Genomic DNA, 140315 nt, shown 5'->3' with positions numbered 1-140315 from the left:
TTATGGTGACCTGGAAGACCGTCACCTCGGCCAGGGAGTGTCAAGCAGGGAGGGCTGAGCGGGTAGTGGAAATTCTGGGCAAGACACACACACACAGACACACACACACACACACAGGGGAGGAATCCTGCCATTTGTAATAGTGACCACAGGGCAGCATTTTGTGTTTTTCATGAGGAAGATGACCCCGCAGTGCCTTTCACTCTCAATTGCTTGGCTCCTCAGCCAGAAAGGAATGGGTTTACGTTTTCAAGCACCAGTACCACAACTCTCTGTCAGCTGTCATCTTTACCCACATTATGTCTGTTCTGGGCTTTACATGATCAATTGTCAAATATGGAAATCGTTTTAAACACCCCCAAAAAATGTTATACCGATGACTTACGACAATCCTCTGAGGTATCAACAACTTTGTTTTTTTTTGTTTGAATGATCATAATTTAATCCACAATCTCACGATGAGATTTAAAAACATCATATGGTTATTGCAGACAGGATACTTACATTTCTAGATTTATCGCATGTAATTGCTATTCTATCTTCATCTCCATTCCTGATTGCAAATAGTGAAATAAATCATGTTGAAATTCAGACCAACAATCCATTTAATTAGGATTCATGTAGAATTACGCATTTTAAATGGCACCAAAATGTATCCATACAGTGCATTCGGAAAGTATTCAGACCCCTTCCCTTTTCCACATTTTGTTACGTCCCAGCCTTATTCTAAAATGGATTCAATAAATAACAATTCCTCATCAATCTACACACAATACCACATCAGGACGAAGTGAAAACAGGTTCTAGACATTTTTGCAAATGTATTAAAAATAAGAAGACAGAAATACCTTATTTACATAAATATTCAATACTGTTTCCTGTTTCCATTGATCATCCTTGAGGGGTTTCTACAAATTGATTGGAATCCACTTGTGGTAAATTCAATTGATTGGAAATGATTTGGAAAGGCACCTGTCTATATAAGTTCCCACAGTTGACAGTGAATGTCAGAGCAAAAACCAAGCCATGAGGTCAAAATAATTGTCTGTAGAACTCCGAGACAGGATTGTGTCAAGAAACAGATCTGGGGAAGCATACCAAAACTTTTCTGAAGCATTGAAGGTCCCCAAGAACACAGTGGCCTCCATCCTTCTTGAATGGAAGAAGTTTGAAACCAGCAAGACTCTTCCTAGAGCTGTCCGCCCGACCAATCAGGGGAGAAGGGCCTTGGTCAGGGAGGTGACCAAGAACCAGATGGTCACTCTGACAGAGCTCCAGAGTTCCTCTGTGGAGATGGGAGAACCTTCCAGAAGGACAACCATCTCTGCAGCACTCCACCAATCAGGCCTTTATGGTAAAAATCAAATTAAGTCACATTTTTGTCACATGCCCCGAATACAACAGGTGCAGACCTTACCATGAAACGCTCATTTACAGGCCCATAACCAACAATGCAATTCAAGAAAAATAGTATTTAATAAATAAACTAAAGTTTTTAAAAATTAAATCAATAAAAAAGTAACACAATAAATGCACATAACAATAACGAGGCTATATTCAGGGGGTACCGGGTACTGAGTCAATGTTTTAAATTTGTTTTAATTCACCTTTATTTAACCAGGTAGGCAAGTTGAGAATAAGTTCTCATTTACAATTGCGACCTGGCCAAGAAAGCAAAGCAGTTCGAAACATACAACGACACAACGGATACACATGGAGTAAAACAAACATACAGTCAATAATACAGTATAAACAAGTCTATATACGATGTGAGCAAATGAGGTGAGGTAAGGGAGGTAAAGGCAAAAAAAGGCCATGGTGGCAAAGTAAATACAATATAGCAAGTAAAACACTGGAATGGTAGATTTGCAATGGAAGAATAATGGGGTGAAAGGAGCTAAATTAATTAATTAATTAAATACAGTAGGGAAAGAGGTGGTTGTTTGGGCTAAATTATAGGTGGGCTATGTACAGGTGCAGTAATCTGTGAGCTGCTCTGACAGTTGGTGCTTAAAGCTAGTGAGGGAGATAAGTGTTTCCAGTTTCAGAGATTTTTGTAGTTCGTTCCAGTCATTGGCAGCAGAGAACTGGAAGGAGAGGCGGCCAAAGAAAGAATTGTTTTTGGGGGTGACTAGAGAGATATACCTGCTGGAGCGTGTGCTACAGGTGGGAGATGCTATGGTGACCAGCGAGCTGAGATAAGGGGGGACTTTACCTAGCAGGGTCTTGTAGATGACATGGAGCCAGTGGGTTTGGCGACGAGTATGAAGCGAGGGCCAGCCAACGAGAGCGTACAGGTCGCAATGGTGGGTAGTATATGGGGCTTTGGTGACAAAACGGATTGCACTGTGATAGACTGCATCCAATTTGTTGAGTAGGGTATTGGAGGCTATTTTGTAAATGACATCGCCAAAGTCAAGGATTGGTAGGATGGTCAGTTTTACGAGGGAATGTTTGGCAGCACAAGGGGTTACAGATTAGTTGAGGTAATTTGTAAAGTGCCTATACATAGATAACAAACAGGGATTAGCAGCAGTGTATAAACTAGGGGAAGGGGTGAATTTAAATAGTCTGGGTGGCCATTTGATGAGTTGTTCAGCAGTCTTATGGCTTGGGGATAGAAGCTGTTAAGGTGCCTTTTGGTCCTAGACTTGGCTCTCCGGTACCGCTTGCAGAGATAACAGTCTATGACTGTAGTCTTTGATAATTTTTCGGGCCTTACTCTGACACCGCCTAGTATATAGGTCCTGGATGGCAGGAAGCTTGGCACAAGTGATGTACTTGACCGTACGCACTACCCTCTGTAGCGCCTTATGGTCAGAAGTAGTTGCCATTCCAGCCGGTGATGCAACCGGTCAGGATGCTCTTGATGTTGCAGCTGTAGAACTTTTTGAGGATCTGGGGACCCATGCCAAATCTTTTCAGTCTCCTGAGGGGGAAAATGTGTTGTCGTGCTCTCTTCACAACTGTCTTGGTGTCTTTGTTGACCATGATAGTTTGTTGGTGATGTGGACACCAAGGAACTTGAAACTCTCGACCCGCTCCACTTCAGTCCCGTCGATGTTAATGGGGGCCTGTTCGGCACTCCGTTTCCTATAGTCCACAATCAGCTCCTTTGTCTTGCTCACATTGAGAGAGAGGTTGTTGTCCTGGCACCACACTGTCAGGTCTCTGACCTCCTCCCTATAGACTGTCTTATCTTTGTCAGGGATCAGGCCTACCACTATTGTATCGTCAACAAATGAATGATAGTGTTGGAGTCATGCTTGACTACACAGTTGTGGGTGAACAGGGAGTACAGGAGGGGATTAAGCACGCACCCCTGAGAGGCCCCAGTGTTTAGGATCAGCGTTTTTGCTTGTAAGCAGGATTCCGGAGGATAGAATTTTGGTCAGATTTGCCAAATGGTGGGTGAGCGAGAGCTTTGTATGTTTCTCTGTGTGTGGAGTAAAAGTGGTCTAGAGTTTTTTTCCTCTGGTGAGACATGCAAGTAGAAATTAGGTCAAATAGATTTGTTTTCCTGCGTTAAAGTCCCCGGGCACTAGGAGCGCCGCTTCTGGATGAGTATTTTCTTGTTTGCTTATGGCTTTATATAGCTCGTTGAGTGCGGTCTTAGCGCCAGCATCGGTTTGCGGTGGTAAATAGATGGTTACGAATAATATAGATGAGAACTCTCTTGGTAGATAGTGTGGTCTACAGCTTATTATGAGGTATTTAACCTCAGGCTAGCAATACCTCGAGACTTTTTAAATATTAAACATTGCACACCAGCAGTTTTTGACAAATAGACACACACCTTCACCCCTCATCTTACCAGACGTAGCTGCTCTGTCCTGCCTAACCACGGAGAAGCCAGCCAGTTATTTAATATCCGTGTCGTCGTTCAGCCAAGTCTTGGTAAAACATAAGATATTACTGTTTTTAATGTACCGCTGGTAGGAAAGTCTTACTTGTAGATCCTCCAGTTTGTTTTCCAATGATTGCACGTTGGCCAATGATACAGAGGGTAGTGGTGGTTTACCTACTCAACGGCAAGTTCTTACAAGGCACCCCGCCCTCCTCCCCGCCGTCTTTTTTTCACGCACATGCCAGGGATTTGGGCCTTGTCTCAACAAAGCATTATATCCTCATTAAATACAAAATCTTCATCCAGTTCGAGGTGAGTAATCACTGTTCTGATGTCCAGACGCTCTTTTTGGTCATAAGAGACAGTAGCAGCAACATTATGGACAAAATTAATTACAAACAATGAGAAAAAACAATCAAAATAGCACAGTTGGTGAGGAGCCTGTAAAACGGCAGCCATCCCCTCCGGCGCCACTATAGAGTGGCCAGACGGAAGCCACTCCTCAGTAAAAGGCACATAACAGCCCGCTTGTGTCACGTCCTGACCTTAGTTCCTTTTTTCTGTCTCTATTTTAGTTTGGCCAGGGCGTGAGTTGGGGTGGGCATTCTATGTGTTGTTCTATGCTTTTGTATTTCTGTGTTTGGCCTGGTATGGTTCCCAATCAGAGGTAGATGTTTGTCGTTGTCTCTGATTGAGAACAATACTTAGGCAGCCTGTTTTCCCACTATGATTTGTGGATAGTTGTTTTCTGTTTTGTGTTGCTGCACCATACAGGACTGTTTCGTTTTCATTTCACTCTCTTTGTTATTTTGTTTTGTGTTCAGTTTAAATTAAATAACATGAACACGTAGCACGCTGCGCATTGGTCCGATCCTTCATACTCCTCGTCAGAAGAGGAGGAGAACCGTTACAGCTTGGAGTTTGCCTAAAGGCACGTAAATTACTCTCAGACCAAGAGAAACAAGATTCTTTGGTCTGATGAAACCAAGATTGAACTCTTTGGCCTGAATGCCAAGTGTCACATCTGAAGGAAACCTGGCACCATCCTTATGGTGAAGCATGCTTGCGGCATGGTGGCCATGCTGTGGGGATGTTTTTCAGCGGCAGGGACTGGGAGACTAGTCTAGGAAAAGATGAACGGAGCAAAGCACAGAGAGATCCTTGATGAAAACCTGCTCCAGAGTGCTCAGGATCTCAGACTGGGGTGAAGGTTCACCTTTCAACAGAACAATGACCCTAAGCACTCAGCCTAGACAACGCAGGGGTGGCTTCGGGACAAGACTCTGAATGTCCTTTCGTGGCTCAGCCAGAGCCCGGACTTGAACCCGCTCGAACATCTCTGGAGAGACCTAAAAATAGCTGTGAAACGATGCTCCCTCTCCAACCTGACAGAGCTTGAAAGGATCTGCACAGAAGAATGGGAGAAACTCCCCAAATACAGCGTCACACCCAAGAAGACTTGAGGTCGTAATCACTGCCAAAGGAGCTTCAAAAAAAGTACTGAGTAAAGGGTCTGAATACTTGTGAAAATTAGATTTTTTTATTTAAAAAATAATAATTGAACAAAAATGTCCAAAAAACGTTTTTTTGCTTTGTCATTATGATATATTGTGTGTAGATTGATGAGGACATTTCTTTTTTTTTTTTAATCAATTTTAAAATAAGGCTGTGACATAAAACAAATGGAAAAAGTAAAGGGTCTGAATACTTTCCGAATGCACTGTTTCATTATGGCAGAATGGAATTAAATGGACCATGTTTTTATCTGTGCATCTTGACCAATTACACAATTTTGCTAGGTTGTCTTCAAATTACCTCAGCTAAACTACAAGCACCACCAACCCAAACCTACTAAACTAAAGCCTTCTAATTTATCAAAAACATGATACTCTGTGAAACATTTTCGTGGTGCAAAGGAGCAGAGATTTGTGCAAAAATCACTGTGAACTTAATAATCCATCAGTGGTGTATCATTCAAAAAATGTCTTCAACAATGTGCAATTTATAACATGCTTTCTAACTATTTATAACACTCTGTAACTATTTATAACATGCTTTCTAACCATTTATAACACTCTAACTATTTATAACATGCTTTCTAACCATTTATAACACTCTGTAACTATTTATAACATGCTTTCTAACTATTTATAACATGCTTTCTAACTATTTATAACATGCTTTCTAACTATTTATAAACACTGTAACCATTTATAACACTTTGTAACCATTTATAACATGCTTTCTAACTATTTATAAACACTGTAACCATTTATAACATGCTTTCTAACTATTTATAAACACTGTAACCATTTATAACATGCTTTCTAACTATTTATAAACACTGTAACTATTTATAACACTTTGTAACCATTTATAACATGCTTTCTAACTATTTATAAACACTGTAACCATTTATAACACTTTGTAACCATTTATAACATGCTTTCTAACTATTTATAAACACTGTAACCATTTATAACATGCTTTCTAAATATTTATAAACACTGTAACCATTTATAACATGCTTTCTAACTATTTATAAACACTGTAACCATTTATAACACTTTGTAACCATTTATAACATGCTTTCTAACTATTTATAAACACTGTAACCATTTATAACACTTTGTAACCATTTATAACATGCTTTCTAACTATTTATAAACACTGTAACCATTTATAACACTTTGTAACCATTTATAACATGCTTTCTAACTATTTATAAACACTGTAACCATTTATAACACTTTGTAACCATTTATAACATGCTTTCTAACTATTTATAAACACTGTAACCATTTATAACACTTTGTAACAATTTATAACATGCTTTCTAACTATTTATAAACACTGTAACCATTTATAACACTTTGTAACAATTTATAACATGCTTTCTAACTATTTATAAACACTGTAACAATTTATAACACTTTGTAACAATTTATAACACGTTGTAACAATTTATAACATGCTTTCTAACTATTTATAAACACTAACAATTTATAACACTTTGTAACAATTTATAACATGCTTTCTAACTATTTATAAACACTGTAACACTTTACAACACTTTGTAACAATTTATAACATGCTTTCTAACTATTTATAAACACTTTGTAACAATTTATAACATGCTTTCTAACTACTTATAAACACTGTAACAATTTATAACACTTTAACAATTTATAACATGCTTTCTAACTATTTATAAACACTTTGTAACAATTTATAACATGCTTTCTAACTATTTATAAACACTTTGTAACAATTTATAACACTGTAACAATTTATAACACTTTGTAACAATTTATAACACTGTAACAATTTATAACACTTTATAACAATTTATAACAGTGTAACAAGCCAGAAAGTGCACAGTATTTATTTCTCACAGATCTGGGCTCGTTTGCATCACAAAAATAGTAATAAAATAATATTATGTCCCAAAGAAAATACAAATATGAGTAGAGTGAGTAGATAACTTGACAGTTCGCCCACAGATTTGCAGAAGAAAATGTATTTGTCTCATTGAGGATGCATACAGATAGGTTTAAGACATTAAGTAGCTGAATAGGTTTCGCCTCCACTGGATTGCTCGTGATTAGTTTCATGTTTGCCAGAGATATTGTTTTGCTGGAAAACGATTTGCACCACTCCATCAAATATTGACACAGTTCCAGCTCTGTGAGTCATACGAGATGCTTCCTTGAAGCATACAGTAGCAATCACTGCAAAAACGTAGACGACACATTTGCCTCGGCTTAGATCTTATCAAATGCTAGATTTGTACAGCAACGTATCATATATTTTACGTGGGTAAAGCGTACTTATAGATCTGTGGCCCGAGAGTGCCATGTTCTATATGATGATCACCTCTCATTATGAAACATAATGGGGCGCATTAATCATTGATGGACATCAGGAACACATTGTGATCTCATGTAGAGGACTTACATTATGTTCTTTACCTATGATCAGAGGCACATGAGGCTCTGCTGATGATGGGGCACGGATGCAAGGCCGCCGTGTGATGCTCCCTGGACTTGCATTAAATCCTCCAGCCTCACAGAGAAATAGTGTTGGTGCCTACCTGCCGACGGTTGAGGGAAGGACGGCTCATAACAATGGCCGGAATGAAGCGAATGGAATAGCAACAAACACATGGAAACCATGTGTTTGATGTATTTAATACCATGCCACCAATTCCACTCCAGCCATTACCATGAGCCTGCCCTCCCCAATTAAGGTACCACCAACCTCCTGTGACCTGCACATATTTTTTCTATCAATACATTAACTGAATGTGCAGTAGAGTGTGCGTGTGCGTGTGCGTGTGCGTGTGCGTGTGCGTGTGCGTGTATGTGATACAAGCAACACCAAGAGAAAACAATATGTTGTCAGAGAGATTCACATCACTTCTATCATAGTGTCTCTCCTTCAACAGAACACTATCACACACCTACATGCTGTTCAAAGAGCACTGCTGGGTTGGCCACTCATAAGTATATTTGTTTCCACGTCGGAAAACTAGCCGTCTGCTGGAAACCCTGACATAGACGAGGAGCCCATTGTCACCATAACCCTGCCATTCTCCCAACTGATAAGCACAGTAGTGAAGTATGAAAACCTCCCCTAAACGGAACAGGCCTACAATCCAAACTTCATGTTGATTAGTGTGTGTTTTAAGTTGCGTCTGATGTATGTCCGTTTGCTATCCAGCTTCGCTTGTTGTCCATCATCATCGCCTGCAATACAGCAAACCGAGTAATTACACCACAGTTGTAGTGGATTATTATGGGTTGTCTGAGGGAGGTCATTAGGGCTGCGTGTTGACTAATGATAGTTTTGCACCGTTTAGTATTTTTCTAAAAGCTACAGAGCTTTTTGAAACTGAGCTGTCGTGCACCATGCCATTTTATTAAGTGAGATGAATGTTTCATACAAACTGTTATGCAGGTGAATGAGGACCCAAAAGCGACTTGGCGAAAACAGAGTTTTTAATCCAGTAAAGTTACTTTACAAACAAAAGGCATAATACTACTCGTAATGACGAGAACAGACTGGAGACTTGATCAAGAACTGCAGGTTGCCTCGGGAAGGCACTTGAACGTAGCAGACTCAGACACCTGCTCACCACGCAGCATCTGAGGGAAACACGACACGACAGTGTCATGTTTTGTCATTTATTATCTTGTCTTGTCCCTGTGCTTCCCATTCTATTCGTTTCCCTCTGCTGGTCTTATTAGGTTCTTTCCCTCTTTCTATCCCTCTCTCTCCCCCTCCCTCTCTCACTCTCTCGCTCTCTCTTCTCTCTATCGTTCCGTTCCTGCTCCCAGCTGTTCCTATTCCCCTAATCAATCATTTAGTCTTCCCACACCTGTTCCCGATCCTTTCCCCTGATTAGAGTCCCTATTTCTTCCTTTGTGTTCCGTTCCTGTCCTGTCGGTTCCTTGTCTAGAATTCACCGTGCTGTGTTTGTGTATCGCCCTGTCGTGTCGTGTTTTCCTCAGATGCTGCGTGGTGAGCAGGTGTCTGAGTCTGTCTGGTTCAAGTGCCTTCCCGAGGCAACCTGCTGTTCACCTGCTGTTCAAGATCGAGTCTCCAGTTTGTCCTCGTCATTTCGAGTGAAAGTTGTGTTTTTTGTTTGTATTTACTTTACTGGATTAAAGACTCTGTTTTCGCCAAGTCGCTTTTGGGTCCTCTTTCACCTGCATGACAGAAGGAACCGACCAAGGAATGGACCCAGCGACTTCAGACGCTCGTTACACTGCCGTCGAGATCCAAGGAGCCATGCTCGGCAGACACGAGCAGGAATTGTCTGCTGCTCGCCATGCCGTGGAGAACCTGGCCGCTCAGGTTTCCGACCTCTCTGGACAGTTCCAGAGTCTACGTCTCGTGCCACCTGTTACTTCCTGGCCTGCCGAGCCTCCAGAACCTAGGGTTAATAACCCACCTTGCTACTCCGGGCAGCCCACTGAGTGCCGCTCCTTTCTCACGCAGTGTGAGATTGTGTTCTCTCTCCAACCCAACACATACTCTAGAGAGAGAGCTCGGGTTGCTTACGTCATTTCACTCCTTACTGGCCGGGCTCGAGAATGGGGCACAGCTATCTGGGAGGCAAGGGCTGATTGCTCTAACAAGTTCCAGAACTTTAAAGAGGAGATGATTCGGGTTTTTGACCGTTCAGTTTTTGGTAGGGAGGCTTCTAGGGCCCTGGCTTCCTTATGCCAAGGTGAACGGTCCATAACGGATTATTCTATTGAGTTTCGCACTCTTGCTGCCTCTAGTGAGTGGAACGAGCCGGCGCTGCTCGCTCGTTTTCTGGAGGGACTCACGCAGTGGTTAAGGATGAGATTCTCTCCCGGGAGGTTCCTTCAGATGTGGACTCTTTGATTGCTCTCGCCATCCGCATAGAACGACGGGTAGATCTTCGTCACCGGGCTCGTGGAAGAGAGCTCGCATCAACGGTGTTTCCCTGCTCCGCATCGCAACCATCTCCCTCCTCTGGCTCAGGGTCTGAGCCCATGCAGCTGGGAGGGATTCGCATCTCGACTAAGGAGAGGGAACGGAGGATCACCAACCGCCTGTGCCTCTATTGCGGAGTTGCTGGACATTTTGTTAATTCATGTCCAGTAAAAGCCAGAGCTCATCTGTAAGCGGAGGGCTACAGGTGAGCGCAACTACTCAAGTCTCTCCATCAAAATCCTGTACTACTTTGTCGGTCCATCTACGCTGGACCGGTTCGGGTGCTACATGTAGTGCCTTGATAGACTCTGGGGCTGAGGGTTGTTTCATGGACGAAGCATGGGTTCGGAAACATGACATTCCTTTCAGAGAGTTAGAGAAGCCTACGCCCATGTTCGCCTTAGATGGTAGTCATCTTCCCAGTATCAGATTTGAGACACTACCTTTAACCCTCACAGTATCTGGTAACCACAGTGAGACTATTTCTTTTTTGATTTTTCGTTCACCGTTTACACCTGTTGTTTTGGGTCATCCCTGGCTAGTATGTCATAATCCTTCTATTAATTGGTCTAGTAATTCTATCCTATCCTGGAACGTTTCTTGTCATGTGAAGTGTTTAATGTCTGCCATCCCTCCCGTTTCTTCTGTCCCTACTTCTCAGGAGGAACCTGGCGATTTGACAGGAGTGCCGGAGGAATATCATGATCTGCGCACGGTCTTCAGTCGGTCCCGAGCCAACTCCCTTCCTCCTCACCGGTCGTATGATTGTAGTATTGATCTCCTTCCGGGGACCACTCCTCCTCGGGGTAGACTATACTCTCTGTCGGCTCCCGAACGTAAGGCTCTCGAGGATTATTTGTCTGTGTCTCTTGACGCCGGTACCATAGTGCCTTCTTCCTCTCCGGCCGGGGCGGGGTTCTTTTTGTTAAGAAGAAGGACGGTACTCTGCGCCCCTGCGTGGATTATCGAGGGCTGAATGACATAACGGTTAAGAATCGTTATCCGCTTCCCCTTATGTCATCAGCCTTCGAGATTCTGCAGGGAGCCAGGTGCTTTACTAAGTTGGACCTTCGTAACGCTTACCATCTCGTGCGCATCAGAGAGGGGGACGAGTGGAAAACGGCGTTTAACACTCCGTTAGGGCATTTTGAGTACCGGGTTCTGCCGTTTGGTCTCGCCAATGCGCCAGCTGTTTTTCAGGCATTAGTTAATGATGTTCTGAGAGACATGCTGAACATCTTTGTTTTTGTCTATCTTGACGATATCCTGATTTTTTCTCCGTCACTCGAGATTCATGTTCAGCACGTTCGACGTGTTCTACAGCGCCTTTTAGAGAATTGTCTCTACGTAAAGTCTGAGAAGTGCTCTTTTCATGTCTCCTCCGTTACTTTTCTCGGTTCCGTTATTTCCGCTGAAGGCATTCAGATGGATTCCGCTAAGGTCCAAGCTGTCAGTGATTGGCCCGTTCCAAGGTCACGTGTCGAGTTGCAGCGCTTTTTAGGTTTCGCTAATTTCTATCGGCGTTTCATTCGTAATTTCGGTCAAGTTGCTGCCCCTCTCACAGCTCTTACTTCTGTCAAGACGTGTTTTAAGTGGTCCGGTTCCGCCCAGGGAGCTTTTGATCTTCTAAAAGAACGTTTTACGTCCGCTCCTATCCTCGTTACTCCTGACGTCACTAGACAATTCATTGTCGAGGTTGGCGCTTCAGAGGTAGGCGTGGGAGCCATTCTATCCCAGCGCTTCCAGTCTGACGATAAGGTTCATCCTTGCGCTTATTTTTCTCATCGCCTGTCGCCATCTGAGCGCAACTATGATGTGGGTAACCGTGAACTGCTCGCCATCCGCTTAGCCCTAGGCGAATGGCGACAGTGGTTGGAGGGGGCGACCGTTCCTTTTGTCGTTTGGACAGACCATAAGAACCTTGAGTACATCCGTTCTGCCAAACGACTTAATGCCCGTCAAGCTCGTTGGGCGTTGTTTTTCGCTCGTTTCGAGTTTGTGATTTCTTACCGTCCGGGTAGCAAGAACACCAAGCCTGATGCCTTATCCCGTCTGTTTAGTTCTTCTGTGGCTTCTACTGATCCCGAGGGGATTCTTCCTTATGGGCGTGTTGTCGGGTTAACAGTCTGGGGAATTGAAAGACAGGTTAAGCAAGCACTCACGCACACTGCGTCGCCGCGCGCTTGTCCTAGTAACCTCCTTTTCGTTCCTGTTTCCACTCGTCTGGCTGTTCTTCAGTGGGCTCACTCTGCCAAGTTAGCTGGTCATCCCGGTGTTCGAGGCACTCTTGCGTCTATTCGCCAGCGCTTTTGGTGGCCGACTCAGGAGCGTGACACGCGCCGTTTCGTGGCTGCTTGTTCGGACTGCGCGCAGACTAAGTCGGGTAACTCTCCTCCTGCCGGTCGTCTCAGACCGCTCCCCATTCCTTCTCGACCATGGTCTCACATCGCCCTAGACTTCATTACCGGTCTGCCTTTGTCTGCGGGGAAGACTGTGATTCTTACGGTTGTCGATAGGTTCTCTAAGGCGGCACATTTCATTCCCCTCGCTAAACTTCCTTCCGCTAAGGAGACGGCACAAATCATTATCGAGAATGTATTCAGAATTCATGGCCTCCCGTTAGACGCCGTTTCAGACAGAGGCCCGCAATTCACGTCACAGTTTTGGAGGGAGTTCTGTCGTTTGATTGGTGCGTCCGTCAGTCTCTCTTCCGGGTTTCATCCCCAGTCTAACGGTCAAGCAGAGAGGGCCAATCAGACGATTGGTCGCATACTACGCAGCCTTTCTTTCAGAAACCCTGCGTCTTGGGCAGAACAGCTCCCCTGGGCAGAATACGCTCACAATTCGCTTCCTTCGTCTGCTACCGGGTTATCTCCGTTTCAGAGTAGTCTGGGTTACCAGCCTCCTCTGTTCTCATCCCAGCTAGCCGAGTCCAGCGTTCCCTCCGCTCAAGCGTTTGTCCAACGTTGTGAGCGCACCTGGAGGAGGGTGAGGTCTGCACTTTGCCGTTACAGGGCACAGACTGTGAGAGCCGCCAATAAACGCAGGATTAAGAGTCCAAGGTATTGTTGCGGCCAGAGAGTGTGGCTTTCCACTCGCAACCTTCCTCTTACGACAGCTTCTCGTAAGTTGACTCCGCGGTTCATTGGTCCGTTCCGTGTCTCCCAGGTCGTCAATCCTGTCGCTGTGCGACTGCTTCTTCCGCGACATCTTCGTCGCGTCCATCCTGTCTTCCATGTCTCCTGTGTCAAGCCCTTTCTTCGCACCCCCGTTCGTCTTCCCTCCCCCCTCCCGTCCTTGTCGAGAGCGCACCTATTTACAAGGTACATAAGATCATGGACATGCGTTCTCGGGGACGGGGTCACCAATACTTAGTGGATTGGGAGGGTTACGGTCCTGAGGAGAGGAGTTGGGTTCCGTCTCGGGACGTGCTGGACCGTTCACTCATTGATGATTTCCTCCGTTGCCGCCAGGATTCCTCCTCGAGTGCGCCAGGAGGCGCTCGGTGAGTGGGGGTACTGTCATGTTTTGTCATTTATTATCTTGTCTTGTCCCTGTGCTTCCCATTCTATTCGTTTCCCTCTGCTGGTCTTATTAGGTTCTTTCCCTCTTTCTATCCCTCTCTCTCCCCCTCCCTCTCTCACTCTCTCGCTCTCTCTTCTCTCTATCGTTCCGTTCCTGCTCCCAGCTGTTCCTATTCCCCTAATCAATCATTTAGTCTTCCCACACCTGTTCCCGATCCTTTCCCCTGATTAGAGTCCCTATTTCTTCCTTTGTGTTCCGTTCCTGTCCTGTCGGTTCCTTGTCTAGAATTCACCGTGCTGTGTTTGTGTATCGCCCTGTCGTGTCGTGTTTTCCTCAGATGCTGCGTGGTGAGCAGGTGTCTGAGTCTGTCTGGTTCAAGTGCCTTCCCGAGGCAACCTGCTGTTCACCTGCTGTTCAAGATCGAGTCTCCAGTTTGTCCTCGTCATTTCGAGTGAAAGTTGTGTTTTTTGTTTGTATTTACTTTACTGGATTAAAGACTCTGTTTTCGCCAAGTCGCTTTTGGGTCCTCTTTCACCTGCATGACAGACAGGGCAATACATAGACACAGCACGGTGAATAATAGACAAGGATCCGACAGGACAGGAACGGAAAACAAGGGAAGAAATAGGGACTCTAATCAGGGGAAAAGATAAGGAACAGGTGTGGGAAGACTAAATGATGATTAGGGGAATAGGAACAGCTGGGAGCAGGAACGGAACGATAGAGAGAGGAGAGAGAGGGAGGGGGAGAGAGAGGGATAGAAAAAGGGAACGAACCTAATAAGACCAGCAGGGGGAAACGAACAGAAGGGAAAGCATAATGACAAGACAATCTAAGACAAAACATGACACAAACATGACAGAATAAACTGAGTGGGTTTAACCACAAAGGATGTGTTGGCAGGTTCAACAAAAGGTGCCGCAACGATCAACCACTGTCTTAAGGAAATGTTAAGGAATCGTAACCTTTCCTCCTGTTCCCATGGCAACCATTAAGGGTGGAGAGATATATCATATATGAACAATATGAATGTAAAGAGGGAGCATTTTACACATTACTGCCTGTCAATAATATACCTCTCCCAACTGACATCACCCTTGCAATTTACGCTGTTTTGATCTCACATAAACTCACTCTTGACAGCAAACGTATTTTGTTTCAAGAATGTCTGAAGCTTAAAGTTTTGCTTTAAGTCCCTCTTTCATGATATGTCTCTTTGCAGGATATTTGTGTGATTCTGTAGAGCAGGACAGAGCTGAAGGAAAAAGAGAAGACAAAAAAAGAACACATTAGTTGTGTCAGATGATATTTTTAGACATCACTGACAACTTTTTATTTATCCTGGAAAGTCAGTTAAGAACAAATCTTTTTTTTTTTTTCCAATGACAGCCTACCGGGTAACAGTGCCCCTTGTTAAGGGGCAGAATGACAGATTTTTACCTTGTCAGCTCAGTGATTCGATCCAGCAACCTTTCAGTTACTGGCCCAACGCTCTTACCACTAGGGTACCTGCCGGCCTGGTAGGAGGCTATGATGCTTAGAATAGATGTATTTCACACAGAATTCTTTAGTTTACACATGTGCATATTTTAGCACAATATCTCTGACACTATGTACACTCATTCACTACAAGTGTTACCTGGGACATGCACACTGAGCGGAGGGACAATCCATCAAACTTTGTCTCTCTCTCTCTCTCTCTCTCTGTCTTTTTAATCATTACAATACTTTCCACTTGGCCAACATTCCAGTAACTTACTAACTAACACAAATACTCCAGTCTCAAACTAAAACAATGAGACTAGATGAGAATTTACTATTTTGGAGGCTAAAACCTGTCAGCTGCTATATTTTCAAAGCTCAATACAGAATACACCTAATGCTAATTATCCACATATTACTACATTGCTATATGCAGACAGTTAATCTAGATAACTCATTCAAGCAGTGATCACTTTTTTACAGTTAAGCCATAGCGCATGGCATCCAGTCTTACAATGTGCTACAGGCTTGAGCTCCAGACAAGAGGAGATATTTCATTGTTAGGTTTCAATGTTCTCCAAATCTTCAGCTCCTGGCAAGATGAGGCTCTGGATCGATATTTTCACACACACACATACACACACAGAGACAGAGACAGAGACAGAGAGAGACAGAGAAAGAGAGACAGAGACAGAGACAGAGAGAGAAAGAGAGAGAGGGAGAGAGAGAGAGTGTGGGAGCAGGAGATGCGCAATGAAATGAATAACTGTCACATATTTCGTTGGGTGCGGTTAGCTTTGCTTGAATGATTACGATGATGATCTAATGACAGTACACAGCTTTTCATATTCTTCATTTGGCTGAGTGCTCCTTGGCAGACCTACTCAACAGATTTGTGGATGAGGCACAGAAATACTCATCTTTCCTTCTCCGGCTAAGAGAAGGTGTGTGTGTGTGTGTGTGTGTGTGTGTGTGTGTGTGTGTGTGTGTGTGTGTGTGTGTGTGTGAGAGAGAGAGAGAGAGAGAGAGAGAGAGAGAGAGAGAGAGAGAGAGAGAGAGAGAGAGAGAGAGAGAGAGAGAGAGAGAGAGAGAGAGAGAGAGAGAGAGAGAGAGAGAGAGAGAGAGAGAGAGAGAGAGAGAGAGAGAGAGAGAGAGAGAGAGAGAGAGAGAGAGAGTTGGAGGCCAGCTGCTATCTACTACTGTAAAATGTATCCTGTCACTATGAGAAATATCTAGCCAGTGGGTAAAACACTTCAGAAGACGAGGAACCATCCCTTTGTGTTGTTACAAATATGTTTCTGCAGTAGTATATGTTCATAACATTTCATTACATAACTTCACTAAAATATTATGTCTCACTCAATGTGACAATGCTCCTTGGCCTACATATTCTGCGTAGTTCTGGAAAGCTGTTCTGGACCAATTCATAATGAACGCCAATTATCTTTGTACAATGTCCATTGTGTATACTGTGTAAAAACAATGACGTGTTTCCCAGGTTACGACATATAACCCTTTGCCAGATCTTGATACATCTGAACTACTTTCTTACAACTACAGACACATACACTATATATACAGCAGTATGTGTACACCCCTTCAAATTAGTGTATTCGGCTATTTCAGCCACATCACGGTTGCTGACAGGTGTACAAAATCAAACACACAGCCATGCAATCTCTATTGACAAACATTGGCAGTAAAATGGCCTGTACTGAAGAGCTCAGTGACAAAAAGTCAGTTTGTCAAATGTCTGCCCTGCTAGAGCTGCCCCGGTCAACTGTAAGTGCTGTTATTGTGAAGTGGAAACATCTAGGCGCAACAACGGCTCAGCCGCGAATTGGTAGGCCAAACAAATTCACAGAATGTGCCCGCTGAGTGCTGAAGTGCGTAGCGCGTAAATATTGTCTGTCCTCGGTTGCAACACTCACTACAGAGTTCCAAACGGCCTCTGGAAGCAACGTCAGTACAAAAGCTGTTCATTGGGAGCTTCATGAAATGGGTTTCCATGGCGGAGCAGCCAAACACAAGCCTAAGAGCACCATGCGCAATGCCAAGCGTCGGCTGGAGTGGTGTACCGCCATTGGACTCTGGAGCAGTGGAAACATGTTCTCTGAAGTGATGAATCATGCTTCACCATCTGGCAGTCCGACAGAAGAATTTGGGTTTGGCAAATGCCATGAGAACGCTACCTGCCCCAATGCATAGTGGCAACTGTAAAGTTTGGAGGAGGAGGTATAAAGGTATGGGGCTCCTTTTCATGGTTCGGGCGAGGCCCCTTAGTTCCAGTGAAGGGAAATCTTAACACTACAGCATACAATGACATTCTAGAGAATTCTGTGCTTCCAACTTTGAAGCAACCGTTTGGGGAAGGCCCTTTCCTGTTTCAGCATGACAAAGCAAGGTCCATACAGAAATGGCTAGTTGAGATCGGTGTGGAAGAACTTGACTGGCCTGCACAGAGCCCTGACCTCAACCCCATCGAACACCTTTGGGATGAATTGGAACGTAGACTGAGAACCAGGTCTAATCGCCCAACATCCGTGCCTGACCTCACTAGAGCTCTTGTGGTTGAATGGAAGCAAGTCCCCGCTGCAATGTTCCAACATCTAGTGGAAAGCCTTCCCAGAAGTGGGGAGGCTGTTATTGCAGCAAAAGGTGAACCAACTCCATATTAATGGCTATGACTTTGGAATGAGATGTTTGACGAGCAGGCGTCCACATACGTTTGGTCATATAGTGTATGTATGGCTCTATATAAGGGTATTTGGCTTTATATATGGCTCTGATCACATACAATATGTAATTGTAATATGCTGTTAGAACTACAATAACCAATTGAACTTGCTACTTATAGCAGGTATTCATAACGATTCATTATATGTGGATAGGCTTATAAGTACCTAATTCAGAGACGTACATAGCATAGGCTATATTAGTAACCTGCCATTGGTCATTTAACCTTTTTTAATTTGGTTTAATTGACTTGATCCCCAGGATGCCTAAGATAAATAAACATATTGTAATGAAAGCATACTTACCTTTATAAAAAGCAGAACATAGTGTGCAAAAATCAAACCAGGTTTTCTTTCCAACCACTTTTGTTAAGCCAAAAATAGGTTGCTGTTTCGATGTAGGCATCAGCAATTCCCTCCACATATTATATATTTTTGCCTGTTGACCTTTATTATCAACGTCTAGTAGCCTCTGATTTAATTCCCTCTATGTCCTACTACCTGCCTAGTATTTTGCTCCAGGATTGCTGCACTGCACTCCACCCCATGCCTCTTTGATTGCATTCCTGAATTTTATTTAAACATCCGGGTTTTCCCACTGACTGTGCTTACTCTGGCTTACTCCCCTCTCAGAAGCCATCTTGGACTCAGTTCAGTTTCTTGCATGTGAATGTCGGACCCTGTCCTCAGCGCCTCACGACAACAACAGAGTAGAAACGGTTAACGCGCACCGCGGAGCGAGACATTTGTTTATTTATATCATCGAGTTTCTTTTACCTTGTCGATTTTACAGCCTGGAATCGACCGATTCTTTCCCGATGGATTTGTTTATATGTAAAACTTACTTCTAGCCCGTGCAATTTTGTTGCATTGGGGGACTGTACACACAAAAGCAACGCGAACTCTTGGTGCTGTGGACATCGAAGGCCTTGGGTCATTTGGCTCGTTGTGTAATGCCGATCATCTTTTTAAATGTTCGCAAAGGAAAAGAGGTTAAAAAAGCGAACATCTGGTGTGTTTCTTTTTAATTAAAGGAATATGTTTGCTTCCTGGCTGACTTTTGCACTTCTTCTGGGAACTTTTTGTGCAGGTAAGCAAGCACCCTATTATGTCATATCGCTTATTGAGGTTAGTGTCTTGTCGATCAGTTATAGACTGTATCCAGTGATTTGAAATTGCAAGAGATTCGCAAAACACCAATTCTGCTGATTCTAATAATGTAGAGACAATCCAGGGATAACATGCTGTAGGTAGTCGCCTGGCTATTGATATTGCCTTAATAAGATACACATAGAAATGATAGTTGTCAAATGGCATTGAATAGCTAATGCAGTAATTCAATAGTTGACATCTTGTTTATGTTATTTTAATAAGTGACGATGCGAGAGGTTATTTCGGCTTCTCGATGCAGTGATTCATTGTCTATAAAGATCAATAAGTAGATCGCAACCACATATAATTTCCGAATTATTTAGATTATTTTGTCATATCACTTGTCAAGGCTAAGTGATTAAAATAGATGTATCGTTTTTATTAGACTATATATTTTATTTGCGTATGGCAGCTCGTAATTCATATTTCTACCAAATATGTGGCCTCATAATGTTTCAAAGATCATTTAAATATAGAAGTGTGGTAATCTATTGGAAAATACAGAAATATGCAAGAGATCCACAAGCTAATTTGAAGTGTTTGCACGTTTATAAGACACATTTATCCGTGTAGTTTGTCCTGTGTAGACAACATTTTTTTTTAAGCACGAGTGAAGATTTCTCTCCCCATTGAAGCGCATGACAGGGAGGTGTTGATACTGGAATGAATGATACTTATTTAAGATCACAACAAGTAGTAGAATTCCACACTTATTTAACAGAGCCCATTATCACGTAGTCTAGCCTAATAGTTTTTGTTGTAACAACCAATAATGTATGCTTTGGTTTTCCAAATAGGTTTTTTTACAAGTATTCTACTCAGGATTTCCACGCAAAATGGAATTAATTAAATGCATTACGTGATTGTTCTGTTGTGTAGCTCCCTCCTCTAAAATGGCTCTTGTGTCTATTTTTGTTTTTGTTGAAATAAAATGATTTATGTCACATACCTGAAAATTTATCAAGTTAATGAATCACTTTGTGTATGATTACCATTCATTCCAAAGCACAGGCACAAATTATGCTTGTTGTCAAACATTATCCTAATATCTTGATACTTTGGTAATTGGTTACAAAGTGGCAATTCTGGATAGTTAGCCAATACAGTGTTGCCTGGCTCCCTGTACTGCTTGCTCCGGCCAAATGCGGAAGATTCTATTGTGAGTCGTCAGGCTAAATGCAGTGTAGGTTCAATGCATTCTACAGTTTTTTGGTTAGCCTAGATAATAGTTCACAAGGCCGCGGAGCCAGACATATTACCAGGACGCGTGCTCCGAACATGCCCTGACCAGCCAGCAAGTGTCTTCACTGACATTTTCAAGCTCTCCCAATCTGTAATACCTACATTTCAAGCAGACCACCATAGTTCCTGTGCCCAAGAACACCAAGGTAACCTGTCTAAATGACTATCGCCCCTTAACACTCACATCTGTAGCCATGAAATGGTTTGAAAGGCTGGTCTTGGCTCACATCAACACCATAGACACCAAGGACTCACTCCAATTTGGAAGCTGCCCAACAGATCCACAGATGATGACAATTTCTATTGCACTCCACACTGCCCTCTCCCACCTGGACAAGAGGAACACCTAAGTGAGAATGCTGTTCATTGACTACAGCTCAGCGTTCAACACCATAGTACCCTCCAAGATCATAAACTCAGGACCCAGGGACTGAACATCTCGATCTGCAACTAGATCCTGGACTTCCTGGCGGGTCTCCCCAGGTGGTGAGGGTAGGCAACACATCCACCACGCTGACCCTCAACACAGGTGCCCCTCAGGGGTGTGTGCTTAGTCCTCTCTAACACCAATATTAACTTTGCCGACAACACAAGTGGTTGGCCTGATCACCATGACGACGGTGAGACCGCCTATAGGGATGAGGTCAGAGACCTGGCAGTGTGGTGTCTGTGAAAACAACCTCTCCCTCAACGTCAGCAAGACAAAGGAGCTGATCTAGGACTACAGGAAACGGAGAACCGAGGACGTCCCCATTCACATCAACAGGGCTGTAGTAGAGCGGGTTGAGAGCTTCATGTTCACATCACTAAGTATCTATCATGGTCCAATCCCACCAAAACATTCGTGAAACAGAAACGACAACGCCTCTTCCACCACAGGAGGCTGAAAGAGGGTAGTGCGTACTGTCCAGAACATCACTGGGGCTGAGCTACCGATGCACTAAGTCTGGAACCAACAGGATCCTGAACAGTTACTGCCCCCAAGCCATAAGACTGCTAAATAGTTAACCAAATAGCTACCTGGGCTAACTTTTTAACTATCTGCATTTAACTGTTTTTTTGACTCCTCACACGCTGCAGCTACTGTTTATCTATCCTGTTGCCCAGTCACTTTATCCCTACCTATATGTACATATCTACCTCAATACCAGAAAAGTAGTCCTTTCAACCATCCAAGTCCTAAAGATCACGAGGGATTTGATAGGTCAATGGCAATACTCTTGGTTTCTTGTAAGCAACAGAAAGATATGTCTTCAATACACAACCAAAACATTTGGGCTACTATTGAACATGTATTTTCCCTTTTCTAAGCCAGTCCGTGGGAAGAGACAAGTCATTGTCATGCACCATGCCAAATCATCGCTGCCACTCAGATCATTAGCAGCCAGAATAGTAAAATGGTTTTGCAATGCTGTAAGAAGGGTCCCGTAAAATGATCTGTTTTGGCTGCTGGATGCGTTGTGTAATGGCCTCACTGATTCCGTGGCTCCCTGGATAGCAGCAGAGGTAGTAAATATGCAGCTTCGCTGTGCTCTGCTCTTTTCAGCTGATCATCCACTCTGTTGAGACAAAGGAACGCCAGATCCCTGCCCATGCTCTCTCCATCTCTCTCTCTCTCTCTCTCTCTCTCTCTCTCTCTCTCTCTCTCTCTCTCTCTCTCTCTCTCTCTCTCTCTCTCTCTCTCTCTCTCCCTCCTCTCTCTCTCTCCATCTCTCCCTCTACCTCTCTCTCCTCTTCTACTTCTCTCTTTCTTGCTTTCTCCCTCCTATCTCTCCCGTCTCTACCTCTTTCTTTCTCTCTCTCTCTCTACCTCTCTCTCTCTTCCTCTACCTCTTTCTTTCTCTCTCTCTCTCTACCTCTCTTTCTCTCTCTCTCCTGGCAGGAGATGCTGACCTGAGTCATAGCATCTCTCTCCTCACTCACTCCTGTCGATTCATTGGCTTTTGTTGAGTGGAGGAGAGACTGCGATTGTCCCGTATCGTCTATGACAGCACGGCGTCAGCCGAGGCAAGGGCTGCATGTCCCGGTGTCGATTGACCTTGCCCACCATATGTGTGTGTGCATGTGCTGTGTGAGAGCAGGACATGGGGTTTGGAATGCTTTTAGTGCTCTCTTTGTAAAGTCACTGAATCAGTAACAATGTGGTGTGTCTGTGTGTGCTGTGCTGTGCTGGATTTTCAAAGGTTTGGCCACATGGTGTAGTGGGGGAGGGTTGCTCCTCTGGTCTATAATGGCCACTGCTTTACCCTCTCTTCTCTACCTGAGAAACAACATCTAGCCCATTTCTGCATATAGTCCCAAGATTTGCAGTTGAATGCATTTATCATTTTCATATGGATACATTTTTATAGTGCATTGACAGAGAATTAGGGAGGGGGAGTGTAAGAGGGGGACAAACACTGTGGGGGATGGGTAGCCTCTAGCAGGCGTAAAGATTTAAAGTGACAGGGTCTATTTTCCCCCCCTGCCAAGAAACAAAGATGTTGAGCTGTAGGAGATTCATGGCATAGGTGTTTGGGAGAGAATCGGTCAGTTTGTTTTCCAAAAAGGATGAATGTGTGAGCCCACAAAAGGTTGTGATTTTGTTTTGAGCTTTCCCTCAATGAAATCCATGAATCAATCTTCCTCATAAAGATGGCAGCCCCCCCCCCCACACACACACACTTTACCATGAGGGACTGGCTGGAATTCTGCCCTGAAAATCCCAACCCCATGCTTGACTCCATGCTGTTCATTCATCAACACTTGTATTCGTTATCATGTTTCCTCAGTCATTTCCTAGAATGGAACAAAACAAGCAGAAATGAATCTCATTGCATAGAAATCTGGCCCCCGCAGCAAAATGATTCTCAACGCTTGTTGTGAAAGCAAATCTCACATAGAAAAAGCAGTGATTGTTCAATAGCAAGTACAAATGGGCCTATTGTAAAGAAATAGGCTATGACCATGATCAAATTAATACACATCAGCTTCAGTTGAATGTGACAACGTGGCTAACTGAAGCAACGCGAAGGTAGACCTTTCTTCATCACCTCTGTGCAAAAGTCTTGTTTTTGAGAGTGGGGTTCAGAATCTGACACATTTACAGCAGCCAGCCTAGAGTGAGAGAAGAAGGAAGCAGCGAGTTTGGTTGGAGCGACGAGGGAGATCTGCGCTGGCTGTGGAATTTCCTCGTCGTCCGCCTCACGCTGTGAGAGGCTTAGCACGCTCCTTCATAACATGTTGCGCAAACACGGTAAGAAAGGTATACAATGCACCACTTGCATGCATTCCTTATGTGATTGGCTTCCCTGAAAGTGAAGTATCGTTGCTCCCATTAATCTCTCGGTTTATACAACGGCTTCTTTCCTAATTCACCTGCAGATCTCCAAAACCCACAGAAAGAATCAGGGGCTAATTTGATAAGCACAGATCAAAACTCTGGTTACAACGTGGATGTGCTTTGGGCTCCCTTCTCCCAGTTTATGGGAAACATGAGCCGTCCATGTTTGACTCTACTGCTGCGGCTTGGCACAAATCGCGACTCATGGCAGGTTTGAACCCAACCAAATGTATTCAATGGAGCACAGCGGCCCAGTGAGCGATTACATTTTCTCGCCCACAGCAAAGACGCTGTGCGAAAGGAAATGGAACATGATTGCATTGACTGTGTATTGACAGAGTGGCTGAATTGATGATTGTGTAGGAGTAAATGTATGATGTGCTGCCTATTTGGAAAAAGCACACAAACACTGATTTACTCTTGATAGACTAATGGAAGTACAGTTAGTGACTACAGGCTTATTTTGCTGTATTTGCCAGATGTTCCAGCTATTTTCTAAGCTGAAGCATTAATAGAATCTCTCCTAACCGCTATTAATATCAGTTGTTACAGGAGACAGAAGATCATAAGCCAGAGCTGATTGCAGTTGTTATCTTTAGTGCACTGGCTGCTCCATGGTTTCTAAGTTCAACTGTATCCTAATGCTCCCATGTCTTCATCCTTGCCGTCCCTGGTGGGGCAATGTTGACTCCTTTAGCTGACTGCCATGATGAGGCGTCATGCATAGTTGTTTGCCTGCTGGAAACTGTCATTGACCGTGCTCATGCTTGATGCTTGGAGATGGGCAACCCTTAAGCCTATACGCCTATAGAGATGGTTGAGATTAGTTTACTTTTAAGAGAGCGGAACTTCATTTGCACTGTTTATCACCGCCCTTGTGAACTTTTTTCCTCTGCATGGGCCTGGGATACATGCTGAGTGCTGACAAACAGGCATTGCTTGCCAAACCTTGGATAATGTCTCAGGTTAGTTATATCCCGTCCCCAATTCTATTATTTCTGAAGTGCGAGTGCAGTGTTTGAAGTGGGAAGGCTTGTGAGCGTCCCAGCTCGGTTGTGTGCTGCTGAGAAGCCACAGTGTTCTGGCCCCAGCGTTTGTTTACCTATGCCGATAACATGTATCTGGGCAAAGCCGCATGGGTGGAATGCGGTACATAAACAATGATATTTGGCAAGGCCTTATCTTGCAGGGGGCTGCGTCGTACATCATACGCAGCACTCAAAGTCCTCCTGAACATGCAGTGGGATGGGATTAGCCAAGTGTTTGCTGTTCGACGATACCTGCCACGTTTCATAGCATGATAATGTATTACCAATGTTTACTGTTTAGCACAAAACGCAGAGATCAAGCTTTTAGAGTCAATTTCATATCCCGCTTGGGAAATGCATGGACAGCATCCAACTATCTAGATTCTACCCATATCCACTTTCATGGTTTTTCTCTTCAGAAAACAAATGAGATTCCAATCTGGCTCTTTTATCTCTTTTGCCTAACTGCAGATTATATGGTACCCAAATTCTTATACAATTATGGGATATTCTTGACCATTAGGGGCCACGGTAGAAGCCTCTAGTTAATGAAATATTGTAAGAACTGATGCTGTGTTCTTTGCCTTGGAGCTGTTCTGTAGCAGGAGTACCGTGCTGTGCTCTGTCCTTATAGAACGTTGCCAGAACATTCTCTTCTCTACATTTTGAGTTGAACACCAATACCAGACCGATACCATGACTTCAACACTCTAGCCCCAGCCGCTAGACACTTTGATCTACAGGAATCAAATGAGTCTAAGCAATATGGTGGAAACTCAACCTGACCTACAAGACAGATTGGGTAGGTGGAACTATTTCCCTATACTACTTCCACCAACCCAGTCCACCCAGAGCCACGGGAAATGTCTAGAGGATTTGGCAATCAATCAAATATATTTATAAATCCCTTCTTACATCAGTTGATGTCACAAAGTGCTGTACAGAAACCCAGCTTAAAACCCCAAACAGCAAGCAATGCAGGTGTAGAAGCACGGTGGCTAGGACAAACTCCCTAGAAAGGCCAAAACCTAGGAAGAAACCTATAGAGGAACCAGGCTCTGAGGAGTGGCCAGTCCTCTTCTGGCGGTGCCGGGTGGAGATAATAACAGAACATGGCCAAGATGTTCAAATGTTCATAAATGACCAGCATGGTCAAATAATAATAATCACAGTGGTTGTAGAGGGTGCAACAGGTCAGCACCTCAGGAGTAAATTGGCTTTTCATAGCCGATCGTTCTGAGTATCTCTACCGCTCCTGCTGTCTCTAGAGAGTTGAAAACAGCAGGTCTGGGACAGGTAGCACATCCGGTGAACAGGTCAGGGTTCCATAGCCGTAGGCAGAACAGTTGAAACTGGAGCAGCAGCACGGCCAGGTGGACTGGGGACAGCAAGGAGTTATCAAGCCAGGTAGTCCTGGGTTTTGTTTTTGGCTAGGGTTTGGTTTTGCACTGGGGCATAATAATCTTTCCCTCTGTCCTCTGATTTTCTGCTCCACCCATTCTGCCCAATTCAAAGAGAAGTGGTTGCAACAACTTTAACTCACTGTGAGTGCTAGGGGGGAGGGGGTGGCTGCTGGTTTTGGAGCTCCTTTCATTGTGGGATTGATGGCCCTCATGCTCCCGTGTCTGAAAGAAGCCTCCTCTTCCCCCAGAGGACCTGTGGGGTGGCTCCCCCCTCCTAGGTCTCTCCTCTCTAGAGGCCATTTGTCTAAGAATCTGGGTCCCCTTTCTGGTGGGGCAGACCCAGCCCCTATCTAGGGCCCCCCCATCTGCTTTTGTGTCCCACACACTGACCCACCCCTCCTCCTGTGCTGAGATGTCAGGCAGGCTGCTGCTGAGGCCTGTTTGTGGAGCCCGTGGGCCCCATGCTGGGACTGGGAGAGGAGGCAGGGGGGATGGGGCATGGTGGTCAGTCACCCATTCCCCTTTTGAGTTTAGTAGGATATTGACACCACCTCCCTCAGATCGGGGGGGGGTGAGAACAAAGATTCCCATTTTACGTCTGGGTTGGCCTCTGGAGGACGCGGACGTGTGAAGGACTGTCCTGCGATGTGTGGATTAGGGATGTTAACTTTAACCGCGTGAATATTTAAACAATTTATTTTAGCTAAATATGCAGGTTTAAAAATATGTGTATTGATTTTGAGAAAGGCATTGATGGTTAGGTTAGGTACACGTTGGAGCAACGACAGTCCTTTTTTGCGAATGTGCACGGCATCGATTATATGCAATGCAGGACATGCTAGATAAACTAGTAATATCATCAACCATGTTTAGTTATAACTAGTGATTATGATTGATTATTTTTTATAAGATAAGTTTAATGCCAGCTAGCAACCTACCTTGGCTTCTTTAAAAAAAAAGGGGTGGATCAGCTTAATATTGCCTTGGCTTCTTACTGCATTCGCGTAACAGGCAGGCTCCTCGTGAGGCAGGTGGTTAGAGCGTTGGACTAGTTAACCGTAAGGTTGCAAGATTGAATCCCTGAGCTGACAAGGTAAAAATCTGTTGTTCTGTCGCTGAACAAGGCAGTTAACCCACCGTTCCTAGGCCGTCATTGAAATTAAGAATGTGTTCTTAACTGACTTGCCTAGTTAAATAAAGTTGTAAAATAAATAAATAATAATAATCGGCAAAATCGGTGTCCAAAAATACAGATTTCCGATTGTTATGAAAACTTGAAATCGGCCCCAATTAATCGGCCATTTCCATTAATCGGTCGACCTCTAATATGCATATAGGATATGTTTCTTCATTTGTAGTATTATGTGCCGATTTCCATCTATCCATGTTGCAGAGAGTTAAGGCCAAAGAGTTGAATCTTGGTTTCATCAGACCAGAGAATCCAGTTTCTCATAGTCTGAGAGTCCTTTAGGTGCCTTTTCACAAACTCCATGCAGGCTGTCCTGTACCTTTTACTGAGGAGTGGCTTCTGTCTGGCCACTCTACCATAAAGGCCTGATTGGTGGAGTGCTGCAGAGATGGTGTCATTCCGGAAGGTTCTCCCATCTCCACAAAGGAACTCTGGAGCTCTGTCAGAGTGACCATCGGCAACATAGTCTGACTGAAGGCCATGTTACATTTGTCCTGGATGCGGCCTACATTTTTCAACTTCCCAAGCAGTTTGTCTGTCGTTGAGCTAGTTCACACCAAATCAAAGTTTTGGTATTAAAAAATGATGCCAATCGTCTAGATGGGGCCAACCCTTTCCATTAAATTGGGCTCCCGAGTGGCGCAATGGTCTAAAGCACTGCATCTCAGTGCTAGAGGTGTCACTACAGAACCTAGTTAGATTCCGGGACGTTGCATCACAATCGGCCGTGATTGGTAGTCCAATAGGGCGGCGCACAATTGGCCCAACATCGTCCAGGTTAGATTTTGGCCGGGGTAGGCAATTTATTGTAAATAAGAATTTGTTCTTAATTGACTTGCCTAGTTAAATACATATTAAATAAAGTCCTGTGTGGCTCAATTGGTGGAGCGTGGCACTTGCAACGCCAGGGTTGTGGGTTTGATTCCCACTGGGGACCAGTAAGAAAAAGTATGAAAATGTATGCACTCACTACTGCTCTGGATAAGAGCGTCTGCTTACTGACTAAAATGTAAATGTATGTCGGCTTGCATATTTGGCTAAGACATAGGTTACTCTGAACCAGATTGCATGGAATATGAGCACAACGTAACTTCTGGACTGCTTCTGAAAACAAAAGGAAGGACTATCCCCTTTAGATTTCTGGATCTAGATGCAGTGGTGTTTTCTCTCAGATGGATGGGCCCTCAGGCCCCCCCCCCCTCCTTCCTCATCCCCTCACGCCCCATGTCTGCTGTGTGTAGACAGGGGAGCGAACTCCCTATTCTCTCCTGCTCTCCCTCCCTTGCTCAACCTTTTTTTTGTTTTTTTGTTTTGATGGAGATGACGGCGGCAGCTGCTCGTCTGGTTTCTTCCTCATCCGCCGTCTCCAGATGGAGGCGTACACTGGTTCACGTAGACTCCCAGGCTCCTCTGGTGACCCTCCCGTCTCGGGCCCAGCTGTCGCAGACCGTCAACACACACTTACAAGCAGACGTCTGTTTGACCATTTCTCTGATGTCTTCGGCATCCTGTTCCAGCACGGCCTTGATCTGGCTGAGAGGGAGCAAAAGGTTTTTAAAAAAAAAAGAAGAATATTTCAGACCTTGACGCCATTTTTCTATGCCTTTAAAAAAAACGATTGACGTTTCCTGTGACTCAGCTTCATCATACATTTGTATCATATTGTAAGCCAAGGCCACAGTCAAAACGTTGCTGTTCTATTGTTTAATTTAATGTCACCGTGACCGTCTAGAGAACATACATTCACTATTGATGGACAATGGAGATTTTGGAGGAGTGTGTGAGAGGGTCACATATTCCCCCAGTCCTGAGAGGGGTAGCAGGCCGAACCATAGACATGGTGATGGGCAAGATCCTCTCGAGTGGTTGGGGGAGGGAAGGGGGGCGGGGCAGCGACAGAGGGAGAGGGTCACAGGGGGCGCGTCTTTGTCATGGTAAACCCAGTGACTTGACCACCTGCTGTGAATAAGGCTCCAACAATGGCTGTCTACAGCTGCATGGGAAATGGACAGCCCCCAAGGATGTAGACTGACTCTGAAAACTTTATCACACCACTGGGGGAACTGTAAATATTACAGGCTAATTTTCAGAATTGAGTAGCCTACATTTACAGAGCTAACATTTCCTCTGAGCTTAATTTGAGAAAATAGTGAGTGGAGGTCATGCTTCAGGCTGTGTGATTATTTTAAATATAGGGTAGACTAACACAAGCTGGCTAATAGGGGGCTCAGCATGTTCCTATTGGCTATTTGTTAATGTTACTTTCAGGTCTAGGAAACTTCCCCCACGGCCAAATCCTATGACAAAATATTTACACAACTCATACTTTTGCGTCAGTAAGTATTTCGCCCTTAACATTTCTGCCTGGCAGTTGTGAGATGCTTTGAAAGAGAACCTCGGGAGTTATGCCCATCTCTCCCTGGTGCTGCTGAGGCTCAGTTGGTGCTTTGTGGGTCCATTGTCTAGGGTCCTTTTGTACTGTCACTGAGGGCAAACACTGATTGATCGCCACACATGAAGCAATAGGCTAATATTATGCTGTCACTGTCAGATGGCTGGCAGTGTATTCCGAGCCACGCAGACTGATAAATGAGGCTGAAACATTTCAGAGGCCTGGAACCAAGTAAATCCTAACCTCATTGTGCAGCTGAGTTGCCTTGCGCTGTGTGGTCAGAGTTCTGTATGACTGTTACTGTATTCTGTTGCTTTTTGTTGTGGTTGGTGAACACTGGGTGTTTCCCCACCTGCACTACACACACAATGCCAGCTAGATTCATTGATTCCGATGGTTTATATTGTGACGGAGATGGCCTTCAGAAGGTCAGACCTTTGTAAACGGACCATGTAGACAATACTGAATGTGCTGTGCAGTACATTCAGGCCTATGCTATGCCACCTCTGCATAAGGTTTGCGGTTCAGGCCTTGTCGTGACCTAGTTTTGGAAACCCCCACTGAGATTCCAGCGTTCCAGTCGGAAGGTGCCCTCTGCAGACCCTGTTGGTTTGGGATGAGAATGAGAGAATCGCCTGCTCCAATGGCTGTAGCCTGCCTGTACCCAGTCTTCACTCCGAATCCCTCACACACGGCCTCCCATCCGCTCCGTTTCCCTCTCTTTTCCATATGTATTCTTGTCCCCCGATTTGTTATTATTTTTGTTTTGCTCCGTGGTTATGGAGTTGTGATTGGTGTTTTTCCAGTGTCTATAAATAGCAGAGTATTTGAGTTAGTATCTGAATGAGTGGGAGCAGCGCAGAAGAAAAAGCCCTTTTTGGCATCCAGCTGGCGGCCTGCCAAGGCCTGGCCGAGTGTAGCGTGGCGGCGGAGTGTAGCGTGGCGGCGGAGTGTAGCGTGGCGGCGGAGCCTGCTTTTGGAGGTGATGTAGTAAAAGGGAGTGAAGAGCTGTTTAAAAAAAAAATGTATATATAAATATATCTTCTCTCTCGTCTGGTGTGTTTTTTCTTTTTCGATAAATGTAGGCAGCGTTGTGAATGTGAAGAGGCACTGTCTTGTTTTTGTATTTAGGTCGCTGAATGATTATCGTTTGGGGTTTCTTCGAGTAGGCCGAGGTTATGTGAATTGAGTTAGTGCTGGCTTTAATGCTACGACAAAAGTCTTTGTTGCTTATAATTTTAAAGATACCAATGTTAACTCAGAACCTTCATCCAGAGAACATTTGACTAGTGCTATTAAGAATTTAAAAAACAATCTGATAAAATTGCTTCTCTATATGTCAGAAAATAGATGCAATTTGTTCCGAATTAAAGACCTTGTCTGTCTTATCAAAGATTGAATCCTTTGACACTTTGTCTAGAATATGAGGCATGGCTGATCTTTGATAAACCTTTGGACTGCATTTAATGTCCAGACAGCCATCAAACATATATGGTTGGTTTGCCAGATATTTGTGTGTGTCTGAGACCTATATGATCATTAACACTCTTGGTGATAATCTAACACGCAGTGACGCAGATATGCAGAATGCTCCAATGTGATCATATGGATTTGAAAATGAACTGCTCATTGAAACCTCATTATGGCCCAAACCTTGTTATTGGCCTTGGGTTTTTGAGACACAACAGAGCACCTGTCTTATTGACGTGAGGAACGCCAGCTCAAAGCCTGTTTACTTGAATGGATCTGGCAAAGGTGAATCTGACACTTTGATGGTCTGTGTATAGCGTAGTTTGAGTCTTGTTGTTTTCATTTGTGGGAAACATGCACCGGAACAGCATCTCGCCATTGTCATCACGCTTATTCAACATGTGAGAAAGATGACCTTGCCTCCCTCACCAGCTATAGGCTTCTATTCAGGGGTATAGTCAAGCCTCCATTCAGGGACATGGAGTGTTTTTAAAAAAAATGTAGGCCTGTCTCCATAGTGATTAGAGAGGCCTTCTGTCTTAGAGGATATTGAAAAACAGAATAGGGCTTTTGTGAGTGGAGCTTAAATCAGCTATTTCATAAATGAACCACAATGTTGCTATTTCCCAACCCCTCAATCTGATTGATTTTTCTTTTCCCCAGCACAACAACCGTTTTATTGCACCTATACAAAACTTCCATAATATCTTTCTGAACAATAGAATGTTAAGAGAATGATATGGTTTGTTTGAACATGGGGGTTTGGAGCTCATGCTAATGTTCAAAATAAATGTTGCAATGGATGAACTTAACTGTCTTTGTTACCAAACTTTGCATCTGTACTGTCCTTCAAGTAAATGTGTTTTTGTAAAATATTCAGTGGATATACAGTGGGGCAAAAAAGTATTTAGTCAGCCACCAATTGTGCAAGTTCTCCCACTTAAAAAGATAGGCCTGTAATTTATCATATGACAGACAAAATGAGAAAAAAAATCACATTGTAGGATTTTTAATGAATTTATTTGCAAATTTATGGTGTAAAAGAAGTATTTGGTCAATAACAAAAGTTTATCTCAATGCTTTGTTATATACCCTTTGTTGGCAACAGAGGTCAAACGTTTTCTATAAGTCTTCACAAGGTTTTCACACACTGTTGCTGGTATTTTGGCCCATTCCTCCATGCAGATCTCCTCTAGAGCAGTGACGTTTTGGGGCTGTTGCTGGGCAACACAGACTTTCAACTCCCTCCAAAGATTTTCTATGGGTTTGAGATCTGGAGACTGGCAAGGCCACTCCAGGACCTTGAAATGCTTCTTACGAAGCCACTCCTTCGTGTTTGGGATCATTGTCATGCTGAAAGACCCAGCCACGTTTCATCTTCTATGCCCTTGCTGATGGAAGGAGGTTTTTACTCAAAATCTCATGATACATGGCCCCATTCATTCTTTCCTTTACACGGATCAGTCGTCCTGGTCCCTTTGCAGAAAAACAGCCCCAAAGCATGATGTTTCCACCCCCATGTTTCACAGTAGGTATGGTGTTCTTTGGATGCAACTCAGCATTCCTCCAAACAGTTGAGTTTTTACCAAAAAGTTATATTTTGGTTTCATCTGACCACATGACATTCTCCCAATCTTCTTCTGGATCATCCAAATGCTCTCTAGAAAACTTCAGACGGGCCTGGACATGTACTGGCTTAAGCAGGGGGATCTTGCGTGGAGCCCCAGATCGAGGGAGATTATCAGTGGTCTTGTATGTGTTCCATTTCCTAATAATTGCTCCCACAGTTGATTTCGTCAAACCAAGTTGCTTACCTATTGCAGATTCAGTCTTCCCAGCCTGGTGCAGGTCTACAATTGTTTCTGGTGTCCTTTGACAGCTCTTTGGTCTTGGCCATAGTGGAGTTTGGAGTGTGACTGTTTAAGGTTGTGGACTGGTGTCTTTTATACTGATAACACGTTCAAACAGGTGCCATTAATAAAGGTAACGAGTGGAGGACAGAGGAGCCTCTTAAAGAAGAAGTTACAGGTCTGTGAGAGCCAGAAATTTTGCCAATCTGAATATCAGCATCACTCTGTTACCGTGGAATTTCCCCGGTGTTGTTTTGGTAATCTGCTTTCCCTGTCTTGAATGGCTCCCAAAAAGCCCAGTGTCAGTATTCCAAAGTTCTATTTGTACACTGTCAGTATAAACCTTCACTCTCTAGGCACAGCAAACAAACGTTTCAAGATGCCCTATGCCCATTTATTTTTCATAGTCCTTTTTCCTTTCACTGGCCCTTGCTGACATCAATGTATAGAAACTGCTAGAACGTAGTTTCTTGCTTATTCCCTCTACACTATTTTTATGGAAAGGTTGCACTCTAGCCTTGACATGAATGTACAGGAAGCTGTTGACAGTTGCTGTGCCTATGTCGTAGACTAGGCTTACTTCTAGCTTTTCATTTCTAATGACAAAATTCAAAAAGCACTCGCACACCTATCTCTGTTGCAGGTGCAACAGTTGGATAAGATGAGAACAAAGAAACCCACACACTGCTCTTGATAGTATCACAGATCTTTAATAAGCTTTACGTATCGGCCTCGCGGCCTTCGTCAGAGCTTTTGTGAGCTTTTCAAATGTACACCCTTATGTAGACATTTCTAATGACACGAAAGCCAGCCTTCTGGTTCATTAACTCTTATACCTTTCATTATATGGAAATATTGACATACATTCTGTGTACAGTCTCGTATTCTACAGAAGGTGCTTCGGCCAGAAGGTTGCTGCTCTTCCATGTTGTGGAACTTAATCTTATGATGTTTTCTTTATCTTACTTTTGTAACTTGACAGGAGTGTCAAAAGATTCTGGAACATTATAAATGCTGGTCGGTTCAATTAACTAGTTATCCCCGCAGCGTCTGGTAACTTGCTCAAGAGGCTAGTCTTACTCCTCCGTAGCTTTAAAAAAATCTTGGATAGATGTCAGTTTCTTGTTACATCTCTCCAGGTTGTGATCTTTAATACCATTTAGATATTCTTTGTAAAGCCCCATAAGCTATAGGAATGTTTGGTTTGGATGAGTTTGTTCGGTCCACTCAGGCGCTTGTAAAAACTCACGTCAACACTTAGATAGAAGAGAAGTCTGTGTCATTTCTTTGGATATTGAATCAGTTCAAAGATTTTAAATGAATACTGTGTACAGTTTTCTAGATCACTGTTGGTGAATGACCTGTTGTTCAGTGAGTGCTACCACTCTACTTCTTGTTAAGTACCCCCAGCTTCCCCAAGCTTTAGAGTCAAAACAAGTATTTATTCATTCAATATTATTGACCTGTGAAACCAGCATATTAAGCTTTTTAGTGATAGAAATGGATCTTTCCTGGCAGTGGCCTCATCCTTTATAGCAACTCTGCATTTACAGTGTGCATGTTACCTCAAACACTTGCAGCGAGGACACATTTTGCATCTCATCTCTTTTTGCCCAAGGCAAGCCGGACTTGCCTTTTGGACTGCTGTTTTCATGGAGAGGCACTTACTTGAATGAAATGCTTTGTTTTTTTTGTGCCGAGTTCTTTTTGAAAACCTGAAACTCTCCCTTCCTTGCTTCTGAGAACCAGTCAATTTGGAGTATTTGTTTTGGTGCAGGGGAGCTCCTTGGCTGTGATGGTGATGTATTGGTAGTCATCCACAATGACTGACCTGCCTAGCTTGACTATGTATTGAGTCTCATGTTGGCTCCTATCTGACAGTAATACAGGTTAACAATTTGGCGTTGCTAAAATCAAATTAACCAAAACATTGCTTCTTGGGCAAACTGGAATGACTCCATACTGATTTCAAAATAGTTTAATCCCTTCAAACTCTGGATCCTGAAGCCAATTCCACTGCATTCATTCTATTGTTCCTCCCTAATCAGGGACTGATTTTAGACGTGGTACACTAGTGTAATATAATATTCAGGTAGAATAGAAAACCAGCAGGCTCGCGACCTCGTAGGGTCAGAGTTCAATACCCCTGGACTAAACTGTATAATGTTTGTCTTTTGATGTCATACATGGCGTGATGCAATTTCCAACATTTGTTTTCTGTTCTTGCAATAGTAGCCTTAGGCAACTGTTTTATTAGCTAGGCACACAGATGTGCAAAAGTGAACACACGCTGGTGTGACTCAAGTGAATGCCCTTTGACCTCATCCAGTGGCCCAGTTTCCTCTGCAGGAAGCAACTGACTCAGTGTGGGGCTCAAAGGAGGAAGTGTTCTCTGTTCAGGTATCTGCATATGCCAACGACGAAGTTGAGTCTCGCCAGTAGCTCGGACAAACAAGAGTCCCCGTGCCAGGAAGGTGTGTGTGGGAGGGTGTTAGGGTGTTGGGAGGGTGTGGGAGGGAGGGTGTGTGTGTGGGAGTTAGGTTGGTGGGTATTGGGGTGTGTGATAGAGTGTCTGTGTGTGTGTGTGGGGGAGTGTGCATGTGTTAGGGAGTGCAGGGCAGAGTTTATGGAGCGCTTTATTTACATGGCCGGAGGGGGGGAGAGAGCGGAGGATCTCCCCTTCACGCCCTGCAGGACCCACTAACTGGAGCGGAAAGACCCGTCTTCTGCAAACCCACCTGGAGAAAAGACATTATTTCAAATGGTGCCCTCTGCTTCTCCTCCTAGACCTAGAAAATATGACCCTGCGGCAATGTCAGATTACATGACCAAACTGATGTGGTGTTGTGCCTCCTACCCCCTGCTTTACAATACCACTGGGATGAAAATGTAGAATTTACAGGACTGATATAGGGCACATTGTAGGATTTGTGTGCTTTTATATAAGAACCAACAATATGTGCTCACTATAAGATATCACCATTTTGGACATATCTTGGCCAGCCTTTCTTAAATTATGGGTCGTGACCCAAAGTGGGTCGCAGACCTGTTAATGGTGTGTTGCTACATGTCACAGTACATTTATAATTATTTCATGAATTACTGGAATTGATTTTGGCCAAGTGCAACTACACTCTGTTCAGTGTGCTCTCTGCTTTGACAGATGCGCGTGTGTGTGGAAGATGCCGTGTGCTTCAGAGTTTACCAGATCTTTTTTTTGTCAGTTTTCTCGAAGATAACGACCCACACGCTGCAGTGCTGTTGTTCAGCAGTAGATGATGCGCTGTTAGCCGCTGGCTTGTCATTCCCACTCGCCATCACTCACCCCTGTCATCGAATGGACTCAAGCTAGCCACAAGTTCTGACTGAGTTCAAGTGTCATGAAACACAAATACAGCGATGAGTTTCTCTCTCTTGGTTTGATACAGACTTTGAGAAATAACGAGGAAATCCCATAATGTGTTTTGAGTAGGGAAGTGCTTAGTAACAAAACAAACAAATGAAAACGACAGGTCCTGACCAAACATCCACAGCATGAGAGAGTTCTGTCAGAACAGGGGAGAATGCTTCAGGAAACAAGGCATTGTTGTCATGTAATAACAGGTGACCATAAGCAGAAATAAGGGAGTACCATCTCTCATCAATCCCCTTGTACACAACCAATAGCTAACTAGCTAGCGTTAGCCAAAGCAAGCTATCTAGCTACTGATCGGGCAACCCTAGCAACGGTACAGATGAAGATGGAACAAAAAAAAACTGTTGCTGTTAAAATACAAGCAATAATTTTTATTCTGGATTCTGATTGACACAAGTTGCTTTTTGAGGCTGAAGAACTGACTGAGAAAACAGTGATCTTCTGATCCAGTTTGGCACCAGTTCTCTACTGACAAAGACTGAGCCCAGAATAAACCTGCTTGTTGAAAACATCAAACAGTCACACACCTATCAATAGGACTGTTTGTTTGTTTGTTTTGTTTTTCTGGTCTAAACCTGTGTGATCATTCAGTTTATTCCAGTTCAGAATCATTTATTTATTTATTATTCACTGCTCAAAAAAATAAAGGGAACACTTAAACAACACAATGTCAAGTCAATCACACTTCTGTGAAATCAAACTGTCCACTTAGGAAGCAACACTGATTGATAATAAATTTCACATCCTTTTGTGCAAATGGAATAGACAACAGGTGGAAATTATAGGCATTTAGCAAGACACCCCCAATAAAGGAGTGGTTCTGCAGGTGGGGACCACATACCACTTCTCAGTTCCTATGCTTCCTGGCTGATGTTTTGGTCACTTTTGAATGCTGTGGTAGCATGTGGTAGCATGAGACGGAGTCTACGGAGTCTACAACCCACACAAGTGGCTCAGGTAGTCAATCATCCAGGATGGGACATCAATGCGAGCTGTGGCAAGAAGGTTTTCTGTGTCTGCCAGCGTAGTGTCCAGAGCATAGAAGCGCTACCAGGAGATAGGCCAGTACATCAGGAGACGTGGAGGAGGCCGTAGGAGGGCAACAACCCAGTAGCAGAACCGCTACATCCGCCTTTGTGCAAGGAGGAGCAGGAGGAGCACTGCCAGAGCCCTGCAAAATGACCTCCAGCAGGCCACAAATGTGCATGTGTCTGCTCAAACGGTCAGAAACAGACTCCATGAGGGTAGTATGAGGGCCCAACGTCCACAGGTGGGGGTTGTCCTTACAGCCCAACACCGTGCAGGACGTTTGGCATTTGCCAGAGAACACCAAGACTGGCAAATTCACCACTGACACCCTGTTCTCTTCACAGATGAAAGCAGGTTCACACTGAGCACATGTGACAGTGGAGATGCCATGGAGAATGTTCTGCTGCCTGCAACATCCTCCAGCACGACCGGTTTGGCGGTGGGTCAGTCATGGTGTGGGGTGGCATTTCTTTGGGGGGGCCGCACAGCCCTCTGTGCTTGCCAGAGGTCGCCTGACTGCCATTAGGTACCGAGATGAGATCCTCAGACCCATTGTGAGACCATATGCTGGTGTGGTTTGCCCTGGTTTCCTCCTACTGCAAGACAATGCTAGACCTCATGTGGCTGGAGTGTGTCAGCAGTTCCTGCAAGAGGAAGGCATTGATGCTATGGACTGGCCCGCCCGTTCCCCAGACCTGAATCCAATTGAGCACATCTGGGACATCATGTCTCGCTCCATCCACCAACGCCACGTTGCACCACAGACTGTCCAGGAGTTGGCGGATGTTTTAGTCCAGGTCTGGGAGGAGATCCCTCAGGAGACCATCCGCCACCTCGTCAGGAGCATGCCCAGGCGTTGTAGGGAGGTCATACAGGCACGTGGAGGCCACACACATGACTGAGCCTCATTTGGACTTGTTTTAAGGACATCAAAGTTGGATCAGCCTGTAGTGTGGTTTTCCACTTTGATTTTGAGTGACTCCAAATCCAGACCTCCATGGGTTGATACATTTGATTTCCATTGATAATTTTTGTGTGATTATGTTGTCAGCACATTCAACTATGTAAAGAAAAAAGTATTTAATAAGAATATTTCATTAATTCAGATCTAGGATGTGTTATTTTAGTATTCCTTTATTTTTTTGAGCAGTGTATTTTAACAGCAAAAGTTCCAAGCTAGACAGATATGTAAGAGTGTTTTTAATGGGGACACAAACATTAATAGGTGGGTTTCCATTGTTATTTGTCTATGTTGCATTTGTTACTGGGTATAAGGGCAATGAAATGTACCAAGGTGCCAGGATAAAACAGCATTTCTCATTTGGGTCCCGGGCTAATAATGTGTCAGAAACCCTGGTCTAGGCTATGTCACATTGATTATATAAGGATATAGCACTGGCTGCGTAAGTGATGGACCCGCTTCGTCAAGCTATTTTACCTGGCAATATGTGACCTGCAGCCATTTCAGTGTTTGTTTGCAGCTGGGGGCAGATCTCTCAGTAGGGGGCCCCTCTCTTATGGCAGGCCATTTCTCATCCTGAGCCACCTGGCTCCATTTTCCGGCTCTCCGTGGCAAGGAAAAGTAATCTGGTTCAAGTTTTTAAATTCCGGATCCACAGAGAGTTGTGGCTGGAGCAGGCTCTTTTAATCCTTCGATGGCCAGCTAGTGAGCCAGCTAGTGAGCCAGCTGAATTATTAGCATATCTTACATTGATGTTTTGGGGCTAAAACTCTCCTTGAATTCTGTACTCTACAGTTTTACCTCTGTAGTGACGTGACCTTTTGAGGTAATGGATGACTCTTGAACGTACGTTCTTAGGGGTAGCTAATGTTGGGTAAGTCTAGTCTGCTGTACCTGCGCCAAAACTCCGGTATTTCTCTCTATAGTATGACCTCAACCCTTTTAAATAGTGAACCAACATGTTTTCAGCACTTTTATTTCCATGACTGATCAAAACAACCAGTTTTTTTTAATGGCTCCCTTGTCCTCTCTGCAGCAGACATACAGTGAGAAATATTTTTGGAACATCAAACACAAAGTTAAATCGCAATATATAGAATCATGAGTCGTGATACATATAGAATTGTAATACATATCGTATCGGCACCTAACTATCGTGATCGCATCGTGATAATACCGTATCGGGAGGTCCCTGAAAATTCGTAGCCAAATTGAGCTCGTCCAATAACAACAGATAGGCCTAATTTTATTTTTAAGTTACAACATGTTTTTCTACAGTTTGCCCTACTGAATGTCACCCAGATATTTAAGCCTTAGGCACGCTATCATTAAGGGTTGGGTATGGGCTTCACCTTATAGGGCCTACAAGTTTAGGCCAGGTCAACATTACGTTACAACATTATTACATTGTGTACAGATTTCAGAAAAAGGCTGTGGGATGTACAACAGGATAGAACATAAACAGAGTAGTGTGTGTGTGTGTGTGTGTGTGTGTGTGTGTGTGTGTGTGTGTGTACAGTCACTATAAATGTATGTGCATATTATGTGTGAGTGAACAGATGATGGAGTGAGTGTGTAAGGCTCTGAGAGAGTGCATAGAGACGGTGCAAAACTGAAAGGTCAGTAAGGATACTGCCTGCTGTGCGGAAGCACAGATGATAGTCTTTGGCTTGGGTGGTTGAAATCTTTAACCATTTTCTGGGCCTTCCTTCCACACCGCCTGATAGAGATTTCTTGGATGGCAGGTACTTGGCCCCAGTGATGTACATATATTATGTACTGTGCTGTCCGCAATACCCTCTGTAGCGCCATGCAATCGACGGCGGTGTTATTGCCATAACAGGCAGTGATGCAGCCAGTCAAGATGCTTTCAATGGTACAAGCTGTATAACTTTTTGAGGATTTGAGGGCCCATGCCAAACTTGTTCAACCTCCTGTGGGGGCCGAGGCGCTGTCACACCTTCTTCACAACTGTGCACATGTGTTTAAAGCCCTTTAAGTGTTTATTTTTGTTTAAAGTGATTTGAGTACCGAGGAACTTGAAGCTCTCAACCTACTCCACTGCAGCTCCTCGATGTGGATTGTGACATGCTCACAGTTTACTGTAGTCCACGATCAGCTCCTTGGTCTTACTGACGTTGAGGGAGCGGTTGTTGCTTTGGCACCACACTGTCAGGTCACTGACCTCCTCCATGTAGGCTGACTCATCGTTGCCAACGATCAGGCCTACCACCGAGTCAGCAAACTTGGTGTTGGGAGTCGTGTATGGACAGGCAGTCGTGGGAGAACAGAGAGTACAGGAGGGGACTAAGCACACACCGCTGTGGGGGCCCCTGTGTTGAGGTGACGTTGCCTATCCCCACCCGTCAGGAAGTCCAGGATCCAGTTGCAGAGGGAGGTGTTCAGTCCCAGTACTAAGCTTAGTGATGAGCATGGAGGGGACAATAGTGTTGAATGCTGTAGTCAATGAACGGCATTCTCACATATGTATGTATTCCTCTTATCTAGGTGGGTGAAGGCATTGTGGAGAGCAATTGAGATTGCGTAATCTACGGCTCTTTTGGGGCGGAATGCAAATTGGAGTGGGTCTAGGGTATCTGGGATGGTGGAGTTGATGTGAATCATAACTAACCTCTCAAACCACTTCATGAATACAGATTTCGCTACATCCATAACAACATTGGCTAAATATGTGTGTGTGACCAATACGATTTGATTTGAAGCCTTCGAGTACCTGGGGAACAGGATTGATAGTGGTCATCTTAACATGTGGGCATTACAGACTGGAACAGTTGGTTAAGTGCCAGCTTGTTCTTTTTCTGGACTGTTTATAGCCTTGTACAGTTGGTTAAGTGCCAGTTTGTTATTTTTCTTGTCCTGATGTGGAATGTACACAACAGTTGCCTTTTCCCCTGTGTTTGTTGTCTCACATTTGCTTGATGAATGAGATTTCACATTTGAAGTAAGAATGAAGTTGGAAGCCTACTACTACAGACTTCAACTAATGATATGTTCTGATTGTTTTGATACAAATGTTGAGACATTTCCCTGGAAGCATGATTCAGTGTTGTCTTTGTATTGGCTATGTTGTAAGTATGTTTCTCATACAATGTGATGTTTTTTATGTAGGCCTATTATCAAAACGAACCGTTTGGTGCAGAAATGTCTCCTATCCTGTTAGTGCGAAAGCTTTGAGTACCCAGCCACAGAACGGACCAAAAAATGTCCAATTCAAGTCATAGCTCATTCTGGGGTTGCGGATGTCCCAACAAAATAAACATGCAACATAATATAATTGCTTTGTTGTTTATACAGCAAACAAGCCTCGGAGGCAAGTGGAGAAGACCTCAATTTGTTTTGTGTGATAAAGCCACTGTGTTGTTGCGGTAGGGTTAGTTCTGCTTCTAATTACAGACCAGGGTCCTTGGAACAAATGCGGGTGCACCGCTCGCAGTTGTGCCTCGGTCTGTTCCTGTGGCCCCGTGTGTGTGTGTACAGTAGTGCAGACAGATGCCGTTTATGGGCCATATGAAATTACTTCCAGACTTTTTTTTTATTTTCTCCGTCTTTATGAAAGAGTCTGCTTCGAAGATCCACTGCTTTTTCTTCCCCTTTGAATCGCTGCCAAGGTGCAGGGTTCCTGGGAATAGGCCTCTATAGCTGAAAAACGTCTTAGTTCGAGCTCAGTTTTTGGGTCTGCCTTTTGGTTGCGATAAACACGCTTGGTTCATTTCACTCGGTGATATCTAGATTGATCTGCTCTCAGAAATGGCGATATAAAACATGCCTTACCTTTTGATCTTCTTCTGTTGGCACTTCAAGGTCCCAGTTACATCACAAATGGTCCTTTTGTTCGATAATGTTCTTCTTCATATCCTGGCGCGCTTCAGTCAATAATCCACCCAGTTTCCCTCCATCAAAATGCATACAAAATGAATCCCAAACGTTACTAATAAACTTTTCCAAACAAGTCAAACAGCGTTTATAATCAAACCTTAGTTTATTTGCATATAAGGATACCTATCAAATTTAAGACTGAGAATAGTATGTTCATTACCGGATATAAATAAGAAAGAATGCGCTTTCCTGGACGCGATTGGAAACACTACCGCCACAATGGGAGTCACCTAGAAAAACTACAATTTCTTGGTCTTTTTTCCAAAACCCAGCCTGAAACTCTTTTTAAAGACTGTTGACATCTAGTGGAAGCCATAGGAACTGCAATCTGGGAGGACATGGCCTTATTATTAAAATACTAGCCATTGAAAATAGTGGTAAGCTGAATTTTATTTTTGGGGGATGGTTTTTCCTCTGGGTTTTGCCTGCCATATCAGTTCTGTTATACTCAGACATTATTGTAACAGTATTAGAAAATTTAGAGTGTTTTCTATCCAAATTTACCAATTATATGCATATCCTAGCTTCTGGGCCTGAGTAGCAGGGAGTTTACTTTGGGCACGCTTTCCATCCGGATGTCAAAATACTGCCCCCTACCCCAGAGCGCTTAAAGTAATGATGGACAGTCATTTCTTTTTGATTATTTGAGCTGTTCTTTCCATAATGAGGACTTGGTCTTTTACCAAATCGGACTACCTTCTGTAAACCACCCCTACCTTGTCACAACACAACTGATTTGGCTGATTTGGACCCAAAATATAGATGTTTTGTTCCCCCGAGCCACTTAGTTATCACTTTTGCATTATGTCAAGGCGCTCCATCATGCTGGAAAAGGCATTGTTCATCACCAAACTGTTCCTGGATGGTTGGGAGAAGTTGCTCTCGGAGGATGTGTTGGTACCATTCTTTATTCATGGCTGTGTTCTTAGACAAAATTGTGAGTGATTGGGATTGGTTTACTTGCCTTTATGGCGTCTGAATTTAAGTGTCTTTTTTTAAGACTACCAATGATCATGAGCACACTTTTTTTTCTTTCTTTTCCATAGGTTGGTTATGTCGTGAATTAGCCCTTTCAAATCATTGTCGCCAGCCATACTCTATGTGGGCCAGTAAAACTCTGGTAACAGACAAATTATATTGCCCAATGTGGTTGTTACATGCACCTGAAACAATGGCTTTTTGAGCACACATTTCCTTTTGGTTGCTCCTGACATCCGCTGTCGCCATTAGCTTTAATATTTCCATGGAACCCTGCAAATTCAGCTCCTGATCATTGAGAAGTGTCCATTGCTGAGGCAGCAGAGTTTTTAGTATTCAAGCCGTCGTGCAGCAACATGAGCAGGACATTGGCACCAAGCTCCCTGTTCCCAGTCTCACACTGCTGCTGGAGTGTGTGTGTGTTTCTGCTGTGAGTGTTTATGTTTACCAGGTGTGTGTGTGTGGATGTGTTTAACTATACTTGTGCGGACCAAAATCACCACAAGAGTAGTAAACATTTTGGGGGACATTTTGTTTGTCCCCACAAGGTCAAATGCTATTTCTAGGGAGTTTAGGGTTACAATTAGGTTTAGGGTTACGAGCTTGGGTTAGGTTATGGGGTTAGGGTCCGGTTTAGAGGTTAAGGAAAATAGGATTTTGGATGGGACTGAATTCCTCCTCCACAAGGTGAGTTATACAAGGCTTTGTCTGGGAGAGCAGGTGTATACTCCCACATTTCCCATTGCCTAGTTATGGTTAATGCACAGATTGGCCGTGGTCGGCGCTGTCAAATTTGTGTTCACCTTTTCTCACTCCCTCATGCACCCTCTTTCCCCCGTTCACCCTCACTTTCTCTCCCTCACTCACCTTGTCACACATTTTCTCACTCCCTCACTCACCTTGTCACACATTTTCTCACTCCTTCACTCACCTTGTCACACATTTTCTCACTCCCTCACTCACCTTGTCACACATTTTCTCACTCCCTCACTCACCTTGTCACACATTTTCTCACTCCCTCGCTCACCTTCTCTCTCACTCACTCTCCTCAGTCACTCAGCATCTCACTCCCTCGCACAACCGCTCGGTCACCCTCATTCTCTCTCATGCTCTTTCACACTTCCTCTCTCTCTCTCTCCCTCTCAATCAGCTTCTCTCCCTCTCGATCAGCTTCTCTCCCTCTCGATCAGCTTCTCTCCCTCTCGATCAGCTTCTCTCCCTCTCGATCCTCTTCTCCCTCTCTCGATCAGCTTCTCTCCCTCTCGATCAGCTTCTCTCCCTCTCGATCAGCTTCTCTCCCTCTCGATCAGCTTCTCTCCCTCTCGATCAGCTTCTCTCCCTCTCGATCAGCTTCTCTCCCTCTCGATCAGCTTCTCTCCCTCTCGATCAGCTTCTCTCCCTCTCGATCAGCTTCTCTCTCTTTCTCTCTCGATCAGCTTCTCTCGATCAGCTTCTCTCTCTCTCGATCAGCTTCTCTCTCTCTCGATCAGCTTCTCTCTCTCTCGATCAGCTTCTCTCTCTCTCTCGATCAGCTTCTCTCTCTCGATCAGCTTCTCTCTCTCGATCAGCTTCTCTCCCTCTCGATCAGCTTCTCTCCCTCTCGATCAGCTTCTCTCTCTTTCTCTCTCGATCAGCTTCTCTCGATCAGCTTCTCTCTCTCTCGATCAGCTTCTCTCTCTCTCTCGATCAGCTTCTCTCTCTCGATCAGCTTCTCTCCCTCTCGATCAGCTTCTCTCCCTCTCGATCAGCTTCTCTCCCTCTCGATCAGCTTCTCTCTCTGTCTCTCACTCTCTCGATCAGCTTCTCTCTCTCTCTCTCTCTCTCTCTCTCTCTCTCTCTCTCGCTCTCTCGATCAGCTTCTCTCTCTTTCGCTCTCTCGATCAGCTTCTCTCTCTCTCGCTCTCTCGATCAGCTTCTCTCTCTCTTTCTCGATCAGCTTCTCTCTTTCTCGATCAGCTTCTCTCTCTCTCTCTCTCTCTCTCTCTCTCTCTCTCTCTCTCTCTCTCTCTCTCTCTCTCTCTCTCGATCAGCTTCTCGCTCGCGATCAGCTTCTCGCTCGCGATCAGCTTCTCGCTCGCGATCAGCTTCTCGCTCGCGATCAGCTTCTCTCTCGCTCTCGATCAGCTTCCCTCTCTCGCTCTCGATCAGCTTCCCTCTCTCGCTCTCGATCAGCTTCCCTCTCTCGCTCTCGATCAGCTTCCCTCTCTCGCTCTCGATCAGCTTCCCTCTCTCGCTCTCGATCAGCTTCCCTCTCTCGCTCTCGATCAGCTTCCCTCTCTCGCTCTCGATCAGCTTCCCTCTCTCGCTCTCGATCAGCTTCCCTCTCTCTCGCTCTCGATCAGCTTCCCTCTCTCGCTCTCGATCAGCTTCTCTCTCTCTCTCTCTCAGCTTCTCTCTCTCTCTCTCGATCAGCTTCTCTCTCTCTCTCTCGATCAGCTTCTCTCTCTCTCTCTCGATCAGCTTCTCTCTCTCTCTCGATCAGCTTCTCTCTCTCTCTCTCGATCAGCTTCTCTCTCTCTCTCTCGATCAGCTTCTCTCTCTCTCTCTCGATCAGCTTCTCTCTCTCTCTCTCTCTCGATCAGCTTCTCTCTCTCTCTCTCTCTCGATCAGCTTCTCTCTCTCGATCAGCTTCTCTCTCTCGATCAGCTTCTCTCTCTCGATCAGCTTCTCTCTCTCGATCAGCTTCTCTCTCTCGATCAGCTTCTCTCTCTCTCTCGATCAGCTTCTCTCTCTCTCTCTCTCTCGATCAGCTTCTCTCTCTCTCTCTCTCTCGATCAGCTTCTCTCTCTCTCTCTCTCTCGATCAGCTTCTCTCTCTCTCTCTCTCGATCAGCTTCTCTCTCTCTCTCTCTCTCTCGATCAGCTTCTCTCTCTCTCTCTCTCTCGATCAGCTTCTCTCTCTCTCTCTCTCTCGATCAGCTTCTCTCTCTCTCTCTCTCTCGATCAGCTTCTCTCTCTCTCTCTCTCTCTCGATCAGCTTCTCTCTCTCTCGATCAGCTTCTCTCTCTCTCGATCAGCTTCTCTCTCTCTCTCGCTCTCTCGATCAGCTTCTCTCGCTCTCTCGATCAGCTTCTCTCGCTCTCTCGATCAGCTTCTCTCGCTCTCTCGATCAGCTTCTCTCTCGCTCTCTCGATCAGCTTCTCTCTCTCTCTCGATCAGCTTCTCTCTCGCTCTCTCGATCAGCTTCTCTCTCGCTCTCTCGATCAGCTTCTCTCTCGCTCTCTCGATCAGCTTCTCGCTCTCTCGATCAGCTTCTCGCTCTCTCGATCAGCTTCTCTCTCTCTCGATCAGCTTCTCTCTCTCTCGATCAGCTTCTCTCTCTCTCGATCAGCTTCTCTCTCTCTCTCGATCAGCTTCTCTCTCTCGATCAGCTTCTCTCGCTCTCTCGATCAGCTTCTCTCTCGCTCTCTCGATCAGCTTCTCTCTCTCTCTCGATCAGCTTCTCTCTCTCTCTCGATCAGCTTCTCTCTCTCTCTCGATCAGCTTCTCTCTCGCTCTCTCGATCAGCTTCTCTCTCGCTCTCTCGATCAGCTTCTCTCTCGCTCTCTCGATCAGCTTCTCTCTCGCTCTCTCGATCAGCTTCTCTCTCGCTCTCTCGATCAGCTTCTCTCTCGCTCTCTCGATCAGCTTCTCTCTCGCTCTCTCGATCAGCTTCTCTCTCGCTCTCTCGATCAGCTTCTCTCTCTCTCTCGATCAGCTTCTCTCTCGCTCTCTCGATCAGCTTCTCTCTCGCTCTCTCGATCAGCTTCTCTCTCGCTCTCTCGATCAGCTTCTCTCTCGCTCTCTCGATCAGCTTCTCTCTCGCTCTCGATCAGCTTCTCTCTCTCTCTCGATCAGCTTCTCTCTCTCTCTCGATCAGCTTCTCTCTCTCGATCAGCTTCTCTCTCGCTCTCTCGATCAGCTTCTCTCGCTCTCAGCTTCTCTCTCTCTCGATCAGCTTCTCTCGCTCTCTCGATCAGCTTCTCTCTCGCTCTCTCGATCAGCTTCTCTCTCGCTCTCTCGATCAGCTTCTCTCTCTCTCTCGATCAGCTTCTCTCTCTCTCTCGATCAGCTTCTCTCTCTCTCTCTCGATCAGCTTCTCTCTCTCTCGATCAGCTTCTCTCTCTCTCTCGATCAGCTTCTCTCTCTCTCTCGATCAGCTTCTCTCTCTCTCTCGATCAGCTTCTCTCTCTCTCTCTCGATCAGCTTCTCTCTCTCTCTCTCGATCAGCTTCTCTCGCTCTCGATCAGCTTCTCTCGCTCTCTCGATCAGCTTCTCTCGCTCTCTCGATCAGCTTCTCTCTCTCTCTCTCGATCAGCTTCTCTCTCTCTCTCTCGATCAGCTTCTCTCTCTCTCTCGATCAGCTTCTCTCTCTCTCTCTCGATCAGCTTCTCTCTCTCGATCAGCTTCTCTCTCGATCAGCTTCTCTCTCTCTCTCGATCAGCTTCTCTCTCTCTCTCGATCAGCTTCTCTCTCTCTCGATCAGCTTCTCTCTCGCTCTCTCGATCAGCTTCTCTCTCTCGATCAGCTTCTCTCTCTCTCTCTCGATCAGCTTCTCGATCAGCTTCTCTCTCTCTCTCGATCAGCTTCTCTCTCTCTCTCGATCAGCTTCTCTCTCTCTCTCGATCAGCTTCTCTCTCTCGATCAGCTTCTCTCTCTCGATCAGCTTCTCTCTCTCTCTCTCTCTCGATCAGCTTCTCTCTCTCTCTCTCTCTCGATCAGCTTCTCTCTCGATCAGCTTCTCTCCCTCTCTCGATCAGCTTCTCTCTCTCTCTCGATCAGCTTCTCTCTCTCGATCAGCTTCTCTCTCTCGATCAGCTTCTCTCCCTCTCTCTCTCTCGATCAGCTTCTCTCCCTCTCTCGATCAGCTTCTCTCCCTCTCTCGATCAGCTTCTCTCCCTCTCTCGATCAGCTTCTCTCCCTCTCTCGATCAGCTTCTCTCCCTCTCTCGATCAGCTTCTCTCTCGATCAGCTCTCTCTCGATCAGCTTCTCTCTCTCTCTCGATCAGCTTCTCTCTCTCTCTCTCGATCAGCTTCTCTCTCTCTCTCGATCAGCTTCTCTCTCTCTCGATCAGCTTCTCTCTCTCTCTCTCGATCAGCTTCTCTCGATCAGCTTCTCTCTCTCTCGATCAGCTTCTCTCTCTCTCTCTCTCTCGATCAGCTTCTCTCTCTCTCTCTCTCTCTCGATCAGCTTCTCTCTCTCTCTCTCGATCAGCTTCTCTCTCTCTCTCGATCAGCTTCTCTCTCTCTCGATCAGCTTCTCTCTCTCTCGATCAGCTTCTCTCTCTCTCGATCAGCTTCTCTCTCTCTCGATCAGCTTCTCTCTCTCTCGATCAGCTTCTCTCTCTCTCTCGATCAGCTTCTCTCTCTCTCGATCAGCTTTCTCTCTCGATCAGCTTCTCTCTCTCGATCAGCTTTCTCTCTCTCTCTCGATCAGCTTCTCTCTCTCGATCAGCTTCTCTCTCTCTCTCTCTCGATCAGCTTCTCTCTCTCTCTCTCTCTCTCTCTCTCTCTCGATCAGCTTCTCTCTCTCTCTCTCTCTCGATCAGCTTCTCTCTCTCTCTCTCTCGATCAGCTTCTCTCTCTCTCTCGATCAGCTTCTCTCTCTCTCTCTCAGCTTCTCTCTCTCTCTCGATCAGCTTCTCTCTCTCTCTCTCTCTCGATCAGCTTCTCTCTCTCTCTCTCTCTCTCTCTCGATCAGCTTCTCTCTCTCTCTCTCTCTCTCTCTCTCTCGATCAGCTTCTCTCTCTCTCTCGATCAGCTTCTCTCTCTCTCTCTCTCTCTCTCGATCAGCTTCTCTCTCTCTCTCTCTCTCTCTCTCGATCAGCTTCTCTCGCTCTCTTCTCTCTCTCTCTCGATCAGCTTCTCTCTCTCTCGATCAGCTTCTCTCGCTCTCTCGATCAGCTTCTCTCGCTCTCTCGATCAGCTTCTCTCTCTCTCTCTCAGCTTCTCTCTCTCTCTCGATCAGCTTCTCTCTCTCTCTCGATCAGCTTCTCTCTCTCTCGATCAGCTTCTCTCGCTCTCTCGATCAGCTTCTCTCTCTCTCTCTCTCTCGATCAGCTTCTCTCTCTCTCTCTCGATCAGCTTCTCTCTCTCTCTCGATCAGCTTCTCTCTCTCTCGCTCTCTCGATCAGCTTCTCTCTCTCTCTCTCGATCAGCTTCTCTCGCTCTCTCGATCAGCTTCTCTCTCTCTCTCGATCAGCTTCTCTCTCTCTCGATCAGCTTCTCTCGCTCTCTCGATCAGCTTCTCTCTCTCTCTCGATCAGCTTCTCTCTCTCTCTCGATCAGCTTCTCTCTCTCTCTCGATCAGCTTCTCTCTCTCTCTCTCTCGATCAGCTTCTCTCTCTCTCGCTCTCTCGATCAGCTTCTCTCTCTCTCTCTCTCTCTCGATCAGCTTCTCTCTCTCTCGCTCTCTCTCTCTCGATCAGCTTCTCTCTCTCTCGCTCTCTCGATCAGCTTCTCTCTCTCTCTCTCTCTCTCTCGATCAGCTTCTCTCTCTCTCTCTCTCTCTCTCTCTCTCGATCAGCTTCTCTCTCTCTCTCTCTCTCGATCAGCTTCTCTCTCTCTCTCGATCAGCTTCTCTCGCTCTCTCGATCAGCTTCTCTCGCTCTCTCGATCAGCTTCTCTCGCTCTCTCGATCAGCTTCTCTCTCTCTCTCGATCAGCTTCTCTCTCTCTCTCTCTCGATCAGCTTCTCTCTCTCTCTCTCTCGATCAGCTTCTCTCTCTCTCTCTCTCGATCAGCTTCTCTCTCTCTCGATCAGCTTCTCTCGCTCTCTCGATCAGCTTCTCTCGCTCTCTCGATCAGCTTCTCTCGCTCTCTCGATCAGCTTCTCTCGCTCTCTCGATCAGCTTCTCTCGCTCTCTCGATCAGCTTCTCTCGCTCTCTCTCTCTCGATCAGCTTCTCTCTCTCTCTCTCTCTCGATCAGCTTCTCTCTCTCTCTCGATCAGCTTCTCTCTCTCTCTCTCTCTCTCTCTCGATCAGCTTCTCTCTCTCTCTCTCTCTCGATCAGCTTCTCTCTCTCTCTCTCTCTCTCTCTCGATCAGCTTCTCTCGCTCTCTCGATCAGCTTCTCTCGCTCTCTCGATCAGCTTCTCTCGCTCTCTCGATCAGCTTCTCTCGCTCTCTCGATCAGCTTCTCTCTCTCTCTCTCGATCAGCTTCTCTCTCTCTCTCTCTCTCGATCAGCTTCTCTCTCTCTCTCTCTCTCGATCAGCTTCTCTCTCTCTCGATCAGCTTCTCTCTCTCTCTCGATCAGCTTCTCTCTCTCTCGATCAGCTTCTCTCGCTCTCTCGATCAGCTTCTCTCGCTCTCTCGATCAGCTTCTCTCGCTCTCTCGATCAGCTTCTCTCTCTCTCTCTCTCTCGATCAGCTTCTCTCTCTCTCTCTCTCTCTCGATCAGCTTCTCTCTCTCTCTCTCTCGATCAGCTTCTCTCTCTCTCTCGATCAGCTTCTCTCTCTCTCTCGATCAGCTTCTCTCTCTCGATCAGCTTCTCTCTCTCTCTCGATCAGCTTCTCTCTCTCGATCAGCTCTCTCTCTCTCTCTCTCTCGATCAGCTTCTCTCTCTCTCTCTCTCTCTCTCTCGATCAGCTTCTCTCGCTCTCGATCAGCTTCTCTCTCTCTCTCGATCAGCTTCTCTCTCTCTCTCTCTCGATCAGCTTCTCTCTCTCTCTCTCTCTCGATCAGCTTCTCTCTCTCTCGATCAGCTTCTCTCTCTCTCTCGATCAGCTTCTCTCTCTCTCTCGATCAGCTTCTCTCTCTCTCTCGATCAGCTTCTCTCTCTCTCTCGATCAGCTTCTCTCTCTCTCTCGATCAGCTTCTCTCTCTCTCTCGATCAGCTTCTCTCTCTCTCTCGATCAGCTTCTCTCTCTCTCGATCAGCTTCTCTCTCTCTCTCGATCAGCTTCTCTCGCTCTCTCGATCAGCTTCTCTCTCTCTCTCGATCAGCTTCTCTCTCTCGATCAGCTTCTCTCTCTCGATCAGCTTCTCTCTCTCTCTCGATCAGCTTCTCTCTCTCTCTCGATCAGCTTCTCTCTCTCTCGATCAGCTTCTCTCTCGCTCTCTCGATCAGCTTCTCTCTCTCGATCAGCTTCTCTCTCTCTCTCTCGATCAGCTTCTCGATCAGCTTCTCTCTCTCTCTCGATCAGCTTCTCTCTCTCTCGATCAGCTTCTCTCTCTCTCTCGATCAGCTTCTCTCTCTCGATCAGCTTCTCTCTCTCTCGATCAGCTTCTCTCCCTCTCTCTCTCTCGATCAGCTTCTCTCCCTCTCTCTCTCTCGATCAGCTTCTCTCCCTCTCTCGATCAGCTTCTCTCCCTCTCTCGATCAGCTTCTCTCCCTCTCTCGATCAGCTTCTCTCTCTCTCTCGATCAGCTTCTCTCTCTCGATCAGCTTCTCTCTCTCGATCAGCTTCTCTCCCTCTCTCTCTCTCGATCAGCTTCTCTCCCTCTCTCGATCAGCTTCTCTCCCTCTCTCGATCAGCTTCTCTCCCTCTCTCGATCAGCTTCTCTCCCTCTCTCGATCAGCTTCTCTCCCTCTCTCGATCAGCTTCTCTCCCTCTCTCGATCAGCTTCTCTCCCTCTCTCTCGATCAGCTTCTCTCCCTCTCTCGATCAGCTTCTCTCTCTCTCTCTCTCTCGATCAGCTTCTCTCTCTCGATCAGCTTCTCTCTCTCTCTCTCGATCAGCTTCTCTCGATCAGCTTCTCTCTCTCTCTCTCGATCAGCTTCTCTCTCTCTCGATCAGCTTCTCTCTCTCTCTCTTTCTTTCTCTCGATCAGCTTCTCTTTCTCTCTCTCGATCAGCTTCTCTCTCTCTCGATCAGCTTCTCTCTCTCTCTCGATCAGCTTCTCTCTCTCTCGATCAGCTTCTCTCTCTCTCTCGATCAGCTTCTCTCTCTCTCGATCAGCTTCCCTCTCTCTCGATCAGCTTCTCTCTCTCTCGATCAGCTTCTCTCTCTCTCGATCAGCTTCTCTCTCTCTCGATCAGCTTCTCTCTCTCTCTCGATCAGCTTCTCTCTCTCTCTCGATCAGCTTTTCTCTCTCGATCAGCTTTTCTCTCTCGATCAGCTTCTCTCTCTCTCTCACTCGATCAGCTTCTCTCAGCTCTCTCTCTCGATCAGCTTCTCTCTCTCTCTCAGCTTCTCTCTCTCGATCAGCTTCACTCTCTCTCTCTCTCTCTCTCGATCAGCTTCTCTCTCTCTCTCAGCTCTCGATCAGCTTCTCTCTCTCTCTCTCGATCAGCTTCTCTCTCTCTCTCTCTCTCTCTCTCTCGATCAGCTTCTCTCTATCAGCTCTCTCTCTCTCTCGATCAGCTTCTCTCTCTCTCTCTCTCTCTCTCTCGATCAGCTTCTCTCTCTCTCTCTCTCTCTTCTCGATCAGCTTCTCTCTCTCTCTCTCTCTCTCTCTCGATCAGCTTCTCTCTCTCTCTCTCTCTCAGCTCTCGATCAGCTTCTCTCTCTCTTCTCTTCTCTCTCTCTCTCGATCAGCTTCTCTCTCTCTCTCGATCAGCTTCTCTCGCTCTCTCGATCAGCTTCTCTCGCTCTCTCGATCAGCTTCTCTCTCTCTCTCGATCAGCTTCTCTCGCTCTCTCGATCAGCTTCTCTCGCTCTCTCGATCAGCTTCTCTCGCTCTCTCGATCAGCTTCTCTCTCTCTCTCGATCAGCTTCTCTCTCTCTCTCTCTCTCGATCAGCTTCTCTCGCTCTCTCTCTCTCGATCAGCTTCTCTCTCTCTCTCTCTCTCGATCAGCTTCTCTCTCTCTCTCTCAGCTCTCTCTCGATCAGCTTCTCTCGCTCTCTCGATCAGCTTCTCTCGCTCTCTCGATCAGCTTCTCTCGCTCTCTCGATCAGCTTCTCTCGCTCTCTCGATCAGCTTCTCTCGCTCTCTCGATCAGCTTCTCTCGCTCTCTCGATCAGCTTCTCTCTCTCTCTCTCTCGATCAGCTTCTCTCTCTCTCTCTCTCGATCAGCTTCTCTCTCTCTCGATCAGCTTCTCTCTCTCTCGATCAGCTTCTCTCAGCTCTCTCGATCAGCTTCTCTCGCTCTCTCGATCAGCTTCTCTCGCTCTCTCGATCAGCTTCTCTCGCTCTCTCGATCAGCTTCTCTCTCTCTCGATCAGCTTCTCTCTCTCTCGATCAGCTTCTCTCGCTCTCTCTCTCTCGATCAGCTTCTCTCTCTCTCTCTCTCTCGATCAGCTTCTCTCTCTCTCTCGATCAGCTTCTCTCTCTCTCTCTCTCTCTCGATCAGCTTCTCTCTCTCTCTCTCTCTCTCGATCAGCTTCTCTCGCTCTCTCGATCAGCTTCTCTCGCTCTCTCGATCAGCTTCTCTCTCTCTCTCTCTCGATCAGCTTCTCTCTCTCTCTCTCTCTCGATCAGCTTCTCTCTCTCTCTCTCTCTCTCGATCAGCTTCTCTCTCTCTCTCTCTCTCGATCAGCTTCTCTCTCTCTCTCGATCAGCTTCTCTCTCTCTCTCGATCAGCTTCTCTCTCTCTCTCGATCAGCTTCTCTCTCTCTCTCTCTCGATCAGCTTCTCTCTCTCTCTCTCTCGATCAGCTTCTCTCTCTCTCTCTCTCGATCAGCTTCTCTCTCTCTCTCTCTCTCGATCAGCTTCTCTCTCTCTCTCTCGATCAGCTTCTCTCTCTCTCGATCAGCTTCTCTCTCTCTCTCGATCAGCTTCTCTCTCTCTCTCTCTCTCGATCAGCTTCTCTCTCTCTCTCTCTCTCGATCAGCTTCTCTCTCTCTCTCTCTCTCGATCAGCTTCTCTCTCTCTCTCTCTCGATCAGCTTCTCTCGCTCTCTCGATCAGCTTCTCTCTCTCTCTCTCTCTCGATCAGCTTCTCTCTCTCTCTCTCTCTCGATCAGCTTCTCTCTCTCTCTCTCTCTCTCTCGATCAGCTTCTCTCTCTCTCTCGATCAGCTTCTCTCGCTCTCTCGATCAGCTTCTCTCGCTCTCTCGATCAGCTTCTCTCGCTCTCTCGATCAGCTTCTCTCGCTCTCTCGATCAGCTTCTCTCTCTCTCTCTCTCTCGATCAGCTTCTCTCTCTCTCTCTCGATCAGCTTCTCTCTCTCTCTCTCTCTCGATCAGCTTCTCTCTCTCTCTCTCTCTCGATCAGCTTCTCTCTCTCTCTCTCTCTCTCGATCAGCTTCTCTCTCTCTCTCTCTCGATCAGCTTCTCTCTCTCTCTCTCTCTCGATCAGCTTCTCTCTCTCTCTCTCGATCAGCTTCTCTCTCTCGATCAGCTTCTCTCTCTCTCTCTCTCGATCAGCTTCTCTCTCTCTCTCTCTCGATCAGCTTCTCTCGCTCTCTCGATCAGCTTCTCTCGCTCTCTCGATCAGCTTCTCTCGCTCTCTCGATCAGCTTCTCTCGCTCTCTCGATCAGCTTCTCTCGCTCTCTCGATCAGCTTCTCTCTCTCTCTCGATCAGCTTCTCTCTCTCTCGATCAGCTTCTCTCTCTCTCGCTCTCTCGATCAGCTTCTCTCTCTCTCGCTCTCTCGATCAGCTTCTCTCTCTCTCTCTCTCGATCAGCTTCTCTCTCTCTCTCTCTCTCGATCAGCTTCTCTCTCTCTCTCTCTCTCGATCAGCTTCTCTCTCTCTCTCTCTCTCGATCAGCTTCTCTCTCTCTCTCTCTCGATCAGCTTCTCTCTCTCTCTCTCTCGATCAGCTTCTCGATCAGCTTCTCTCTCTCGATCAGCTTCTCGATCAGCTTCTCTCTCTCGATCAGCTTCTCGATCAGCTTCTCTCTCTCGATCAGCTTCTCGATCAGCTTCTCGATCAGCTTCTCTCTCTCTCTCTCTCTCTCGATCAGCTTCTCGATCAGCTTCTCTCTCTCTCTCGATCAGCTTCTCTCTCTCTCTCGATCAGCTTCTCTCTCTCTCTCGATCAGCTTCTCGATCAGCTTCTCTCTCTCTCGATCAGCTTCTCGATCAGCTTCTCTCTCTCTCGATCAGCTTCTCTCTCTCTCGATCAGCTTCTCTCTCTCTCGATCAGCTTCTCTCTCTCTCGATCAGCTTCTCTCTCGATCAGCTTCTCTCTCTCGATCAGCTTCTCTCTCTCTCGATCAGCTTCTCTCTCTCTCGATCAGCTTCTCTCTCTCTCTCGATCAGCTTCTCTCTCTCTCTCGATCAGCTTCTCTCTCTCTCTCTCTCTCTCTCGATCAGCTTCATTCTCTCTCTCTCTCTCGATCAGCTTCATTCTCTCTCTCTCTCTCGATCAGCTTCTCTCTCTCTCTCGATCAGCTTCTCTCTCTCTCGATCAGCTTCTCTCTCTCTCGATCAGCTTCTCTCTCTCTCTCGATCAGCTTCTCTCTCTCTCTCGATCAGCTTCTCTCTCTCTCGATCAGCTTCTCGATCAGCTTCTCTCTCTCGATCAGCTTCTCGATCAGCTTCTCTCTCTCTCTCGATCAGCTTCTCTCTCTCTCTCGATCAGCTTCTCTCTCTCTCTCTCTCTCTCTCGATCAGCTTCTCTCTCTCTCTCTCTCTCTCTCGATCAGCTTCTCGATCAGCTTCTCTCTCTCTCGATCAGCTTCTCTCTCTCTCTCGATCAGCTTCTCTCTCTCTCGATCAGCTTCTCTCTCTCTCTCGATCAGCTTCTCTCTCTCTCTCTCGATCAGCTTCTCTCTCTCTCGATCAGCTTCTCTCTCTCTCGATCAGCTTCTCTCTCTCGATCAGCTTCTCGATCAGCTTCTCTCTCTCTCGATCAGCTTCTCTCTCTCTCTCGATCAGCTTCTCTCTCTCTCTCGATCAGCTTCTCTCTCTCTCTCTCTCTCTCGATCAGCTTCTCTCTCTCTCTCGATCAGCTTCTCTCTCTCTCTCTCTCTCTCGATCAGCTTCTCTCTCTCTCTCGATCAGCTTCTCTCTCTCTCTCGATCAGCTTCTCTCTCTCTCGATCAGCTTCTCTCTCTCTCGATCAGCTTCTCTCTCTCTCTCGATCAGCTTCTCTCTCTCTCTCTCGATCTCTCTCTCTCTCGATCAGCTTCTCTCTCTCTCGATCAGCTTCTCTCTCTCTCTCGATCAGCTTCTCTCTCTCTCTCTCGATCAGCTTCTCTCTCTCTCTCTCTCTCGATCAGCTTCTCTCTCTCTCTCGATCAGCTTCTCTCTCTCTCTCGATCAGCTTCTCTCTCTCTCTCGATCAGCTTCTCTCTCTCTCTCAGCTTCTCTCTCTCTCGATCAGCTTCTCTCTCTCTCGATCAGCTTCTCTCTCTCTCGATCAGCTTCACTCTCTCTCTCTCTCGATCAGCTTCATTCTCTCTCTCTCTCTCTCGATCAGCTTCTCTCTCTCTCTCTCTCGATCAGCTTCTCTCTCTCTCTCGATCAGCTTCTCTCTCTCTCTCTCTCTCTCTCAATCAGCTTCTCTCTCTCTCTCAATCAGCTTCTCTCTCGCTCTCAATCAGCTTCTCTCTCTCTCTCTCTCTCTCTCTCTCTCTCTCTCTCTCGATCAGCTTCTCTCTCTCTCTCTCTCGATCAGCTTCTCTCTCTCGATCAGCTTCTCTCTCTCTCGCTCTCTCAATCAGCTTCTCTCTCTCGCTCTCTCAATCAGCTTCTCTCTCTCTCTCAATCAGCTTCTCTCTCGCTCTCTCAATCAGCTTCTCTCTCGCTCTCTCAATCAGCTTCTCTCTCGCTCTCTCGATCAGCTTCTCTCGCTCTCTCGATCAGCTTCTCTCTCTCTCTCGATCAGCTTCTCGATCAGCTTCTCTCTCTCGATCAGCTTCTCGATCAGCTTCTCTCTCTCTCTCTCTCTCTCGATCAGCTTCTCTCTCTCTCTCTCTCTCGATCAGCTTCTCTCTCTCTCTCGATCAGCTTCTCTCTCTCTCTCGATCAGCTTCTCTCTCTCTCTCGATCAGCTTCTCTCTCTCTCTCTCTCTCTCTCGATCAGCTTCTCTCTCTCTCTCTCTCTCTCTGCTTCTCTCTCTCTCTCTCTCGATCAGCTTCTCTCTCTCTCTCTCTCGATCAGCTTCTCTCTCTCGATCAGCTTCTCTCTCTCTCTCTCTCTCGATCAGCTTCTCTCTCTCTCTCTCTCTCGATCAGCTTCTCTCTCTCTCTCTCTCTCTCGATCAGCTTCTCTCTCTCAGCTCTCTCTCTCGATCAGCTTCTCTCTCTCTCTCGATCAGCTTCTCTCTCTCTCTCGATCAGCTTCTCTCTCTCTCTCGATCAGCTTCTCTCTCTCTCTCGATCAGCTTCTCTCTCTCTCAGCTTCTCTCTCTCTCTCGATCAGCTTCTCTCTCTCTCTCGATCAGCTTCTCTCTCTCTCGATCAGCTTCTCTCTCTCTCGATCAGCTTCTCTCTCTCTCTCTCGATCAGCTTCTCTCGATCAGCTCTCTCGATCAGCTTCTCTCTCTCTCGATCAGCTTCTCTCTCTCTCTCTCAGCTTCTCTCTCTCGATCAGCTTCTCTCTCTCTCTCTCTCTCGATCAGCTTCTCTCTCTCTCTCTCTCTCTCGATCAGCTTCTCTCTCTCTCTCTCTCTCTCGATCAGCTTCTCTCTCTCTCTCGATCAGCTTCTCTCTCTCTCTCGATCAGCTTCTCTCTCTCTCTCGATCAGCTTCATTCTCTCTCTCTCTCTCTCTCGATCAGCTTCTCTCTCTCTCTCGATCAGCTTCTCTCTCTCTCGATCAGCTTCTCTCTCTCTCGATCAGCTTCTCTCTCTCTCGATCAGCTTCTCTCTCTCTCTCGATCAGCTTCTCTCTCTCTCTCGATCAGCTTCTCGATCAGCTTCTCTCTCTCGATCAGCTTCTCGATCAGCTTCTCTCTCTCTCTCGATCAGCTTCTCTCTCTCTCGATCAGCTTCTCTCGATCAGCTTCTCTCTCTCGATCAGCTTCTCTCTCTCTCTCTCTCGATCAGCTTCTCTCTCTCTCTCTCTCGATCAGCTTCTCTCTCTCTCTCTCTCTCTCGATCAGCTTCTCTCTCTCTCTCTCTCTCGATCAGCTTCTCTCTCTCTCTCTCTCTCTCTCTCTCTCTCTCTCTCTCTCTCTCTCTCTCTCTCTCTCGATCAGCTTCTCTCTCTCGATCAGCTTCTCTCTCTCTCGATCAGCTTCTCTCTCTCTCGATCAGCTTCTCTCTCTCTCTCGATCAGCTTCTCTCTCTCTCTCGATCAGCTTCTCTCTCTCTCTCGATCAGCTTCTCTCTCTCTCGATCAGCTTCTCTCTCTCTCGATCAGCTTCTCTCTCTCTCTCGATCAGCTTCTCTCTCTCTCGATCAGCTTCTCTCTCTCTCGATCAGCTTCTCTCTCTCTCGATCAGCTTCTCTCTCTCTCGATCAGCTTCTCTCTCTCTCTCGATCAGCTTCTCTCTCTCTCTCGATCAGCTTCTCTCTCGATCAGCTTCTCTCTCGATCAGCTTCTCTCTCGATCAGCTTCTCTCTCGATCAGCTTCTCTCTCTCTCTCTCTCTCGATCAGCTTCTCTCTCTCTCTCTCTCTCGATCAGCTTCTCTCTCTCTCTCTCTCTCGATCAGCTTCTCTCTCTCTCTCGATCAGCTTCTCTCTCTCTCTCGATCAGCTTCTCTCTCTCTCTCGATCAGCTTCATTCTCTCTCTCTCGATCAGCTTCATTCTCTCTCTCTCTCTCTCTCGATCAGCTTCTCTCTCTCTCGATCAGCTTCTCTCTCTCTCTCGATCAGCTTCTCTCTCTCTCTCGATCAGCTTCTCTCTCTCTCTCGATCAGCTTCTCTCTCTCTCTCGATCAGCTTCTCTCTCTCTCTCGATCAGCTTCTCTCTCTCTCTCGATCTCTCTCGATCAGCTCTCTCTCTCAGATCTCTTCTCTCTCTCTTCTCTCTCTCTCTCTCGATCAGCTTCTCTCTCTCTCTCGATCAGCTTCTCTCGATCAGCTTCTCTCTCTCTCTCTCTCGATCAGCTTCTCTCTCTCAGCTCTCTCTCTCGATCAGCTTCTCTCTCTCTCAGCTTCTCGATCAGCTTCTCTCTCTCTCTCTCTCTCGATCAGCTTCTCTCTCTCTCTCTCTCTCGATCAGCTTCTCTCTCTCTCTCTCTCTCGATCAGCTTCTCTCTCTCTCTCTCTCTCGATCAGCTTCTCTCTCTCTCTCTCTCGATCAGCTTCTCTCTCTCTCTCTCTCTCGATCAGCTTCTCTCTCTCTCGATCAGCTTCTCTCTCTCGATCAGCTTCTCTCTCTCTCTCTCAGCTCTCTCGATCAGCTTCTCTCTCTCTCTCGATCAGCTTCTCTCTCTCTCTCAGCTCTCGATCAGCTTCTCTCAGCTCTCTCTCTCTCGATCAGCTTCTCTCTCTCTCAGCTCTCTCGATCAGCTTCTCTCTCTCTCGATCAGCTTCTCTCTCTCTCTCGATCAGCTTCTCTCGATCAGCTTCTCGATCAGCTTCTCGATCAGCTTCTCGATCAGCTTCTCGATCAGCTTCTCTCTCTCTCGATCAGCTTCTCGATCAGCTTCTCTCTCTCTCGATCAGCTTCTCTCTCTCTCTCGATCAGCTTCTCTCTCGATCAGCTTCTCTCTCGATCAGCTTCTCTCTCGATCAGCTTCTCTCTCGATCAGCTTCTCTCTCGCTCTCTCGATCAGCTTCTCTCTCGATCAGCTTCTCTCTCGCTCTCTCGATCAGCTTCTCTCTCGATCAGCTTCTCTCTCGATCAGCTTCTCTCTCGCTCTCTCGATCAGCTTCTCTCTCGATCAGCTTCTCTCACGCTCTCTCGATCAGCTTCTCTCGATCAGCTTCTCTCTCGCTCTCTCGATCAGCTTCTCTCTCGATCAGCTTCTCTCTCGCTCTCTCGATCAGCTTCTCTCTCGATCAGCTTCTCTCTCTCTCTCGATCAGCTTCTCTCTCGCTCTCTCGATCAGCTTCTCTCTCGCTCTCTCGATCAGCTTCTCTCTCGCTCTCTCGATCAGCTTCTCTCTCGCTCTCTCGATCAGCTTCTCTCTCGATCAGCTTCTCTCTCGCTCTCTCGATCAGCTTCTCTCTCGATCAGCTTCTCTCTCGCTCTCTCGATCAGCTTCTCTCTCGATCAGCTTCTCTCTCGCTCTCTCGATCAGCTTCTCTCTCGATCAGCTTCTCTCTCGCTCTCTCGATCAGCTTCTCTCTCGATCAGCTTCTCTCTCGCTCTCTCGATCAGCTTCTCTCTCGATCAGCTTCTCTCTCGCTCTCTCGATCAGCTTCTCTCTCGCTCTCTCGATCAGCTTCTCTCTCGCTCTCTCGATCAGCTTCTCGCTCTCTCTCTCTCTCTCGATCAGCTTCTCGCTCTCTCGATCAGCTTCTCGCTCTCTCTCTCTCTCTCGATCAGCTTCTCGCTCTCTCGATCAGCTTCTCGCTCTCTCTCTCTCTCTCGATCAGCTTCTCTCTCTCTCTCGATCAGCTTCTCTCTCTCAATTCAATTCAATTCAATTCAAGGGCTTTATTGGCATGGGAAACATGTGTTAACATTGCCAAAGCAAGTGAGGTAGACAACATACAAAGTGAATATATAAAGTGAAAAACAACACAAATTAACAGTAAACATTAAACGGTTTCAAAACAGTAAAGACATTACAAATGTCATATCTCTCTCGATCAGCTTCTCTCTCACTCGATCAGCTTCTCTCTCTCTCTCGGTCAGGTTCTCTCTCTCTCGATCAGCTTCTCTCTCTCTCTCGATCAGCTTCTCTCTCTCTCTCGATCAGCTTCTCTCTCTCTCTCTCGATCAGCTTCTCTCTCTCTCTCGATCAGCTTCTCTCTCTCTCGATCAGCTTCTCTCTCTCTCTCTCTGTCTCGATCAGCTTCTCTCTCTCTCTATCAGCTTCTATCTCTCTCTATCAGCTTCTATCTCTCTATCAGCTTCTATCTCTCTCTATCAGCTTCTATCTCTCTCTATCAGCTTCTATCTCTCTCTATCAGCTTCTATCTCTCTCTATCAGCTTCTCTCTCTCTCTATCAGCTTCTCTCTCTCTCTATCAGCTTCTCTCTCTCTCTATCAGCTTCTCTCTCTCTCTATCAGCTTCTCTCTCTCTCTATCAGCTTCTCTCTCTCTCTCTCTCAGCTTCTCTCTCTCTCTATCAGCTTCTCTCTCTCTCTATCAGCTTCTCTCTCTCTCTATCAGCTTCTCTCTCTCTCGATCAGCTTCTCTCTCTCTCGATCAGCTTCTCTCTCTCTCGATCAGCTTCTCTCTCTCTCGATCAGCTTCTCTCTCTCTCGATCAGCTTATCTCTCTCTCGATCAGCTTATCTCTCTCTCGATCAGCTTATCTCTCTCTCGATCAGCTTATCTCTCTCTCGATCAGCTTCTCTCTCTCTCGATCAGCTTCTCTCTCTCTCGATCAGCTTCTCTCTCTCTCGATCAGCTTCTCTCTCTCTCGATCAGCTTCTCTCTCTCTCTCGATCAGCTTCTCTCTCTCTCTATCAGCTTCTCTCTCTCTCTATCAGCTTCTCTCTCTCTCTATCAGCTTCTCTCTCTCTCTATCAGCTTCTCTCTCTCTATCAGCTTCTCTCTCTCTCTATCAGCTTCTCTCTCTCGGTCAGCTTCTCTCTCTCGGTCAGCTTCTCTCTCTCTATCAGCTTCTCTCTCTCTATCAGCTTCTCTCTCTCTCGATCAGCTTCTCTCTCTCTATCAGCTTCTCTCTCTCTATCAGCTTCTCTCTCTCTCGGTCAGCTTCTCTCTCTCGGTCAGCTTCTCTCTCTCGGTCAGCTTCTCTCTCTCGGTCAGCTTCTCTCTCTCTCTCGGTCAGCTTCTCTCTCTCTCTCGGTCAGCTTCTCTCTCTCTCTCGGTCAGCTTCTCTCTCTCTCTCGGTCAGCTTCTCTCTCTCTCTCGGTCAGCTTCTCTCTCTCTCTCGGTCAGCTTCTCTCTCTCTCTCTCGGTCAGCTTCTCTCTCTCTCTCGGTCAGCTTCTCTCTCTCTCTCTCGGTCAGCTTCTCTCTCTCTCTCTCGATCAGCTTCTCTCTCTCTCTCTCGATCAGCTTCTCTCTCTCTCTCAGCTTCTCTCTCTCTCTCTATCAGCTTCTCTCTCTCTCTCTCGATCAGCTTCTCTCTCTCGATCAGCTTCTCTCTCTCTCTGTCTCGATCAGCTTCTCTCTCTCTCTGTCTCGATCAGCTTCTCTCTCTCTCTGTCTCGATCAGCTTCTCTCTCTCTATCAGCTTCTCTCTCTCTCTGTCTCGATCAGCTTCTCTCTCTCTCTATCAGCTTCTCTCTCTATCAGCTTCTCTCTCTCTATCAGCTTCTCTCTCTCTATCAGCTTCTCTCTCTCTATCAGCTTCTCTCTCTCTATCAGCTTCTCTCTCTCTCGATCAGCTTCTCTCTCTCGATCAGCTTCTCTCTCTCTCTCTCGATCAGCTTCTCTCTCGATCAGCTTCTCTCTCTCGATCAGCTTCTCTCTCTCTCTCTCGATCAGCTTCTCTCTCGATCAGCTTCTCTCTCTCTCTCTCTGTCTCGATCAGCTTCTCTCTCTCGATCAGCTTCTCTCTCTCGATCAGCTTCTCTCTCTCTCTCGATCAGCTTCTCTCTCTCGATCAGCTTCTCTCTCTCGATCAGCTTCTCTCTCTCGATCAGCTTCTCTCTCTCTATCAGCTTCTCTCTCTCTATCAGCTTCTCTCTCTCTCTATCAGCTTCTCTCTCTCTATCAGCTTCTCTCTCTCTCGATCAGCTTCTCTCTCTCTCGATCAGCTTCTCTCTCTCTCTCTCTCTCTCGATCAGCTTCTCTCTCTCTCGGTCCGGTTCTCTCTCTCTCGATCAGCTTCTCTCTCTCTCTCTCTCTCTCGATCAGCTTCTCTCTCTCTCTCTCTCTCTCGATCAGCTTCTCTCTCTCTCTCTCTCGATCAGCTTCTCTCTCTCAATTCAATTCAATTCAAGGGCTTTATTGGCATGGGAAACATGTGTTAACATTGCCAAAGCAAGTGAGGTAGACAACATACAAAGTGAATATATAAAGTGAAAAACAACACAAATGAACAGTAAACATTACACATACAACAGTTTCAAAACAGTAAAGACATTACAAATGTCATATCTCTCTCTCGATCAGCTTCTCTCTCTCTCGATCAGCTTCTCTCTCTCTCGATCAGCTTCTCTCTCTCTCGATCAGCTTCTCTCTCTCTCTCTCGATCAGCTTCTCTCTCTCTCTCTCGATCAGCTTCTCTCTCTCTCTCTCGATCAGCTTCTCTCTCTCTCTCTCGATCAGCTTCTCTCTCTCTCTCTCGATCAGCTTCTCTCTCTCTCTCTCGATCAGCTTCTCTCTCTCTCGATCAGCTTCTCTCTCTCTCGATCAGCTTCTCTCTCTCTCGATCAGCTTCTCTCTCTCTCGATCAGCTTCTCTCTCTCTCGATCAGCTTCTCTCTCTCTCTCTATCAGCTTCTCTCTCTCTCTCAGCTTCTCTCTCTCTCTCTGTCTCGATCAGCTTCTCTCTCTCTCTCTCTCTCAGCTTCTCTCTCTCTCTCTCGATCAGCTTCTCTCTCTCTATCAGCTTCTCTCTCTCTATCAGCTTCTCTCTCTCTATCAGCTTCTCTCTCTCTATCAGCTTCTCTCTCTCGATCAGCTTCTCTCTCTCTCGATCAGCTTCTCTCTCTCTCTCTCAGCTTCTCTCTCTCTCTCTCTCGATGAGCTTCTCTCTCTCTCTCGATGAGCTTCTCTCTCTCTCTCGATCAGCTTCTCTCTCTCTCTCGATCAGCTTCTCTCTCTCTCGATCAGCTTCTCTCTCTCTCTCTCTCTCGATCAGCTTCTCTCTCTCTCTCTCTCTCGATCAGCTTCTCTCTCTCTCTCTCGATCAGCTTCTCTCTCTCTCTCTCTCTCGATCAGCTTCTCTCTCTCTCTCTCGATCAGCTTCTCTCTCTCTCTCTCGATCAGCTTCTCTCTCTCGATCAGCTTCTCTCTCTCTCGATCAGCTTCTCTCTCTCTCTCGATCAGCTTCTCTCTCTCTCTCGATCAGCTTCTCTCTCTCTCTCGATCAGCTTCTCTCTCTCTCGATCAGCTTCTCTCTCTCTCTCGATCAGCTTCTCTCTCTCTCTCGATCAGCTTCTCTCTCTCTCTCTCTCTCTCTCGATCAGCTTCTCTCTCTCTCTCTCTATCAGCTTCTCTCTCTCTCTCTCGATCAGCTTCTCTCTCTCTCTCTCTCTGTCTCTCTCTCGATCAGCTTCTCTCTCTCTCTCTCTCTCTCGATCAGCTTCTCTCTCTCTCTCTCTCGATCAGCTTCTCTCTCTCTCTCTCTCTCTCGATCAGCTTCTCTCTCTCTCTCTCTCTCGATCAGCTTCTCTCTCTCTCTCTCTCTCTCGATCAGCTTCTCTCTCTCTCGATCAGCTTCTCTCTCTGCTCTCTCTCTCGATCAGCTTCTCTCTCTCTCTCTCGATCAGCTTCTCTCTCTCTCTCTCGATCAGCTTCTCTCTCTCTCTCTCTCTCGATCAGCTTCTCTCTCTCTCTCTCGATCAGCTTCTCTCTCTCTCTCTCTCTCTCTCGATCAGCTTCTCTCTCTCTCTCTCTCTCTCAGCTTCTCTCTCTCTCTCTCTCTCGATCAGCTTCTCTCTCTCTCTCGATCAGCTTCTCTCTCTCTCTCGATCAGCTTCTCTCTCTCTCTCGATCAGCTTCTCTCTCTCTCTCTCTCTCAGCTTCTCTCTCTCTCTCGATCAGCTTCTCTCTCTCTCTCGATCAGCTTCTCTCTCTCTCGATCAGCTTCTCTCTCTCTCGATCAGCTTCTCTCTCTCTCTCTCTCTCTCTCTCAGCTTCTCTCTCTCTCTCTCTCGATCAGCTTCTCTCTCTCTCTCTCTCTCGATCAGCTTCTCTCTCTCTCTCTCTCTCTCTCTCTCTCGATCAGCTTCTCTCTCTCTCTCTCTCTCTCTCTCTCTCTCGATCAGCTTCTCTCTCTCTCTCTCTCGATCAGCTTCTCTCTCTCTCTCTCGATCAGCTTCTCTCTCTCTCTCTCTCTCTCGATCAGCTTCTCTCTCTCTCTCTCTCTCTCTCTCTCGATCAGCTTCTCTCTCTCTCTCTCTCTCTCGATCAGCTTCTCTCTCTCTCTCTCTCTCTCGATCAGCTCTCTCTCTCTCTCTCTCTCTCGATCAGCTTCTCTCTCTCTCTCTCTCTCTCGATCAGCTTCTCTCTCTCTCTCTCGATCAGCTTCTCTCTCTCTCTCTCGATCAGCTTCTCTCTCTCTCTCTCTCTCGATCAGCTTCTCTCTCTCTCTCTCTCGATCAGCTTCTCTCTCTCTATCAGCTTCTCTCTCTCGATCAGCTTCTCTCTCTCTCTATCAGCTTCTCTCTCTCTCGCTCTCTCTCGATCAGCTTCTCTCTCTCTCTCTCTCGATCAGCTTCTCTCTCGATCAGCTTCTCTCTCTCTCTCTCTCGATCAGCTTCTCTCTCTCTCTCTCTCTCTCTCTCTCTCGATCAGCTTCTCTCTCTCTCTCTCTCTCGATCAGCTTCTCTCTCTCTCGCTCTCTCTCGATCAGCTTCTCTCTCTCTCGATCAGCTTCTCTCTCTCGATCAGCTTCTCTCTCTCGATCAGCTTCTCTCTCTCGATCAGCTTCTCTCTCTCGATCAGCTTCTCTCTCTCGATCAGCTTCTCTCTCGATCAGCTTCTCTCTCTCTCTCTCGATCAGCTTCTCTCTCTCTCTCTCGATCAGCTTCTCTCTCTCTCTCTCGATCAGCTTCTCTCTCTCTCTCGATCAGCTTCTCTCTCTCTCTCTCGATCAGCTTCTCTCTCTCTCTCTCGATCAGCTTCTCTCTCTCTCTCTCGATCAGCTTCTCTCTCTCTCTCTCTCTCGATCAGCTTCTCTCTCTCTCTCTCTCTCGATCAGCTTCTCTCTCTCTCTCTCGATCAGCTCTCTCTCAGCTTCTCTCTCTCTCGATCAGCTTCTCTCTCAGCTTCTCTCTCTCTCGATCTCTCTCTCTCTCTCAGCTCTCTCTCTCTCTCTCGATCAGCTTCTCTCTCTCTCTCTCTCTCTCGATCAGCTTCTCTCTCTCTCTCTCTCGATCAGCTTCTCTCTCTCTCTCTCGATCAGCTTCTCTCTCTCAATTCAATTCAAGGGCTTTATCTGGCATCAGCATGTGTTAACATTGCCAATCAGTGAGTAGACAACATACAAAGTGAATCAACACAAATCAGTAAACTTACTACAACAGTTTCAAAACAGTAAAGACATTACAAATGTCTATCTCTCTCTCGATCAGCTTCTCTCTCTCTCTCGATCAGCTTCTCTCTCTCTCGATCAGCTTCTCTCTCTCTCTCTCTCGATCAGCTTCTCTCTCTCTCTCGATCAGCTTCTCTCTCTCTCTCGATCAGCTTCTCTCTCTCTCTCGATCAGCTTCTCTCTCTCTCTCTCTCGATCAGCTTCTCTCTCTCTATCAGCTTCTCTCTCTCTCTCTCGATCAGCTTCTCTCTCTCTCTCTCTCTCTCGATCAGCTTCTCTCTCTCTCTCAGCTTCTCTCTCTCTATCAGCTTCTCTCTCTCTCTCTCTCTCTTCTCTCTCTCTCTCGATCAGCTTCTCTCTCTCTCTCTCGATCAGCTTCTCTCTCTCTCTCTCGATCAGCTTCTCTCTCTCTCTCGATCAGCTTCTCTCTCTCTCTCTCTCGATCAGCTTCTCTCTCTCTCTCTCTCGATCAGCTTCTCTCTCTCTCTCTCTCTCGATCAGCTTCTCTCTCTCTCTCTGTCTCGATCAGCTTCTCTCTCTCTCTCTGTCTCGATCAGCTTCTCTCTCTCTCTCTGTCTCGATCAGCTTCTCTCTCTCTCTCTGTCTCGATCAGCTTCTCTCTCTCTCTCTGTCTCGATCAGCTTCTCTCTCTCTCTGTCTCGATCAGCTTCTCTCTCTCTCTCTCGATCAGCTTCTCTCTCTCTCTCTCGATCAGCTTCTCTCTCTCTATCAGCTTCTCTCTCTCTATCAGCTTCTCTCTCTATCAGCTTCTCTCTCTCTCTATCAGCTTCTCTCTCTCTCTATCAGCTTCTCTCTCTCTCGATCAGCTTCTCTCTCTCGATCAGCTTCTCTCTCTCGATCAGCTTCTCTCTCTCGATCAGCTTCTCTCTCTCGATCAGCTTCTCTCTCTCGATCAGCTTCTCTCTCTCGATCAGCTTCTCTCTCTCGATCAGCTTCTCTCTCTCGATCAGCTTCTCTCTCTCGATCAGCTTCTCTCTCTCGATCAGCTTCTCTCTCTCTCTCTCGATCAGCTTCTCTCTCTCGATCAGCTTCTCTCTCTCTCGATCAGCTTCTCTCTCTCTCTCTCTCGATCAGCTTCTCTCTCTCTCTCTCTCTCTCTCGATCAGCTTCTCTCTCTCGATCAGCTTCTCTCTCTCTCTCGATCAGCTTCTCTCTCTCTCTCTCTCTCGATCAGCTTCTCTCTCTCTCTATCAGCTTCTCTCTCTCGATCAGCTTCTCTCTCTCTCTATCAGCTTCTCTCTCTCGATCAGCTTCTCTCTCTCGATCAGCTTCTCTCTCTCGATCAGCTTCTCTCTCTCGATCAGCTTCTCTCTCTCTCTCGATCAGCTTCTCTCTCTCGATCAGCTTCTCTCTCTCGATCAGCTTCTCTCTCTCTCTCGATCAGCTTCTCTCTCTCTCTCTCGATCAGCTTCTCTCTCTCTCTCTCGATCAGCTTCTCTCTCTCTCTCTCGATCAGCTTCTCTCTCTCGATCAGCTTCTCTCTCTGTCTCTGTCTCGATCAGCTTCTCTCTCTCTCTCTGTCTCGATCAGCTTCTCTCTCTCTCTCTGTCTCGATCAGCTTCTCTCTCTCTCTCTGTCTCGATCAGCTTCTCTGTCTCTATCAGCTTCTCTCTCTCTCAGCTTCTCTCTCTCTCTCGATCAGCTTCTCTCTCTCTCTCTGATCAGCTTCTCTCTCTCTCTCGATCAGCTTCTCTCTCTCTCTCAGCTTCTCTCTCTCTCTCTATCAGCTTCTCTCTCTCTATCAGCTTCTCTCTCTCTCTCTCTATCAGCTTCTCTCTCTCTCTATCAGCTTCTCTCTCTCTCTCTATCAGCTTCTCTCTCTCTCTCTCTATCAGCTTCTCTCTCTCTCTCTCTATCAGCTTCTCTCTCTCTCTATCAGCTTCTCTCTCTCTCTCTCGATCAGCTTCTCTCTCTCTCTCTCGATCAGCTTCTCTCTCTCTCTCTCGATCAGCTTCTCTCTCTCTCTCTCTTCTCGATCAGCTTCTCTCTCTCTCTCTCTCGATCAGCTTCTCTCTCTCTCTCTCTCGATCAGCTTCTCTCTCTCTCTCTCGATCAGCTTCTCTCTCTCAGCTCTCTCTCTCTCTCGATCAGCTTCTCTCTCTCTCTCGATCAGCTTCTCTCTCTCTCTCTATCAGCTTCTCTCTCTCTCTATCAGCTTCTCTCTCTCTCTATCAGCTTCTCTCTCTCTATCAGCTTCTCTCTCTCTCTATCAGCTTCTCTCTCTCTCTATCAGCTTCTCTCTCTCTATCAGCTTCTCTTCTCTCTCTCTCTATCAGCTTCTCTCTCTCTCTATCAGCTTCTCTCTCTCTCAGCTTCTCTCTCTCTCGATCAGCTTCTCTCTCTCTCTCTCGATCAGCTTCTCTCTCTCTCTCTCGATCAGCTTCTCTCTCTCTCTCTCGATCAGCTTCTCTCTCTCTCGATCAGCTTCTCTCTCTCTCGATCAGCTTCTCTCTCTCTTCTCTCTCTCGATCAGCTTCTCTCTCTCGATCAGCTTCTCTCTCTCGATCAGCTTCTCTCTCTCGATCAGCTTCTCTCTCTCTCTCGATCAGCTTCTCTCTCTCTCTCTCGATCAGCTTCTCTCTCTCGATCAGCTTCTCTCTCTCTCTTTCTCGATCAGCTTCTCTCTCGATCAGCTTCTCTCTCTCTCTCTGTCTCGATCAGCTTCTCTCTCTCTCTCTCTCTCGATCAGCTTCTCTCTCTCTCTGATCAGCTTCTCTCTCTCTCTCTCGATCAGCTTCTCTCTCTCTCGATCAGCTTCTCTCTCTCTCTCTCGATCAGCTTCTCTCTCTCTCTCTCGATCAGCTTCTCTCTCTCGATCAGCTTCTCTCTCTCGATCAGCTTCTCTCTCTCGATCAGCTTCTCTCTCTCGATCAGCTTCTCTCTCTCTCTCTCTCGATCAGCTTCTCTCTCTCTCTCTGTCTCGATCAGCTTCTCTCTCTCTCTGTCTCGATCAGCTTCTCTCTCTCTCTCTGTCTCGATCAGCTTCTCTCTCTGTCTCGATCAGCTTCTCTGTCTCGATCAGCTTCTCTCTCTCTCAGCCTCTCTCTCTCTCAGCTTCTCTCTCTCTCAGCTTCTCTCTCTCTCAGCTTCTCTCTCTCAGCTTCTCTCTCTCTATCAGCTTCTCTCTCTATCAGCTTCTCTCTCTCTATCAGCTTCTCTCTCTCTCTCAGCTTCTCTCTCTCTATCAGCTTCTCTCTCTCTATCAGCTTCTCTCTCTCTATCAGCTTCTCTCTCTCTCTCTATCAGCTTCTCTCTCTCTCGATCAGCTTCTCTCTCTCTCTATCAGCTTCTCTCTCTCTCTCTCAGCTTCTCTCTCTCTCTCTATCAGCTTCTCTCTCTCTCTCTCTATCAGCTTCTCTCTCTCTCTCTATCAGCTTCTCTCTCTCTCTCTCTCTCGATCAGCTTCTCTCTCTCTCTCGATCAGCTTCTCTCTCTCTCTCTCTCAGCTTCTCTCTCTCGATCAGCTTCTCTCTCTCGATCAGCTTCTCTCTCTCGATCAGCTTCTCTCTCTCGATCAGCTTCTCTCTCTCTCTCTCGATCAGCTTCTCTCTCTCTCTCTCTCTCGATCAGCTTCTCTCTCTCTCTCTCGATCAGCTTCTCTCTCTCTCTCTCTCTCGATCAGCTTCTCTCTCTCTCTCGATCAGCTTCTCTCTCTCTCGATCAGCTTCTCTCTCTCTCAGCCTCTCTCTCTCTCAGCTTCTCTCTCTCTCAGCTTCTCTCTCTCTCGATCAGCTTCTCTCTCTCTCTTCTCTCAGCTTCTCTCTCTCAGCTTCTCTCTCTCTCTCGATCAGCTTCTCTCTCTCTCTATCAGCTTCTCTCTCTCTCTCTATCAGCTTCTCTCTCTCTATCAGCTTCTCTCTCTCTATCAGCTTCTCTCTCTATCAGCTTCTCTCTCTCTATCAGCTTCTCTCTCTCTATCAGCTTCTCTCTCTCTCTCTATCAGCTTCTCTCTCTCTCTCTCTCGATCAGCTTCTCTCTCTCTCTCTATCAGCTTCTCTCTCTCTCTCTATCAGCTTCTCTCTCTCTCTCTATCAGCTTCTCTCTCTCTCTCTATCAGCTTCTCTCTCTCTCTATCAGCTTCTCTCTCTCTCTCTATCAGCTTCTCTCTCTCTCTCGATCAGCTTCTCTCTCTCTCTCTATCAGCTTCTCTCTCTCTCTCGATCAGCTTCTCTCTCTCTCTCTCTCGATCAGCTTCTCTCTCTCTCTCTCGATCAGCTTCTCTCTCTCTCTCTATCAGCTTCTCTCTCTCTCTCTCGATCAGCTTCTCTCTCTCTCTCTATCAGCTTCTCTCTCTCTCTCTCTCGATCAGCTTCTCTCTCTCTCGATCAGCTTCTCTCTCTCTCTCGATCAGCTTCTCTCTCTCTCTCGATCAGCTTCTCTCTCTCTCTCTCGATCAGCTTCTCTCTCTCTCTCGATCAGCTTCTCTCTCTCTCTATCAGCTTCTCTCTCTCTCTCGATCAGCTTCTCTCTCTCTCTCTCGATCAGCTTCTCTCTCTCTCTCGATCAGCTTCTCTCTCTCTCTCTCTCTCGATCAGCTTCTCTCTCTCTCTTCTCGATCAGCTCTCTCGATCAGCTCTCTCTCGATCAGCTTCTCTCTCGATCAGCTTCTCTCTCTCTCTCGATCAGCTTCTCTCTCTCTCTCTCGATCAGCTTCTCTCTCTCTCTCTCGATCAGCTTCTCTCTCTCTCGATCAGCTTCTCTCTCTCTCTCTCTCTCTCTCTCGATCAGCTTCTCTCTCTCTCTCTCGATCAGCTTCTCTCTCTCTCTCTCGATCAGCTTCTCTCTCTCTCTCATCAGCTTCTCTCTCTCTCGATCATCAGCTTCTCTCTCTCTCTCTCTCTCGATCAGCTTCTCTCTCTCTCTCTCGATCAGCTTCTCTCTCTCTCTCTCGATCAGCTTCTCTCTCTCTCTCTCTCTATCAGCTTCTCTCTCTCTCTCTCGATCAGCTTCTCTCTCTCTCTCTCTCTCTCGATCAGCTTCTCTCGATCAGCTTCTCTCTCTCTCTCTCTCAGCTTCTCTCTCTCTCTCTCGATCAGCTTCTCTCTCTCTCTCTCTCGATCAGCTTCTCTCTCTCTCTCTCGATCAGCTTCTCTCTCTCTCTCTCGATCAGCTTCTCTCTCTCTCTCTCGATCAGCTTCTCTCTCTCTCTCTCGATCAGCTTCTCTCTCTATCAGCTTCTCTCTCTATCAGCTTCTCTCTCTCTCAGCTTCTCTCTCTCTATCAGCTTCTCTCTCTATCAGCTCTCTCGATCAGCTTCTCTCTCTCTCTCTCTCTCTCGATCAGCTTCTCTCTCTCTCTCTCGATCAGCTTCTCTCTCTCTCTCTCGATCAGCTTCTCTCTCTCTCTCGATCAGCTTCTCTCTCTCTCGATCAGCTTCTCTCTCTCTCTCTCGATCAGCTTCTCTCTCTCTCTCTCGATCAGCTTCTCTCTCTCTCTCTCGATCAGCTTCTCTCTCTATCAGCTTCTCTCTCTATCAGCTTCTCTCTCTATCAGCTTCTCTCTCTCTCAGCTTCTCTCTCTATCAGCTTCTCTCTCTCTCTCTCAGCTTCTCTCTATCAGCTTCTCTCTCTCGATCAGCTTCTCTCTCTCTCTCTCTCTCTCTATCAGCTTCTCTCTCTCTCTCTCGATCAGCTTCTCTCTCTCTCTCGATCAGCTCGATCAGCTTCTCTCTCTCTCTCTCGATCAGCTTCTCTCTCTCTCTCTCAGCTCTCTCTCGCTTCTCTCTCTCTCTCTCTCGATCAGCTTCTCTCTCTCTCTCTCTATCAGCTTCTCTCTCTCTCTCTCGATCAGCTTCTCTCTCTCTCTCTCGATCAGCTTCTCTCTCTCTCTCTCGATCAGCTTCTCTCTCTCTCTCTCGATCAGCTTCTCTCTCTCTCTCTCGATCAGCTTCTCTCTCTCTCTCGATCAGCTTCTCTCAGCTTCTCTCTCTCGATCAGCTTCTCTCTCTCTCTCTCGATCAGCTTCTCTCTCTCTCTTCTCTCTCTTCTCTCTCTCTCTCTCGATCAGCTTCTCTCTCTCTCTCTCGATCAGCTTCTCTCTCTCTCTCTCGATCAGCTTCTCTCTCTCTCGATCAGCTTCTCTCTCTCTCTCTCGATCAGCTTCTCTCTCAGCTCGATCAGCTTCTCTCAGCTCTCTCTCAGCTTCTCTCTCTCGATCAGCTTCTCTCTCGATCAGCTTCTCTCTCTCTCTCAGCTTCTCTCTCTCTCTCGATCAGCTTCTCTCTCTCTCTATCAGCTTCTCTCTCTCTCGATCAGCTTCTCTCTCTCTCTCTATCAGCTTCTCTCTCTCTCTCGATCAGCTTCTCTCTCTCTCTCAGCTTCTCTCTCTCTCGATCAGCTTCTCTCTCTCTCGATCAGCTTCTCTCTCTCTCTATCAGCTTCTCTCTCTCTCTCTCTCTCGATCAGCTTCTCTCTCTCTCTCTCGATCAGCTTCTCTCTCTCTCTATCAGCTTCTCTCTCTCTCTCGATCAGCTTCTCTCTCTCTCTCGATCAGCTTCTCTCTCTCTCTCTCGATCAGCTTCTCTCTCTCTCTCTCGATCAGCTTCTCTCTCTCTCTCTCGATCAGCTTCTCTCTCTCTCTCTCGATCAGCTTCTCTCTCTCTCTCGATCAGCTTCTCTCTCTCTCTCTCGATCAGCTTCTCTCTCTCTCTCTCTCGATCAGCTTCTCTCTCTCTCTCTCTCGATCAGCTTCTCTCTCTCTCTCTCTCGATCAGCTTCTCTCTCTCTCTCTCGATCAGCTTCTCTCTCTCTCTCTCGATCAGCTTCTCTCTCTCTCTCGATCAGCTTCTCTCTCTCTCGATCAGCTTCTCTCTCTCTATCAGCTTCTCTCTCTCTCTCGATCAGCTTCTCTCTCTCTCTCTCTCTCGATCAGCTTCTCTCTCTCTCTCGATCAGCTTCTCTCTCTCTCTATCAGCTTCTCTCTCTCTCTATCAGCTTCTCTCTCTCTCTCGATCAGCTTCTCTCTCTCTCTCTCGATCAGCTTCTCTCTCTCTCTCTCGATCAGCTTCTCTCTCTCTCTCTCTCTCTCGATCAGCTTCTCTCTCTCTCTCTCGATCAGCTTCTCTCTCTCTCTCTCTCTCTTCTCTCTCTCTCTCTCGATCAGCTTCTCTCTCTCAGCTCTCTCTCTCTCGATCAGCTTCTCTCTCTCTCTCTCTCGATCAGCTTCTCTCTCTCTCTCTCGATCAGCTTCTCTCTCTCTCGATCAGCTTCTCTCTCTCTCTCGATCAGCTTCTCTCTCTCTCTCAGCTCTCTCTCTCTAGCTTCTCTCTCTCTCTCTCTCTCTCAGCTTCTCTCGATCAGCTTCTCTCTCTCTCAGCTTCTCTCTCTCTCTCTCTCTCGATCAGCTTCTCTCTCTCAGCTTCTCTCTCTATCAGCTTCTCTCTCTCTCGATCAGCTTCTCTCTCTCTCTCTCTCTCTCTCGATCAGCTTCTCTCTCTCTATCAGCTTCTCTCTCTCTCTATCAGCTTCTCTCTCTCTCAGCTTCTCTCTCTATCAGCTTCTCTCTCTCTATCAGCTTCTCTCTCTCTCGATCAGCTTCTCTCTCTCTCAGCTTCTCTCTCTCTCGATCAGCTTCTCTCTCTCTCTCTCTCGATCAGCTTCTCTCTCTCTCAGCTTCTCTCTCTCTCGATCAGCTTCTCTCTCTCTCTCTCTCAGCTTCTCTCTCTCGATCAGCTTCTCTCTCTCTCTCTCTCTCGATCAGCTTCTCTCTCTCAGCTTCTCTCTCTATCAGCTTCTCTCTCTCAGCTTCTCTCTCTCTCTCGATCAGCTCTCTCTCTCTCTCGATCAGCTTCTCTCTCTCTCTCGATCAGCTTCTCTCTCTCTCTCGATCAGCTTCTCTCTCTCTATCAGCTTCTCTCTCTCTCGATCAGCTTCTCTCTCTCTCTATCAGCTTCTCTCTCTCTCTATCAGCTTCTCTCTCTCTCTATCAGCTTCTCTCTCTCTCTCGATCAGCTTCTCTCTCTCTCTCGATCAGCTTCTCTCTCTCTCTCAGCTTCTCTCTCTCTATCAGCTTCTCTCTCTCTCTATCAGCTTCTCTCTCTCTCTATCAGCTTCTCTCTCTCTATCAGCTTCTCTCTCTCTATCAGCTTCTCTCTCTCTCTATCAGCTTCTCTCTCTCTCTCTCTCTCGATCAGCTTCTCTCTCTCTCTCTCTCTCGATCAGCTTCTCTCTCTCTCTCGATCAGCTTCTCTCTCTCTCTATCAGCTTCTCTCTCTCTATCAGCTTCTCTCTCTCTCTCTCTCTCTCTCGATCAGCTTCTCTCTCTCTCTCTCGATCAGCTTCTCTCTCAGCTTCTCTCTCTCTCTCTCTCTCTCTCGATCAGCTTCTCTCTCTCTCTCGATCAGCTTCTCTCTCTCTCTCTCGATCAGCTTCTCTCTCTCTCGATCAGCTTCTCTCTCGATCAGCTTCTCTCTCTCTCTCGATCAGCTTCTCTCTCTCTCTATCAGCTTCTCTCTCTCTCTATCAGCTTCTCTCTCTCTCTCGCTCTCTCTATCAGCTTCTCTCTCTCTATCAGCTTCTCTCTCTCGATCAGCTTCTCTCTCTCTCTCTCGATCAGCTTCTCTCTCTCTCTCTCTCGATCAGCTTCTCTCTCTCAGCTTCTCTCTCTCTCGATCAGCTCTCTCTCTCTCTCTTCTCTCTCTCGATCAGCTTCTCTCTCTCTCTATCAGCTTCTCTCTCTCTCTCTCTCAGCTTCTCTCTCTCTCTCTCGATCAGCTTCTCTCTCTCTCTCTCTCAGCTCTCTCTCTCTCAGCTTCTCTCTCTCTCTATCAGCTTCTCTCTCTCTCTCTCTCTCTCTCTCAGCTTCTCTCTCTCTCGATCAGCTTCTCTCTCTCTCGATCAGCTTCTCTCTCTCTCGATCTCTTCTCTCTCTCAGCTTCTCTCTCTCTCTCGATCAGCTTCTCTCTCTCTCGATCAGCTTCTCTCTCTCTCGATCAGCTTCTCTCTCTCTCTCTCTCATCAGCTTCTCTCTCTCTCTCTCAGCTTCTCTCTCTCTCGATCAGCTTCTCTCTCTCTCGATCAGCTTCTCTCTCTCTCTCTCTCTCGATCAGCTTCTCTCTCTCTCTCGATCAGCTTCTCTCTCTCTCTCTCGATCAGCTTCTCTCTCTCTCTCTCTCTCTCTCGATCTCTCTTCTCTCGATCAGCTTCTCTCTCTCTCGATCAGCTTCTCTCTCTCTCTCGATCAGCTTCTCTCTCTCTCTCGATCAGCTTCTCTCTCTCGATCAGCTTCTCTCTCTCTCTCGATCAGCTTCTCTCTCTCTCTCTCTCTCTTCTCTCTCTCTCTCTCTCTCGATCAGCTTCTCTCTCTCGATCAGCTTCTCTCTCTCTCTCTCTCTCTCGATCAGCTTCTCTCTCGATCAGCTTCTCTCTCTCTCTCTCTCGATCAGCTTCTCTCTCTCTCTCTCTCTCTCGATCAGCTTCTCTCTCTCTCTCTCTCTCGATCAGCTTCTCTCTCTCTCTCTCTCTCGATCAGCTTCTCTCTCTCTCTCTCTCTCTCGATCAGCTTCTCTCTCTCTCTCTCTCTCTCGATCAGCTTCTCTCTCTCTCTCTCTCTCGATCAGCTTCTCTCTCTCTCTCTCTCGATCAGCTTCTCTCTCTCTCTCTCTCTCAGCTCTCTCTCGATCTCTCTCTCGCTCTCTCTCTCGATCAGCTTCTCTCTCTCTCAGCTCTCTCGATCAGCTTCTCTCTCTCGATCTCTCTCTCGATCAGCTTCTCTCTCTCTCTCGATCAGCTTCTCTCTCTCGATCAGCTTCTCTCTCTCTCGATCAGCTTCTCTCTCTCTCTCGATCAGCTTCTCTCTCTCTCGATCAGCTTCTCTCTCTCTCTCTCAGCTCTCTCTCAGCTTCTCTCTCTCTCGATCAGCTTCTCTCTCTCTCAGCTTCTCTCTCGATCAGCTTCTCTCTCTCTCTCTCTCTCTCTCGATCAGCTTCTCTCTCTCTTCTCTCTTCTCTCTCGATCAGCTTCTCGATCAGCTTCTCTCTCTCTCTCAGCTTCTCTCTCTCTCTCTCTCGATCAGCTTCTCTCTCTCTCTCTCGATCAGCTTCTCTCTCTCTCTCGATCAGCTTCTCTCTCGATCAGCTTCTCTCTCTCTCTCGATCAGCTTCTCTCTCTCGATCAGCTTCTCTCTCTCTCTCGATCAGCTTCTCTCTCTCTCTCGATCAGCTTCTCTCTCTCTCTCTCTCTCAGCTTCTCTCTCTCTCTCGATCAGCTTCTCTCTCTCTCTCTCGATCAGCTTCTCTCTCTCTCTCTCGATCAGCTTCTCTCTCTCTCTCTCAGCTTCTCTCTCTCTCTATCAGCTTCTCTCTCTCGATCAGCTTCTCTCTCTCTCGATCAGCTTCTCTCTCTCTCTCTCGATCAGCTTCTCTCTCTCTCGATCAGCTTCTCTCTCTCTCGATCAGCTTCTCTCTCTCTAGCTCTCTCTCGATCAGCTTCTCTCTCTCTCTCGATCAGCTTCTCTCTCTCGATCAGCTTCTCTCTCTCTCTTCTCTCTCTCAGCTTCTCTCTCTCTCTCTCGATCAGCTTCTCTCTCTCTCTCTCTCTCTCGATCAGCTTCTCTCTCTCTCTCTCGATCAGCTTCTCTCTCTCTCGATCAGCTTCTCTCTCTCTCGATCAGCTTCTCTCTCTCTCTCTCTCTCTCTCTCGATCAGCTTCTCTCTCTCTCGATCAGCTCTCTCTCTCGATCAGCTTCTCTCTCTCTCTCTCGATCAGCTTCTCTCTCTCGATCAGCTTCTCTCTCTCGATCAGCTTCTCTCTCTCTCGATCAGCTTCTCTCTCTCAGCTTCTCGATCAGCTTCTCTCTCTCTCTCAGCTTCTCGATCAGCTTCTCTCTCTCTCTCGATCAGCTTCTCTCTCTCTCTCGATCAGCTTCTCGATCAGCTTCTCTCTCTCGATCAGCTTCTCTCTCTCGATCAGCTTCTCTCTCTCTCGATCAGCTTCTCTCTCTCGATCAGCTTCTCTCTCTCTCTCTCTCGATCAGCTTCTCTCTCTCTCTCTCTCTCTCGATCAGCTTCTCTCTCGATCAGCTTCTCTCTCTCTCTCGATCAGCTTCTCTCTCTCAGCTTCTCTCTCGATCAGCTTCTCTCTCTCTCTCTCAGCTCTCTCTCTCGATCAGCTTCTCTCTCTCATCAGCTTCTCTCTCTCTCGATCTCTCTCGATCAGCTCTCTCTCAGCTTCTCTCTCTCTCTCTCGATCAGCTTCTCTCTCTCGATCATCTTCTCTCTCTCTCTCTCTCTCGATCAGCTTCTCTCTCTCTCTCTCGATCAGCTTCTCTCTCTCTCTCGATCAGATCTCTCTTCTCTCGATCAGCTTCTCTCTCTCTCTCGATCAGCTTCTCTCTCTCTCTCGATCAGCTTCTCTCTCTCGATCAGCTTCTCTCTCTCTCTCGAGCAGCTTCTCTCTCTCTCTCTCTCTCGATCAGCTTCTCTCTCTCTCAGCTCTCTCTCTCTCTCGATCAGCTTCTCTCTCTCGATCAGCTCTCTCTCGATCAGCTTCTCTCTCTCTCTCTCTCTCTCGATCAGCTTCTCTCTCTCTCTCTCTCTCGATCAGCTTCTCTCTCTCTCGATCAGCTTCTCTCTCTCTCTCGATCAGCTTCTCTCTCTCTCGATCAGCTTCTCTCTCTCTCTCTCTCTCGATCAGCTCTCTCTCTCGATCAGCTTCTCTCTCTCTCGATCAGCTTCTCTCTCTCTCGATCAGCTTCTCTCTCTCTCTCGATCAGCTTCTCTCTCTCTCTCTCGATCAGCTTCTCTCTCTCTCTTCTCTCTCTCTCGATCAGCTTCTCTCTCTCTCTCGATCAGCTTCTCTCTCTCTCTCTCGATCAGCTTCTCTCTCTCTCTCGATCAGCTTCTCTCTCGATCAGCTTCTCTCTCTCTCTCTCTCTCTCGATCAGCTTCTCTCTCTCTCTCTCTCTCTCTCGATCAGCTTCTCTCTCTCTCTCTCTCTCGATCAGCTTCTCTCTCTCTCTCTCTCTCTCTCTCTCTCAGCTTCTCTCTCTCTCTCTCTCTCGATCAGCTTCTCTCTCTCTCTCGATCAGCTTCTCTCTCTCTCTCGATCAGCTTCTCTCTCTCGATCAGCTTCTCTCTCTCGATCAGCTTCTCTCTCTCTCGATCAGCTTCTCTCTCTCAGCTTCGATCAGCTTCTCTCTCTCTCTCTCGATCAGCTTCTCTCTCTCTCTCTCTCTCGATCAGCTTCTCTCTCTCTCGATCAGCTTCTCTCTCTCTCGATCAGCTTCTCTCTCTCGATCAGCTTCTCTCTCTCTCGATCAGCTTCTCTCTCTCGATCAGCTTCTCTCTCTCGATCAGCTTCTCTCTCTCTCTCTCTCTCGATCAGCTTCTCTCTCTCTCTCTCTCGATCAGCTTCTCTCTCTCTCGATCAGCTCTCTCTCGATCAGCTTCTCTCTCTCTCTCTCTCTCGATCAGCTTCTCTCTCTCTCAGCTTCTCTCGATCAGCTTCTCTCTCTCTCTCTCGATCAGCTTCTCTCTCTCTCTCTCGATCAGCTTCTCTCTCTCTCTCGATCAGCTTCTCTCTCTCTCTCGATCAGCTTCTCTCTCTCTCGATCAGCTTCTCTCTCTCGATCAGCTTCTCTCTCGATCAGCTTCTCTCTCTCTCGATCAGCTTCTCTCTCTCTCGATCAGCTTCTCTCTCTCTTGATCAGCTTCTCTCTCTCTCTCTCTCTTGATCAGCTTCTCTCTCTCTCTCTCTCTCAGCTTCTCTCTCTCGATCAGCTTCTCTCTCTCTCTCTCAGCTTCTCTCTCTCTCTCGATCAGCTTCTCTCTCTCTCTCGATCAGCTTCTCTCTCTCTCTCGATCAGCTTCTCTCGCTCAGCTTCTCTCTCTCTCTCCCTCTCTCAGCTTCTCTCTCTCGATCAGCTTCTCTCTCTCTCTCGATCAGCTTCTCTCTCTCTCGATCAGCTTCTCTCTCTCTCTCGATCAGCTTCTCTCTCTCTCGATCAGCTTCTTCTCTCTCTCTCTCTTCTCTCGATCAGCTTCTCTCTCTCTCTTCTCTCGATCAGCTTCTCTCTCTCTCGATCAGCTTCTCTCTCTCTCAGCTCTCGATCAGCTTCTCTCTCTCGATCAGCTTCTCGATCAGCTTCTCTCTCGATCAGCTTCTCGATCAGCTTCTCTCTCTCTCTTCTCGATCAGCTTCTCTCTCTCTCTCAGCTCGATCAGCTTCTCTCTCTCTCTCAGCTTCTCGATCAGCTTCTCTCTCTCTCTCTCTCTCGATCAGCTTCTCTCTCTCTCTCTCTCTCGATCAGCTTCTCTCTCTCTCTCGATCAGCTTCTCTCTCTCTCGATCAGCTTCTCTCGATCAGCTTCTCTCGATCAGCTTCTCTCTCGATCAGCTTCTCTCTCGATCAGCTTCTCTCGATCAGCTCTCTCTCTCTCGATCAGCTTCTCTCTCTCTCGATCAGCTTCTCTCTCTCGATCAGCTTCTCTCTCTCGATCAGCTTCTCTCTCGATCAGCTTCTCTCTCAGCTCTCTCTCTCGATCAGCTTCTCTCTCTCGATCAGCTTCTCTCTCTCTCTCGATCAGCTTCTCTCTCTCTCGATCAGCTTCTCTCTCTCTCTCGATCAGCTTCTCTCTCTCTCTCGATCAGCTTCTCTCTCTCTCTCTCGATCAGCTTCTCTCTCTCTCTCGATCAGCTTCTCTCTCTCTCTCGATCAGCTTCTCTCTGATCAGCTTCTCTTCTCTCGATCAGCTTCTCTCTCTCTCTCAGCTTCTCTCGCGATCAGCTTCTCTCTCTCTCCCTCTCAGCTTCTCTCTCTCGATCAGCTTCTCTCTCTCTCTCTCTCTCTCTCTCGATCAGCTTCTCTCTCTCTCTCGATCAGCTTCTCTCTCTCTCTCTCTCGATCAGCTTCTCAGCTCTCTCTCTCGATCAGCTTCTCTCTCTCTCTCGATCAGCTTCTCTCTCTCGATCAGCTTCTCTCTCTCTCGATCAGCTTCTCTCTCTCTCTCTCTCTCTCGATCAGCTTCTCTCTCTCTCTCTCTCTCTCGATCAGCTTCTCTCTCTCTCTCGATCAGCTTCTCTCTCTCTCTCTCTCTCTCTCGATCAGCTTCTCTCTCTCTCTCTCTCGATCAGCTTCTCTCTCTCTCGATCAGCTTCTCTCTCGATCAGCTTCTCTCTCTCTCTCTCAGCTTCTCTCTCTCTCGATCAGCTTCTCTCTCTCGATCAGCTTCTCTCTCTCTCGATCAGCTTCTCTCTCTCTCTCGATCAGCTTCTCTCTCTCTCTCGATCAGCTTCTCTCTCTCTCTCGATCAGCTTCTCTCTCTCTCTTCTCTCTCGATCAGCTTCTCTCTCTCTCTCGATCAGCTTCTCTCTCTCTCTCTCGATCAGCTTCTCTCTCTCTCGATCAGCTTCTCTCTCTCTCTCGATCAGCTTCTCTCTCTCTCGATCAGCTTCTCTCTCTCTCGATCTCTCTCTCTCTCGATCAGCTTCTCTCTCTCTCGATCAGCTTCTCTCTCTCTCGATCAGCTTCTCTCTCTCTCGATCAGCTTCTCTCTCTCTCTCTCTCGATCAGCTTCTCTCTCTCTCTCTCTGATCAGCTTCTCTCTCTCTCTCTCGATCAGCTTCTCTCTCTCAGCTTCTCTCTCTCTCTCGATCAGCTTCTCTCTCTCTCGATCAGCTTCTCTCTCTCTCTCGATCAGCTTCTCTCTCTCTCTCTCTCGATCAGCTTCTCTCTCTCTCTCGATCAGCTTCTCTCTCTCTCTCAGCTTCTCTCTCGATCAGCTTCTCGATCAGCTTCTCTCTCGATCAGCTTCTCTCAGCTTCTCTCTCGATCAGCTTCTCTCTCTCTCGATCAGCTTCTCTCTCTCGATCAGCTTCTCTCTCTCTCTCGATCAGCTTCTCTCTCTCTCGATCAGCTTCTCTCTCTCTCTCTCGATCAGCTTCTCTCTCTCTCTCTCTCTCGATCAGCTTCTCTCTCTCTCTCTCTCTCGATCAGCTTCTCTCTCTCTCTCTCTCTCGATCAGCTTCTCTCTCTCTCTCTCTCTCGATCAGCTTCTCTCTCTCTCGATCAGCTTCTCTCTCTCGATCAGCTTCTCTCTCTCTCTCTCTCGATCAGCTTCTCTCTCTCTCTCTCTCTCGATCAGCTTCTCTCTCTCTCGATCAGCTTCTCTCTCTCTCTCTCGATCAGCTTCTCTCGATCAGCTTCTCTCGATCAGCTTCTCTCGATCAGCTTCTCTCGATCAGCTTCTCTCTCTCTCGATCAGCTTCTCTCTCTCTCGATCAGCTTCTCTCTCTCTCTCTCGATCAGCTTCTCTCTCTCTCGATCAGCTTCTCTCTCTCTCGATCAGCTTCTCGATCAGCTTCTCGATCAGCTTCTCTCTCTCTCGATCAGCTTCTCTCTCTCTCGATCAGCTTCTCTCTCTCTCTCGATCAGCTTCTCTCTCTCTCGATCAGCTTCTCTCTCTCGATCAGCTTCTCTCTCTCTCTCGATCAGCTTCTCGATCAGCTCTCTCTCTCGATCAGCTTCTCGATCAGCTCTCTCGATCAGCTTCTCTCTCGATCAGCTTCTCTCTCTCGATCAGCTTCTCTCTCTCTCAGCTTCTCGATCAGCTTCTCGATCAGCTTCTCTCGATCAGCTTCTCTCTCTCGATCAGCTTCTCTCTCTCTCTCTCGATCAGCTTCTCTCTCGATCAGCTTCTCTCTCTCTCTCTCGATCAGCTTCTCTCTCTCGATCAGCTTCTCTCTCTCTCTCGATCAGCTTCTCTCTCTCGATCAGCTTCTCGATCAGCTTCTCGATCAGCTTCTCTCTCTCTCGATCAGCTTCTCGATCAGCTTCTCTCTCTCTCTCGATCAGCTTCTCTCTCTCTCGATCAGCTTCTCTCTCTCGATCAGCTTCTCTCTCTCTCTCGATCAGCTTCTCTCTCTCGATCAGCTTCTCGATCAGCTTCTCTCTCTCTCGATCAGCTTCTCGATCAGCTTCTCTCTCTCTCTCTCGATCAGCTTCTCTCTCTCGATCAGATCTCTCTCGATCAGCTTCTCTCTCTCTCTCGATCAGCTTCTCTCTCTCTCTCGATCAGCTTCTCTCTCTCTCTCGATCAGCTTCTCTCTCTCTCTCGATCAGCTTCTCTCTCTCGATCAGCTTCTCTCTCTCGATCAGCTTCTCTCTCTCGATCAGCTTCTCTCTCTCGATCAGCTTCTCTCTCTCGATCAGCTTCTCTCTCTCTCAGCTTCTCTCTCTCGATCAGCTTCTCTCAGCTTCTCTTCTCTCTCGATCAGCTTCTCTCTCTCTCGATCAGCTTCTCGATCAGCTTCTCGATCAGCTTCTCTCTCTCGATCAGCTTCTCGATCAGCTTCTCTCTCTCTCAGATCAGCTCTCGATCAGCTTCTCTCTCTCTCGATCAGCTTCAGCTTCTCTCTCTCTCGATCAGCTTCTCTCTCGATCAGCTCTCTCTCTCGATCAGCTTCTCTCTCTCTCTCGATCAGCTCTCTCTCTCTCGATCAGCTTCTCTCTCTCTCGATCAGCTTCTCTCTCTCGATCAGCTTCTCTCTCTCGATCAGCTTCTCTCTCTCTCGATCAGCTTCTCTCTCTCGATCAGCTTCTCTCTCGATCAGCTTCTCTCTCGATCAGCTTCTCTCTCGATCTCTCGATCAGCTTCTCTCTCTCTCGATCAGCTTCTCTCTCTCTCTCGATCAGCTTCTCTCTCTCAGCTTCTCTCGATCAGCTTCTCTCTCTCAGCTCTCTCTCGATCAGCTTCTCTCTCTCTCGATCAGCTTCTCTCTCTCTCTCTCGATCAGCTTCTCTCTCTCTCGATCAGCTTCTCTCTCGATCAGCTTCTCTCTCGATCAGCTTCTCTCTCGATCAGCTCTCTCTCGATCAGCTTCTCTCTCTCTCGATCAGCTTCTCTCTCTCGATCAGCTTCTCTCTCTCGATCAGCTTCTCGATCAGCTTCTCTCTCTCTCGATCAGCTTCTCGATCAGCTTCTCTCTCGATCAGCTTCTCGATCAGCTTCTCTCTCTCGATCAGCTTCTCTCTCTCTCTCGATCAGCTTCTCTCTCTCGATCAGCTTCTCGATCAGCTTCTCTCTCTCTCGATCAGCTTCTCGATCAGCTTCTCTCTCTCTCGATCAGCTTCTCGATCAGCTTCTCTCTCTCTCGATCAGCTTCTCGATCAGCTTCTCTCTCTCTCGACCAGCTTCTCGATCAGCTTCTCTCTCTCTCGATCAGCTTCTCTCTCTCTCGATCAGCTTCTCTCTCTCTCGATCAGCTTCTCTCTCTCTCGATCAGCTTCTCTCTCGATCAGCTTCTCTCTCTCTCTCGATCAGCTTCTCTCTCTCGATCAGCTTCTCTCTCGATCAGCTTCTCTCTCGATCAGCTTCTCTCGCGATCAGCTTCTCTCTCTCTCGCGATCAGCTTCTCTCTCTCGATCAGCTTCTCTCTCTCTCATCAGCTTCTCTCTCTCGATCAGCTTCTCTCTCTCTCTCTCTCTCTCGATCAGCTTCTCTCTCTCTCGATCAGCTTCTCTCTCTCTCGATCAGCTTCTCTCTCTCTCTCGATCAGCTTCTCTCTCTCTCTCGATCAGCTTCTCTCTCTCTCTCGATCAGCTTCTCTCTCTCTCTCGATCAGCTTCTCTCTCTCTCGATCAGCTTCTCTCTCTCTCGATCAGCTTCTCTCTCTCTCTCGATCAGCTTCTCTCTCTCTCGATCAGCTTCTCTCTCTCTCGATCAGCTTCTCTCTCTCTCTCTCTCGATCAGCTTCTCTCTCAGCTTCTCTCTCTCAGCTTCTCTCTCTCTCTCGATCAGCTTCTCTCTCTCTCTCGATCAGCTTCTCTCTCTCTCTCGATCAGCTTCTCTCTCTCGATCAGCTTCTCTCTCTCTCGATCAGCTTCTCTCTCTCTCGATCAGCTTCTCTCTCTCTCGATCAGCTTCTCTCTCTCTCTCGATCAGCTTCTCTCTCTCTCTCGATCAGCTTCTCTCTCTCTCTCGATCAGCTTCTCTCTCTCTCTCGATCAGCTTCTCTCTCGATCAGCTTCTCTCTCGATCAGCTTCTCTCTCGATCAGCTTCTCTCTCTCGATCAGCTTCTCTCTCTCTCGATCAGCTTCTCTCTCTCGATCAGCTTCTCTCTCTCGCGATCAGCTTCTCTCTCTCGCGATCAGCTTCTCTCTCTCGCGATCAGCTTCTCTCTCTCGCGATCAGCTTCTCTCTCTCAGCTTCTCTCTCTCGATCAGCTTCTCTCTCTCGCGATCAGCTTCTCTCTCTCTCGATCAGCTTCTCTCTCTCTCGCGATCAGCTTCTCTCTCTCTCTCTCGCGATCAGCTTCTCTCTCTCTCTCAGCTTCTCTCTCTCTCTCGATCAGCTTCTCTCTCTCTCTCTCGATCAGCTTCTCTCTCTCTCTCGATCAGCTTCTCTCTCTCTCTCGATCAGCTTCTCTCTCTCTCTCGATCAGCTTCTCTCTCTCTCTCTCTCGATCAGCTTCTCTCTCTCTCTCGATCAGCTTCTCTCTCTCTCTCGATCAGCTTCTCTCTCTCTCTCTCGATCAGCTTCTCTCTCTCTCTCGATCAGCTTCTCTCTCTCTCTCTCGATCAGCTTCTCTCTCTCTCTCGATCAGCTTCTCTCTCTCTCTCGATCAGCTTCTCTCTCTCGATCAGCTTCTCTCTCTCTCTCGATCAGCTTCTCTCTCAGCTCTCTCTCTCTCGATCAGCTTCTCTCTCTCTCTCGATCAGCTTCTCTCTCTCTCGATCAGCTTCTCTCTCTCTCGATCAGCTTCTCTCTCTCTCTCGATCAGCTTCTCTCTCTCTCTCGATCAGCTTCTCTCTCTCTCGATCAGCTTCTCTCTCTCTCGATCAGCTTCTCTCTCTCTCGATCAGCTTCTCTCTCTCTCTCGATCAGCTTCTCTCTCTCGATCAGCTTCTCTCTCTCTCTCTCTCTCTCGATCAGCTTCTCTCTCTCTCTCGATCAGCTTCTCTCTCTCTCTCGATCAGCTTCTCTCTCTCTCTCAGCTCTCTCTCTCGATCAGCTTCTCTCTCTCTCTCGATCAGCTTCTCTCTCTCTCTCGATCAGCTTCTCTCTCTCTCTCGATCAGCTTCTCTCTCTCTCGATCAGCTCTCTCTCTCTCGATCAGCTTCTCTCTCTCTCGATCAGCTTCTCTCTCTCTCTCGATCAGCTTCTCTCTCTCTCAGCTCTCTCTCAGCTTCTCTCTCTCTCGATCAGCTTCTCTCTCTCTCTCTCTCTCTCGATCAGCTTCTCTCTCTCTCTCGATCAGCTTCTCTCTCTCTCGATCAGCTTCTCTCTCTCTCTCGATCAGCTTCTCTCTCTCGCTCGATCAGCTTCTCTCTGATCAGCTTCTCTCTCTCGATCAGCTTCTCTCTCTCTCTCAGCTTCTCTCTCTCTCTCGATCAGCTTCTCTCTCTCTCTCTCTCAGCTTCTCTCTCTCTCTCGATCAGCTTCTCTCTCTCTCTCGATCAGCTTCTCTCTCTCTCTCGATCAGCTTCTCTCTCTCTCTCTCGATCAGCTTCTCTCTCTCTCTCTCTCGATCAGCTTCTCTCTCTCTCTCGATCAGCTTCTCTCTCTCTCTCTCTCGATCAGCTTCTCTCTCTCTCTCTCTCGATCAGCTTCTCTCTCTCGATCAGCTTCTCTCTCTCTCTCGATCAGCTTCTCTCTCTCTCTCGATCAGCTTCTCTCTGTCTCTCTCTCAGCTTCTCTCTCTCTCGATCAGCTTCTCTCTCAGCTCTCTCTCGATCAGCTTCTCTCTCTCTCTCTCTCTCGATCAGCTTCTCTCTCTCTCTCTCTCGATCAGCTTCTCTCTCTCTCTCTCGATCAGCTTCTCTCTCTCTCTCTCTCTCTCGATCAGCTTCTCTCTCTCTCGATCAGCTTCTCTCTCTCTCGATCAGCTTCTCTCTCAGCTTCTTCTCTCGATCAGCTTCTCTCTCGATCAGCTTCTCTCTCTCTCTCGATCAGCTTCTCTCTCTCTCTCTCTCTCGATCAGCTCTCTCTCTCGATCAGCTTCTCTCTCTCTCTCGATCTCTCTCTCTCTCTCGATCAGCTTCTCTCTCTCTCTCGATCAGCTTCTCTCTCTCTCTCTCTCTCTCGATCAGCTTCTCTCTCTCTCTCTCTCTCTCGATCAGCTTCTCTCTCTCTCTCTCTCTCGATCAGCTTCTCTCTCTCTCTCTCTCTCGATCAGCTTCTCTCTCTCTCTCTCTCTCGATCAGCTTCTCTCTCTCTGCTCTCTCTCGATCAGCTTCTCTCTCTCTCTCTCGATCAGCTTCTCTCTCTCTCTCTCTCTCGATCAGCTTCTCTCTCTCTCTCTCGATCAGCTTCTCTCTCTCTCTCTCTCGATCAGCTTCTCTCTCTCTCTCTCTCGATCAGCTTCTCTCTCTCTGCTCTCTCTCGATCAGCTTCTCTCTCTCTCTCTCTCTCTCGATCAGCTTCTCTCTCTCTCTCGATCAGCTTCTCTCTCTCTCTCTCTCTCGATCAGCTTCTCTCTCTCTCTCTCTCTCGATCAGCTTCTCTCTCTCTCGATCAGCTTCTCTCTCTCTCTCTCGATCAGCTTCTCTCTCTCTCTCTCTCTCGATCAGCTTCTCTCTCTCTCGATCAGCTTCTCTCTCTCTCGATCTCTCTCTCTCTCTCTCGATCAGCTTCTCTCTCTCTCGATCAGCTTCTCTCTCTCTCTCGATCAGCTTCTCTCTCTCTCTCGCGATCAGCTTCTCTCTCTCTCGATCAGCTTCTCTCTCTCTCTCGCGATCAGCTTCTCTCTCTCTCGCGATCAGCTTCTCTCTCTCTCTCTCGATCAGCTTCTCTCTCTCTCGATCAGCTTCTCTCTCTCTCGATCAGCTTCTCTCTCTCGATCAGCTTTCTCTCTCTCTCGATCAGCTTCTCTCTCTCTCTCTCTTCTCGATCAGCTTCTCTCTCTCTCTCTCAGCTTCTCTCTCTCTCGATCAGCTTCTCTCTCTCGATCAGCTTCTCTCTCTCTCTCTCGATCAGCTTCTCTCTCTCTCTCGATCAGCTTCTCTCTCTCTCTCTCGATCAGCTTCTCTCTCTCTCTCTCTCTCTCGATCAGCTTCTCTCTCTCTCTCGATCAGCTTCTCTCTCTCTCTCGATCAGCTTCTCTCTCTCTCTCGATCAGCTTCTCTCTCTCTCTCTCTCTCGATCAGCTTCTCTCTCTCTCTCTCGATCAGCTTCTCTCTCTCTCTCTCGATCAGCTTCTCTCTCTCGATCAGCTTCTCTCTCTCGATCAGCTTCTCTCTCTCTCTCTCGATCAGCTTCTCTCTCTCTCTCTCGATCAGCTTCTCTCTCTCTCTCGATCAGCTTCTCTCTCTCTCTCTCGATCAGCTTCTCTCTCTCTCTCGATCAGCTTCTCTCTCTCTCTCGATCAGCTTCTCTCTCTCTCTCGATCAGCTTCTCTCTCTCTCTCTCTCGATCAGCTTCTCTCTCGATCAGCTTCTCTCTCTCTCTCAGCTTCTCTCTCTCTCTCTCTCGATCAGCTTCTCTCTCTCTCTCTCTCTCTCTCGATCAGCTTCTCTCTCTCTCGATCAGCTTCTCGATCAGCTTCTCTCTCTCAGCTCTCTCTCTCGATCAGCTTCTCTCTCTCTCTCGATCGATCTTCTCTTCTCTCTCTCTCTCGATCAGCTTCTCTCTCTCTCGATCAGCTTCTCTCTCTCTCTCGATCAGCTTCTCTCTGTCTCGATCAGCTTCTCTCTCTCGATCAGCTTCTCTCTCTCTCTCGATCAGCTTCTCTCTCTCTCGATCAGCTTCTCTCTCTCTCTCTCTCGATCAGCTTCTCTCTCTCTCTCGATCAGCTTCTCTCTCTCTCTCTCGATCAGCTTCTCTCTCTCTCGATCAGCTTCTCTCTCTCTCGATCAGCTTCTCTCTCTCTCTCTCTCGATCAGCTTCTCTCTCTCTCTCTCGATCAGCTTCTCTCTCTCTCTCTCGATCAGCTTCTCTCTCTCTCTCGATCAGCTTCTCTCTCTCTCTCGATCAGCTTCTCTCTCTCTCTCTCGATCAGCTTCTCTCTCTCTCTCTCGATCAGCTCTCTCTCTCAGCTTCTCTCTCTCGATCAGCTTCTCTCTCTCTCTCGATCAGCTTCTCTCTCTCTCTCTCTCTCGATCAGCTTCTCTCTCTCTCTCGATCAGCTTCTCTCTCTCTCTCGATCAGCTTCTCTCTCTCTCTCGATCAGCTTCTCTCTCTCAGCTTCTCTCAGCTTCTCTCTCTCTCGATCAGCTTCTCTCTCTCTCGATCAGCTTCTCTCTCGATCAGCTTCTCTCTCTCTCTCTCGATCAGCTTCTCTCTCTCTCTCGATCAGCTTCTCTCTCTCTCTCTCTCGATCAGCTTCTCTCTCTCTCTCTCGATCAGCTTCTCTCTCTCTCTCTCTCGATCAGCTTCTCTCTCTCTCTCTCTCTCGATCAGCTTCTCTCTCTCTCTCTCTCGATCAGCTTCTCTCTCTCTCTCGATCAGCTTCTCTCTCTCTCTCGATCTTCTCTCTCTCTCTCTCGATCAGCTTCTCTCTCTCTCTCTCGATCAGCTTCTCTCTCTCTCTCTCTCGATCAGCTTCTCTCTCTCTCTCTCTCGATCAGCTTCTCTCTCTCTCTCTCTCGATCAGCTTCTCTCTCTCTCTCGATCAGCTTCTCTCTCTCGATCAGCTTCTCTCTCTCTCTCGATCAGCTTCTCTCTCTCGATCAGCTTCTCTCTCTCTCTCGATCAGCTTCTCTCTCTCTCTCTCGATCAGCTTCTCTCTCTCTCGCGATCAGCTTCTCTCTCTCGATCAGCTTCTCTCTCTCTCTCGATCAGCTTCTCTCTCTCTCTCGATCAGCTTCTCTCTCTCTCTCTCTCTCGATCAGCTTCTCTCTCTCTCGATCAGCTTCTCTCTCTCTCTCGCGATCAGCTTCTCTCTCTCTCGATCAGCTTCTCTCTCTCTCTCGATCAGCTTCTCTCTCTCTCTCGATCAGCTTCTCTCTCTCTCGATCAGCTTCTCTCTCTCGCGATCAGCTTCTCTCTCTCTCTCTCGATCAGCTTCTCTCTCTCTCTCTCTCTCGATCAGCTTCTCTCTCTCTCTCGCGATCAGCTTCTCTCTCTCTCTCGATCAGCTTCTCTCTCTCTCTCGATCAGCTTCTCTCTCTCTCTCTCGATCAGCTTCTCTCTCTCTCGATCAGCTTCTCTCTCTCTCTCGATCAGCTTCTCTCTCTTCTCTCTCAGCTTCTCTCTCGATCAGCTTCTCTCTCTCTCTCTCTCGATCAGCTTCTCTCTCTCTCTGATCAGCTCTCTCTCTCTCGATCAGCTTCTCTCTCTCTCTCGATCAGCTTCTCTCTCTCTCGATCAGCTTCTCTCTCTCTCTCGATCAGCTTCTCTCTCTCTCTCGATCAGCTTCTCTCTCTCTCGATCAGCTTCTCTCTCTCTCTCGATCAGCTTCTCTCTCTCTCTCGATCAGCTTCTCTCTCTCTCTCTCGATCAGCTTCTCTCTCTCTCTCTCTCGATCAGCTTCTCTCTCTCTCGATCAGCTTCTCTCTCTCTCTCTCGATCAGCTTCTCTCTCTCTCGATCAGCTTCTCTCGATCAGCTTCTCTCTCTCTCGATCAGCTTCTCTCTCTCTCTCTCTCTCGATCAGCTTCTCTCTCTCTCTCTCTCTCTCTCAGCTTCTCTCTCTCTCTCGATCAGCTTCTCTCTCTCTCGATCAGCTTCTCTCTCTCTCTCGATCAGCTTCTCTCTCGATCAGCTTCTCTCTCTCTCGCGATCAGCTTCTCTCTCTCTCTCTCTCTCGATCAGCTTCTCTCTCTCTCTCTCGATCAGCTTCTCTCTCTCTCTCGATCAGCTTCTCTCTCTCTCTCGATCAGCTTCTCTCTCTCGATCAGCTTCTCTCAGCTTCTCTTCTCTCTCTCTCTCAGCTTCTCTCTCTCTCGATCAGCTTCTCTCTCTCTCGATCAGCTTCTCTCTCTCAGCTTTCTCTCTCGATCAGCTCTCTCTCTCTCGATCAGCTTCTCTCTCTCTCGATCATCTTCTCTCTCTCTCGATCAGCTTCTCTCTCTCTCTCTCTCGATCAGCTTCTCTCTCTCTCTCGATCAGCTTCTCTCTCTCTCTCGATCAGCTTCTCTCTCTCTCTTTCGATCAGCTTCTCTCTCTCAGCTTCTCTCGATCAGCTCTCTCTCAGCTTCTCTCTCGATCAGCTTCTCTCTCTCTCTCTCAGCTCTCTCTCTCTCTCTCTCTCAGCTCTCTCTCTCTCTCTCTCGATCAGCTTCTCTCTCTCTCTCTCTCTCGATCAGCTTCTCTCTCTCTCTCTCTCGATCAGCTTCTTCTCTCTCTCTCTCTCGATCAGCTTCTCTCTCTCTCTCTCGATCAGCTTCTCTCTCTCTCTCTCTCTCTCAGCTTCTCTCTCTCTCTCTCTCAGCTTCTCTCTCTCTCTCAGCTCGATCAGCTTCTCTTCTCTCTCTCGATCAGCTTCTCTCTCGATCAGCTTCTCTCTCTCTCTCTCGATCAGCTTCTCTCTCGATCAGCTTCTCTCTCTCGATCAGCTTCTCTCTCGATCAGCTTCTCTCTCTCTCTCTCAGCTCTCTCGATCAGCTTCTCTCTCTCTCTCGATCAGCTTCTCTCTCTCTCTCTCTCTCTCTCTCTCTCGATCAGCTTCTCTCTCTCTCTCGATCAGCTTCTCTCTCTCTCTCTCTCTCGATCAGCTTCTCTCTCTCTCTCTCGATCAGCTTCTCTCTCTCTCTCTCGATCAGCTTCTCTCTCTCTCTCTCTCTCTCTCGATCAGCTTCTCTCTCTCTCTCTCTCTCGATCAGCTTCTCTCTCTCTCTCTCGATCAGCTTCTCTCTCTCTCAGCTCTCTCGATCAGCTTCTCTCTCTCTCTCTCTCGATCAGCTTCTCTCTCTCTCTCTCTCTCGATCAGCTTCTCTCTCTCTCTCTCTCGATCAGCTTCTCTCTCTCTCTCTCGATCAGCTTCTCTCTCTTCTCTCTCTCTCTCTCGATCAGCTTCTCTCTCTCTCTCGATCAGCTTCTCTCTCTCTCTCTCTCGATCAGCTTCTCTCTCTCTCTCTCGATCAGCTTCTCTCAGCTTTCTCTCTCTCGATCAGCTTTCTCTCTCTCAGCTCTCGATCTTCTCTCTCTCGCGATCAGCTTCTCTCTCTCTCTCTCGCGATCAGCTTCTCTCTCTCTCTCTCGCGATCAGCTTCTCTCTCTCTCTCTCGATCAGCTTCTCTCTCTCTCTCTCTCTCTCTCATATATATTCCTCCAGCAGGGAGGGGAAGAGGAGCTCTTCTTCAGGCTGTTATTTTGGGCTGGTTTCTTTTTCTCTCTCTTTTGTCTCTATTCACTCACATCACCGAGGTTATCTCCCTGATGACCTTTCTCTCCTCTGCCATGGCAAGGATATGCTGCCCTTGTCAAGCTGCCATTGTAATATTCCAGGAAATGCAGAGATAGCCTAAGGCCTGTATGGCTCTGGGGATTGTTGCTATGGACTCCCACTAGCTGTTAAACCTTTGAGCTAAAAAGGTTGGTCAAATGGCTTTTGGGTGCTGAAAAGGTAGATTATTTCCCCCCTCAAGCTCATTTGGTTTGCCACAGGTTTTAATGTGTTCTTCCTCCAGCATGTATTTCTTCTGTCATGGAAAACTGTTCACTGCTGATGCTTTCTTTTCTTTCTTTCTTTCTTTCTTTTCTCTCCTCTACACTACTCTACTTCTCTTTCTCTCTCCTCTAAACTACTCTACTTCTCTTTCTCTCTCCTCTAAACTACTCTACTTCCCTTTCTCTCTCCTCTACACTACTCTACTTCTCTTTCTCTCTCCTCTAAACTACTCTACTTCTCTTTCTCTCTCCTCTAAACTACTCTACTTCTCTTTCTCTCTCCTCTAAACTACTCTACTTCTCTTTCTCTCTCCTCTAAACTACTCTACTTCTCTCACTCTCTCTCATCTCTCTCTCTACTTCTCTCTCTCTACTCTCTACTTCGCTCTCTCTCTCATTCATCTCTCTCTCTACTTCTCTCGCTCTCTCTTTCGGCACATACTCTGGTTTCATCGTCAGAAAATATCACCTCCCTGTTCCCTGTTATCAAAATAAGGCATGAGTAAAGTCTCGAGTGGTGTTTTGACAAGAGTAAAGCAAGCCGAGTTTCTGTGCTCTGCAGGGAGGCGTCTATGTGCTTCTATTTGCGATGCCGTGTGCCATGTCCTCATCAAACACGCCGCCACTCACCACACCAATCACCACTACTTTACCACACTACGCGATACAGGAGAATCCCCTCCTTTCGGTTGTGCTTCAGTATCAAACTGTTCTTTTCCCAAACCCCTTGACACACAGGGGTTGAGGTGTTTGATACGTCATCTGTGATTCTTGATTGGTCCTGATCTTTTAGTTAATTTCTCAATCCTGACTTGCATATTTGGTTGTATTTAAAGGGAGAGCATATTTTGTGATTTTGTCTAGATGTGGAACTTCTGATTTTGTGATCTTGTCTAGATGTGGAACTTCTGAGACGACAGTTGTACCAAACACAGCTCTGGGTTTTGAGTGCGTAAATGATAGGTTATACTGTGTATTTAATCTGGGCTAATGGTATTCTTTTAATGCTTGACTAAACTAGCGCATCCTCATCTTTCTCTCTGACAGGACCAAGCCATGGCGAGGTGGACACACGGGAGTGCTTGTTCTATAACGTGAACTATGAGATCGAGAAGACCAACCAGAGTGGGGTAGAGAGCTGCGAGGGTGAGAAGGACAAGAGGTTGCACTGCTACGCCTCCTGGCGCAACAACTCTGGTACCATCGAGCTGGTGAAGAAGGGCTGCTGGCTGGATGACTTCAACTGCTACGACAGGTCAAATCTCCTACCGTTGTGCCCTTGAGCAAGGCCCTATATAATACTGTTGAGTTGTAGATTAGATGAGCTGCCTTCCTCTGCCTTTAAAGACTGGAGTCCTGGGATGTATTCACAAAGAGTCTGAGTAGGAGTGCTGTGCTGGCATCCAGGGTATGGTCCAAAGACAAAACCTGATCCTATACCAGCACTCCTACTCTTCCACTCTTTATGAATAGGGGCTCTGCTGTGGCCAAGAGGTGGAATCAGTGTGTGCCCTATGGTTGTATAGGTGGGTTTCTGCTCAATGTTTTCATTTCCCGAGTGGGATCAATGCCTCAACAAGTGTTTAGAATGAGGCTCATTGGGGTCCCCATTCGTCACTGATCGATAATGACTATGTTAATCTAACCATCAAATATGACCATATATACAACTTTAACAATCACAGTTGGATTTGTCACTCATGCATTACTGCCTATTGACTTCACGTCTGGAATGTGTGTGTGTGTGCAACCTCACACGAGCTTGTCTTCGACATTTCGCTTGTGTTATCGAACATTTTAATTTCCATTTCATCTATCGGAAGTGTTACTCATTAATTGTTTTTCTAAAGCCCTTTGTACATCAGCAGATGACAAAATCTGGAAAGCCAGCCTCAAATCCCAAACAGAAAGCAATGCAGACGTAGAAGCATGGAGTCCATATTAAATGTCTCTCTGTCAAACTGGAATATACAGTTGCCCTGCGCCCGGCGGGTCCCGTAGGTGCTCCATAACCAAGGCTTCGCTGTCGCCGGAAAAGTCAGGCGGAGTGTTGCTGTAGATTTTTCAACCGATTGCCGTTGCGATCTATTTCCGGCCAAATTTCTCCCAAGACCCAGATAAATCGTTGAATAGGTAGACCCAGATGGGAAGCTTGAATACAGTCGCTTCTCCCCGCATACACATTATAGAGGAGAAAAAAGGTTTTGGCTAAAACCAATCCACTGCATTGTTGTTTACAGAGTGAGACACGTGTACATGGGGTTTAAATGATCAACTTGGAAAGAATGAACATTGTTGTGTTTTATAGTGTTGAATGAGAAGAGCCAAGGTAACATAAAGGGCTTTTGTTTCGGGGTATTTAACCAGAGGTTTTCTACAAGCTCAATGTTAAAGCTGCGTGAGTTCTCACCATGAAAAGGCTGTGTATGAAACCATTCCCTCATCGAGACTGCCAGTGCGAAAGTGGGCCAGCAACAATGACTGATCTTGAAACGCAACGCCAGCAATCCCAGGTTGCTTAAACTAGAGGTCGTCACTTCTTAAAATAGCAGACGAGCAGATCCTCTGGTGCATGTTGGAAATACCAAACGTTGAAGTGTGTTGAGTGATGGGCTTAAGTTGAAAAGCTTTTTTGAAACGCCCGAGACTGTTGAAGACGCCCGAGACTGTTGTAGATTAGACTTGGGTAAAGACATGTTATCTTGCCACCACCGGTGAAGAGGTCCGTCCTGTTCTGAATGAACTGTGCAACATATAGTGGGGCAAAAAAGTATTTACTCAGCCACCAATTGTGCAAGTTCTCCCACTTAAAAAGATGTGAGAGGCCTGTAATTGTCATCACAGGTACACTTAAACTTTGACAGACAAAACGAGAAAAAAAATATCCAGAAAACCACATAGTAGGATTTTTAATGAATTTATTTGCAAATTATGGTGGAAAATAAGTATTTGGTCACCTACAAACAAGCAAGATTTCTGGCTCTCACAGACCTGTAACTTCTTATTTAAGAGGATCCTCTGTCCTCCACTCGTTACCTGTATTAATGGCACCTGTTTGAACTTGTTATCAGTATAAAAGACACCTGTCCACAACCTCAAACAGTCACACTCCAAACTCTACTATGGCCAAGACCAAAGAGCTGTCAACGGTCTTTAAAATCTCAATCTTCAAATTTGCGTCATGATCACAACCATCCTACTGTTGGGAGTTGGTGTTCATATTGGGACAGCTTGAGGAGACTCCTCCACTTCGCCCGGGCCCCCTTCGTGTTGTCAGGGTCGACTGGCTGGCCTCGCCATTGGCCCTGGCTCTTTGAGGGGAGAGGTCACTGCCCAATGACCCGCCAGGCTACCACATCGCTGCCCCGGGCCGATGTGCCCGGCGCCCCATCAGCAGTATGATGGCGACACTGCCAGTCCTCTCCCTCTTCCTCCTCCTGTCCTCCACAGTGGTCAAGAAGTCAATAGTGTGAGCGCTTCATGGCGACGGATGGGAACGGAAGGAGGAGGAAGGAGGAGCTAAGGGTTAGTTAGGTGTCTGAGCAGGTCATAGGCCCTAATTCTGTTTCCGGGTCGTGTTCATTAGGGTACACAGTGGCAAAGCTTTTCTGAACGTCTTGCATGGGAAAACGATATTAAAACAGCGTTTCTTATTGAGCAGTTTCTGGTAGAACCTTCCTGTTTCACTGCTTTTTATAACGGAACTTCCCTTCTGAACATGACCCAGCGTAGGGAATAACCACAGGCCCTCTTAAGCACTGAAGTCAGCAGAAAGCTGAGGCGCTCCCTTCTCAACTCTAGACTAAAGCGTTTCCCTTTGACGGTCGCTAAAATGTTGTCTTTTTTTTTCTCAGGCAAGAGTGTGTGGCGACAGAGGAGAATCCTCAGGTCTTCTTCTGTTGCTGCGAGGGGAACTTCTGCAACGAGAGGTTCACCCACCTGCCCGATGTCAATGGACCAAGTAAGTAGACATGTAGGACGCTGTCTCTTTGTTACATCCATAGAAAATGGATCTGGCCGCCGGTCCACCCAACACAGAGCACGGAGTTGAGTAGTAACATCTCTTCTAATTATTATATTTCTATGGCTAGGCTACATCTCAATTGCAACGTTCACTCCCATACTCAGATTTCAAGGGCTAGTCAGATGTACAGTTTATATTGACCTGTATCTGAATGGGCTTTTGTCGTCATTTTGGAGTATTTGATTTTCCCAATCACTGCTTGCTCCATTTGTTTCAGAGCAAATATCATATGCTTTGCTATAGTATCATACTATTATGATATCTTGGTTTGTTATCTTGGTATTCCAACCCCTGGCTGGTGTGAAGTGAAACTCAGTAGGTTGATATTATATTTGACATCGGTGTAAAACCTATACCAGCTGGAAGTTGGTATATGTTGAGTTGGAAGCTCCGCAGGCCTCACCTAGGGTTAACTATTGACTTTGTTCCTAAACGGTCTTCACAGAAGGGAATTGTAGGGTCTTAAACATGATGGACTGAAATGTGCAAGAGGCCACGAGTATTGAATTTACAACCCTTGTTTGCAGACTGCAAGTCTTGAAAAGGTAGGGGCAATTCTGCCTAGGATAACAGCACAAAAATGATATTATTGAGAACACAGACATCCAGGCAGCAAACCTTTTTGTCCGTTGAAGTCAAAGCAGGGCTTAAAGGAGAAAACAATACTGTACATACCTATTCATATACCTACCTAATACTGTACCTACCTATTCATATACCTACCTAATACTGTACCTACCTATTCTTATACCTACATAATACTGTACCTACCTAATACTGTACCTACCTATTCATATACCTACATAATACTGTACCTACATAATACTGTACCTACCTATTCATATACCTACATAATACTGTACCTACCTAATACTGTACCTACCTATTCATATACCTACATAATACTGTACCTACATAATACTCTACCTACCTATTCATATACCTACATAATACTGTACCTACCTAATACTGTACCTACCTATTCATATACCTACATAATACTGTACCTACCTATTCATATACCTACCTAATACTGTACCTACCTATTCATATACCTACCTAATACTGTACCTACCTATTCATATACCTACCTAATACTGTACCTACCTAATACTGTACCTACCTAATACTGTACCTACCTATTCATATACCTACTTAATACTGTACCTACCTAATACTGTACCTACCTATTCATATACCTACCTAATACTGTACCTACCTTTTCATATACCTACATAATACTGTACCTACCTATTCATATACCTACCTATTCATGTACCTACCTATTCATATACCTACCTAATACTGTACCTACCTAATACTGTACCTGCCTAATACTGTACCTACCTATTCATATACCTACCTAATACTGTACCTACCTAATACTGTACCTGCCTAATACTGTACCTACCTAATCATATACCTACTTAATACTGTACCTACCTAATACTGTACCTACCTATTCATATACCTACCTAATACTGTACCTACGTTTTCATATACCTACATAATACTGTACCTACCTATTCATATACCTACCTAATAATGTACCTACCTATTCATATACCTACCTAATACTGTACCTACCTAATCATATACCTACCTAATACTGTACCTACCTAATCATATACCTACCTAATACTGTACCTACCTAATACTGTACCTACTTAATACTGTACCTACCCAATACTGTACCTACTTAATACTGTACCTACCTAATCATATACCTACCTAATACTGTACCTACCTATTCATATACCTACCCAATACTGTACCTACTTAATACTGTACCTACCTAATACTGTACCTACCTAATCATATACCTACCTAATACTGTACCTACTTAATACTGTACCTACCTAATAATGTACCTACTTAATACTGTACCTACCTAATACTGTACCTACCTTTTCATATACCTACCTAATACTGTACCTACTTAATACTGTACCTACCTAATACTGTATCTACCTATTCATATACCTACATAATACTGTACCTACCTAATAATGTACCTACCTAATAATGTACCTACCTTTTCATATACCTACTTAATACTGTATCTACCTATTCATATACCTACTTAATACTGTACCTACCTAATACTGTACCTACCTATTCATATACCTACCTAATACTGTACCTACTTAATACCGTACCCACCTAATACTGTACCTACCTAATACTGTACCTACCTAATACTGTACCTACCTATTCATATACCTAACTAATACTGTACCTACCTATTCATATACCTGCCTAATACTGTACCTGCCTATTCATATACCTGCCTAAGACTGTACCTGCCTAAGACTGTACCTGCCTATGACTGTGCCTGCCTAAGACTGTACCTAGCTAATACTGTGCCTAGTTAATACTGTACCTACCTATTCATGTACCGACCCAATACTGTACCTACCTAATCATATACCTACATAATACTGTACCTACCTAATACTGTACCTACCTATTCATATACCTACATAATATTGTACCTACTTAATACTGTACCTACCTAATACTGTACCTACCTATTCATATACCTACCTAATACTGTACCTACCTATTCATATACCTACCTAATACTGTACCTACCTAATACTGTACCTACCTAATACTGTACCTACCTATTCATATACCTACTTAATAATGTACCTACCTAATACTGTACCTACCTATTCATATACCTACCTAATACTGTACCTACCTATTCATATACCTACATAATACTGTACCTACCTATTCATATACCTACCTATTCATGTACCTACCTATTCATATACCTACCTAATACTGTACCTACCTAATACTGTACCTGCCTAATACTCTACCTACCTAATCATATACCTACCTAATACTGTACCTACCTATTCATATACCTACATAATACTGTACCTACCTAATAATGTACCTACCTTTTCATATACCTACTTAATACTGTACCTACCTAATACTGTATCTACCTATTCATATACCTACTTAATACTGTACCTACCTAATACTGTACCTACCTATTCATATACCTACCTAATACTGTACCTACTTAATACCGTACCTACCTAATACTGTACCTACCTATTCATATACCTACCTAATACTGTACCTAACTATTCATATACCTACCTAATACTATACCTACCTATTCATATACCTGCCTAATACTGTACCTGCCTATTCATATACCTGCCTAATACTGTACCTGCCTATTCATATACCTGCCTAAGACTGTACCTGCCTAAGACTGTACCTGCCTAAGACTGTGCCTGCCTAAGACTGTGCCTGCCTAAGACTGTGCCTGCCTAAGACTGTGCCTGCCTAAGACTGTGCCTGCCTAAGACTGTGCCTGCCTAAGACTGTGCCTGCCTAAGACTGTACCTAGCTAATACTGTGCCTAGCTAATACTGTACCTACCTATTCATGTACCTCCTGTTCAATACTGTACCGTACCTACAATACTGTACCTACCTAATCATATACCTACCTACTTAATACTGTACCTACCTAATACTGTACCTACCTAATCATATACCTACCCAATACTGTACCTACTTAATACTGTACCTACTTATTCAATGTACCTACCTAATCATATACCAATACTGTACCTACTTAATACTGTACCTACCTAATACTGTACCTACCCTATACTGTACCTACCTAATACTGTACCTACTACCTAATCATATACCTACCTAATACTGTACCTACCTATTACATAATACCTACCTAATACTGTGTACCTACCTAATACTGTGCCTACCTAATACTGTGTACCTACCTAATACTGTGCCTACCTAATACTGTACCTATAACCTACCTACTGTACCTACCTATTCATATACCTACATAATACTGTACCTACCTAATACTGTACCTACCTATTCATATACCTACATAATACTGTACCTACATATATACTGTACCTACCTATTCATATACCTACATAATACTGTACCTACCTAATACTGTACCTGCCTGTATTCATATACCTACCTATAATACTGTACCTACCTTAATACTGTGCCTAACCTACCTAATACCTGTTTCATATACCTACATAATGTACCTGTACCTGTACCTGTTCGACTATACCTACCTAATACTGTACCTACCTAATACTGTACCTACCTATTCATACTGCCTACTTAATCTGTACCTACCTAATACTGTACCTACCTATTCATATACCTACTAATACTGTACCTACCTAATACTGTACCTACCTATTCATATACCTAATATGCTGTACCTACTTAATATACCTACCTAATACTGTACCTACCTATTCATATACCTACCTAATACTGTACCTACCTAATCTGTACCTACCTAATACTGTACCTACCTAATACTGTACCTACCTAATACTGTACCTACCTATTCATATACCTACCTAATTGTACCTACCTAATACTGTACCTGCCTAATACTGTACCTACCTAATACTGTACCTACCTAATCATATACCTACCTAATACTGTACCTACCTATTCATATACCTACCTAATACTGTACCTACCTATTCATATACCTACTAATACTGTACCTACCTAATACTGTACCTACCTATCATTCATATACCTACCTAATACTGTACCTACCTACTGTACCTACCTATTCATGCCTACCTAATACTGTACCTACTTAATACTGTACCTACCTAATACTGTACCTACCTACTCATATACCTACCTAATACTGTACCTAACTATTCATATACCTACCTAATACTGTACCTAATACTGTACCTATTCTGTACCTCTAATACTGTACCTACCTATTCATATACCTACCTAATACTGTACCTACCTATTCATATACCTACCTAATACTGTACCTACCTAATACTGTACCTGCCTATTCTATACCTACATAATACTGTACCTGCCTAATACTGTACCTGCCTTTCATATACCTGCTTAATACTGTATCCCTATTCATATACCTACCTAATACTGTACCTACCTAATACTGTACCTACCTAATACTGTATACCTACCTAATACTGTACCTACCTAATACTGTACCTACCTAATACTGTACACTGTACCTACCTATTCATATACCTACCTAATACTAATGCCTAACTATTCATATACCTACCTAATACTGTACCTACCTAATCATATGTACCTACCTAATACTGTACCTACCTAATTCATGTACCTACCCTAATACTGTACCTAATACTGTACCTGCCTAATCATATACCTACCTAATACTGTACCTACCTAATCTGTACCTGCCTAATACTGTACCTGCCTAATACTGTACCTGCCTAATACTGTACCTACCTAAGACTGTACCTACCTAATACTGTACCTGTCTACCTAATACTGTACCTACCTACTCATATGCCTGCCTAATACTGTGCCTACTAATACTGTACCTACCTAATCATATACCTACATAATACTGTACCTACCTGTTCATATACCTCCCAAATGCTGTAATACTGCCTGCCTAATACTGTACCCCTATTCATATACCTTCATGTACCTAATACTGTACCTACCTAATACTGTACCTATTCCAATACTGTACCTACCCAATACTGTACCTACCTATTCATATACCTACCTAATCATTCATGCCTACCTAATACTGTACCTACCTATTCATATGCCTACCTAATACTGTACCTACCTAATTCTGTACCTACCTAATACTGTACCTACCTAATACTGTACCTACCTAATACTGTACCTACCTAATGTACCTACCTGCCTGCCTAATACTGTACCTGCCTGTTCATATACCTACATAATACTGTACCTACCTAATACTGTACCTACCTATTCATATACCTACCTGTACCTACCTATTCAATACTGTACCTGCATGTACTGTACCTACCTATTCATATACCTACCTAATACTGTACCTGCCTAATACTGTACCTACCTAATCATATACCTAATACTGTAATACTGTACCTACCTAATACTGTACCTACTGTTCATATACCTACCTGTTCATATACCTACCTATAATACTGTACCTACCTAATACTGTACCTGCCTAATACTTACCTACCTAATACTGTACCTACCTAATACTGTACTGCATATACCCTACTAATACTGTACCTACCTGTTCATATACCTACATAATACTGTACCTACCTGTTCATTCATACCTGCCTAATACTGTACCTACTAATACTGTACCTACCTATTCATATACCTACCTAATACTGTACCTACCTAATACTGTACCTACCTATTCATATACCTACCTAATACTGTACCTACCTAATACTGTACCTACCTGTTCATATACCTACATAATACTGTACCTACCTATTCATATACCTACCTAATACTGTACCTACCTGCCTTCATATACCTACCTAATACTGCCTGCCTACCTATTCATATACCTACATAATACTGTACCTACCTAATACTGTACCTACCTATTCATATACCTACCTTAATACTGTACCTACCTATTCATATACCTACTTAATACTGTACCTACCTAATACTGTACCTACCTAATACTGTACCTACCTAATACTGTACCTACTTATTCATATACCTACCTAATACTGTACCTACCTAATTACCTACCTAATACTGTACCTACCTAATACTACTGTACCTGCCTATTCATATACCTACCTAATACTGTACCTACTATTCATATACCTACCTAATACTGTACCTACCTATTCATATACCTACCTAATACTGTACCTGCCTATTCATATACCTGCCTAATACTGTACCTGCCTATTCATATACCTGCCTAATGACTGTACCTGCCTATTCATATACCTGCATAATGCTGTGTACCTGCCTAAGACTGTACCTGCCTAATACTGTGCCTACCTATTCATATGCCTGCCTAATACTGTACCTGCCTGTTCATGTACCTACCTAATCTGTACTGTATACTGCCTACCTAATACTGTACCTACCCAAATACTGTACCTGCCTAATACTGTACCTACTGCCTATTCATGTACCTACCTGTACCTACCCAATACTGTACCTACCTAATACTGTGCCTACCCACTGTACCTACCTAATACTGTTCCTATGCCTGCCTACCTAATACTGTACCTACCTATATATACTGTACCTACCTAATACTGTGCCTACCTAATATATACCTACCTAATACTGTACCTGCCTATTCATACCTACCTATTCCTAATTCTGTACCTGCCTAATACTGTACCTGCCTAATACTGTACCTATGCCTACATACTACTGTACCTGCCTAATACTGTGCCTGCCTATACCTACTGTATGCCTACCTAATACTGCCTACCTATTCATAAGACTGTACCTGCCTAAGACTGTACCTACCTAATGTACTGTTCCTACCTACATAATACTGTACCTACTTAATACTGTACCTACCTAATCATATACCTACCTAATACTGTACCTACCTATTCATATACCTACCCAATACTGTACCTGCCTAATACTGTACCTACCTATTCATATACCTACTTAATACTGTACCTACCCAATACTGTACCTACCCATATACTGTAATACCTGCCTACCTAATACTGTACCTACCTATTCATATACCTACATAATACTGTACCTACCTATTCATATACCTACCTAATACTGTACCTACCTATTCATATACCTACCTAATACTGTGCCTACCTAATACTGTACCTACCTAATACTGTACCTACCTAATCATATACCTACCTATTCATGTACCTACCTAATACTGTACCTACCTAATGTACCTACCTACTGTACCCACCTTTCATATGCCTGCCTAATACTGTACCTACCTGCCTACCTAATAATGCTGTCCTACCTATTCATATACCTGCATAATACTGTACCTACCTATTCATATACCTACATAATACTGTACCTACCTATTCATATACCTACCTAATACTGTACCTGCCTGTTCATATACCTACCTAATACTGTACCTACCTATTCATATACCTACCTAATACTGTACCTACCTATTCATATACCTACATAATACTGTACCTACTTAATACTGTACCTACCTAATACTGTAGCTACCTATTCATATACCTACATAATACTGTACCTACCTATTCATATACCTACCTAATACTGTACCTACCTATTCATATACCTACATAATACTGTACCTACCTATTCATATACCTACCTAATACTGTACCTACCTATTCATATACCTACCTAATACTGTGCCTACCTAATACTGTACCTACCTAATACTGTACCTGCCTATTCATATACCTGCCTAATACTGTACCTGCCTATTCATATACCTGCCTAAGACTGTACCTGCCTAAGACTGTACCTGCCTAAGACTGTACCTGCCTAAGACTGTGCCTGCCTAAGACTGTGCCTGCCTAAGACTGTGCCTGCCTAAGACTGTGCCTGCCTAAGACTGTGCCTGCCTAAGACTGTGCCTGCCTAAGACTGTACCTAGCTAAGACTGTACCTAGCTAATCATATACCTACCTAATACTGTACCTGCCTATTCATATACCTCCCAAATACTGTACCTGCCTGTTCATATACCTACATAATACTGTACCTACCTAATACTGTACCTACCTATTCATATACCTGCATAATACTGTACCTACCTAATACTGTACCTACCTATTCATGTGCCTACATAATACTGTACCTGCCTATTCATATACCTGCATAATACTGTACCTGCCTGTTCATATACCTGCATAATACTGTACCTACTTAATACTGTACCTACCTGTTCATATACCTACATAATACTGTACCTACCTATTCATATACCTACATAATACTGTACCTACTTAATACTGTACCTACCTATTCATATACCTACATAATACTGTACCTACCTATTCATATACCTACATAATACTGTACCTACTAATTCATATACCTACATAATACTGTACCTACTTAATACTGTACCTACCTATTCATATACCTACATAATACTGTACCTACTTAATAATGTACCTACCTATTCATATACCTGCATAATACTGTACCTGCCTGTTCATATACCTACCTATTCATATACCTACATAATACTGTACCTACTTAATACTGTACCTACCTATTCATATACCTACATAATACTGTACCTACCTAATACTGTACCTACCTATTCATATACCTACATAATACTGTACCAGCTAATACTGTACCTACCTGTTCATATACCTACATAATACTGTACCTACCTAATACTGTACCTGCCTATTCATATACCTACCTAATACTGTACCTACCTAATACTGTACCTGCCTAATGCTGTGCCTACCTAATCATATACCTACTTAATACTGTACCCTAACTAATGCTGTACCTACCTGTTCATATACCTGCACCTAATACTGTACCTGCCTATTCATATACCTACATAATGCTGTACCTACCTGTTCATATACCTACATAATGCTGTACCTACCTAATACTGTACCTGCCTAATACTGTACCTGCCTGTTCATATACCTGCCTAATACTGTACCTACCTATTCATATACCTACCTAATACTGTACCTACCTATTCATATACCTACCTATTCATATACCTACATAATACTGTACCTACCTAATACTGTACCTACCTGTTCATATACCTACATAATACTGTACCTACCTATTCATATACCTACCTAATACTGTACCTACCTATTCATATACCTACCTAATACTGTACCTGCCTGTTCATATACCTACCTGTTCATATACCTACCTAATACTGTACCAACCTGTTCATATACCTGCCTAATACTGTACCTACCTGTTCATATACCTACCTAATACTGTACCAACCTATTCATATACCTACCTAATACTGTACCTACCTAATACTGTACCTGCCTAATACTGTACCTACCTATTCATATACCTGCCTTATACTGTACCTGCCTAATACTGTACCTACCTAATACTATGCCTAGCTATTCATATACCTGCCTAATAATGTACCTGCCTAATACTGTACCTACCTATTCATATACCTGCCTAATACTGTACCTACCTATTCATATACCTACCTAATACTGTACCTGCCTAATACTTTACCGGCCTAATACTGTACCTACCTATTCATATACCTACCTAATGCTGTGCCGCCTAATACTGTACCTACCTATTCATATACCTGCCTTATACTGTACCTGCCTAATACTGTACCTACCCAATACTGTACCTGCCTAATACTGTACCTACCTAATACTGTACCTACCTATTCATATACCTACCTGTTCATATACCTACCTAATACTGAACCTACCTATTCATATACCTGCCGGATACTGAACCTACCTGTTCATATACCTACCGAATACTGTAACTACCTGTTCATATACCTACCTAATACTGTAACTACCTGTTCATATACCTACCTAATACTGTACCTACCTATTCATATACCTACCTAATACTGTACCTGCCTATTCATATACCTACCTAATACTGTACCAACCTGTTCATATACCTACCTAATACTGTACCAACCTATTCATATACCTGCCTAATACTGTACCTACCTAATGCTGTACCTGCCTGTTCATATACCTACCGGATACTGTACCTGCCTGTTCATATACCTACCGGATACTGTACCTGCCTGTTCATATACCTACCTAATACTGTACCAACCTATTCATATACCTACCTAATACTGTACCTGCCTGTTCATATACCTACCTAATACTGTACCTACCTATTCATATACCTACATAATGCTGTACCTGCCTATTCATATACCTACCTAATACTGTACCTGCCTGTTCATATACCTGCCTAATACTGTACCTACCTATTCATATGCCTGCATAATACTGTACCTGCTTAATACTGTACCTACCTAATACTGTACCTACCTGTTCATATACCTACATAATACTGTACCTACCTAATACTGTACCTACCTATTCATATACCTACATAATACTGTACCTACTTAATACTGTACCTACCTAATACTGTACCAACCTATTCATATACCTACCTAATACTGTACCTACCTAATCACCTGCCTGCCTAATACTGTACCTACCTGTTCATATACCTACATAATACTGTACCTACCTAATTCATGCCTACATATGCCTGTACTGTACCTACCTATTCATATACCTGCATAATACTGTACCTGCCTGTTCATATACCTACCTAATACTGTACCTACCTATTCATATACCTACCTAATACTGTACCTGCCTATTCATATACCTACATAATACTGTACCTGCCTGTTCATATGCCTACATAATGCTGTACCTGCCTGTTCATATACCTACCCAATACTGTACCTACCTAATCATATACCTACCTAATACTGTACCTACCTATTCATATACCTCCCAAATACTGTACCTGCCTAATACTGTAACTACTTATTCATGTACCTACCCAATACTGTACCTACCCAATACTGTACCTACCCAATACTGTACCTACCTAATACTATAACTACCTAATCATATGCCTAATCCTTCCGAATACTGTACCTACCTATTCATATACCTACCTAATACTGTACCTACCTATTCATATACCTACCTAATACTGTGCCTACCTAATACTGTACCTACCTAATACTGTACCTACCTATTCATGTACCTACCTAATACTGTACCTACCTATTCATATACCTACATAATACTGTACCTACCTAATACTGTACCTACCTATTCATATACCTACATAATACTGTACCTACCTAATACTGTACCTACCTATTCATATGCCTACATAATACTGTACCTACCTATTCATATACCTACATAATACTGTACCTACCTATTCATATACCTACATAATACTGTACCTACTTAATACTGTACCTACCTATTCATATACCTACATAATACTGTACCTGCCTGTTCATATACCTACATAATGCTGTACCTACTAATTCATATACCTACATAATACTGTACCTACTTAATACTGTACCTACCTATTCATATACCTACATAATACTGTACCTACTTAATAATGTACCTACCTATTCATATACCTACATAATACTGTACCTACCTATTCATATACCTACCTATTCATATACCTACATAATACTGTACCTACTTAATACTGTACCTACCTATTCATATACCTACATAATACTGTACCTACCTAATACTGTACCTACCTATTCATATACCTACATAATACTGTACCAGCTAATACTGTACCTACCTGTTCATATACCTACATAATACTGTACCTACCTAATACTGTACCTACCTATTCATATACCTACCTAATACTGTACCTGCCTAATACTGTACCTACCTAATACTGTACCTGCCTAATACTGTACCTACCTAATCATATACCTACTTAATACTGTACCCTAACTAATACTGTGCCTACCTATTCATATACCTACCTAATACTGTACCTGCCTATTCATATACCTACATAATACTGTACCTACCTATTCATATACCTACATAATACTGTACCTACCTAATACTGTACCTACCTAATACTGTACCTGCCTGTTCATATACCTGCCTAATGCTGTACTACCTATTCATATACCTACCTAATACTGTACCTACCTAATACTGTACCTACCTATTCATGCCCTACATAATACTGTACCTACTTAATACTGTACCTACCTAATACTGTACCAACCTATTCATATACCTACCTAATACTGTACCTACCTATTCATATACCTACCTAATACTGTACCTGCCTGTTCATATACCTACATAATACTGTACCTACCTATTCATATACCTACCTAATACTGTACCTGCCTATTCATATACCTACCTAATACTGTACCTACCTATTCATATACCTACATAATACTGTACCTACTTAATACTGTACCTACCTAATACTGTACCTGCCTATTCATATACCTGCCTAATACTGTACCTGCCTATTCATATACCTGCCTAAGACTGTACCTGCCTAAGACTGTACCTGCCTAAGACTGTGCCTGCCTAAGACTGTGCCTGCCTAAGACTGTGCCTGCCTAAGACTGTGCCTGCCTAAGACTGTGCCTGCCTAAGACTGTACCTAGCTAATACTGTACCTACCTATTCATGTACCGACCCAATACTGTACCTACCTAATCATATACCTACCTAATACTGTACCTACCTATTCATATACCTCCCAAATACTGTACCTGCCTAATACTGTAACTACTTATTCATGTACCTACCCAATACTGTACCTACCCAATACTGTACCTACCCAATACTGTACCTACCTAATACTATAACTACCTAATACTGTACCTGCCTAATACTGTAACTACTTATTCATGTACCTACCCAATACTGTACCTACCCAATACTGTACCTACCCAATACTGTACCTGCCTAATACTGTAACTACTTATTCATGTACCTACCCAATACTTTACCGGCCTAATACTGTACCTACCTATTCATATACCTACCTAATACTGTACCGGCCTAATACTGTACCTACCTATTCATATACCTGCCTTATACTGTACCTGCCTAATACTGTACCTACCTAATACTGTACCTGCCTAATACTGTACCTACCTAATACTGTACCTACCTATTCATATACCTACCTATTCATATACCTACCTAATACTGAACCTACCTATTCATATACCTACCGAATACTGAACCTACCTATTCATATACCTACCTAATACTGTAACTACCTATTCATATACCTACCTAATACTGTAACTACCTATTCATATACCTACCTAATACTGTACCTACCTATTCATATACCTACCTAATACTGTACCTACCTATTCATATACCTACCTAATACTGTACCTACCTATTCATATACCTACCGAATACTGTACCTACCTATTCATATACCTACCGAATACTGTACCTACCTGTTCATATACCTACCTAATACTGTACCAACCTATTCATATACCTACCTAATACTGTACCTACCTATTCATATACCTACCTAATACTGTACCTACCTATTCATATACCTACATAATACTGTACCTACCTATTCATATGCCTACCTAATACTGTACCTACCTATTCATATACCTACCTAATACTGTACCTACCTATTCATATACCTACATAATACTGTACCTACTTAATACTGTACCTACCTAATACTGTACCAACCTATTCATATACCTACCTAATACTGTACCTACCTATTCATATACCTACCTAATACTGTACCTACCTATTCATATACCTACATAATACTGTACCTACCTATTCATATACCTACCTAATACTGTACCTACCTATTCATATACCTACCTAATACTGTACCTACCTATTCATATACCTACATAATACTGTACCTACTTAATACTGTACCTACCTAATACTGTACCTGCCTATTCATATACCTGCCTAATACTGTACCTGCCTATTCATATACCTGCCTAAGACTGTACCTGCCTAAGACTGTGCCTGCCTAAGACTGTGCCTGCCTAAGACTGTGCCTGCCTAAGACTGTGCCTGCCTAAGACTGTGCCTGCCTAAGACTGTGCCTGCCTAAGACTGTACCTAGCTAATACTGTACCTACCTAATCATGTGCCTACCGATATACCTACCTAATCATATACCTACCTAATTCATGTTCATATACCTCCCAAATACTGTACCTGCCTAATACTGTAACTACTTATTCATGTACCTACCCAATACTGTACCTACCAATACTGTACCTACCCAATACTGTACCTACCTAATACTATAACTACCTAATCATATACCTTCCGAATACTGTACCTACCTATTCATATACCTACCTAATACTGTACCTACCTATTCATATACCTACCTAATACTGTGCCTACCTAATACTGTACCTACTTAATACTGTACCTGCCTATTCACGTACCTACCTATTCATGTACCTACCTAATACTGTACCTGCCTAATACTGTACCCACCTATTCATATACCTACATAATACTGTACCTACCTAATACTGTACCTACCTATTCATATACCTGCATAATACTGTACCTACCTAATACTGTACCTACCTAATACTGTACCTACCTATTCATATACCTACATAATACTGTACCTACCTAATACTGTACCTACCTATTCATATACCTACATAATACTGTACCTACCTAATACTGTACCTGCCTATTCATATGCCTACATAATACTGTACCTACCTATTCATATACCTACATAATACTGTACCTACCTGTTCATATACCTGCATAATACTGTACCTACTTAATACTGTACCTACCTATTCATATACCTGCATAATACTGTACCTGCCTATTCATATACCTACATAATACTGTACCTACTAATTCATATACCTACATAATACTGTACCTACTTAATACTGTACCTACCTATTCATATACCTACATAATACTGTACCTACTTAATAATGTACCTGCCTATTCATATACCTACATAATACTGTACCTACCTATTCATATACCTACCTATTCATATACCTACATAATACTGTACCTACCTAATACTGTACCTACCTATTCATATACCTACATAATACTGTACCAGCTAATACTGTACCTACCTATTCATATACCTACATAATACTGTACCTACCTAATACTGTACCTACCTATTCATATACCTACCTAATACTGTACCTACCTAATACTGTACCTACCTAATACTGTACCTACCTAATCATATACCTACTTAATACTGTACCCTAACTAATACTGTACCTACCTATTCATATACCTACCTAATACTGTACCTGCCTATTCATATACCTACATAATACTGTACCTACCTATTCATATACCTACATAATACTGTACCTACTTAATACTGTACCTACCTAATACTGTACCAACCTATTCATATACCTAATACTGTACCAACCTATTCATATACCTACCTAATACTGTACCTACCTATTCATATACCTACCTAATACTGTACCTACCTATTCATATACCTACATAATACTGTACCTACCTATTCATATACCTACCTAATACTGTACCTACCTATTCATATACCTACCTAATACTGTACCTACCTATTCATATACCTACATAATACTGTACCTACTTAATACTGTACCTACCTAATACTGTACCTGCCTATTCATATACCTGCCTAATACTGTACCTGCCTATTCATATACCTGCCTAAGACTTTACCTGCCTAAGACTGTACCTGCCTAAGACTGTGCCTGCCTAAGACTGTGCCTGCCTAAGACTGTGCCTGCCTAAGACTGTGCCTGCCTAAGACTGTACCTAGCTAATACTGTACCTACCTATTCATGTACCGACCCAATACTGTACCTACCTAATCATATACCTACCTAATACTGTACCTACCTATTCATATACCTCCCAAATACTGTACCTGCCTAATACTGTAACTACTTATTCATGTACCTACCCAATACTGTACCTACCCAATACTGTACCTACCCAATACTGTACCTACCTAATACTATAACTACCTAATCATATACCTTCCGAATACTGTACCTACCTATTCATATACCTACCTAATACTGTACCTACCTATTCATATACCTACCTAATACTGTGCCTACCTAATACTGTACCTACTTAATACTGTACCTACCTATTCACGTACCTACCTATTCATGTACCTACCTAATACTGTACCTGCCTAATACTGTACCCACCTATTCATATACCTACATAATACTGTACCTACCTAATACTGTACCTACCTATTCATATACCTACATAATACTGTACCTACCTAATACTGTACCTACCTAATACTGTACCTACCTATTCATATACCTACCTAATACTGTACCTACCTATTCATATACCTACCTAATACTGTACCTACCTATTCATATACCTACATAATACTGTACCTACTTAATACTGTACCTACCTAATACTGTACCTGCCTATTCATATACCTGCCTAATACTGTACCTGCCTATTCATATACCTGCCTAAGACTGTACCTGCCTAAGACTGTACCTGCCTAAGACTGTGCCTGCCTAAGACTGTGCCTGCCTAAGACTGTGCCTGCCTAAGACTGTGCCTGCCTAAGACTGTGCCTGCCTAAGACTGTACCTAGCTAATACTGTACCTACCTATTCATGTACCGACCCAATACTGTACCTACCTAATCATATACCTACCTAATACTGTACCTACCTATTCATATACCTCCCAAATACTGTACCTGCCTAATACTGTAACTACTTATTCATGTACCTACCCAATACTGTACCTACCCAATACTGTACCTACCCAATACTGTACCTACCTAATACTATAACTACCTAATCATATACCTTCCGAATACTGTACCTACCTATTCATATACCTACCTAATACTGTACCTACCTATTCATATACCTACCTAATACTGTGCCTACCTAATACTGTACCTACTTAATACTGTACCTACCTATTCACGTACCTACCTATTCATGTACCTACCTAATACTGTACCTGCCTAATACTGTACCCACCTATTCATATACCTACATAATACTGTACCTACCTAATACTGTACCTACCTATTCATATACCTACATAATACTGTACCTACCTAATACTGTACCTACCTAATACTGTACCTACCTATTCATATACCTACATAATACTGTACCTACCTAATACTGTACCTACCTATTCATATACCTACATAATACTGTACCTACCTAATACTGTACCTACCTATTCATATGCCTACATAATACTGTACCTACCTATTCATATACCTACATAATACTGTACCTACCTATTCATATACCTACATAATACTGTACCTACTTAATACTGTACCTACCTATTCATATACCTACATAATACTGTACCTACCTATTCATATACCTACATAATACTGTACCTACATAATACTGTACCTACTTAATACTGTACCTACCTATTCATATACCTACATAATACTGTACCTACTTAATAATGTACCTACCTATTCATATACCTACATAATACTGTACCTACCTATTCATATACCTACCTATTCATATACCTACATAATACTGTACCTACTTAATACTGTACCTACCTATTCATATACCTACATAATACTGTACCTACCTAATACTGTACCTACCTATTCATATACCTACATAATACTGTACCAGCTAATACTGTACCTACCTATTCATATACCTACATAATACTGTACCTACCTAATACTGTACCTACCTATTCATATACCTACCTAATACTGTACCTACCTAATACTGTACCTACCTAATACTGTACCTACCTAATCATATACCTACTTAATACTGTACCCTAACTAATACTGTACCTACCTATTCATATACCTACCTAATACTGTACCTGCCTATTCATATACCTACATAATACTGTACCTGCCTATTCATATACCTACATAATACTGTACCTACCTATTCATATACCTACATAATACTGTACCTACTTAATACTGTACCTACCTAATACTGTACCAACCTATTCATATACCTACCTAATACTGTACCAACCTATTCATATACCTACCTAATACTGTACCTACCTATTCATATACCTACCTAATACTGTACCTACCTATTCATATACCTACATAATACTGTACCTACCTATTCATATACCTACCTAATACTGTACCTACCTATTCATATACCTACCTAATACTGTACCTACCTATTCATATACCTACATAATACTGTACCTACTTAATACTGTACCTACCTAATACTGTACCTGCCTATTCATATACCTGCCTAATACTGTACCTGCCTATTCATATACCTGCCTAAGACTGTACCTGCCTAAGACTGTACCTGCCTAAGACTGTGCCTGCCTAAGACTGTGCCTGCCTAAGACTGTGCCTGCCTAAGACTGTGCCTGCCTAAGACTGTGCCTGCCTAAGACTGTACCTAGCTAATACTGTACCTACCTATTCATGTACCGACCCAATACTGTACCTACCTAATCATATACCTACCTAATACTGTACCTACCTATTCATATACCTCCCAAATACTGTACCTGCCTAATACTGTAACTACTTATTCATGTACCTACCCAATACTGTACCTACCCAATACTGTACCTACCCAATACTGTACCTACCTAATACTATAACTACCTAATCATATACCTTCCGAATACTGTACCTACCTATTCATATACCTACCTAATACTGTACCTACCTATTCATATACCTACCTAATACTGTGCCTACCTAATACTGTACCTACTTAATACTGTACCTACCTATTCACGTACCTACCTATTCATGTACCTACCTAATACTGTACCTGCCTAATACTGTACCCACCTATTCATATACCTACATAATACTGTACCTACCTAATACTGTACCTACCTATTCATATACCTACATAATACTGTACCTACCTAATACTGTACCTACCTAATACTGTACCTACCTATTCATATACCTACCTAATACTGTACCTACCTATTCATATACCTACCTAATACTGTACCTACCTATTCATATACCTACATAATACTGTACCTACTTAATACTGTACCTACCTAATACTGTACCTGCCTATTCATATACCTGCCTAATACTGACTGTACCTGCCTAAGACTGTCCTGCCTAAGACTGTGCCTGCCTAAGACTGTGCCTGCCTAAGACTGTGCCTGCCTAAGACTGTGCCTGCCTAAGACTGTGCCTGCCTAAGACTGTACCTGCCTAAGACTGTGCCTGCCTAAGACTGTGCCTGCCTAAGACTGTACCTAGCTAATACTGTACCTACCTATTCATGTACCGACCCAATACTGTACCTACCTAATCATATACCTACCTAATACTGTACCTACCTATTCATATACCTCCCAAATACTGTACCTGCCTAATACTGTAACTACTTATTCATGTACCTACCCAATACTGTACCTACCCAATACTGTACCTACCCAATACTGTACCTACCTAATACTATAACTACCTAATCATATACCTTCCGAATACTGTACCTACCTATTCATATACCTACCTAATACTGTACCTACCTATTCATATACCTACCTAATACTGTGCCTACCTAATACTGTACCTACTTAATACTGTACCTACCTATTCACGTACCTACCTATTCATGTACCTACCTAATACTGTACCTGCCTAATACTGTACCCACCTATTCATATACCTACATAATACTGTACCTACCTAATACTGTACCTACCTATTCATATACCTACATAATACTGTACCTACCTAATACTGTACCTACCTAATACTGTACCTACCTATTCATATACCTACATAATACTGTACCTACCTAATACTGTACCTACCTATTCATATACCTACATAATACTGTACCTACCTAATACTGTACCTACCTATTCATATGCCTACATAATACTGTACTTACCTATTCATATACCTACATAATACTGTACCTACCTATTCATATACCTACATAATACTGTACCTACTTAATACTGTACCTACCTATTCATATACCTACATAATACTGTACCTACCTATTCATATACCTACATAATACTGTACCTACATAATACTGTACCTACTTAATACTGTACCTACCTATTCATATACCTACATAATACTGTACCTACTTAATAATGTACCTACCTATTCATATACCTACATAATACTGTACCTACCTATTCATATACCTACCTATTCATATACCTACATAATACTGTACCTACTTAATACTGTACCTACCTATTCATATACCTACATAATACTGTACCTACCTAATACTGTACCTACCTATTCATATACCTACATAATACTGTACCAGCTAATACTGTACCTACCTATTCATATACCTACATAATACTGTACCTACCTAATACTGTACCTACCTATTCATATACCTACCTAATACTGTACCTACCTAATACTGTACCTACCTAATACTGTACCTACCTAATCATATACCTACTTAATACTGTACCCTAACTAATACTGTACCTACCTATTCATATACCTACCTAATACTGTACCTGCCTATTCATATACCTACATAATACTGTACCTACCTATTCATATACCTACATAATACTGTACCTACTTAATACTGTACCTACCTAATACTGTACCAACCTATTCATATACCTACCTAATACTGTACCTACCTATTCATATACCTACCTAATACTGTACCTACCTATTCATATACCTACATAATACTGTACCTACCTATTCATATACCTACCTAATACTGTACCTACCTATTCATATACCTACCTAATACTGTACCTACCTATTCATATACCTACCTAATACTGTACCTACCTATTCATATACCTACATAATACTGTACCTACTTAATACTGTACCTACCTAATACTGTACCTGCCTATTCATATACCTGCCTAATACTGTACCTGCCTATTCATATACCTGCCTAAGACTGTACCTGCCTAAGACTGTACCTGCCTAAGACTGTGCCTGCCTAAGACTGTGCCTGCCTAAGACTGTGCCTGCCTAAGACTGTGCCTGCCTAAGACTGTGCCTGCCTAAGACTGTGCCTGCCTAAGACTGTACCTAGCTATTCATGTACCGACCCAATACTGTACCTACCTAATCATATACCTACCTAATACTGTACCTACCTATTCATATACCTCCCAAATACTGTACCTGACTAATACTGTAACTACTTATTCATGTACCTACCCAATACTGTACCTACCCAATACTGTACCTACCCAATACTGTACCTACCTAATACTATAACTACCTAATCATATACCTTCCGAATACTGTACCTACCTATTCATATACCTACCTAATACTGTACCTACCTATTCATATACCTACCTAATACTGTGCCTACCTAATACTGTACCTACTTAATACTGTACCTACCTATTCACGTACCTACCTATTCATGTACCTACCTAATACTGTACCTGCCTAATACTGTACCCACCTATTCATATACCTACATAATACTGTACCTACCTAATACTGTACCTACCTATTCATATACCTACATAATACTGTACCTACCTAATACTGTACCTACCTATTCATGTACCTACCTAATACTGTACCTACCTATTCATATACCTACATAATACTGTACCTACCTAATACTGTACCTACCTATTCATATACCTACATAATACTGTACCTACCTAATACTGTACCTACCTATTCATATGCCTACATAATACTGTACCTACCTATTCATATACCTACATAATACTGTACCTACCTATTCATATACCTACATAATACTGTACCTACTTAATACTGTACCTACCTATTCATATACCTACATAATACTGTACCTACCTATTCATATACCTACATAATACTGTACCTACTAATTCATATACCTACATAATACTGTACCTACTTAATACTGTACCTACCTATTCATATACCTACATAATACTGTACCTACTTAATAATGTACCTACCGATTCATATACCTACATAATACTGTACCTACCTATTCATATACCTACCTATTCATATACCTACATAATACTGTACCTACTTAATACTGTACCTACCTATTCATATACCTACATAATACTGTACCTACCTAATACTGTACCTACCTATTCATATACCTACATAATACTGTACCAGCTAATACTGTACCTACCTATTCATATACCTACATAATACTGTACCTACCTAATACTGTACCTACCTATTCATATACCTACATAATACTGTACCTACCTATTCATATACCTACATAATACTGTACCTACCTAATACTGTACCTACCTAATACTGTACCTACCTATTCATATACCTACCTAATACTGTACCTACCTATTCATATACCTACCTAATACTGTACCTACCTATTCATATACCTACCTATTCATATACCTACCTAATACTGTACCAACCTATTCATATACCTACCCTAATACTGTACCTACCTATTCATATACCTACCTAATACTGTACCAACCTATTCATATACCTACCTAATACTGTACCTACCTAATACTGTACCTGCCTAATACTGTACCTACCTATTCATATACCTGCCTTATACTGTACCTGCCTAATACTGTACCTACCTAATACTATACCTAGCTATTCATATACCTACCTAATAATGTACCTGCCTAATACTGTACCTACCTATTCATATACCTACCTAATACTGTACCTGCCTAATACTTTACCGGCCTAATACTGTACCTACCTATTCATATACCTACCTAATACTGTACCGGCCTAATACTGTACCTACCTATTCATATACTATTCATATACTATTCATATATATATGACTTAAATGTAAATGTAATATACCTGCCTTATACTGTACCTGCCTAATACTGTACCTACCTAATACTGTACCTGCCTAATACTGTATCTACCTATTCATATACCTACCTATTCATATACCTACCGAATACTGAACCTACCTATTCATATACCTACCTAATACTGTAACTACCTATTCATATACCTACCTAATACTGTACCAACCTATTCATATACCTACCTAATACTGTACCAACCTATTCATATACCTACCTAATACTGTACCAACCTATTCATATACCTACCTAATACTGTACCTACCTAATACTGTACCTGCCTAATACTGTACCTACCTAATACTGTACCTACCTATTCATATACCTACCGAATACTGTACCTACCTATTCATATACCTACCGAATACTGTACCTACCTGTTCATATACCTACCTAATACTGTACCTACCTATTCATATACCTACCGAATACTGTACCTACCTATTCATATACCTACCTAATACTGTACCAACCTATTCATATACCTACCTAATACTGCACCTGCCAAATACTGTACCTACCTAATACTGTACCTACCTAATACTGTACCTACCTATTCATGTACCTACCTAATACTGTACCTACCTATTCATATACCGGCCTAATACTGTACCTGCCTTATACTGTACCTGAATAATACTGTACCTACCTAATACTGTACCTACCTATTCATATACCGGCCTAATACTGTACCTACCTATTCATATACCTACCTAATACTGCACCTGCCAAATACTGTACCTAGCTAATACTGTACCTAGCTATTCATATACCTACCTAATACTGTACCTACCTATTCATATACCTGCCTAATACTGTACCTGCCTAATACTGTACCTGCCTAATACTGAACCTACCTATTCATATACCTACCCAATACTGTACCTACCCAATACTGTACCTACCTAATCATATACCTACCTAATCATATACCTACCGAATACTGTACCTACCTATTCATGTACCTACCTAATACTGTACCTACCTATTCATGTACCTACCTAATACTGTACCTACCTATTCATATACCGGCCTAATACTGTACCTGCCTTATACTGTACCTGCCTAATACTCTACCTACCTAATACTGTACCTACCTATTCATATACCTAGCTAATACTGTACCTAGCTAATACTGTACCTAGCTATTCATATACCTACCTAATACTGTACCTGCCTAATACTGTACCTGCCTAATACTGAACCTACCTATTCATATACCTACCCAATACTGTACCTACCCAATACTGTACCTACCTAATCATATACCTACCTATTCATATACCTACCTATTCATATACCTACCTATTCATATACCTACCTAATACTGCACCTGCCAGATACTGTACCTCGCTAATACTGTACCTCGCTAATACTGTCCTAGCTAATACTGTATCTAGCTATTCATATACCTACCGAATACTGTACCTACCTATTCATATACCTACCTATTCATATACCTACCTAATACTGTACCTACCTATTCATATACCTACCTAATACTGTACCTACCTATTCATATACCTGCCTTATACTGTACCTGCCTAATACTGTACCTCGCTAATACTGTACCTAGCTAATACTGTCCTAGCTAATACTGTACCTACCTATTCATATACCTACCTATTCATATACCTACCTATTCATATACCTACCTAATACTGTACCTACCTATTCATATACCTGCCTTATACTGTACCTGCCTAATACTGCACCTGCCAGATACTGTACCTAGCTAATACTGTCCTAGCTAATACTGTACCTAGCTATTCATATACCTACCGAATACTGTACCTACCTATTCATATACCTACCTATTCATATACCTACCTAATACTGTCCTAGCTAATACTGTACCTACCTATTCATATACCTACCTATTCATATACCTACCTATTCATATACCTACCTATTCATATACCTACCTATTCATATACCTACCTAATACTGTACCTACCTATTCATATACCTGCCTTATACTGTACCTGCCTAATACTGCACCTGCCAGATACTGTACCTAGCTAATACTGTCCTAGCTAATACTGTACCTAGCTATTCATATACCTACCGAATACTGTACCTACCTATTCATATACCTACCTATTCATATACCTACCTAATACTGCACCTGCCAGATACTGTACCTAGCTAATACTGTACCTAGCTAATACTGTACCTAGCTAATACTGTACCTGCCTAATACTGTACTTGCCTAATACTGTATCTACCTATTCATATACCTACCTAATACTGTACCAACCTATTCATATACCTGCCTAGTACTGTACCAACCTATTCATATACCTGCCTAGTACTGTACCTACCCAATACTGTACCTACCCAATACTGTACCTACCTAATCATATACCTACCTAATACTGTACCTACCTAATACTGTACCTACCTATTCATATACCAACCCAATACTGTACCTACCCAATACTGTACCTACCTAATCATATACCTACCTAATACTGTACCTACCTATTCATATACCTACCCAATACTGTACCTACCTATTCATATACCTACCCAATACAGTACCTACCTAATACTGTACCTACCTATTCATATACCTGCCTAATACTGTACTTACCTAATCCTGTACCTAGCTAATACTTTACCTAGCTAATACTGTAGCTAACTAATACTTTACCTAGCTAATACTGTAGCTACCTATTACTGTTCTCTCGCTTCTCTCGGTAACACTGTGTTCTCTCTCTGTCCCTCTCGCTCCTCTCGGTAACACTGTGTTTGTTCTCTCTCTCCCTCTCTCTGTCCCTCCAGTGATCAAGCCGCCTCCCCCCACACCCACCCTACTCAATGTGCTGGTTTACTCACTGCTGCCTATCACCATGCTCTCCATGGCCCTGCTGCTGGCCTTCTGGATGTACCGCCACCGCAAGCCGCCCTATGGCCACGTGGACATCAACGAGGTCGGACAGTTTCCCCCAACCATCTCCTTAGCTCTGTCTCGTTCTGTTTTGCTTCCCGTCGCTCTTCTGTACTCGTCTTTGAATTAATTAATTTATTTGAAACATTTAAAATGCGTGCCAACTTGCTTCAGCCAAGTACATCAATACTACACACAAAAAAGTAATTGAGGGTTAAAAACACAAAGTCAACTCTTATGTCCATTGTGGTCCTCCTGTCTGTCAGTGGTATTGTCTCTCTCTGTCTGTAGAGATATGTAGCTGTTGAATTATCTTATGTGGTGCCACCTCTTTCCTGTTTGTGGTTTCTCACTCCTATTCTTTCACTTCCTCGCTCTTTTACCCCTTCTTCTTCGGAGGCCATCTTGTTAGCAGCCCCTAAGCTACCGTGCAAAGCCTCTATTAATGACCACCGCCATCTAGAGGTAGTCGGCTGCCACTGCCCTGTGATATAGGTCCCCCCTATAGGACCACTGCCCTGTGATACAGGTCCCCCCTATAGGACCACTGCCCTGTGATACAGGTCCCCCTATAGGACCACTGCCCTGTGATATAGGTCCCTCCTATAGGACCACTGCCCTGTGATACAGGTCCCCCCTATAGGACCACTGCCCTGTGATACAGGTCCCCCCTATAGGACTACTGCCCCGTGATACAGGTCCCCCCTATAGGACCACTGCCCTGTGATATAGGTCCCTCCTATAGGACCACTGCCCTGCGATATAGGTCCCTCCTATAGGACCACTGCCCTGTGATATAGGTCCCTCCTATAGGACCACTGCCCTGTGATATAGGTCCCTCCTATAGGACCACTGTGATATAGGTCCCTCCTATAGGGCCACTGTGATATAGGTCCCCCCTATAGGACTGTTAGTATATTGCTGGTAGTATATTAGTGTTAGTCTTTAGCATGTGTAGAATCTTGGGCTTATTTGTTTTTCTTAAAGTTAAACTGTTTTGCAACAGAGTTTTAGAAGTTTTTCATTTGATATCAAAGCTCCAGTTATTAGAAAAGTCGTAAGTGTGTTGTGAGCCGCACTCGGTGCTCATAGGCTTGTTGAATGTAATGTCCCAGTGTTTACCTGTACTGACCTCTGAACTATTTATCTACCAGGATCCTGGCCTAGTTCCCCCTCCTTCCCCCCTGGTGGGGCTCAAACCCCTGCAGTTGCTGGAGATCAAGGCAAGGGGGCGCTTCGGCTGCGTGTGGAAGGCCCAGATGATGAACGAATACGTGGCTGTCAAGGTCTTCCCCATTCAGGTAAGTGGCTGAAGCGTTGATGTAATGTTCCCTCTGTTTGTGTACCCTCTGAAGCGTTGATGTAACGTTTGTGTGTCCTCCCACAGGATAAGCAGTCGTGGATGAATGAGCGGGACGTGTTCCTCACGCCGGGGATGAAGCACGAGAACCTGCTGCGCTACATTGCGGCCGAGAAGCGCGGGACCAACCTGGAGATGGAGCTGTGGCTCATCTCTGAGTTCCACCAGAGGGTGAGGAGGAGGAGTAGGGAAACGGGGGTGGAGGGAGAGGTGTTAAGGCGCTAGGTTCTCTAACATCTCATCTGGTCTGGCTTGACTGCATCAAATTGATATAAAGAAGCTATCTAGCTACACTAGCCAGCTAAGCTAGCCAGCTAGCTAGCTAACAAGGCTAATTGTGGCTATTTTTGCTGCGCTCCTTGTCTACAACAACTCCATTCATATTAAACAACAGCCTACCTGTTGGTTGATCATTGCAGCCTACTCCTTCTCATTTAGCCAACTTAATTCCGTGATTGAAATTCCAGTTTGCGTTGATTAGAAATCTCCCACTTCACTTTCTACACATGTAGACTCTGACTGTAGCGCCACTGTCATTGACTGACAATAACAACAAGCTACAGGCATGAAATGTGTGTAGGTTACCGGGCACTACTTTTTTATGGGGCGCACTCAGAAAAACAAAAACACTTTTATACAAATGTTGAATGTCATGGGTACCCTAGTATGTAGCTATGTCACATTTTAGACGAAGCCTTACCATTAAAATAGGCATGTGTGTATGAGACATAAACTGAGACGCAAACTGAACAAGTTCCACAGAAATGTGACTAACAGAAATTGAATAATGTGTCCCTGAACAAAGTTTTGATTTTGATCACCCCTAACAGTCAGTATCTGGTGTGGCCACCAGCTGCATTAAGTACTGCAGTGCATCTCCTCCTCATGGACTGCACCAGATTTGCCAGTTCTTGCTGTGAGATGTTACCCCACTCTTCCACCAAGGCACCTGCAAGTTCCCGTACATTTCTGGGGGGAATGGCCCTAGCCCTCACCCTCCGATCTAACAGGTTCCAGGCGTGCTCAATTGGATTGAGATCCAGGCTCTTCGCTGGCCACGGCAGAACACTGAGATTCCTGTCCAGCAGGAAATCACGCACAGAACGAGCAGTATGGCTGGTGGCATTGTCATGCTGGATGGTCATGTCAAGATGAGCCTGCAGGAAGGGTACAACATGAGGGAGGAGGATGTCTTCCCTGTAACGCACAGCGTTGAGATTGCCTGCAATGACAACAAGCTCAGTCCGATGATGCTGTGACACACCGCCCCAGACTATGACAGACCCTCCACCTCCAAATCGATCCCGCTCCAGAGTACAAGCCTCGGTGTAACGCTCATTCCTTTGATGATAAATGCGAATCCGACCTTTTGAAAGTCCTGTCTGGTCCAGCGACGGTGGGTTTGTCCCCATAGTCGATGTTGTGCCCGATGATGTCTGGTGAGGACCTGCCTTACAATAGGCCTACAAGCCCTCAGTCCAGCCTCTCTCCACCTATTGCGGACAGTCTGAGCACTGATGGAGAGATTGTGCGTTCCTGGTGTAGCTCGGGCAATTGTTATTGCCTTCCTGTACCTGTACCTGTCGATGCTGTACCGGTGTGCCGATCCTGTGCAGGTGTTGTTACACGTGGTCTGCCACTGCGAGGACGATCAGCTGTCCGTCCTGTCTCCCTGTAGCGCTGTCTTAGGCGTCTCACAGTACGGACATTGCAATTTCTTGCCCTGGCCACATCTGCAGTCCTCATGCCTCCTTGCAGCATGCCTAAGGCACGTTCACGCAGATGAGCAGGGACCCTGGGCATCTTTCTTTTTGTGTTTTTCAGAGTCAGTAGAAAGGCCTCTTTAGTGTCCTAAGTTTTCATAACTGTGACCTTAATTGCCTACTATCTGTATGCTGTTAATGTCTTAACGACTGTTCCACAGGTGCATGTTCCTTAATTGTTTATGGTTCATTGAACAAGCATGTGAAACAGTGTTTAAACCCTTCAGAATGAAGATCTGTGAAGTTAATTAGATTTTTACGAATTGTCTTTGAAAGACAGGGTGCTGAGTTTATATAAACCACACTCACTCTACCGGTTAAAAGTTTTAGAACACCTACTCATTCAAGGGGTTTTCTATATTTTTACTTTTTTCTACATTGCAGAATAATAGTGAAGATATCAAAACTATGATATAACACATGGAATCATGTAGTAAGTGGAAAAAGTGGAAAACAATTCAAAATATATTTTTGAGATTCTTCAAAGTAGCTACCCGTTGACTTGACAGATTTGCACACTTTTGGCATTCTCTCAACCAGCTTCACCTGGAATGCTTTTCCAACAGTCTTGAAGGAGTTCCCACATATGCTGATCACTTGTTGGCTGCTTTTCCTTCACTCTGTGGTCCAACTCATTCACAACCATCTCAATTGGGTTGAGGTTGGGTGATTGTGGCGGCCAGGTCATCTGAAGCAGCACTCTATCACTCTCCTTCTTGGTTAAATAGCCCTTACACAGCTTGGAGGTGTGTCTTGTGTCATTGTCCTGTTGAAAAACAAATGATAGTCCCACGAAGCGCAAACCAGATGGGATGGCGTATCGCTGCAGAATGCTGTAGTAGCCATGATGGTTAAGTGTGCCTCACTGTCTGATTTATTTAGAATTTGTCATCAGCAAAGTACCTCCACACCATCACACCACCACCTCCATGCTTCACAATGGGAATCACATGTGCGGAGATCATCTGTTCACCTACTCTGCGTCTCACAAAGACGAGGCAGTTGGAACCAAAAATCTCAAATTTGGACTCATCAGACCAATGGGCAGATTTCCACTGGTCCAATGTCCATTGCTCGTGTTTCTTGGCCCAAGCAAGTCTCTACTTCTTAACGGTGTCTTTTAGTAGTGGTTTCTTTGCAGCAATTCGACCATGAAGGCCTGATTCACGCTAACTTCTCTGAAGAGTTGATGTTGAGATGTTTCTTTTACTTGAACTCTGTGAAGCATTTATTTGGCCTTCAATTTCTGAGTCTGTTACCTCAAATGAACTTATCTGCAGCAGAGGTGACTCTGGGTTTTCATTCCTGTGGTCATCCTCATGAGAGACCGTTTCATCATAGCACTTGATGGGTTTTTACAACTGCACTTGAAGAAACGTTCAAAGTCCTTGAAATGTTCCGCATTGACTGACCTTCATGTCTTAAAGTAATGATAGCCTGTCGTTTCTCTTTGCTTATTTGAGCAGTTCTAGCCATAATTTGGACTTGGTTTTTTTCAAAATAGGGTTATCTTCTGTATACCACCTCTACCATGTCACAACACAACTGATTGGCTCAAACATATTAAGAAGGAAAGAAAATGTACTTTTCACAAGGCACACCTGTTCATTTAAATGCATTCCAGGTGACAAAAGCTCATGAAGCTGGTTGAGAGAATCCCAAGAGTGCGCAAAGCTGTTATCAAGGCAAAGGGTGGCTGCTTTGAAGAATCTCAAATATAAAATATTTTTACTTCATGATTCCATATGTGTTATGTCTTAGTTTTGATGTCTTCACTTCTATTCTACTATGTAGAAAAACATTGTTAAAAAAAAAAACTTGGAATGAGTAGTGGCGTCCAAGCTTTCCACTGGTACTCTATATACAATACACACAATGTGTGTTTAGACCCTTTGACCTTCTGGTTGTGTGGCTATTCAAATAACTATGCCCATCCCCTACCCGAGAGGTATTGCCTTTTTTATTTCCCTCGCTGTTGAATTTTCAATTCCGCAAAAGTTGTTTTGCTACAGTTTAATAGCACTCGATTTGACAGACCTCAGTGGCTGGCCTTCATTGATCTCGGACAATAAACTATGTATGAATGATAGCAACCCTGTCTCTGCGGTCAAATACACTTATATTTTCCCCAGATCAATCATTGAATAGTTATTTAGTGTGCTCTCGGGATGTCTTACTTTATCTTGTTGTTAACAGCTCCACTTCTCACTTTCTTTTTTTCTGTCTCTCATGCCTCCTTTCTCTTTCGCCCTCTCTCTCTCTCTCTCTCTCTCTCGCTCTCGCTCTCGCTCTCGCTCTCGCCCTCTCTCGCCCTCTCTCGCCCTCTCTCGCCCTCTCTCTCGCTCTCTCTCGCCCTCTCTCGCCCTCTCGCTCTCTCGCTCTCTCGCTCTCTCTCGCCCTCTCTCTCTCTCTCGCTCTCTCTTGTTCTGTCTGTGTCTGCCTGTGTGTATACTCCAGGGCTCCCTGACAGAGTATTTGAAGGGGAACGCGATCAGCTGGACTGAGCTGTGTCACATCTCTGAGACCATGGCCTGCGGGCTGGCCTACCTGCACGAGGATGTTCCTCGCTACAAAGGAGAGGGACCCAAACCGGCCATTGCTCACAGGTAAGGGCACACGAGGTCAGCACTGGTTTGTGTGAGAGAGAATGCGAGACATTAGACTTGGGGTCTGGTTCGAGCAGCGTTTCTGATTTCTCAATTACCTATTTGGTAAGTGAAGGTAATCCTATTACCGTAGCAACGATTATGCTACATTTTTGTTCACTCTGCGGGCCCCTGTGTCGTACAATCCGGAGAGATCTATTCCTGAGGGCATCTTATCTTTTAACACCACTCAAACCTCTTGACTGCAGTTTTATTTGACCGCAGGAAATCAAAACTGTTTACACTCTATGCCATATTGGGAAAACATTTTCAACATTCGGTATAAGTCTAGACAGGACCGTTCCCTGTTTGCAGCGGGCCTCTCAGTTCTGATTTAAACTGTGCTATAAGTCTAGACAGGACCGTTCCCTGTGTCTCTCAGTTCTGATTTAAACTGTGCTATAAGTCTAGACAGGACCGTTCCCTGTGTCTCTCAGTTCTGATTTAAACTGTGCTATAAGTCTAGACAGGACCGTTCCCTGTGTCTCTCAGTTCTGATTTAAACTGTGCTATAAGTCTAGACAGGACCATTCCCTGTGTCTCTCAGTTCTGATTTAAACTATGCTATAAGTCTAGACAGGACCGTTCCCTGTTTGCAGCGGGCCTCTCAGTTCTGATTTAAACTGTGGTATAAGTCTAGACAGGACCGTTCCCTGTGGGCAGCGGGTCTTTCTTCTTTATTTGTGTGTTGTTCATGATAAGACCGATCATGACAAAGGGCCAACTGATCCCAAACCAGTTGTGGGGCCAATCCTATCTCTCTCTAAGCCAGGGTTATTCAATGAAATACTATATGGTCCTTTTCAGGACACCAGGCAAGGAAACTCGCAGGCCAATCACTGATGTTAATTGAACTGGTAGAAAAGAAAACCAGGGTCTGGTTCAGTGGGCAGGCAATGTTTTGAAATGGGGAGATAATACCTGAACTTGTCTGATAAGAAAACGCAGTTCTGTTTTCTGCCGCAACAGTTTTTCCTACGTTGTGCCCTACTAAACATGACCCAGTTTTGCCCTCGAGCCATATAGTTCAATAGCCCTGCTGCTGTGTCGTTCTATAGCCCTGCTGCCGTGTCGTTCTATAGCCCTGCTGCCGTGTCGTTCTATAGCCCTGCTGCCGTGTCGTTCTATAGCCATGCTGCCGTGTCGTTCTATAGCCCTGCTGCCGTGTCGTTCTATAGCCCTGCTGCCGTGTCGTTCTATAGCCCTGCTGCCGTGTCGTTCTATAGCCCTGCTGCCGTGTCGTTCTATAGCCCTGCCGCCGTGTCGTTCTATAGCCCTGCTGCCGTGTCGTTCTATAGCCCTGCTGCCGTGTCGTTCTATAGCCCTGCTGCCGTGTCGTTCTATAGCCCTGCTGCCGTGTCGTTCTATAGCCCTGCCGCCGTGTCGTTCTATAGCCCTGCTGCCGTGTCGTTCTATAGCCCTGCTGCCGTGTCGCTCTACATTTACATTTACATTTAAGTCATTTAGCAGACGCTCTTATCGAGAGCGACATACAAATTGCTCTATAGCCCTGCTGCCGTGTCGTTCTATAGCCCTGCCACCGTGTCGTTCTATAGCCCTGCCGCCGTGTCGTTCTATAGCCCTGCCGCCGTGTCGTTCTATAGCCCTGCCGCCGTGTCGTTCTATAGCCCTGCCGCCGTGTCGTTCTATAGCCCTGCTGCCGTGTCATTCAATAGCCCTGCTGCCGTGTCGTTCAATAGCCCTGCTGCCGTGTCGCTCTACATTTACATTTACATTTAAGTCATTTAGCAGACGCTCTTATCGAGAGCGACTTACAAATTGCTCTATAGCCCTGCCGCCGTGTCGTTCCATAGCCCTGCCACCGTGTCGTTCCATAGCCCTGCTGCCGTGTCATTCAATAGCCCTGCTGCCGTGTCATTTAATAGCCCTGCTGCCGTGTCGTTCTATAACCCTGCTGCTGTGCCGCTCTACATTTACATTTACATTTAAGTCATTTAGCAGACGCTCTTATCGAGAGCGACATACAAATTGCTCTATAGCCCTGCTGCCGTGTCGTTCTATAGCCCTGCTGCCGTGTCGTTCTATAGCCCTGCTGACGTGTCGTTCTATAGCCCTGCTGCCGTGTCGTTCTATAGCCCTGCTGCCGTGTCGCTCTATAGCCCTGCTGCCGTGTCGTTCTATAGCCCTGCTGCCGTGTCGTTCTATAGCCCTGCTGCCGTGTCGTTCTATAGCCCTGCTGCCGTGTCGTTCTATAGCCCTGCTGCCGTGTCGTTCAATCGCCCTGCTGCCGTGTCGTTCTATAGCCCTGCTGCCGTGTCGCTCTATAGCCCTGCTGCCGTGTCGCTCTATAGCCCTGCTGCCGTGTCGTTCTATAGCCCTGCTGCCGTGTCGTTCTATAGCCCTGCTGCCGTGTCGTTCTATAGCCCTGCTCTACACCATCACTGACCCCCCCATCCTCTTTTCCTTCTCCCCTCCAGGGACTTCAAGAGTAAGAACGTGATGCTGCGTACGGACCTGACGGCCATCATCGGAGACTTTGGGCTGGCGGTGCGGTTCGAGCCGGGCAAGCCCCCAGGGGACACTCATGGCCAGGTGAGTGAGTCACCATCAGTCTGTCCCAAATGGCGCCCCGTTCCCGATTTTAGTTAACTACTTTTCATCCGTAAACAGGAATCAGTGAGCTATTTCTGACAAGTAAATCGATCCTACTATCTATGAACAAAGACCATTATCTTGCTTTAAAGATCATACTAACTATGAACAAAGAACATCATGGAGACACTGCTTTACGAACTAAACTCAGGAAAAAAAGAAATGTCCTTTCAGCAAATGTAACGTGTAAATATGAACATAAGATTCAATAACTGAGACAAACTGTACAAGTTCCACAGACATGTAACTAACAGAAATTGAATGTGTCCCTGAACAAAGGGGGGGTCAAAATCAAAGTACCAGTCAGTATCTGGAGTGACCACCAGCTGCATTAAATACTGCAGTGCATCTCCTCCTCATGGATTGCACCAGATTTGCCAGTTCTTGCTGTGAGATGTTACCCCACTCTTCCACCAAGGCACCTGTAAGTTCCCGGACATTTCTGGGGGGAATGGCCCCTAGCCTTCACCCTCCGATCCAACAGGTCCCAGACGTGCTCAATGGGATTGAGATCCGGGCTCTTCGCTGCCCACGGCAGAACACTGACATTCCTGTCTTGCAGGAAATCACGCACAGAACGTGCAGTATGACTGGTGGCATTGTCATGCTGGAGGGTCATGTCAGGATGAGCCTGCAGGAAGGGTACCACATGAGGGAGGAGGATATCTTCCCTGTAACGCACAGTGTTGAGATTGCCTGCAATGACAAAAAGCTTGTTACACCGAGTATAGGCCTTGGTGTAACGCTCAATCCTTTGATAAATGCTAATCCGAATTTGAGACAAAACGGCGACTCGTCAGTGAAGAGCACTTTTTGCCAGACCTGTCTGGTCCAGCGACGGTGGGTTTGTGCCCATAGGCCATGTTGTTGCTGGTGAGGACCTGCCTTACAACACTCCTACAAGCCCTCAGTCCAGCCTCTCTCTGCCTATTGCGTAAAGTCTGAGCACTGATGGAGGGATTGTTCGTTCCCGGTGTATCTCGGCCAGTTGTTGTTGCCATCCTGTACCTGTCTCGCAGGTGTGATGTACGAATGTACCGATCATCTGCAGGTGTTGTTACACGTGGTCTGCCACTGCGAGGACGATCAGCTGTCCGTTCTGTCTCCCTGTAACACTGTCTTAGGCGTCTCACAGTACGAACATTGCAATTAATTACCCTAGCCACATCTGCAGTCCTCATGCCTCCTTGCAGCATGCCTAAGGCACGTTCACGCAGATGAGCAGGCACCCTGGGCATCTTTCTTTTGGTGTTTTTCAGAGTCAGTAGAAAGGCTTCTTTAGTGTCCTAAGTTTTCATAACCATGACCTTATTTGCCTACTGTCTGTACACTGTTAGTGTCTTAACGACCGTTCCACAGGTGCATGTTTATTAATTGTTTATGGTTCATTGAACAAGCATGGGAAACAGTGTTTAAACCCTTTACAATGAAGATCTGTGAAGTTATTTGGATTTTTACGAATTTATCTTTGAAAGGCAGTGTCCTGAAATAGGAACGTTTCTTTTTTGCTGAGTTTATGAACAAAAAACATAATGGAGACACTGTTTTAAAGCTCATGTAGTCACGCAACATGGAAAAGGAAGTGCGTGAGTCTGTGAGAGCGTGTAGGGGACCTAGTCTGACAGTGTCTTGTCCGTCGTGCAGGTGGGTACCAGGCGCTACATGGCGCCCGAGGTCCTGGAAGGGGCCATTAACTTTCAGCGGGATGCCTTCCTCAGGATAGACATGTACTCCATGGGCCTGGTGCTGTGGGAGCTGGTGTCGCGCTGCAAGGCGGCCGACGGTGAGTCGCACACTAACACCCAAACGCACACACAGGATCATACTTGCTGATTTATCGTCAATTGGAATCAGGCTGAAAACATTTAATGCAGTGTAATTGACAAATTAGTACACATGAATGTTGATAGCTTGTGGGTAATGACGTAGCATAGCCTGTTGGGGTTCCATGCTAAGATGTTGCTGTTGTTTTGTATGGTCAGGCCCAGTGGATGAGTACATGTTGCCGTTTGAGGAGGAGATCGGTCAGCACCCGTCCCTAGAGGACTTACAGGATGTGGTGGTCCACAAAAAGATGAGGCCGGTCTTCAAGGACTGCTGGCTCAAACACGCTGTGAGTATTCTCGCTTTGTCTCCAACGCAGAGAGCAGTGGGTCAATAGTGGGATGTCCTTACAGCAGTATATTTTTAGATTCACATTTCCCACAATATGTCACCCTACCTGCAACATGATGGTTAGTTTAGTGCTGAGATGTTCCTGTCCTCTGATGTGTCTCGCAGGGCCTAGAGTCTATGTGTGAGACGATAGAGGAGTGCTGGGACCATGACGCCGAGGCGCGGCTTTCGGCCGGCTGCGTGGAGGAGCGCATCTCGCAGATCCGCCGGCTGACCAGCCCCCCTACCTCAGACTGCTTAGTCTCCATGGTTACCTCTGTCACCAACGTGGACTTGCCACCCAAAGAGTCCAGTATCTGAGCCCCAACCTCGTCCTACCAACACCCACCCACCCAACGCAGAGCGACAACATGCAAGCAAACAAAACAGCCGTGTCTTGTTCTTCTTCAGCTTCAGCCGATCTCAGAAGAAGAAAAAACATGAATGCAGCTGCTGTTTTATCCTGACATCTTTTTTTACATTTAATTTTATTGTTATTTTCTTTCCAATCGGATCAATATTACCAGCACACTTCTTCTCTACTGTGTTTTTATCAAGAGAGGACAAGAAAAAAATAATTATATAAAAAACTAAATTGACATCTCAAAAGTGCATTCAGGTGCCGACTTATGAATGCTGACAAGGTGCAGGTACCTCAACCGTTTTCAGCTCTCAGCCGTTTATTTGGGTTTAGTTTATTCCTCTTTCTGTCTTCTGGACAGGATTGCCTGTGACAAAACCAACCAACTAAGCAACCATCTACCATGTTGGACAATACATCAATGCTGCAAAAACCTTATATGAACATTAAGACTTACACACAACTAACCTTCCTCAAGGGATTTTAGTTTTCAGAAAACTTTTCCTTTTCCGACAGCGTGCTATACAAACCTTCGGAACTAACGGGTGTCTCTAGAACACAGAGGAAAGTGGAAGGCAACTGGACTCGTTTCATTTTGGATTTGGCTGTGTTCACACTGGTGACTCTGAATGGGGTTGACTATAGCAAATGGCTTGCTTCCCACAGCATCTGGATAGTGCATTTAGTTTGGTACGGAGCTACTTCTCAGGTAACCAGTCTCAAGGGGGCAGGAGATTGTGATTAAAGGTGATATCGCAATGCGTCCCGTAAAGTAGAGCGAGAGCCACATCCGCTGCCTTTGATGGGTAGGGTGGGGGCAGACTTTGGTGAGAGGGGCTTTTCTGACATGGTTCAAACCTTTTTAGCTGAGATGAAAATGGTCTAAACATTGAAGGTGCCCAAACAAACCACAAAAACATCACTAGGTGCAAGACCATGGTGAAGATGTGTATGCATTTCGGGTGTGAGAATGAATGCGTGTGTGTATGCTTGTGACTATTTGTGCAGTGAGAGTGACTGAATGTGTAGCGGAGAGGGATGGAAATTAAGACCATGAAAAAAAAGTTTCAGCCGTAAACAGCTGAAGATGAGTTAAATGGTTTCCTTTTTTTTGTTGTCTTTTTGTTCTGTTATTTCTTCATATTTTGTTTCAGTGAGTGTATTGGACATTGGGAGCTAAGGACCTAGACTCTATCCACAGAAGGCCCATCTTAGGCCTCAGCAAAAGCCTATATCCTTCACTAGTGTCGAGAGGGAGGGCAGAGTACAGTTGAAGCGCCACTGCCTGGTACCTTCGTTATTTACCTCTTTCTCACATGGACCAAACTCAGAGTTTTGACCGGGTAGGTCCTGCATTGTAGAAACGTTTTCGACAGGGCACCAAGCGTAACAACCAATTTTAAACTTCACTTCATTCAGATTGGTTACACGTTCTCGTTCATTAGAAGAGAAAAGTGACACGCAACATTTCCGTATGCCATAATGTAACAGTGAATGTCTACAATGCTGCTGTTTCAGCTCAAAGATGAATATGTGTTCCATTTTTTCCCCCCCTGTGCATTACATATACAAGTCTCAGTAGATTTAACTAAACGTACATACAAGAGCAAAAGTACGTTGGTAGGGATGACAAGGCTTCCGATGTGAAAGAGAACAACACAAACAATAAAATCCAGTATAAATGAGTCAGAAAACTAAAACACAAAAAAATATATATATTGTTCATGAACCTCAGACCACCTCAAACCAGAAATACCTCAGATTTTTCAATGTATATGAGTTCTGTTATATATTTTGTTAGTTGTGTTGACTTGTAGTAAGTATGTTTTAATGTGATTTGGGGGGGCTTTTGTGATTAAGGAATTTTGGAGGATAAAATGTACCATGTCATGTTGTATAAATGAAAGAAAATCTTGTAAATAGCGCTATACAGTTGTAGAATTCTACCTATATACAGTATGACACCTGAGCATTATTCATCATTTCTGCTGACTTCTCCCAACTTGTCTTTTTCTCTCCGTTACCTAAAGGGACATTGAACCTGTATTTGGTTTTTCCTCACAAAAAAACAAATATCCACCATCATCGTGTCTGACCTGTAATATTTTTGCATACCCCACGATATACGCTACAAATGTATGTGGACACCTGGTCGTCAAACATCTCATTCCAAAATCACGGGCATTAATATGGAGTTGGTCCCCACCTTGCTGCTATAACAGCCTCCACTCTTCTGGGAAGGCTTTCAACTAGATTTTGGAACATCTATGCGGGGACTTGCTTCCATTTAGCCACAAGAGCATTGGTGTGGTCGGTTTTCCAATTCATCCCAAAGGTGTTCGACGGAGTTGAGGTTGGCTCTGTGCAGGCCAGTCAAGTTCTTCCACACCTATCCCATTTCTGTATAGACCTTACTTTGTGCATGCGGGCATTGTCATACTGAATCAGGAAAGGGCCTTCCCCAAACTGTTGCCACAAGTTGGAAACACAGAATTGTCTAGAATGTCATTGTATGCTGTAGCGTTAAGATTTCCCTTCACTGGAACTAAAGGGCCTAGCCCGAACCATGAAAAGCAGCCCCAGACCATTACCACCTCCTCACAAACTTTACAGTTGGTATTATGCATTCGAGCAGGTAGCGTTCTCCTGGCATCCACCAAACCCAAATTCGTCCGTCAGACTGCCAGATTGTGAAGTGTGATTTATCACTCCAAAAAACGCGTTTCCACTGTTCCAGAGTCCAATTACGTCGAGCATTACACCACTCCAGCCAACACTTGGCATTTTTCATGGTGATCTTAGGCTTGTGTGCGGCTGCTCGGCCTTGGAAACCCATTTCATGAAGCACCTGACGAACAGTTATTGTGCTGACGTTGCTTCCGGGGAGCTGGTAGTTTGGAGTTTGGTTGTGAGTGTTGTAACCAAGGACAGACGATTTTTACGCACTTCAGCACTCTGCAGTCCCATTCTGTGAACTTGTGTGGCCTACCACTTCGCGGTTGAGCCGTTGTTGCTCCTAGATGTTTCGACTTCACATTAGCAGAGCAGAAATTTGATGAACTGATTTGTGCCACGGTTAAAAGTCACTAAGCTCTTCAGTAAGGCCATTCTACTGCCAATGTTTGTTTATGGAGATTGCATGGCGGAGTGCTCGATTTTCTACACCTATCAGTAACAGGTTTTGAAGGGGTGTCCACATACTTCTGCCTATATATAGTGTAGCTTGGGTTTGTCATCGCTTTTAAAATGTATTTAATGACTTATCCCATTCCATGTCTCCAAATTAGTTTCTCTCTCGATTTTATAGCATTCTAACTTTTTAAAGCATAACGAATTTTGCAAATTCGTTACATATAATACGAATTGTAGTTAGTAATGGATCATATGAAGTGGGTAATGGACATCCACAAATTTACCATATGAAATGTAACATATACTAAACGTATGTCTTGGGTTTACATAAAGAATAATACGAAATGCTCTGAGACCAGGTTGTCTCACTTTGCTGTTAACATTTGTAACCTTTGACTTTGATTTGAGAAGCTAGAGAACATCTTCTTACATTTTTGCCCTTTATTTGACCTGCTAGGACCTTTTTACCACCATTTTTTCAAGAGTTAAGTGGATGCATTTGATGAGGAGGGAGAGCAAGGTATGCAAAGTGAGCTATTAGAATTCAAATTGTAAATCTGTTTCTTTCCAAATAGTGGTCTTGATGCACACTGAGCATCACATGCTGTGCAGTGTTACCTTAAGGGTTTAATTATTACTATTTCGTTGGTCAGTGTTATGAGTTATACAATACCAATCGGCATTTTAAAGTTTTAGCCACGATGGGAAAGGCAATTATTAGTCAGTTTTTTCATCATTGTCTGTTTTTTTTTTTACTCTGGTGCCATTTTAAGGATTCTACTGTCTCTAGTTGAGTCTTAAATCTGAGAGTTTAGGGCCAGGATGAGATGGAATGGGAGCTGGACTTAACACAGGTCTTTTCAAATTAATATTTTAGCTTTAGTGCAGTGGATCAGAGGAGGCTGGTGGGAGGAGATATAGGAGGATTGGCTCATTGGAATTTAATCAATTGAACGGAGTCTCAAATGCGTTGTTTCCATGTGTTTGATGTGTTTGTTGCTCATTGTAATGACTGGAATGGGATGTCCTCCTATATCTACTCCCACCAGCCTCCTCTGCATTGGATATCGGGTCAACTCTATTTGTACCATTACTCACATTGTGGTTCATGATGACAAGGGTGAAGTTTTGGAATATAAACAGCATGTGATATCAGAAACATTGCTATCTGGGAGCGTCGGACGGAAAACCTGAGGTGTTCTGATGTTGTTGTGCCTTTATTTTCCTCATTGTTATTGCTGAAGCAACCACTGTGGTGCCCCTCTTTGTTTATTTGTTATTAGTACCTGACAAAAAAAAATCTCATAAATATATATATAATGTAATGTAAAAACTCTTACGTGACCAGCTGTAATTCTGGATGCAGTTTTAGATCCAGGTTTTTCAGGAACCAATTACCTCAGACCTCACGTGAAACAGTGTTGCTAGCTGGATAGTCATCGATACTACAGAATAATGGTGTACACTTTCGTCATGCCAACAGGTTACCTCGTTTGTACTGGTGTAACATGTATCATGCACCCCTTGACAATGTGAAAACCCTCTTTTGTTTTTCAGCAGCTCACCTCTTCTTCTTTTTTTTCAATAGCAAAGAAATTGTATTGTATGGAAAAGCTTTTTAAGTGCTTTGTCTGCTACTTTCCCCAACTGAAATTGTTAGTGTATAGAGGTTTGACAGCTCACTTTGTCATCAGGCAGAACTGAAACAAAATGGTTCTGGTGATTTGTTACTGACTGAGGATTTTTTTCCAGACTGTTAAAAGATTCAGTTGGCTGAGATTTCTTGCTCTCTCTAAAAAAAAAAACATAACACTAATTACCATTGTACTCTAAGATTGGTTATCAATCCCACTTTGATTCTTCTTATTTTTACTTTACCCAACTCTGAGCATCTTTAAGTGTTATTACGTTGCTTATTTACTGTGCGTGGACAGTGGCTCAAGCTATCTGAACATTACCTCATGTTTTCCCAGAGATCAGTTGGTTCAAGTCTTGCGTCAATCAGCAGCAGCGAGCTGTGAGCCCGGGCAATCGACTTATCCTCTTAAAATATTAAGACCTCCCCCAGCTGGAGAGAACTATTGACTCTGCCAATTGCTAAAAACTTCCACAACTTTTTTTTAGCCTCTGGGTGAGAATAGCTTGCTGCTCTACACTTTAAAAAGCCATTATTCCATAAAGTGACAGTTTATTTTGCTTCTTTAAAAAGAGGTGGGATTTGCTGTTGGTAGACATTGTCAATGGTGAATGTTTTTTTTCTCCACTTAAGAGCCAGTGGCTCCTTGCATTGTTTGGAAATGTTCAACCAAACAAAACCGAAAAACAATTCCACCGCAAGGACTGATTCACAATGTCTTTCTTCCAAGACCCACCAAAACGAGGGGGGGGGTTCTTGTTTTGTCAAGGGGTCTTATTTAAAAGTGTTGTTTATATACCAGGATTCGTGAAATGTAAATGTTGTAGGTTATGTTTCACTATTGTAGCTAAATTGTAGAACAGAGATGGCTTGTACTACTGATTTTAACATAAATATCCTAAAATAATCTGTATAAGACTAAATGTATACAGAGAGTTGAGCTTGTTGCTGTAACCCCTCTTTTGGATCGAAGAACATGTTTAAAAGTTTCATATATATATATATGAAAATCCCAGAAAAAATCCAACATCCATTGTATTGCTGTAATGATGAGGAATTATTTTGAACGATCATTGTAACATAGTTCTTTAATTTGCAGTGGATCCTTGTTCCTTTTTTACTGTGGTAATTTTAGATCTCAGTATTCAGAGTTTGAAATAGATTTGCCTAGTTGTTGAGGTGTGGCTGTTTCGGCTCTGCACTTGGTGCCAGAATAAACCAGTATGAATGTAGTATTTGCCCAGTGTAAAACAACTACACCCAGACTGTTAGAGAAAAAAAATACTAGAAAGGAATATTTCAATTTTATCTTTTTGTATATGAAAGTAAACAATAAAAAAAACTGTTAAAAAGCATTTGATTGCCGCATCATGTCTACTTTCTTGCGTCTACTTTCTTGTAACAACTGTCGTCATGGACAACGTAGGCACATTACTTTTCATTTAACAGACACACTTATCCAGAGCAACTTACTGTAGTTATTGTATACATTTTTGTAATTTTTTGTTGTACTGGTCCCCCGTGGGAATTGAACCCTTAACCATGTTTTTACAAGTGTCATGCCCTACCAACTAAGCTACAACAACCTTTTTTTTAAATTAGAATTATAGACAAGTGTATTTACAGTATGTGTGTGTTCATGTGTTTTAATAGAGTGCTAGGATGTTGATCACCGCAGCATAATAAAGAACCTAACGTTTTTATGTGGTGTATTCCTTGTACTGACTGTTGCTTCAACCGTGAAGTGCCTCTACTACTGATACTTAATATCAGCTAACCGCTCCTCCACACAACGCCCTACACATGGCCTGGGGTTGTGAGGCTGGTTGGAGGTGCTGACAAATTCTCTAAAATGACGGAGGCGGCTTATGGTAGAGCGATGAACATTCAATTATCTGGGAACAGCTCTGGTGGACATTCCTGCAGTCAGCAAGCCAATTGCATGCTCCCTCAAAAGTTGAGACAACTGTAGTGTTGTTGTTACTAGCTACATAAAATACTCAATGAATTATATGAAAAAGTAGCCACAAATACAGCCACTAGCTAAATGTGGATGTATTTTCATTTCGCTTTCAAATAGCTAACGAGGTAGAATTTTGCCCTATTGTTGTCTGCCTGAATAATACCAATGCTTTGTTACAGTTCGGCAAGTCCAGCAGGACATAGGGCTGTATGGCTTCACATTGTCTTATGACTAAGCCAGGACAAATACTGAGATGGGTGGCAGAGCACCTGTCACATTAAACTATTTGGAAATAATTTAGTGGTAGGCTAATGTTAGCAATGAGAGCGACAGTTAGAGCGAGATCCTAGATGTGCTTCTAAGTTTTGCTGCCGCAGAGAAAGCCGACAGGAAGCACTAAGTTAAAGCCAGACCACAGTATCCCAGAACCCTTCACTGCACACAATGCAGACTACCTGGGCAGTGTCTGGTCCAGGGGCCATATGGCCCCTGCAGGAGACAAGTCTTCAGAGGTACGCCAGGTGTTCCCAAACTTTTTCACTCGGAAACCCCCCTTCCAGCATTGGGGAACATCCCACACACGCCACGTCTATATCTATGGGCACAAGCACTACTCATGACCCTAACTGTTCACACACTTCTTGTCAGTGGAGGGAATTTGGCAAGTTTAAAACTTACTTCCTGAAAATATTCACTTTTTGTCATGGGCTGCAAAGAA

At 44.8% G+C, this 140315-nt stretch overlaps 1 protein-coding gene across 1 annotated transcript; it reads left to right on the top strand.

Annotated features, from left to right (window-relative positions):
- Positions 1-18728: 18728 nt before the first annotated feature.
- LOC123991371 (activin receptor type-2B) lies at positions 18729-135120 on the top strand. The gene is made up of 11 exons (XM_046292890.1): positions 18729-19147; positions 92922-93129; positions 95729-95835; positions 121865-122013; positions 123125-123271; positions 123358-123501; positions 127551-127699; positions 130177-130291; positions 131996-132134; positions 132334-132464; positions 132632-135120. Exons 1-11 carry the CDS (start codon positions 19096-19098, stop codon positions 132824-132826), a joined length of 1536 nt encoding a protein of 511 aa, XP_046148846.1. The 5' UTR covers positions 18729-19095; the 3' UTR covers positions 132827-135120.
- Positions 135121-140315: the final 5195 nt, after the last annotated feature.

Source organism: Oncorhynchus gorbuscha, linkage group LG12 (assembly GCF_021184085.1).
Source record: "Oncorhynchus gorbuscha isolate QuinsamMale2020 ecotype Even-year linkage group LG12, OgorEven_v1.0, whole genome shotgun sequence".
Lineage (NCBI taxonomy): Eukaryota > Metazoa > Chordata > Actinopteri > Salmoniformes > Salmonidae > Oncorhynchus > Oncorhynchus gorbuscha.
Note: the sequence above shows the minus strand (reverse complement) of the source record. Positions and strands in the feature narration are given on the sequence as shown.

What these genes read in the sequence shown, in the direction of transcription:
- LOC123991371 (XM_046292890.1), top strand. Translation starts at nt 19,096, where the DNA reads ATGTTTGCTTCCTGGCTGACTTTTGCACTTCTTCTGGGAACTTTTTGT. An exon ending in TCAAGGTCTTCCCCATTCAG is followed by an intron (nt 123,272 to 123,357) that starts GTAAGTGGCTGA and finishes GTCCTCCCACAG; the next exon opens with GATAAGCAGTCGTGGATGAA. An exon ending in AAACCGGCCATTGCTCACAG is followed by an intron (nt 127,700 to 130,176) that starts GTAAGGGCACAC and finishes TCTCCCCTCCAG; the next exon opens with GGACTTCAAGAGTAAGAACG.